Source organism: Chelonia mydas, chromosome 2 (assembly GCF_015237465.2).
Source record: "Chelonia mydas isolate rCheMyd1 chromosome 2, rCheMyd1.pri.v2, whole genome shotgun sequence".
In the NCBI taxonomy this organism is placed as follows: Eukaryota; Metazoa; Chordata; order Testudines; family Cheloniidae; genus Chelonia; species Chelonia mydas.
The window spans coordinates 42950795-43094973 of NC_057850.1; the positions used below are offsets into that span (position 1 = coordinate 42950795).

The 144179-nt window shown below is 41.7% G+C and overlaps 3 protein-coding genes across 11 annotated transcripts in view; 1 reads left to right on the forward strand and 2 right to left on the reverse strand.

The window, feature by feature from the left end:
- Window positions 1-3252: 3252 nt before the first annotated feature.
- On the reverse strand, window positions 3253-87591 carry TMEM67 (transmembrane protein 67). Of its 6 annotated transcripts, none has more exons than XR_006288434.1 (29): window positions 87353-87591; window positions 84362-84450; window positions 78165-78258; window positions 75450-75549; window positions 72049-72118; window positions 71863-71937; window positions 56924-56986; window positions 55267-55421; window positions 55020-55128; window positions 53599-53685; window positions 51944-52009; window positions 49901-50060; window positions 47273-47396; window positions 42180-42285; window positions 40440-40496; window positions 40242-40340; window positions 39962-40060; window positions 39512-39598; window positions 37424-37523; window positions 37190-37329; window positions 36599-36739; window positions 36016-36096; window positions 34585-34701; window positions 33026-33142; window positions 32810-32914; window positions 31287-31389; window positions 29110-29252; window positions 27949-28113; window positions 3253-4462 (listed from the first exon to the last, which is right to left on the reverse strand). XR_006288434.1 is itself a non-coding variant. In XM_043539350.1 (29 exons), exons 2-29 carry the CDS (start codon window positions 86908-86910, stop codon window positions 28033-28035), a joined length of 2856 nt encoding a protein of 951 aa, XP_043395285.1. In that variant the 5' UTR covers window positions 86911-86978; window positions 87353-87483; the 3' UTR covers window positions 23800-28032. The 6 variants fall into 6 exon arrangements, 5 of the variants coding, with proteins under 5 accessions (XP_043395285.1, XP_027674139.2, XP_037748221.1 ...); XM_043539350.1 differs by lacking the exon at window positions 3253-4462 and adding an exon at window positions 86823-86978 and having other exon boundaries at window positions 23800-28113; window positions 87353-87483; XM_027818338.3 differs by lacking the exon at window positions 3253-4462 and having other exon boundaries at window positions 23800-28113.
- Window positions 87592-97327: 9736 nt separating this feature from the next.
- Window positions 97328-143113, forward strand: RBM12B (RNA binding motif protein 12B). 3 transcript variants are annotated; one of them, XR_005224273.2, is made up of 4 exons: window positions 97337-97720; window positions 100533-100578; window positions 129666-129780; window positions 141996-143113. XR_005224273.2 is itself a non-coding variant. In XM_007052903.4 (3 exons), the coding sequence occupies exon 3, from the start codon at window positions 101330-101332 to the stop codon at window positions 103409-103411; it is 2082 nt and encodes a 693-aa protein (XP_007052965.1). In that variant the 5' UTR covers window positions 97328-97720; window positions 100533-100578; window positions 101302-101329; the 3' UTR covers window positions 103412-104066. The 3 variants fall into 3 exon arrangements, 2 of the variants coding, with proteins under 2 accessions (XP_007052965.1, XP_027674146.1); XM_007052903.4 differs by lacking the exons at window positions 129666-129780; window positions 141996-143113 and adding an exon at window positions 101302-104066 and having other exon boundaries at window positions 97328-97720; XM_027818345.3 differs by lacking the exons at window positions 129666-129780; window positions 141996-143113 and adding an exon at window positions 101302-104066 and having other exon boundaries at window positions 97587-97729.
- The window catches only part of CIBAR1 (CBY1 interacting BAR domain containing 1), a 39049-nt gene continuing 9355 nt past the window's right edge, over window positions 114486-144179 (reverse strand). Inside the window, exons 4-10 of one of the 2 annotated variants that reach the window (XM_043539353.1) lie at window positions 142379-142447; window positions 140131-140232; window positions 134415-134420; window positions 133247-133351; window positions 131414-131527; window positions 129652-129771; window positions 114487-115759 (exon numbers count right to left, since the gene is read on the reverse strand). In XM_043539353.1, the coding sequence (XP_043395288.1) occupies window positions 115661-115759; window positions 129652-129771; window positions 131414-131527; window positions 133247-133351; window positions 134415-134420; window positions 140131-140232; window positions 142379-142447 (615 nt within the window). In that variant the 3' untranslated portion in view covers window positions 114487-115660. Of the gene's footprint in view, window positions 115760-129651; window positions 129772-131413; window positions 131528-133246; window positions 133352-134414; window positions 134421-140130; window positions 140233-142378; window positions 142448-144179 lie in introns of both variants that reach the window. The other variant, XM_027818358.3, reaches the window with a different exon arrangement.

Consider the following 144179-nt stretch of genomic DNA (forward strand, 5'->3'; position numbering starts at 1 on the left):
TGGGTGCATTGCTGAGTGTCCAGGCAAAGTTGAGCAATCCCCCTGGTGTGGCCTCATGCAGGTGAGTCACTGAATTGTAGCTCCCCTGCTGGACAATGGCTGTTGACACCCCACCAGGCGTTGGTTACTCTCCTTGCTGTTGTCTCTGGCTGATTCCCCAACTTACAGTATGTTTTAGTGATAACCATACAACACATTCACATAACGTCACATGTATTGATGATATACATATATGGATAGAGAAATGACTTTCAGAAGATCATAACCTTTTCCCTGATACCTGACAAGGCATGCTTTATATCTAATATCACAATTCTATACAGATGAATATGGGGGGTTACAGGGTGCTCCCCCGAGGTACAGAATGTCCATTTTTGGCCAGCTCTAGTCAAAATAGATGAGAGATAAAGGCATCATCATTCCATTTTACAGTGAGAGTTTCTGAGGTACAGATTGATTAAGTGACTTGCCCAATGGTACACAGGAAGTTTGTGACAAAGCCACAAATTGTTTTAGCTACAATTCCATCCTTGTGTGTTCGTATTTAGCCTTTACTATGGCCGGACTCTGTTCAATTGGATCTCTTTTCTTCTACTGGGTGGAGACTGATTTATATGAAACAACAATAGTAATAACACAAATGAGGACTAGAGTCCAATGTGTCTAGTCAGTGTTAGAGTGATTCAGGGAGACAGCCCTATTTAAATACCAAATTTAGGGTTCATTTGGTGGCACTGAAAACTTCTTATTTCAGTCGCTCTTGAAAAGCAAATGTGGCTGGCTACCCATTCAGAGGGAGAACCAGAAATTGGCTAACCTCTATGTAAGGAGTTCAGGCAACCATTAAGAAGAGATCAAGCAAGGCCCACTAGAGTAACCTCAGCCAGAGGGGGAAAATAGTGGGCTGTAAAATCATCTCATCACCAGAAACTCCAGAAAACTGCTATTTCCTCAGGACAGTATTTCTATTGATTTAAATTTTCACAGGTGCAGGAACTAACGGGAGGGCAGGGGTCTAGAAAATAATCAATTAATGACAGTAGATGCTGAGATTCAAAAAGTTAAAGCTTTTTAACTGCTAAAACACGAAATGTCAACATCACGTCAAAATATACAAAGTAAATATCCTTACATCAAACTCTAATACATTCTCAAGCAGCATTTTTCTTATTTTGCCTCTCTGTAAATTTCAATGATCACCAATGAAAAAATATTTCCATTGATTTATGTGTAGGGTGAAATTGATATTTGCTGACATTTACTGATACAAATCTAATCCTTCCAAGCCTAGTTTTAATGTTTTAACTCTTTTCCATAGCTTATACATGCCCCTCCATATCACAGTGTAGATGGGAGCAAGAATTCAGAACATAAAGTTGAGTGGGCCGCATGGCAGAACAAAAGCAACTGTACAGGTTTCTTCTCACTGCATAAATGGTCTGCAGCCCTCCATATTCAGTGTTGTACACAGGAACCAGGGGCATGACTGGCCATGGAGGGGAATGTCAAGGAACAATCTCTACTCTTGTTGGGATGTTCTCCTCCCAAAACATCACACGTTACGATGCAAACTTCAGCATCAGCTACTGCCATTCCTGGCTTTCTCACACTGTGTGTTTTTTTTCTTGTACCAGATATGGACTGGCTACAGAGCTTCCTCTTTAGTGAGGCACACTCCAGATGTGCTCCTCATGAGATCTTTTAATTCTCTGCCAGGTTTGACTGAGGTTAGCTTAAATAAGGTATGAATACACACAGCGTCACTTGTGGCAAGACAGTTTAATACAATTTAGCATTCCATTACACTATGGATAAGGCCCTACCAAATTCACAGCCGTGAAAAACATGTCACAGACCATGAAATCTGATCTCCCCTATGAGATCTGACTACTGTAGGGGAGGGGGGCTCCTACTGTGTGCCAGGCTCCAGCTGCTAATCCTGGCCAGGCTGGGGAGGGACAGGACTTCCTCTTCCCCTGCAGGGGCCGCTCCTGGGGCTGGGTCAGACCCACCTCAGGAAACCTCCGCCAGCTGCAAGAAGCTCCACTGGCTCACTTCTGCGCTGCCTTCAGAGCTGGGTTCCCAGTCAGCAGCCGCTGCTCTCCAGCCACCCAGCTCTGAAGGCAGTGCCCCTACCAGAAGCAGTGTAGAAGTAAGGGTGGCAATCCCACAACCCCCTTTTGGCTCCCCACAGTTACAACACCCTGAAATTTCAGATGTAAACATCTGAAGCCAAGAAATTGACTATTTGTAAAATCCTATGGCTCTGAAATTGACCAAAATGGACCATGAATTTGGTAGGGCCCTAACTATGGAGGGGACCTGGGTGTACAGCAGGTGATGCAGGTAGGGTGTGTCGAGGCTGTCATGGTATGACAAGGCCTTGGAGGAGGCTCCAAATTTGCTGACACTTTCTAGGCTAGTATTTAGTAGTAGTATAGTGCAGCAAGTGTAGTTTATGAGTCACCTTTGACCAAAGATTGCCTTGCAGGATTGCAATTACCTCAGTCAGAAAGAGGAATCAAATCCAAGCCATGGGAATTGTTCCTGTCTCTCATGCTAAGAAGCTAAGCCCCAAGAGTGAGACTTCTAATCAGACTGTGATCTTTGGAGAAGCAGAATCACAGGTAAGTAATACTCCCTCTTCCCCACCCCAAACCCAGACACTTTGGAGGGTCAGCCCTCCCATTCTTTGCCTTTGGACACACAAGAGGGAGGATATAGGCCTGTATATCTCCCCAGCAATATCTATGTTGTTTACCAACAAGATAAAAAACACATTTTTACTTCTGTCAGCACTGCTTCAGAGACAATAGAGCTGGGGAAGAAAAAGCAGGCACCATCAGGAAAATTGCCAGCTAAGCACTGATTGCAGGATCCTTTTGTTCACGATGTTTGGCAATAAGGTATGAAGCAAAATGGAAAAACAAGTTGCAAACTTACACTTTGGTAAGACTACAGTTAGAAAAATCTTACTTTGACTTAAGTGATCAAATAGTTATAGACACCAAAACATCATTTTACAGAGTTACTTTTCTGACCATAATTAACATTTTAATTGCCTGGTTTTCATTTACTCTAAAATGCTTTAGCTTTCAACAGATTTTTGTGTGTAAATTAGATGCATCCTTAATTGCATTTATCATAAGTGATAACCGATATATTAGTAATGGTGGGAAGTAGCATTGCAATTATTTGTCTGTAACTCTATATAGGAGCATGCCAATAACAAACATTGAGATTATTAGAGAATAAAAATGGATTTTAATTAATTTTGCCACCATATTTGCTATATCACCAATGCTGTAACACCATTTTGTTCCTTTAGCAGCCTCAAAAAAATATAGAAGCAAAGGAGAAATGATACTGCAATGTAATTACAAGCACTTTAAAAGAATACAAGGATAAAACAATTAAAAAATACAGTACAGAGACTGAGAATCACACAAACATAAACAACAAACTCATCAAGGCTACAGATATGATAAAGTAACAAATATTTGATGTCATTAGTTTCTAGGGAAGAATTGGAGACAGGCTGTACTTTTACAGAAGCTGGTTTTAGGTTTCAATATCTGCTGAATTTTTTTAAATCAAATATTGTTCTATGACTTGCCACACAGATATAGCCGCGTAATATTTCACTTTTCATATTGCTCTCTCGTATCAGGTCCTGTTTCCAAACATGGTTGTTTAGGGCTCCCTTTTTGCTTTTATTAAATAATTCAATAATAAAAGACTAGCTTCTGCTAAATGTTAAATAATTAAATAAATGCAAATATATCACAATGAGCAATAGATCAAAAATATAAAAATGTATTTAAGGATAATTTGTCAAATAACAAAATGCAAAATTGAGAAAAGATTCTACTTCCTCTATGCACACAAAGAGGAAGATTTTCAGAGGCACAAATAGAAGCTAAATGCCAAATTCCCACTGACTTCCAATCATATTAATTTTGTGTCTGATATGTCATCTGTTGAGAACTCTCTTGCATTACGAGGGTGGTAGACTTGGTGATCTAATATTTCTACCCATCACCATATGATCACAATATTGTAGCTTTGTTGACACAAAATTAGCTCACATGTACCATTAGATCAAGTTGATTAGGATGTCATGGGTCATTTTCAACCTCTGAAACTTTGCTGGATGTGAATCCTGAAATGGACCAGCGTGCAGCTAACATGGACTTGTTGAAGAATCTGAAAGATTATATCCGATGTTTTCAGCGAAGGAGAAGAAACGAGTGCAGTCATCCAAACAATCTGCCCAAAATGGAAACAAGGGGCTTTGCTCATATACTGTATTCAGCTTCATGGGTGCAACTCCTCTTCACATCATTGGAAGCTGTCATCCAAGAGGAAGAATTCTGGCCAAAACCTTTTGTTATATAAATCCTCATGCTATCTATCATCGACCTCTTGTAAAGAGTTCTCCAGATTGGCCAAATCTTGTCCCCTGTCATTTAAAAAAAAAATTGAGAACTAATTTTATGGCAAGTGGAGATACAGCATTTTGCCAAAAATACAGATACCTCAAAATATGCTGTTTTGTTTTTAACCTTAGTTTTCATATAGCCATCTCACATCACACTAGAGTTGCATCACATGGGTTAAGTCATAGCTATAGGACTTAAAGTGACAATTCCAGGGTATTTCCTAGAAAACGACGACAAACTTCAGTAACTGTCATTTTTGCCTGCGTTCCCAAATGCACAAAACCCCCACTATAACAATAAAAAACCCTCCTAGGTCCTGGTGCTACTTTCCCTGAAAAACATCCATTCTGAACACATTCGTATGTGCAATCTCCGAACCACTGTCAGCATTAAAACATAAACCACATGCTGTTAAATGAGTACATATAGGGTATTCATGTTGAAGAGATAAAGGTATGTGTGCTCTCCTGGGAAACTCAGGGGCAGAGTGAACTGCAAAACTACCTTCAGTTCCCTGTTCCTGGTGCCCTAGGCTTTTTGTTTGAGCTATCAGCTCTCATTAGGGCACTTTCTAGGGACAACCTCTGTGAGAAATTTTTCTGTGATGCTGCTGCAACTGGAGCATTCTGCTTTGTATTTAAAAAGTCATCTTGAGCATAAATGTTCTGCACTGTTGCACAAAACAATTGCTCCTCCAGTGCCACGTAAAGCCAAAAAGACAGTTCCTGGGACCAGCCAAGGGCCCCTGGAGATTGCTGCTGATAGAACAGAGCAGGAAGCTTGGCTCGCCGGGTGCAGGGGAAGATGAAGTTAAAACACCTGTTTTTAAACTGTTTGCACTGAAAATGTTCATCCAACCATTTCAATTTAGGGTGACATTCTGAACAGAAGAAAAAGGAAAATAAAAATAACATACAATGATTAAAAATCCCTAATGATGTGTCCCAGGGTGAACAGGGTATAAACAGCAGCAGCAAGAAAGGGTGGTTTTAAGAAATACCATCCAAGTGCTATTGAGTAACTTGAAGATTCAAACAAACAGCCAGAGTCCATGCAGATAGCTGCCTTGCAGAGAGGGCTTGTGTTTTAGAAGTAGGATGACCACATGTCCCTAAAAACCAGAAGATGCTCTATTTTCAGGACCTATCCTGGTATTCCTTGTGGTTTTACAAAAAAACTTGTTTTGTCCATTTTTTTGAAAACTCCTGCTGACTTTGACTAGTTGAATAGCCAGCAAGGACAGCAGATGGGCTGAGTGCATATGGATCTCAAGGATCGCATCCAATCAGACCTGTCAAATGTCCCACACCACCACCCTGCACAGACTAACAGTAACCTCACTGTGACACAGAGCACTTGGACTCCTCGGCAAACACTGCCACCTGTGCTGCCCTCTCCAGCCCTCTGATTTAATCGACCCACCACACACTTTGGCAATCTGGGCTCCTTCTCCAAGGGTCAGCGTAGCACAGACCAAGCCAGTGTTGGCTCAATTTGGGGAACCCCCTATAAATCACAAATACCACGTATCAACATTTCATTAAAAATATGTTAAAGAGTGGGTGAAACAGCATATTTCCTTGTGCACAGCAAAAGCATTACCCTTTCAGCCTTAGTAACGTAATTCTGAGGTTATGGGTTCAGGCAGGAATCACCCGGTTGAAGTAGGCTGGAACACAGGAAAGCTGTGATAGTATGGGTATTTACCCTCCGGTGCAACAGCACAACCCCTTGAGACTGGGGAGTTTAGGGGGTTACCCAATCAGAACTTTAAAATCTATGGGGATTTTCTGAATGCATCTAACTGGGAAGTTAGGAATTCTCTCTCCAATACAAAAATACAACCTAGATGGAGCTACTATAAGATGGGTGCATAACTGGTTGGAAAATCATTCCGTGGAGTAATTTGCATTTGTCCTTATTGAATTTCATCCTATTTACTTCAGACCATTTCTTCAGTTTGACCAGATCCTTTTGAATTTTAATCCTATCCTACAAAGCACTTGCAACCCCTCCCACCTTGGTATCATCCGCAAACTTTATAAGTGTACTCTCTATGCCATTATCTAAATCATTGATGAAGATATTGAACAGAACCAGACCCAAAATTGATCCCTGCGGAACCCCACTCGTTATGCCCTTTCAGCATAACTGTGAACCACTGATAACTACTCTCTGGGGGTATGTCTACACTACGGAATAAGGTCGAATTTATAGAAGTCGGTTTTTTAGAAATCGGTTTTATATATTCGAGTGTGTGTATCCCCACAGAAAATGCTCTAAGTGCATTAAGTGCATTAACTCGGCGGAGTGCTTCCACAGTACCGAGGCTAGAGTCGACTTCCGGAGCGTTGCACTGTGGATAGCTATCCCACAGTTCCCGCAGTCTCTGCTGCCCATTGGAATTCTGGGTTGAGATCCCAATGCCTGATGGAGCTAAAACATTGTCGCGGGTGGTTCTGGGTACATATCGTCAGTCCCCCCTTCCCTCCCTCCCTCCGTGAAAGCAAGGGCAGACAATCGTTTCGCGCCTTTTTTCCTGAGTTACCTGTGCAGACGCCATACCACGGCAAGCATAGAGCCCGCTCAGGTAACCGTCACCATATGTCTCCTGGGTGCTGGCAGACGCGGTACTGCATTGCTACACAGTAGCAGCAACCCATTGCCTTCTGGCAGCAGACGGTGCAATACGACCGGTAGCCGTCCTCGTCATGTCCGAGGTGCTCCTGGCCACGTCGGCCGGGAGCGCCTAGGCAGACATGGGCACAGGGACTAAATTTGGAGTGACTTGACGAGGTCATTCTCTTTAGTCCTGCAGTCAGTCCTATTGAACTGTCTTATGGTGAGCGGGCAGGTGATACGGATTGCTAGCAGTCCTACTGCACCGTCTTCTGCCGAGCAGCCATGAGATGTGGAGGCATGCAGTCCTTCTGCACCGTCTGCTGCCAGCCAAAGATGTAAAAGATAGATGGAGTGGATCAAAACAAGAAAGAGACCAGATTTGTTTTGTACTCATTTGCCTCCTCCCCCATCTAGGGGACTCATTCCTCTAGGTCACACTGCAGTCACTCACAGAGAAGGTGTAGCGAGGTAAATCTAGCCATGTATCAATCAGAGGCCAGGCTAACCTCCTTGTTCTAATAAGAACAATAACTTAGGTGCACCATTTCTTATTGGAACCCTCCGTGAAGTCCTGCCTGAAATACTCCTTGATGTAAAGCCACCCCCTTTGTTGATTTTAGCTCCCTGAAGCCAACCCTGTAAGCCGTGTCGTCAGTCGCCCCTCCCTCCGTCAGAGCAACGGCAGACAATCGTTCCGCGCCTTTTTTCCGTGCGGACGCCATACCAAGGCAAGCATGGAGGCCGCTCAGCTCACTTTGGCAATTAGGAGCACATTAAACACCACACGCATTATCCAGCAGTATATGCAGCACCAGAACCTGGCAAAGCGATACCGGGCAAGGAGGTGACGTCAGCGTGGTCACGTGAGTGATCAGGACATGGACACAGATTTCTCTGAAAGCATGGGCCCTGCCAATGCATGCATCATGGTGCTAATGGGGCAGGTTCATGCTGTGGAACGCAGATTCTGGGCTCGGAAAACAAGCACAGACTGGTGGGACCGCATAGTGTTGCGGGTCTGGGACGATTCCCAGTAGCTGTGAAACTTTCGCATGCGTAAGGGCACTTTCATGGAACTTTGTGACTTGCTTTCCCCTGCCCTGAAGCGCATGAATACCAAGATGAGAGCAGCCCCCACAGTTGAGAAGCGAGTGGCGATAGCCCTGTGGAAGCTTGCAACGCCAGACAGCTACCGGTCAGTTGGGAATCAATTTGGAGTGGGCAAATCTACTGTTGGGGCTGCTGTGATGCAAGTAGCCCACGCAATCAAAGATCTGCTGATATCAAGGGTAGTGACCCTGGGAAATGTGCAGGTCATAGTGGATGGCTTTGCTGCAATGGGATTCCCTAACTGTGGTGGGGCCATAGACGGAACCCATATCCCTATCTTGGCACCGGAGCACCAAGCCGCCGAGTACATAAACCGCAAGGGGTACTTTTCAATAGTGCTGCAAGCTCTGGTGGATCACAAGGGACGTTTCACCAACATCAACGTGGGATGGCCGGGAAAGGTACATGACGCTCGCATCTTCAGGAACTCTGGTCTGTTTCAAAAGCTGCAAGAAAGGACTTTATTCCCAGACCAGAAAATAACTGTTGGGGATGTTGAAATGCCTATATGTATCCTTGGGGACCCAGCCTACCCCTTAATGCCATGGCTCATGAAGCCGTACACAGGCAGCCTGGACAGTAGTCAGGAGCTGTTCAACTACAGGCTGAGCAAGTGCAGAATGGTGGTAGAATGTGCATTTGGACGTTTAAAGGCGCGCTGGCGCAGTTTACTGACTCGCTTAGACCTCAGCGAAACCAATATTCCCACTGTTATTACTGCTTGCTGTGTGCTCCACAATATCTGTGAGAGTAAGGAGGAAACATTTATGGCGGGGTGGGAGGTTGAGGCAAATCGCCTGGCTGCTGGTTACGCGCAGCCAGACACCCGGGCGGTTAGAAGAGCACAGGAGGGCGCGGTACGCATCAGAGAAGCTTTGAAAACCAGTTTCATGACTGGCCAGGCTACGCTGTGAAAGTTCTGTTTGTTTCTCCTTGATGAAACCCCCTGCCCCTTGGTTCACTCTATTTCCCTGTAAGCTAACCACCCTCTCCTCCTCCCTTCGATCACCGCTTGCAGAGGCAATAAAGTCATTGTTGCTTCACATTCATGCATTCTTTATTCATTCATCACACAAATAGGGGGATGACTACCAAGATATTCCAGGAGGGGTGGTGGAGGAGGGAAGGAAAATGCCACACAGCACTTTAAAAGTTTACAACTTTAAAATTTATTGAATGCCAGCCTTCTGTTTTTTGGGCAATCCTCTGTGGCGGAGTGGCTGGTTGGCCGGTGGCCCCCCCACCGCGTTCTTGGGCGTCTGGGTGTGGAGGCTATGGAACTTGGGGAGGAGGGTGGTTGGTTACACAGGGGCTGTAGTGGCAGTCTGTGCTCCAGCTGCCTTTGCTGCAGCTCAACCATACACTGGAGCATACTAGTTTGATCCTCCAGCAGCCTCAGCATTGAATCCTGCCTCCTCTCATCACGCTGCCGCCACATTTGAGCTTCAGCCCTGTCTTCAGCCCGCCTCTTACTCTCTTCAGCCTGCCACCTCTCCTCCCGGTCATTTTGTGCTTTCCTGCACTCTGACATTATTTACCTCCACGCATTTGTCTGTGCTCTGTCAGTGTGGGAGGACAGCATGAGCTCGGAGAACATTTCATCTTGAGTGTGTTTTTTTTTTCTTTCTAATCTTCACTAGCCTCTGGGAAGGAGAAGATCCTGTGATCATTGAAACACATGCAGCTGGTGGAGAAAAAAAAAAGGGACAGCGGTATTTAAAAAGACACATTTTATAAAACACTGGCTACACTCTTTCAGGATAAACCTTGCTGTTAACATTACATACATAGCACATGTGCTTTTGTTACAAGGTCGCATTTTGCCTCCCCCCACCACGTGGCTACCCCCTCAACCCTCCCCCCTCCCTGTGGCTAAGAGCGGGGAACATTTCTGGTCAGCTGCAGGCAAACAGCCCAGCAGGAATGGGCTCCTCTGAGTGTCCCCTGAAGAAAAGCACCCTATTTCAACCAGGTGACCATGGATTATATCTCACTCTCCTGAGGATGACACAGAGAGATAAAGAACGGATGTTGTTTGAACGCCAGCAAACATACACTGCAATGCTTTGTTGTACAATGATTCCCGAGTACATGTTACTGGCCTGGAGTGGTAAAGTGTCCTACCATGAAGGACGCAATAAGTCTGCCCTCCCCAGAAACCTTTTGCAAAGGCTTTGGGAGTATATCCAGGAGAGCCGCAAATGCCAGGGCAAAGTAATCCTTTCACATGCTTGCTTTTAAACCATGTATAGTATTTTAAAAGGTACACTCACCGGAGGTCCCTTCTCCGCCTGCCGGGTCCAGGAGGCAGCCTTGGGTGGGTTCGGGGGGTACTGGCTCCAGGTCCAGGGTGAGAAACAGTTCCTGGCTGCCGGGAAAACCGGTTTCTCCGCTTGCTTGCTGTGAGCTATCTACAACCTCATCATCATCTTCTTCGTCCCCAAAACCTGCTTCCGTATTGCCTCCATCTCCATTGAAGGAGTCAAACAACACGGCGGGGGTAGTGGTGGCTGAACCCCCTAAAATGGCATGCAGCTCATCATAGAAGCGGCATGTTTGGGGCTCTGACCCGGAGCGGCCGTTCGCCTCTCTGGTTTTCTGGTAGGCTTGCCTCAGCTCCTTAAGTTTCACGCGGCACTGCTTCGGGTCCCTGTTATGGCCTCTGTCCTTCATGCCCTGGGAGATTTTGACAAAGGTTTTGGCATTTCGAAAACTGGAACGGAGTTCTGATAGCACGGATTCCTCTCCCCATACAGCGATCAGATCCCGTGCCTCCCGTTCAGTCCATGCTGGAGCTCTTTTGCGATTCTGGGACTCCATCATGGTCACCTCTGCTGATGAGCTCTGCATGGTCACTTGCAGCTTGCCACGCTGGCCAAACAGGAAATGAGATTCAAAAGTTCGCGGTTCTTTTCCTGTCTACCTGGCCAGTGTATCTGAGTTGAGAGTGCTGTCCAGAGCGGTCAAAATGGAGCACTCTGGGATAGCTCCCGGAGGCCAATACTGTCGAATTGTGTCCACAGTACCCCAAATTCGAGCCGGCAAGGCTGATTTAAGCGCTAATCCACTTGTCAGGGGTGGAGTAAGGAAATCGATTTTAAGAGCCCTTTAAGCTGAAATAAAGGGCTTCATCGTGTGGACGGATGCAGGTTTACATCAATTTAATGCTGCTAAATTCGACCTAAAGTCCTAGTGTAGACCAGGGCTCAGATAGGAACAACTAGTTGCACATATACAAAATGGCAAATGACTGCCTAGGAAGGAGTACTGCGGAAAGGGATCTGTGGGTCATAGTGGATCACAAGCTAAATATGAGTCAACAGTGTAATGCTGTTGCAAAAAAACCAAACATCATTCTGGGATGTATTAGGAGGAGTATTGTAAGTAAGACATGAGAAGTAATTCTTCCGCTCTACTCTGCGGTGATTAGGCCTCAACTGGAGTATTGTGTCCAGTTCTGGGTGCCACATTTCAGGAAAGATGTGGACAAATTGGAGAAAGTCCAGAGAAGAGCAACAAAAATAATGAAAGGTCTAGAAAACATGACCTATGAGGGAAGATTGAAAAAATTGGGTTTGTTTAGTCTGGAGAAGAGAAGACTGAGAGGGGACATGAGAACAGTTTTCAAGTACATAAAAGGTTGTTACAAGGAGGAGGGAAAAAATTGTTCTTCTTAACCTCTGAGGATAGGACAAGAAGCAATGGGCTTAAATTGCAGCAAGGGCAGGTTAGGTTGGACGTTAGGAAAAACTTCCTAACTGAGAGTGGTTAAGCACTGGAATAAATTGCCTAGCGAGGTTGTGGAATCTCCCTCATTGGGGACTTTTAAGAGCAGGTTGGACAAACACCTGTCAGGGATGGGCTAGATAATACTTAGTCCTGCCTTGAGTGCAGGGGACTGGACTAGATGACCTCTTGAGGTCCCTTCCAGTTCTATGATTCTATCCACAATGCCTCTAGCGACACCGTGGGAGTCATCATAAATAGACATGAACTTGAATTTTGGGGGGTAGTGGGCTCCCAGAAAGGCTCAGAGGGGAAAAAGCTCAACATGAAGTGGCCAAGATTCAGCTCAAGGGTCCTAAAATGTGATCTTGGTTTCTTTCCTATGAGAGTTATCATGGAGAAGTTCATGGTGATATGACATGGAGGACAGCTTCAGCAAGGCCCTGCCTACCCTGCACCTTAATAAAACTGAATAACTAATCTGGGTTAGGGGGTGGGACCTCTAGGTATTACCAGAGAAATTCTCCAGTCTCCATTTTACCTTCCTAAATCTTTATTCTGAATAAATAATAGTCACTTCACCCTCAGATGGATGCTGCAGACCTTGAGCATGCTCTGTACTAAGATAGGGTGAAAAATTCAGTCAATTGACAGAAAGTCCAGAATTTCTAAGATGGCATCTTTGCAAAAAGCCATGTGTGTGTAGGGGTTGGCAGTGTTATAATTCTGAAGGAAACAGCAACAGTGAGCATGTGCAAAAACATGCCCAGGCAAAGACCTGAGAGCAAATAGCAGTATATAAAGCCAGATACTTAGAGCAGAGCAGTCAGTCGGTGGAAAGAGAAGAAGATTTAGTCTGAAAGTCTGTGTCTGAGAAGGAAAGAACCATGCAGGAAGAGCCGGGAAGCCAGCCAGAGAAGCCAAAGAAAAACTGCTGCAGAGTTAAAATTTGTGGAACAGTGTCCCCTACCTTGCAAGCAGAACCAGAAAAATCCTTGTCATTCAAAGTAATAATTTCAACAGTCTTCTACACACCAAACAGGACAGTCATACAGAGCAATCTGGATAGTTTGGTAGGCTGGGCTCATCCAAACAAAGTATGTTTTAATACAGCCAAATGTAAAGTTAGGCATCTAGAAACAAGGAATGCAGGCCACGTCTACAGAATGGGGGGGCTGTATCCTGGAAAGCATCGACTCAGAAAAAGGATTTAGGATTCATAGTGGACAAGCATCTAAACATCAGCTCTCATGGCAATGCTGTGACAAAAAGGGCTAATGCAATCCTTGGATGTATATACAAGGGAACAGCAAGCAGGAGTTAGGGAGGTGATTTTACCTCTGCATACGCTATTAGCGAGACCCCTACTGGAATACTGCATCTAGTTCTGGTGTTCACATTTTTTAAATGATGTTGAAAACTGGAGAGCGTACAGAAGAGTCACAAAAATTATTCTAGGGCAGGAGATAAGGCCTCCAAGTGAGAGACTTCAAGAGCTCAATCTGTTTAGTTTATCTGTTCAGCAAGCTTTGCATGAAGCAGAAGGATTTCAATACAGAATTCATTTCTGCACTGAATTCTGTCTATAGGCTGTGTTTTTTCACCACACATTTTCTACATTGATATTACCTATGATGTTCACTATTGAGAATCCTATATAATATACTAGTTTCCAACATTAATAAAACTTACTAATGCACATGTATAACAGATTTTATATTAGCCATTTTGAGCATTTCAAATTGTGGAGTTCAGATTATTTTTAAGCAGTGAGAAAAAATTGTATTTATTTAAAATGAGAAGTACAGTGTGTGTACCTTTCTAGAAGGCAAACATAGCAAAGTAAGTATTACTCAAACTTAAAAAAAAAAAATAAAGGACATCTGACCTGAAATTTTCAGGGATTATGAACTAAAAACAGGAGATTATAACAAAAGCTCTGATATAACTAGCTCTATAATGGGAGCTATCATTATAAATGCTGGACTTCCTGAAAATAGACTGTGTTCAATACCAGTATGTTGTTAGCATAACTATTCTCATATTTCTGATATTCAATATTGAGTCTGGACTATGCTGAGATTCAAGAATAACATTAAGAACAATATGAGAAGAAAAGTAGATAGTAAACCTTTCTGAAACAAAGAAGGTTGGACATAATATATTCACCATACTGAATGACTGTCTTCATGCATTTACTGCCATCTGCTGCCAGACATTTATACTGAGATAGCCAATGATTCAGTGCATGAAACAAGCTGGTAACACAAGAAAAAACGCATTATATTTAGGATTCAAAATGTTTTACGTAATCTAACCTTTGAAATATAAATGTTCTTCTAATGACAAACTAACGGCATTGCTATATATTGTTATATTGTTATAACTTCATACAATCTGAGAGGATTTTGATATGGCAAAAGCTCATGATAAATTTATTACATGAAATGTAAAGGCACATAACCTTCTTGAAAGTTTTGGTCTTATGATGGGGATGCTTTATTGGGATATATGTGCAATTCCCCTCTCCTCTCTCTGCCAGATTCTTTCTTTTAGAGGACAGGACACATGAACGGTGGGGCTCTGGTTGAACTTTAAAAGCTCCTGCTTCCTGACATACTCCGATGATGTGTGTTTTGACTTTGCCAACTCACAAGAACAGAAGTCAATGGGAGTGAAACAATTAGAACAGCTCGGAAACCCCTGATCTGTTTGCTGGCAGCAGGAGATGGTGCAATTTTTGGCTTGGAGAGATGATGTAAACGTCTCATTTATCATTTTTAAGAAAAAACAAAGATTTTTTAAAATTAGATAAAAAGCATTTTTTTGCACTAATTGCCCCAGCCAATGTCAAGGAGGACATTCAGCACAATCATTTCACTGTTTCTGCATTTCAGCTTCCCCAAAGCTGTACTAGCTGGCCAGTTCCTGTACTTCCTCTCTATAATGAGCCCCTCACCCTCAAAAAATAAAAGCATCATTCCGTAAGGTCACAACTACCTTTGAATATGGAGCTGTCCAATGGAAATTCAAGTAACTATCTATTATAGAGCACAGTTTTGCAAACCCTATTCTATATCCCAAGAGCTAATCTGTTTTTCCCAAAAGAGAGATATGTGAGGGGTGCTGGAAAAGTGTCTACTTCAGTCCCTTCGCATGAATATATATTTTCTAAATGTAATCTTAAAAAACAAAAATCAAACATAAGAGTGGCCACACTCGGTCAGACCAAAGGTCCATCTAGCCCAGTATCCAGTCTTCCAACCCTGGCCAATGCCAGGTGCCCCAGAGGGAAGGAACAGAAAAAACGGTTACCTACCTCTTGTAACTGTTGTTCTTCAAGATGTGTTGCTCACGTCCATTCCAATTAGGTGTGCGTGCTCCATGTGCATGATTATCGGAAGGTTTTTCATCTAGTGGTACCTGTTGGGTCGGCGGTAGAGCCCCCTGGAGTGGTTCCTTTATGGCGGTGTATATAGGTCCTTGCCGACCCGCCACCTGCTCAGTTCCTTCTTGCTGGAATACTCCGACAGAGGGGAGGTGGGTGGGATTTGGAATGGACACGAGCAACACATCTTGAAGAACAACAGTTATGAGAGGTAGGTAACTGTTTGTCCTTCTTCGAGTGCTTGCTCATGTCCATTCCAATTGGGTAATTCCCAAGCCGTACTCTTGGAGGAGGGGTCGGAGTTCATCTGGTCGCAGATTGCAGCACTGCCCTGCCAAACGCTGCATCATCTCTGGATTGCCGAGAAATTGCATAATCCAAGGTGAAGGTATGGACAGAGGACCATGTGGCTGCCCTTCATTTAGCCTCAATGGGCACTTGAGCTAGGAAAGTGGGAGATGATGCTTGAGCTCTTGTAGAGTGTGCCGTCAATGTTGGGACTGGAATCTTCGCCAAGTCATAGCAAGTCCTGATGCATGACGTGATCCAGCATGATATGTGTTGGAGGAGATGGGAAGCCCCCCCCATGACAGCGATGAAGAGCTTCTTCTGAAACGGCTTTGTGTGTTTGATATAGCAAGCGAGGGCGCACACATCCAAGGAATGAAGCATGCTATCTCTGTTATTGGCATGAGGCTTGGGAAAAAACACAGGTAGGAAAATGTCCTGATTTATATGGAATTGAGAGACTACCTTAGGGAGAAATGCAGGGTGTGGACATAGTTGCACCTTGTCTTTATAAAAGACAATGTAAGGGCTCAGATGTCAGTGCCTTGAGTTCGGAGACCCTTCTAGCTGAGGTGATGGCCACGAGGAAAGCTACCTTCCAAGATAGGTAGAGCAAGGAACATGTTGCCATAGGCTCGAAGGGTGGGCCAAAAGCCTGGAGAGGACTAGATTGAGGTCCCAAGGTGGAAGAGGCTGCCTCACCTGAGGATACAGTCTATCCAGCCCTTTGAGGAAGCGGCCTATCATTGAGTTTCCAAAGACTGACCTATCCTCCACCCCTGGGTGAAAGGCAGAGATGGCGGCCAAGTGAACCCTAATCAAAGAGGTCATCAACCCCTGCTATTTCAAGTCGAGCAGGTAGTCCAAAATAAATGGGATTGAGGCTTGTGGTGCAGGAATACCCTCCTGCATAGATCAAATGGAGAACTGCTTCCACTTGGCAAGGTAAGTGGCTTGAGTATAGGGCTTCCTGCTTCTGAGAAGGACCTCCTGAACTGAGTCAGAGCATTGAAGTTCAGACTGGTTTAACCGTGGAGCTTCCATGCTGTGAGGTGGAGGGACTCCAGATTGGGATGTCATAACCTGCTGTGGTCTTGTGTGACGAGGTCCGGGAACAGGGGAAGGGCTACAGGCCTGTCCACTGATAGGTCCAACAGCCTGGTTCACCACCTGTGTTGGCGGGGCCATGCTAGTGCTATGAGGATCAACGAGGCCCTGTCCAGGCGGACTTTGAGGAGGACCTTGTGTATGAGAGGGAAGAGCGGAAACGTGTAGAGCAGGTGATTCGCCCATGCCAGGTGAAACGCGTCCACAATGGAACCTGCGCTGAGGTTCAGGAAGAAGCAGAAGCCTGACACTTCCTGTTGCTCCATGTCATGAATAGGTCCAGGTGGGGAAAGCCCCACCTCCGGAAAACATCCAGGGCGATATCCGCTCTGAGGGACCATTTGTGCCCGTTGAATGAGTGGCTGAGCCGGTCTGCTAGCTTGTTCTGAAGTCCTGGCAGATATGACGCCTCCAGGTGGACAGAATGGGCAATGCAGAAGTCCCACAGGTTGAGGGCTTCCCGACACAGGGGAGAGGAGCGAGCACCATCCTGTTTGTCTATATAAAACATCGCTGTGGTGTTGTCCGTTAGTACTGACACAGTTGCCTTGAAGATGAGCTTGGAATGCCTGGCATGACAGATGGACCACCCTCAACTCTCTGGCGTTGATATGCAGCGATAGTTCTGTCTGGGACCACATGCCCTGTGTCCTGATAGTGCCGAAGTGTGCTCCCCATCTGAGCGCTGAGGAATCCATGACTAACTCTAGCAAGGGCTGCGGTTTGGCAAAGGGTACTCCCCCGCAGACCACCTGAGCCTGTAACCACCAACTCAGGTACTCTAGAATCTGAGGCAGGAGTGTGACTATTCTGTCCAGAGTCCCAACTGAGCTTGTACACCTGCACCAGGGGACGGAGATGCAACCTGGCGTGCTGGACCACATAAGTGCAGGCTGCCGTATGCCCCAGCAGTTTCATGCAGTTTTTGGCAGTGGTTGTGGGGAAATCGGCAGAGGTTCTTGATAATGTCCCTGAGAGCTTGGAAGCGCGACTCGGGCAGGGATGCCCTGGCTTGCGTGGAGTCCAGGAGAGCCACAATGAATTCTATCTTCTGCACTAGGGTTAAGGTGGACTTGGGCATGTTCAGCATGAGGCCCATCCTGAGAATGGTGGCACGAGTGAGGGCCAGGTTCTCCTACACTTGTGCTTGTGACCTGGTCTTGATGAGCCAGTTGTCCAGGTACGGGAAGACTTGGACCCGACTTTTGTGGAGGAAGGCCACCACGATGGCCATGCACTTTGTGAATACCGAACGGGAGCACTGTAAACTGGTAGTGCTGGGCATTGACCACAAGCAGGAGAAATTGTCTCTGGGCTGGGATGATGGAGATCTGGAAGTATGTGTCCTTCAAATTGAGGGTGGTGTACCAGTCTCCCGGATCCAGGGAAGGAATGATGGAGGCCAGGGAGACCATGCAAAAATTTGCTTTCTTTATGAATATGTTGAGGTCTCACTGACCTAGGATAGGTCTGAGCCCGCCTTTAGCCTTGGGAATGAGGAAGTATCAGGAATAGAACCCTTTTCCTCTGAACTCCTGAGGAACCTCCTCTATCGCCCCGAGAGCAAGAAGTGATTGCACCTCCTGTAAAAGGAGTTGCTCGTGAGAGGGGTCCCTGAAAATGGAAGGGGGATGGGAGGGCGGGAACAGAATCGGATAGAATATTCAACCTCTACCATGTTCAGTACCTAGCGATCTGAGGTAATCTGAGCCCAGACACAGTAGAAGAGGGACAGACGGTTCACAAAGCAGAGGAGAAGGATCTGGGAGACGGACTGGTGCTCCATCCTCTGGCGCACCTTCAAAAATTAGGCTTAGGGCCAAGAGATTGTTTGGATGAACCGTGGCCCTAGTCGGAGGAGGATCTTGATGGCTCTCTCCTATTGTTCCTGCCCCTCCTTCTGTTGAAGTCTTGCCTCGTGCTCCCCGAATAGAAGCGCTGGGGAGGCTTCCTCTGGAAGGGCTTCCTCTGCGGAGCAGGGGTGTGAATTCCCAGGGACTTAAGGGTCGCCCTAAAATCCTTCAGATTGTGCAGCCATGAGTCTGTCTGCTCTGCAAAAAGACCAGCACAGTCAAAGTGGAGGTCCTGGATGGTATTCTGGATCTCCACAGGAAGGCCCGACACCTGAAGCCATGAGCTTCTGCGCATAGTAATTGCAGTGGCCATGATCCGAGTAGTCAAGTCTGCAGAGTCCAGGGCCGCTTGGAGGGAAGTCCAGGCCACCACCTTACCCTCCTCGAGTATCGCGGTGAGCTCTGAATAGGAGTCCATGGGCAACAAATCCAGGAACTTGGACAGGGAGGCCCAGGAGTTGTAAGCATACCAGCTAAGCATACCAGAATACACCTTGCGACCGAAGAGGTCCAGCTTCTTGGCCTCCTTGTCCTTCAGAGTGGGACCCGGCTGTCCTTGCCACTCCTTGTGATTGGCAGCGTCCACCACCAATGTGCCCAGCTGGATATGGGTAAAGAGGTGCTAATACCCCTTCTGTGGAACAAAATAGCGGCGCTCTACCCCTCTAGCTGTTGGTGGGATAGAGGCCAGAGTCTGCCAGAGCACCTTAGTTGTATTTACAATAGTCTTAATAAGAGGAAGGGACACCCTAGAGGGCCCCTCAGGAGCCTGGATATCAACCACTGGGTCTGAATCCTCTGTGACCACCTCAGCCTGTAGGTTCAAGTTTTGCACCACCTGCCAAAGGAGGTCCTGATGGGCCCTGGTGTCCATTGCTAGCAGAGAGGTAGTCGTCCCTGCCACCGCCTCATTGGGCGAGGAGGAGGAAGATGCCTGGGGAGGGATTGGGACCTCTTGCCTTTCCAGTTCCCTGGTGGTCACCAGGACAGTTTCAGGTGCATCCGCTATAGGTGTCCTTCCTTGCACCGAGGGTGGGGCAACAAAAGCTCCCGTCTGAGGGTTGGATTGCCCCAGGTCTTCCTCTTGGGACGCAGCCCGCACTCCTGGAGCCCTTGAGACTGATGTGGCCGATGGGGTCCCGTGGTGTCCCGAGGCCACAGAAGTCGCCCTCAAGCCTGGCCCCTGGGCCTGATGGTAGGCCCATGGGGTCCAGAAGGGCCACTGCACCAGCCCCTGCCACTGGGGAGGCCATAACATCATTGGCGCCGGTTGGGGTGCATCACTTCTCAAGCGGAGCCAGGAACAGTGCTGGGATCTAGAGCGGTACCAGCTCCGCCTGAAGGTGTAGGATTCTGCCTCCGACTCAGAGGAGTACTCAGATTTGGACCAAGGCGGAGCAGAACCCGATGGTGCTGGAGATCGGTGCTGTGGCGAGGATGAGTGACGACCCATCATCGTGGACTTGCCCCTATATCTGATGGGGGGCAGTGCTGCCATCAGTGCTGTCATTGTCGGAGCAGTCAATGTTGGTGCTGTGGTTGGTGCCAGGGCACGGACAGTCATGGCAATCAGATCCCATGCCGCTTCAAATGTGTCTGGTGTGGAGGAAAGATCGAGGTGGTCTCCCTCCAAGTACTCCAGCACCGGACTCGATGGCCCCCCTGTCATGGCTGGAGTTGACAGCTGTGGGACTTGGTCAGGTTTGGGGTGTCTCAACACAGGATGCACCCCACTGGTGTGGTGTGCTGGCGAGTGGCCCCTCTGCCTTCTTCTTCTTCTTATGCGGGCCTCGGTGCCAGGGAGGGGTGCTGATGGTCCTTACCGGAGTCCTTCCTCAGTGCTGAGTGTTCCCGCACCAATGCCGGTGCGCTGCGCAAAGAGGGTGCTGGTGCTGGTTCCGGTGCCAGCTGTGGGCGAAGTGCAGATTCCATTAGGAGGAGCTTCAGATGAGTGTCTCTCTCCTTCTTTGTTCTGGGCTTAAAGCCCCTGCAAATCTTGCACCTATCTGCCTGATGACCCTCCCCAAGGCATTTGAGGCAGGAGTCGTGCGGACCACCACATGGCATAGGCTTGAGGCACTTCTCACAGGGCTTAAAGCCCTGGGACCGAGGCATGCCCTGGTCCGGGGGAAAGGGAATCGGGGAAGATCCCCCAGCTAAGTACTATTCAACTAATTAACACTAATGGGTAACTATTTACAACAAAAAGAAAAGGAGTACTTGTGGCACCTTAGAGACTAACAAATTTATTTGAGCATAAGCTTTTGTGAGCTACAGCTAACTCATGAAAGCTTATGCTCAAATAAATTTGTTAGTCTCTAAAGTGCCACAAGTACTCCTTTTCTTTTTGTGGATACGGACTAACATGGCTGCTACTCTGAAACCTGTATTTACAACAACTATTCAAAGAAAGACCGCAAAGTAGGCATTTGCAACATGCAAGACTGGGCTGCTCCAACTACCGTCACTGGTGATAAGAAGGAATTGAGCAGTCGGCAGGTCACCAAGGACCTATGTACACTGTCATAAAGATGCCACTCCCGGGAGCTCCACAGCTGACCCGACGGGTACTGCTAGAGGAAAAACCTTCCAACAATCGTGCACGCACTGTGTGCACACCTAATTGGAAGGGACATGAGCAAACACTAGGAGAAGAACAAGTAATCTTCAATTGATCCATCCCGTTGCCCATTCCCAGCTTCTGGCAAACAGAGGCTAGGGACACCATCCCTACTCATCCTGGCTAATAGCCATTGATGGACCTATCCTCCATGAATTTATCGAGTTGTTTTTTGAATCCTGTTATAGTCTTGGCCTTCACAACATTCTCTGGCAAGGAGTTCCACAGGTTGACTGTGCATTGTGTGAAGAAATACTTCCTTTTGTTTTAAACCTGCTGCCTATTCATTTCATTTGGTGACCCCTAGTTCTTATGTTATGCGAAGGAGTAAATAACACTTCCTTATTTACTTTCTCCACACCAGTCATGATTTTATAGACCTCAATCATGTCCCCCCCTTAGTCGTTTCTTTTCCAAGCTGAAAAGTCCCAGTCTTCTTAATCTCTCCTCATATTGAAGCTGTTCCATGCCCCTTATCATTTTTGTTGCCCTTTTCTGAACCTTTTCCAATTCCAATGTATCTTTTTTGAGATGGGGCGACCAAATCTGCATGCACTCTTCAAGATGTGGGCGTACCATGGATTTGGATAGAGGCAATATGATATTTTCTGTTTTATTATCTATCCCTTTCTTAATGATTCCCAACATTGTTAGCTTTTTTGACTGCTGCAGAACATTGAGTGGATGTTTTCAGAGAACTATCCACAATGACTCCAAGATCTCTTTTTAAAATATTAACAGCTAATTTAGACCCTATCATTTTATAAGTATAGTTGGGATTATGTTTTCTAATGAGCATTACTTTGCATTTATCAACATGAATTTCATCTGCCATTTTGTTGCCAAATCACCCAGTTTTGTGGGATCCTTTTGTAGCTCTTCAGAGTCTGCTTTGGACTTAACTATCTTTAGTAGTTTTGTATCATCTGCAAATTTTGCCACCTCACTGTTTAGCCCTTTTTCCAGATCATTTATATATATGTTGAATAGGACTGGTTCCAATACAGACCTCTGGGGGACACCAATATTTACCTCTCTCCATTCTGAAAATTGACTATTTATTCCTACCCTTTATTTACTATTTTTTAACCAGTTACTGATCCATGAGAAGACCTTCCCTCTTATTCCATGACAGCTTACTTTGCTTAAGAGCCTTTGCTGAGGGACCTTGTCAAAGGCTTTCTGAAAATCTAAGTACACTAGATCCACTGGATCTCCCTTGTCCACATGCTTGTTGACCCCTTCAAAGAATTCTAGTAGATTGATGAGACATGATTTCCCTTCACAAAAACCATGTTGATTCTTCCCCAATACATTATGTTTATTTATGTGTCTGACAATTCTGTTCTTTACTATAGTTTCAACTAGTTTGTCTGATGTGTTGCAGAGCGGCCAAAACAGCAGCTGAGTGGTTTTGTTCATTCCTGTCAGGTACTTTTTAGCTGCTTCTGCTAGATAATTTCTAATCAGACTCAGATGCTTTCTCCTATGGAGTTCCCCAGGGGTCAGATTTATAGACATTGTTGGTGTGAGTCAAATCACTAGGAGAAGTGATAGGGCAGTAAGATCTCAGTGTCAACAATATGTGAAGGCTTAATCTACATTACTGTCTCACCCAGTCACAGATGATTAAGATGTGGACAAGAGATAGCTTGTTGAAGGTCCACCTGGATACAATAGAGATATTTTTCTTAGGGGGATGGAAATACATTTCATTTGTTGATGATGACCCTATCTATGCAGGCAGGCAAAAGGGTGGGTAACTAGGGGCTAATTTTAGTCCATGGCTTAATTATGAAAATTAAGTTTTCAGTAGCAATCAGGAATCATTCTTCTATCTTTTCAGTATTTGGAAACTGCAGCTTTTCCTGAGGACAGTGATCTCACCAGTCCTTTGTGACCCACAGACTGACTTGCTGTACTGTGCTTTCCTTGGAACAACCATCTATCTCAGAACATAGTAGCACTACTGCTCAAAGGCCTGTGCCTGAAAGAACTGGTGGCACCCAGGCTCTGAGACAGACGCTCTCTGTAGTTCAGCAAGCGTATGCAAAATCTTACTATCATTATTTAAGCCAGCAGCATCAGAACTGACTATATATAAGGAATTTAGTTTTTTTTTTTTTTTTCATTCATTCTTCCCTTTTGATGTATGTAAAAAAATCTAGACTTTTCCTTTTTACTGTTTTCTAGTATTTATATATGGATTTTAATTTTCCTCTCCGCACACTCAGTCCCTTTTCTAAAAGGTATTGGGGCATATAACCTAGTCATTGTACGTTGTTTTTACTTTATATTGACTTTTTTAGCACTGTTATCATAGGGCACTGGCACCCAGCAATAAACTAGTTCATCCAGCAGGTGTGGTGACACACAATATAGCAGAGCAGCCATTCTGCTATCCACTCACTATCTACAAAGCCCAAATTCCCATGATGCACCTATGAAAGACCTTCCGCAGGTTGAGGGACAAGGATGATACACAGAGGCAGCATTCCTCTCCTGTAGATCAGTTCCTCTCAAGTTCCTTGAAGTAGGAGGAATGATACAACCCTCAATCATCATGATATAACAATTATCATGTACCAAAAAATCCCCAAATCCTTAAAAATTCCCTTACTCCTCAGAGAGACAAGTACAATGGAAAGATAGAAATATCATATGATTTATTATAAAACGTTTACAAGCATAAAGTAGAAATCAACTAACTGAATGTAAACAAGATCCACTACAATTAATTAGTAAAAATATGTAATTGGCAAATTCAATCAAAAAGTGTTATTTCTTGAACAAATGTCCACCAAAATGAGAACCAAGTGCAACCGATGCTTTTCACATAGCCATTATAAAGCAGGTATGAAAGAAAAATTCAACTGTCTAATGAAGGTTTCATCATCTGCAATTATTTCATAACTGTCTCTCTCAGCTGAAACCACACAAAGTGGGTGAGGTAACATCTTTTATTGGACCAACTTCTGTTGGTGACAGAGAAGCTTTTGAGCTTACACAGAGCTCTTTCAACTTGGTAGCTGTAGTACCCTCTTTCTTACCGAGATGCCCAGAAAAAGAAAATACACAGGAGGAGAGATATTTAACTAACTCGGAAAGAACATTTTTGTATTTACTTAGAATTTGTTTTTAACAAGTGAAATCCCTCCAAACTGTAAGGATTCCAAAGCTTTTGTGTGCTCTGCCCAAAAGTTGTATGCAGTGTTGTTGTAGCCATGTTGGTTTCATAATATTAGAGAGACAAGGTGGATGAGGTAATATCTTTTACTGGACCAAAAGTGGTATTTAAGTTACCAGTGTCTGCTGTGAATTCAATCTCAAAATTAACAAAGAATGAGTGGAAGCTGCTTTTCACAGAGGAACTGACCACTCAGGAACAGTGAAAGGGAAAAAGCTTATTTCCTATTTAAAGAGAGATGTTAGGTCAAAACTGAGCTGTGGATAGAACCCCCCCATCCATCCCCTCACATAGGCAAGTTTTCTTTGAACAGCTCCTTAACCTGGTCACTGAGAGCCAATTACAGAAATAAAAATGCTAGGTAACACATCCATTCAAGGACAGTATTGATGGTTCTACTAGGACCTAATGACTCTCTTAAATCTAAAGTTACTAAAATTACTATAAAATGTGGTAGAAATTGTGAAAAATATGCTAAAAAGGAGGGCTAATTTTCAAACCAAATTTATAATATAACACATACCAGAACTTCAGAAATTATATAGAAAGTTAACTTTATTGTAAGCAAATTAACACTGTGAGAGCATACTTTTTAGATGCTTCATTATGCACCTGAGTTATGACTATTGTGTGATACACACAAACACTGTTATGCAGTACCTCCCCACTGAATTATTTCCAGACTATACTAGTGTAATAAATCTTAATTGATTAAGCTTATTAAGTACAAATTAAGAGGAGGTATAATTGAATTGACTCCAGTAAGCAATAAATCAAAATATTTTTGAGAAGGTATGTTTAAAGAGTGGTTCTACTCTGAAAAGTGACTATATAAAAACAGGTTTCAGAGTAGCAGCTGTGTTAGTCTGTATTCGCAAAAAGAAAAGGAGTACATGGTGGTACCTTAGAGACTAACCAATTTATCTGAGCATAAGCTTTCGTGAGCTACAGCTCACTTCATCGGATGCCTACGATGAAGTGAGCTCTAGCTCACGAAAGCTTATGCTCAAATAAATTGGTTAGTCTCTAAGGTGCCACTAGTACTCCTTTTCTTTTTACATAAAAACAGCACTTTCTTATACAACAGATTTGCACTGCATGCATTCAAGGTCTATTTGCTCATTTTAGTGACAAAAATTAGTTCCTAGAGCTTTTCACGCCTGTTAGCCTGTGGTTAGTCTTGCGTTAGTCAAGACTCAGTGAGCTACCATCTTGTACAAGACCATCTTGTACCTCAGCAACAGAATTGTTTATTAAGATCTGCTAAGTTATACATGTACAAAGGCATTCAAGGCAATGGGGCTGCACAGGTCTCATGAGGGCATAAATTTGGATTGCAGAATTTTTATTACTGGCCATGATGCATAAGATGGCAAAAGGCTCAGTTTGCAGAGTTGGAAGTTATAAAGATTTTTTTTCTACTTTTCAATGGTGCACATTTCATAAAGAAATAATTGAGAGACACCACCGCAGAACACTACAATGTCATTTATACAGCCACTATTCAGAGGAGAACCATGCTTTAAAGCTATCATAACAACAATAACAACAAACAGTGAGCCCTAGTTACCGTAGCTGATTTCCAGGCTTTGGCCTCCAATTTGTCCACACCAGCACACACAGTTTTGTCAACTAACACTTGTTCACACAGGTATTGGAATTTTTGTACTGAAAACTCTTTACGATAAAACATGCCTGAACAAAGTACTGTGCGTACATATACAGTGTTAGTATCAGTTATCTGTGTGAACAGGTGTTAGTGCACAGAAGGTGTGTATGGAGATACAGTCTTGTGATAAGCTGCATGTGAATAAATGGATGCCCCACTGAAAGTCAGGCCCTCACATTATGCTATCTAACTCCACCGTGACCTCAGGAGAGTCACAACATTTTACCAGGTTTCAGAGTAGCAGCCATGTTAGTCTGTATTCGCAAAAAGAAAAGGAGTACTTGTGGCACCTTAGAGACAAACAAATGTATTTGAGCATAAGCTGTGAGCTCACGCAAGCTTATGCTCAAATAAATTTGTTAGTCTCTAAGGTGCCACAAGTACTCCTTTTCTTTTTGAGAACATTTTACCAGTTAATGGTAACTATTCTGAATTAGCAAGCAGCATTTGTTTTTGCAAACCAAAAGTAAGCATACCGGATCTGTAATGGCTTTGAGACTTAAATCTATGGTAACCACAGCTTAAAGACATGATATGGCACCATAATAGCCGTCTTCCTCTTTATGAGGTAAGAAGAATCTCAAATAGAATACCTCTATGAGGTATGTTGGCCCTGGGTCAGATAAGCACATTTAAAATTAAACATCTGCTTAAGTCCTATTGTCTTAAATGTTACTTAAGTGCTATTCTTAAATAGAGATGCTTTTCTGAACTCGGATCTTTATGTTTTTTGCGGATGCATGTTCCCTGCTGAATTATCTTGAGACAAGTAGCGTGGCTATGAAACTGTGATACCATGCAGTGGAGTAATCATTTACTAAAAAAAAAATGTTATTTTAAAACATACTGGCAGGGAGACTTTTCAAAGGCACAATTGGGGATTAGGCACTCACCTGCCCCTTTAGCCTTTGAAAATCTCCCTGAACCTTTAGTAAGCAGCATTTTAACAACTATTCAGGTGATTACATTCCAATGGCTGAAGTAGTTTATGTGGGATATGGTCACTATGTTAAATTATGATGGAATGATGTCAGAAAATGGGATAATCGGGGAATATATTAAAACAATAATATAAGAATAGGCACTTGCACAGTTCTTTCCATCCACAGAGCATCTCAAAGCAGTTCAAAAAGATAAGTATCAGTGCCCCAATTTCACGGCTATGAAAACAAGCACAGAGCAGTTAAGTGACCTGCTCAAGGTAACATTAATTCCACAAAAGATCAGGAACACAATCAAGGCCTCCTGCATCTCCATCCTTTGCCCTATTCACTGGGCCACACAGCTCTATGGTTGTGAGACTACCAAACGTTCAACCACACATGTGCTGTTATGTGTAATCAGTGCAGAAAGAAAAAAAAAAAACAATACTGCCCCAATGATACATTAGACAAACCCAAAGGGTGGGCTAATGTGGATCAAACCACATCAGCAATCACACAGTTTAAACTTTCACACTGAAGTTGTTTTAGATAAGTGAGAAAGATTCAACTACTTAGTCTCAAAGGTCTTCTAAGTATTTGTTTAAATAGTAGTTAGGAATTCAGGGCAGATCCCCATTTGTGGTGAACCTGAAATACATTTGATGAATATTGTATTTCATAGTAAATTCTGAAAATAAGGGATAATTTCTTTAAGCTATTTTGGAAACATGTATATATGAGGAAAACTATGACCCCAGTCAGCAACAGAAGCCCTGAAATTATCTCCTAAAAAGAAATGGCATATACCCTCACTGAAGGCAATAAATGGATTTTATCTTGTGTTAATTACAGCACTCAGCTTGATTTCTGACTGACTTGGTGTCACGTACCATTTGTTTCAAGACATTTGGTTTACTATTCACAACACAAACATCTGAAAGTTATACAAAAACAAAACTTTCTAGCACACGAAATAAAAAGAAAAAAGTCAAAAGATTTACATTAATATTTACATAGCACTGCAGACTAATCTGTAGCTCAGGACGGCTTCATTCCATGATCAGCTCCTTTACAAAGTATTTCAACTTTTGAGTCAACTAAATAAGAAATCTTTCATCCACCAAGGTTTTGGATGCCAAATTCTTCTGCCCAGCAGTATTACGAATAAACCTAAAAATCTAAAAATAATATTAAACAAGTTTCATAACAATGGAAAAAATATTTTAAATAATTCTGTTTCTGTACATGATACAAAATAATCAATTATGTACTCTGCCAAATGTTTGCACTTTCCACAACAGTACACCTTCATTAGACAGGCTCCTATACTAACACTAGGCTTTTTTATTTAGGAATCAAATGTTAAATGACAGATATTAGCAGCCCTCAACACTTAAGAGGCCGAGCCGAGGGCCTCTAAAAACCTGTAAACTATGATCATGATAATGGTAATAACATATTACCTGGATTGTTTGTGTGTCACACTAATGATACTGTAATACAAGATGTTTTTCCAGGAGTGGAGAATCAAGCAATTTGTTATGTCCAAAATACAAATCCTTTAATTATATTTGTAGCATCCCTTCCCTTCTGAGGAAAAGACTGAACCCTCCAAATATTTATATTTCTACTTATTACATCAGAACTTCCAAGTCATATCTTAAATAGTTTATATTCCAAAAATTTTTACTACTGGTGACATTTACAAACATGATCAAGTTGATCACATATGGAATTGTGTGAAGGAGAAAGAGGAAGAAACTACATCTTAATGGAAATACATTCATTTTGGTGGAGATTTCCAAAAGGGGCCTAAGAGGGTTAGGTGCTCTGCTCATTAGATTTCAATGGGATTTGGGCACTTAACTCCCTTAGGCCCCTTTGCAAGTCCCAGCATTAGCTATTCTGGGACTCTGATTAATTTTCACTGCTCTGTGTATTTTCTTTTGAGCGCTATTATTTGTGTCCTATACATACATGGTGCATAAAAAAGCAGTGTAATTTTTTTTTGGTTCATAAGTCTTTTCTTATTTTAGGAGAAAATCCAGTATTTTTTAAAATAGTTTGTTAGTATAGTTTTCTGTGAGCACACCCTATTAAATACATAAATTAGATAAACTACCTTATTTTTAAAATATTTAAAATATTTAAAATATTTTTTAAAATAAATTTACCTCCTGTTGCAAATATGTAAGAACGGCTGCTAGGACAAAACTTTGGGAAGCCAAATCCACAACAGAGAAAAACAGTATATCGAAGATGAGAAGTGTGGCCTCATTGCCATAAAAGAGAACATCACTGAAAGAATGTCCTTCATCTATAGAAAGAAAATAACTTGTTGCAAAAAAATATAAATTAAATCTGAATTTCTGTGATAATAATTTGTGAAGTTCCCTAATACAGGTCAGCATACTTAAGATTACAAGATCATTGATAAAACAATAATGGAAATTTAGGAAAAGGAAATACACCACAGAAGCATAATCATGATATTGGTCTCAACCAAAAACAACATACCTTTTAAATATAATCTACAATATAGCTTTTCTGACAAAGTGCCAGATTTTCAAAAACAGGTGTGCAACATTCACAACTGCATTCATATACCTACATGCACCTAAATCTGAAAGTTTGAACCAGATTGATGGTAAATTTAGCCATTTTTATGTCATATGCACCTCTGAGTTCCTTGTCGCTAACATCTTGAGCAAGCGCTGACTCTGGCCCTGATTCAGCAAAGTAATTAAATGTGCTTAAATGCTTTGCTAAATCAGGGCCTCAGTAACAGGAGGTCTTTAGTTATGTCTCCTCATTTGGTTTTCAGGACAGAGTAATCCCTTTGTTTTAATATAGCGTGTTTTCAAGTTCAGATCACTTATCCCCTTCTATGTCTTTTATCAATATGTAACATTCCCTACAGAGAAACATGAATTTATACACAATAGTAATAATAGCAAAGAAAAAGAAACAATATTAAAATACCAGAAAATATTTTGACCAGGAAGCATAAAAACAAGAAACAGATCTACTTGAATATAAGTAATTGGAGAAGAGAAATCCTCCCCCAATTTTTCCACAGCTTCAGAGAGGCATGTGTCTAATCTGGTTTCCTAATGGTTAGTCAATTTCCATACATTTTAAGGTAAATATCTCCTAACTGTGGCTTGGCACATTTCATGGAGTCTCTTAACTCCATTTTATTCTCTCAAGAGCTAGCCCAAAAAGGCCCAAACCCAACTTACACGGGCTGTGGTTCGCATCCCAACCTCCTCTGTCATTTTGTTCTCCTAGGTAGTAACATTCAACTGTTCATGTCATCTTTAAACTAGCACACAGCTGCAGACTCCAGATATAGCACAAGCTCCACAAAATACAGGTAATACAATACTGACCTGATCGCCACATGAAGTGATGTGTGGTTATCCCTATATTATGTAAGTTAAATGGGGGAACACATTAAGTCTCCCTGCTCTAGTTTAATGGATGCCGTGCAGGATTTATCAACAAGTGCAGCTGAAATCCTGGAACTTCCCCTGTTCTCCTGAAACTGGTTCCTCTTGTGCCCCCTAAGAAAAGTTACTGCTCATTAAATGTAGTTCAAGTGTGGCCTTGTACATCTGTGAGATACAAACTCTTGACACCACATGAACTTTCTAGAAAGCAGTGCCTGTTGGGGGTGCACAAGTGCGGTTTCCCAGAATTGAGTATTTGGAGGAGAGGCTATAAAAAAAGCTGTGCAGACTCAACCTCCTCATTTCCTTCCACTAAACCATGGAGACCTAGGGAAACAGAACTCCGAGAAAGGTAGGAAGGTGAGTGGATATTGTGAATATGCAGAGGCAAGAGTCTCAAATCATGATAGTTCCTGATGAGTAACCTTGCTTTTCCTTCAGAAAATGGCTTCTGCAAATTCCCCACTTCAGGCAGTTTAACAAGCAATACCATCACCAACTATGCCAAGAGGCATTCTAATTAAACAAGGACTGATGGCCAGCTGCTTGGCCTGTCGTCCCCCCACAATGTGAGTATCAGTCCTCGATGCCAAGTCACAAAGAGTACTGCGTAAACATGTACACAGCTCCAGGTAGCAACCCTTCAGATACCTCAGACTGAAACGTTACAAAGGCATGCCATTGAAGAACAATCCTCATGACCCAAGATATTGTCACCCTGGCTAATGCATAGCAGGTGTCTCCTATACCCTCACAATTCTCATGGTCACACCTCTCTGTTGGAAACTCCAATTTAGAGTGTGAACCCCAAGGCCTGGAAATTACATTTTATTTGTCTGAATAGCACCCTGCACATGTATAGTGAAATAAATATTAAGTCAAAGAGATCAAGCTGATACCATTGTAAAAGATACTTTTTTCCATTGGTTCCATGAACTCCATGCCAATAATTCGTTCAAGCAGCAACTTGTCCTTTACAATATAATCCATATCCTTATGAACCTACAAGAGGAAAAAACAAAAAAACCCTCTAATACTTAGCTCTGGGATCCTCAGGGTAAAAAATGCTAGAAGTGCACTTTACAGAAGGTAGAGTATAACTACTTAAAATAGCAGTATGAATTAAATGACTACTGTCCATTCTGTTTACTCCTGAGGGAATTCTGAGACAAAAAATTAAAAATTCTGCAGACAATATTTTAAAATTCTGCAAATTTTATTTGTCAATAAATAGATGTGGAGGCTCCAGCATAGCCACGGGGAGCACAAGCCATTGGCTGCACGGAGGTGGGAGATCACCCTGCAGCTCACTCCCGGGACACCAACTTAGTGGTGAGGCTGCACCTGACTCTGACACAGCGCATGGGCCAGGACTGCCCCAGTCTGTACTGGAACCTCCATATTTATTTAATTTATTTATTGCCTCAAGAGTAGCAGGTGAAGCAACTCACCAGGGTGAGCAAAACTGTGCCAAGAACACCAGGTGTGGGCAGCCAGGCTCAGTATGGCAGGATAAAAGTGTGCAGGGACTTCATGTGGGGGGATCCAGGTGTGGGTGAGAGGGTTCTATGTGGGTCAATCTGGGTGTGGGCAGCTCAGTGGGGAGAGGGATCCGGATGCAGGAGGGTTGGGCAGACAGGGGAGCAGCACTCCATATAGTGATTCCTCCCCCCACAGCTGAGGAGTGATGGGGCCAGGAAGCAGGGGAGAGGTGCAGAGCCAGAGTAGGTTTCTGGGGGTAGGTCTGACCCGGCCCTGGCCCGGCTGCTCCGTGTAGGGGAAGTGTCCTTCTCCCCCACCCCAGCCTCGCTGGGACTAACAGCTGAGCCTGGCTCAGGGTAGGACCCCCCGGCCGGGGTGAGGCTGGTGAGGGCTGGGTGCAAGAGAATGGGGCTCTGGGGGTGGGGATGGTCTGGACACAGGGGGGCGGGCTCAGCGGGGTGGGTGTTTGGGTGCAGGGGACTCAGCGGGGGAGTCTGGATATTGGGGGTTCCGGATGCATTGGGGGTGGGTCTGACCTGGCACTGGCTGGGGTTTCCCCAGCCCCACCGCAGTGATTTACCTCTCTCCGTTGCTTGCTTTGAGGGGCGCGTGACTGCTCTTGTAGCTTCCCTTTGCTTCCCCGCCAGAAAGTCATTTTTCTGCGGCAAAGCAAAGAAATCTGCATGGGGCAAGAATTCTGCCCCCAGGAGTATCTGTTATACAATGAATTCATACTATCAAGGGAATTGATGTAAGTGAAAAGTGTGTTGGCATTACTGGGCAGTACACTTATTTTTTGTCTCCTGCGAAGTAGTATTGTAGTAACAATACAACCTCCATTGACCAGTCTCTAACTTTATATCCCAAAAGGTAAATCACAATCGCTCATCTCTCACTCACTCATTCTATTTAGCCTTATAAATAAAGTCTGTATACATACATGGTCAATAAAGGAGCCAAGAAATTTGTTCATGGTATGGTATGCCTTAGTACTCTGTTCAAAAGTAGTTGCAGATGAATCTAAAAGTCTAGCAGGACCATGTTTCTGAAAAATATTATGATGTGAAAATTAATTTAAAGACTGCACACATCCTTTGTCGGTCAGGTTTTAAATATAAACATAGCAAAATGCCAGTGTAAAAAATATCACACATACCCTTCTTAGGGTTTCATGAATCCTATCATACTGCTGTCTCATCTTGTTTGAAATGGAAATCTGAAATGTCTGGCCATCTGTGTTGGGTAATAAGCCTCTTTGACTACACAAATTTTCCTGCACAATTGAAACATAAAATAGCATAAAGAAATGGAAATATGCATGTACAAACCAGTTAGATGCTATTGTTTTGATACGGCAGCTGCTTTTAGACTCTCTTAGACCTCTGTAAAGAGGTGTCTATTAAGAGACTTTCATAAAGAGGCAAATCTGAAAAACACTTGTATAGAAAACAGTTTATTCTGTCTACATTCTTCAATTCCAAATGCAGCTTTCTTTGCTTCTCTGCAGAAAAATGACTCATGCAAGTACAGAAGGTTAGATATATCTGAATATTTGAATCCTTTGGCACTAAGTCTATGACAGCAAAAGTATTTTAGGACAAGAACCCTGATACCAGTTGTTGTGAGGATATTTCCTACTTTAGACCAGCACACAGTTTGTTAGTTTAAGAATATCTTTGATCTTCACACACACACTTCATTTATTGTTAGGAAGCAGGAGAATACAATTCTTCCTTCTCTCCATAAGAGAAGAGCTGAATAAATTGTAAGAGTTGGTCCCAGAATAGCCATCGCTTATTAGTTCTTCTAATTTGTTTGTTCTCTCCTTATTCAGTTCTTTTCCCTTATTTTTTGCTTTCCCTCACCCTCCTCCTTTAAGTTCCAAACTCTTTCCATCTTTTTCTTTGTTCCTACTTAAAAAACAACCCCAAAAAACCTAACTGCAAAGGAGGAAAGACTGATGTTTCAAAAACTGATGTTCCCACAGAATGAAAATGCTTCTCTCTAAATTACTTTAAATTAAACTACTAAAGGAAAAGTGGGGAGGGGAGAATCAATTTAAAGGGAACTTTTTAAGGATAAAAAACTACATTTCAAAATTAAGTTTTTCCTTATCTTATTTACTAGAACATCAAAGTTCTTTGTATCTTTATGATACTCACCTTTTCTCCCTACTTCATCCTGCAGTGATGCTGGAAAACTGAAATTTAATGACAAGTCACTAATATCAAATTAACTTCACTGCAGGATTAAGCAGACACTTATGATGAGTGTGAAAATGTCTCTTCAAGCTGATTTCTCCAATAAATTAGTATTGCCACCAGAGAGCTGCATTTGGAATCGAAGAATGCAGTCAGAATAAACTGTTTTCTGTACAAGTGTTTTTCAGATTTGCCTCTTTATGAAAGTCTCTTAACAGACACCTCTTTACAGAGGGTTAAGAGTATAAAAGCAGCTGCAGTATCAAAACAATAGTATTTAACTACATGAGAAAAAAAATCATATTTTAGAAAGACAGAACTTTCAATAACCCAAGGAATCAGCCTTCGAAGTAGAAGAACGAATAAGCGACTGCTATTTCAGGACCAACTCTTACCTAAGGAGAGAACAAACTCAGAGTTGGCATACAACTGTGCACCTGTTATGCACCAAACTCTCTACATTCAGTTACAAAAAGGGAATCAAAAGATGTATATTTGTATTTCCTTTGCATACCGCTTCTCTCTTTAGGTTCATATTCATTTCTTCCATATTGGTATCTGCATGTCCATGCACAGACCGACCATGGATATAATACCCAAAGCATCTGTGTGACAAGAGAAACACTGAAATCTAAAAAACAAAAAGGAAAAAAATAGTTTATTTAATACATGGAATCAAAACTAAAAAATTACTAATGGATACCAGCAGAGCCAGCTCTACTACTTGGATAAAATAGGTCCTAAAATACCAAAGTGTGTGTGTGTCAGAAAAATGTTTAGTAACAATTTATGTGCAATACATACAATTCAATTTACCTAGGTCCACAAAACCCCTCTCGCTAGTCCTAGAGTTCAGATTATTAACAGCCAGTGTCACTAGCTGTTCTCCTGAGTAGAAAAATCTAAGTCAAGGATTCTGGAAAAAACAAACTATAGCTTTTATCCTAATAAAAAAAATTCAAAAGGCATTCAGTGAAGCAGAATAAATAAGTTCAATGGTTTCAGTTCAACTCCTAGCAAGCTATATATAACAGAAATCTACTCAGTAAGGAACATCACTTGTCTGTCATACTAATATGACTTCTTAAAGCTATCTGGGTCACCTCCATGCAGTAGACTTTAGTTTAGCTCTCCAGCGCAACTTACACAACAGACCTGGATTCAGGTCTTTAACTACACAGGGTAACAAAATTCAGAAGCTTTGTGGAAGTGGTAGGTTTAGCCCGGGAGGGCTCAAACAGAAAAAATGCTGAATGATATTCAAAAACCACACTTTTTCTGGTCAAATAAATGAGCTGTATTGACTGGTTCTGGTTGTGTTCTACCTTGGTTGAAAAGAGAATAGCTACTAAGTCTCAACGGTGGGAATCTAAACTGGAAGAAATCTGGGGTGGATCCACACGGCAATCAGTAAGTAGGGTTACAAGAGAAAGATTACATCAGTAAGGGGTATTTAAATTAGAGTAAAGGAAATCAATGGATAACCAAAAGTAGCAAGTAGAAACTGTAACCATGAACATATTAAAACAGAGAAGCTTCTAAGAGGAAAAAGCTCTATAATACAAATAGAAAGGCCTACAAGAAATGGACTGCATGCCTTACTTCTGTTCTGATTTGTTATTGCTTCATTCTCAAATAAAAGAATGAAGGAATAGTCATATGCCCATTTGGAGTTACATGCCTGAAACCCTGTATGATGTTTATGACAGTTTACTCTTTCGAACCTAACCCATATTACAGGCAATTTGAAGCCTTCTTGTACACCACAGCAAGAACCCCAAGCCTGCTGAGGACACACACAATGGTAAAGAGCATTAGCTTTGGATATTAGCTAGTACAACATTATATTTAAAGCTAAAAAAAAAATGGAACCTCTTAATAACTTCTAATATATTAATCCATTTAAAAAAATAGCAATTGCAGTGATGAAATCAAAATTACTTACATTGCTCACAGAGCACAAATCAACAAATTGTCTTATTTTATCTTCTACAAATCTCTCATAAAATACAGCAAAGAATATGATCTGAAACAAACCAGATTTTTATTTATTAGTGCATCAGCTTTGACTTTCTTTTCTCAACTATAGTACAGCTAGCTTAAAATGTAGCTGTCGCAAAACACAAACAGCAGGAATTGTCAGCTTCACACTGGGCTCAGAAAAACCTTGCTTCCCTTTCTGAGTCCCTCCTCCAAAGAGGAGAGTTTCAGCAATCACTTTAAAAGCTTGGTTTAAAATTTGAAGACACTCCATGACTATTTAAAAACAAAATAAAGCAGATAAGGGAATACTTCTCAGACCGGAAATTCAAGATGGTGACTGAAAGGCAAGATTTTATGGAAGCCATGAGAACCCTTGTGACTTGGACAAATTGATGACATGCTAAGTAAGCTATACGTCCTGATTCAGCAAAACACTTAAACAGACACTTAAAGGGAAAGGGAAGTTATTGATGTCCTTCAAGTTAAGTGATTTGGTCAGCTAGGGCCATAATGATGATTCAGAGTTACATATGCCAGAGCTGTACCTGTAACATGGCAATGACTAGCCAGAGGACAGTAGACACACCAAATCTCAGAATGCGACTCCAGGGAGCTATGTAACTCTCACTGCTTCTTGTAAGACTTGTAGAAGAATCCATTAATGCCAGGTGTGAAAATCCAACAACCTGAAAAGAGATTAAAGAAAAAGCTTATTCTTAAATCAGATACCTATACATAATACAGCAATGAATAGCATCATTGAAAAAAATCTGTTATTTTCATTCTAATTTCCTTTTCTTGAGAGTTTCAGTAAATAATAAAAATTTATATAAAGCAGGGACTGGGAAAGCAGAGTCTACTTGGGACAGTGAGTGCACAACACATGGTGAGCTTTATAAATCACACTCCTCTAATGGGCATTGCTGCTCTGTGTTGACATGCCCTAATAGTAAATTTTTTTGATTCACATAATGGACTATAGCAATGGTATATAAAGCCCCATACCAAAACACTGGTTTCTTCCTTTAAGACAATTTTTCCAGATAAATCTTTGAAGGTTGCCTCCCATTGCTGTAGGAATTGCAAACATCAAAAACTGGCCCTAAAGTTACATCAAAATTTAATTTAAAAAATACCTCCAAAAAGAAAAGAACTGCAAGCACTTGAAAGAGTGGATTTATCTTCCTCACAGTCTGAATTTCATTCCATTCATTTGCTATAAAATATGTCCTCCATATGCTCACAGGTGCAGCAGCACTTTTTATGCCACCCTCACCTAGAAAAAATACAAAGAGTAAAACTTTCAAAATGTTATTCTTTGAGAAAGTAACGTCTGAATTTAAGTGAAGCTAGTTATACAAACAAGTTACCTTCAACGGCTTTAAGGACTTTGCCTTTAGGTCGCTCCCAGTCAATAAAGAAAACCTCTACAGTAAGTTGCGAAAACAGCTTATGCAAAAATTGCAGAGCCTAAGAAAATCATACAATGAAATGTAAGTAAAAACAAATTTGCAGTAGCATTTACGAAAAGATAAAGTCATAACAAACAGATACTCTTCCTTTAATGTAACAAAACAATGAATAATACTCCCAACTGTACACAAGGTTGTAACTTTATTATGAAGTTCTGGTGCCATCATAAATTAATTTGTAAAGCATTTGAAATTTTTAAAGAGTTACATATTATTGTAAATCATAGAGTACAGCTCCTCTACGGGACCTCATACTTAACTGGCACAATAGTGATATCTGCAATGTCTAGTGTTATCAAGAAAATGTAAGCAATGTAAAATGCATCACAAAAATTGACTTGTTCCAGTCACTTTACTAGGGAAGAAAAGTTGATGAAAGTGATGGCCCAATAGGGCATATTACTATTTTTAGTACAAAATAGTATCCAGCATAATTGAAATACTTTCCCATGCAAGGAAACCACTAAATTCTGAAGTCTACAAACAAGTTGCCACTCTACAAAGGGAGAGTTTAATGAATTGTACTTGATGGTTAGGAACAGTTTTTGGCCATGATTTAATATAGTGATTTTTATTCTTGTCTTTAGAATTCAATGTTTTGGTTTCTGATACAGTTTTGACTGTTATTTTAGCCAACTCCCTTTCCACCTCATAGAATCATAGAATATCAGGGTTGCAAGGGACCTCAGGAGGTCATCTAGTCCAACCCCCTGCTCAAAGCAGGACCAATCCCCAACTAAATCATCCCAGTCAGGGCTTTGTCAAGCCTGACCTTAAAAACTTCTAAGGAAGGAGATTCCACCACCTCCCTACGTAACGCATTCCAGTGTTTCACCACCTTCCTAGTGAAAAAGTTTTTCCTAATATCCAACCTAAAACTCCCCCACTGCAACTTGAGACCATTACTCCTTGTTCTGTCATCTGCTACCACTGAGAACAGTCTAGAGCTATCCTCTTTGGAACCCCCTTTCAGGTAGTTAAAAGCAGCTATCAAATCCCTCCTCATTTTTCTCTTCTGCAGACTAAACAATCCCAGTTCCCTCAGCCTCTCCTCATAACTCATGTGTTCCAGTCCCCTGATCGTTTTTGTTGCCCTCCGCTGGACTCTTTCCAATTTTTCCACATCCTTCTTGTAATGTGGGGACCAAAACTGGACACAGTACTCCAGATGAGGCCTCACCAATGTTGAATAGAGGGGAATGATCACGTCCCTCGATCTGCTGGCAATGCCCCTACTTATACATCCCAAAATGCCACTGGCCTTCTTGGCAACAAGGGCACACTGTTGACTCATATCCAGCTTCTCGTCCACTGTAACCCCTAGGTCCTTTTCTGCAGAACTGCTGCCGAGCCATTCGGTCCCTAGTCTGTAGCGGTGCATGGGATTCTTCCGTCCTCAATGCAGGACTCTGCACTTGTCCTTGTTGAACCTCATCAGATTTCTTTTGGGCCAATCCGCTAATTTGCCTAGGTCCCTCTGTATCCTATCCCTACCCTCCAGCGTATCTACCTCTCCTCCCAGGTTAGTGTCATCTGCAAACTTGCTGAGGGTGCAATCCACACCATCCTCCAGATCATTAATGAAGATATCGAACAAAACCGGCCCGAAGACCGACCCTTGGGGCACTCCACTTGATACCGGCTGCCAGCTAGACATGGAGCCATTGATCACTACCTGTTGAGCCCGACAATCTAGCCAGCTTTCTATCCACTTTATAGTCCATTAATCCAGCCCATACTTCTTTCACCTGGTACTCTTAAATGAATGTGAAAGACTTCCTATAGGTGATTATTCATCTGTTTTCCTTCAAAAGACAGGAAAAATCAATTTTTAAGGAAAAATGATTTTGCCCAAAAGGATAAAACTTAAAACAATTCTTTCTTCCATATATTAATAAAATATAATATTCAAGATATTTGTAAACAGGCATAATGAAAACAACATCCATTAAAATGTTATGATTGCCATTAGAGCAAAACATCTACCTTTAGAGCGAAAGCACATCCTACAAATGTAACAAAATCCTCTTCTTGAGATGGAAGTGGTAAAAGAACTGAGACAAACTGCTGTGCCTGTAAGTGAAGAGGTACAATTAAATCATATAGACTGCATGCATAATATCATACTAAATACCAGAGTTGGTTGAAAACAGTGAACGTTTTTGGAATAAATTTTGTTGAAATTTCTCATGTAATAATTTTGAAAGATTTTGACTAACTTCATTAAATACACTGCAGGCACTATGAAGCCTCAAGGGAGGGGAAGAGGTAAACACAAAGATTAGGCACAAAACACAGAGTATTATGTATATAACTTGCCTTGACAGTCTGACCAGAAATGGCAAAAAAAGGAAAATAAAGGTGTGTAAAAATATGAATGCAATATATTTACTCAGAAAATAATATCTGTATCACAAATCTGAAAATTCTACTTACTTTGAAGAAAATAAGCCAGTAAAGCCCTGTTCCCACTGTGATGATAAAGAAAACATTGGCAAGGTCTCCAGCATAAAACAGCAAGAACTTCAAAACTGTCTGTAATTATAAAAGTGTATTACATAGAGCTCTAAAACAGGAAAATTACTCTGTGTGTGTGTGTGTGTGTGCACACACACACACACACACACACACACTGTAATACATAATATGTTATATAGTTCACTTGGTAGCTAATCTATAGTTGAAAATTGGTTTCCATTACAACCAGTTTTCATACCTGCAAGTCAATTATAGGGCTCCCTATCCGCCTCTTCCAGCCAGCAGTCTTCAGAAGAGACCATAAAACTGCCAGTCCACCAAGCACACCCAATGCAATCTAAAGAGAATGAAAACAAATTGTTTGCAGATTTGTTTTGTCTTTTTTATATAAAAGTTAACAAATATGCTGACAGATTAAGGGAGGCAAGAGACTTACCTTTGTCTGAATTTGAGCCTCTGATTGGTTCATTTCATAATTAACTGAGAAGGAAACCTAAACATTAGGATACAAAAAGTAAATAAATACATATAACAAACTAACTCAGCTGCTACAACCAGTGTTCCAGCTACCCTCATAATGCTGTACATCCTTCACATTCCCCAGAAAAGTTACTGAGTGCTTGATATTGCTCCTTCATCAACATGAATCAGGGATAACTTCACTGAAGTAGACTGAGTTACACGGACGTAAGGAAAAAAAAGCAAGCCCTTAATAATTAGTTTGCTCAAGTCACATATGATTTTCCATCAATGTAAAGGAAACCAACAACATTAAAAGATCTAAAATAGCTCTCCTCAGACTGTACATCTGCTCTTAAAAAAATGGACTGAAGTCAAAAGAATATGTAAAGGAAACAGTAAATCTTTGTCCTGTGGTTTCAGACTGAATCTCCCTAAGTTTAGTTTTGTGACTTTGGGAAGATCTCCAGTCTAGAAGTAGGTGGAAATGGATAGCATATTCAATTCGATAAAAGACTGAGGCTAGTGACTATTGCCCTGGTTTCTGAAAACGTGTGCCTGCCGCTGAGAGAACCAATATGGTCACTTTAACTGGATTTGAGACTAAAAATATGTAGCCGCAGGAAGACAAGAGTTCATAACAGGCAGGATGTATTTTCATAAGAGATTTTGTTGACAGAGCAGGCTTCATGTCAAATTTGTCTAGATGGGAGAGTGCTCCATCACAACTGACAGACTAGGGAACAAACTTTTAGGTGCATCAGGCCCCCCCCATTTTTTTTTAAACTTTCTCTACTTTCTGGTGTCAGATGATTTGGTCCACCCTACTGCTCCTGTTACTTTCAGCTGATTTCAACTGGCTTTTCTTGTCTGATGGGAGGCATTGTTTTAGACACAAAGGAAAAAAAAAAGTATTCTTCTCTCTTATTTTTCTACACTTGCTGTCTCCCACTTCTTTTCCATCATGCCACTCCAGCTTGAGCAGCTCTAGCATTCAGTGCAGCGAACACTTTCAGCACCAAATGCTTCTAAACAGAAGCCTATCAGTAACAGAGGCCTGAGTTCCTCAGAAGGGTTCATACAAAGAAAGAATAGAAGGATTTTTTGATATCAGCAGTTTGTGAATGTTTATTCACTGTAGAACAGCTATTCTACTACATGAAATCTGACTTTTTAAATTCTTTAATGCTTAGTGACCTATTGCAAGTGACATCATACTAAAGGAAAAGACACTGCACTGTAGTGTTTTTGATCTTTTACCAGTACTTGAATTTGATTAAGCCAGAGCACCCAGGCCATATTTGCTTCCTGTTAATACATGGATTTTAGAGGAAAATATGCTATTTCTTGATCAAAATATTATAATTCAGTGCATTTAGTTCACAAGAGTTGCTTTTTCTTTCAGTTCTTCATACATCCGTTTCTATTTTTTAATTTGTACTTCAGCATGCTATACCACTATAAAGCAAATACATAATCTTAGGTGACTTGTTTTTTAATGTACAGAAGGTTCAAATAAGGAAAGTGGAAGAGGAAAACATTTTCAACTGTTTAGTTTTAAAAATGTATTATATTTTATTGAGCTCTACTATCTTAATACTGAACAGATTTAGAAATTCTGCTTATTTCATCTTTAAATTTGTAAAGTGCAAACTCAAATGTAACTGTCAAAGAGCACCCCTTTGATTCTGTACATTAACAACAGAGAAGAACTCACCATTATACTCTGGGCATCTGGGTTTTGGACAAGAACATCCTTGTAGGAAATGGTAATTAGAGGGGGATAGATAGTTCCTCTCTGAGTATTGGGAATAAGACGAATACTGCAGAAATGCAAATAAAAAGTATTTGTAGCTGGAAAACACAAACTGACTGGAAAGTAAAATACTAAATATAAAACAAAAAAAATCTGATCAATAAAATTGGATTTAGAAATATAACACTCTATGGCAATTAAAAAGTGACTGGAATACAAAGGTGCACTTTCACCCTCTCTACAAAAAAAGTTTACCATAGTAACTGATTCTCCAAGGTGATTTAGTGATGTAGTGGTGGGAGTCTGCTATAGACCACCGGACCAGGGGGATGAGGTGGATGAGGCTTTCTTCCGGCAACTCACGGAAGCTACTAGATCGCATGCCCTGATTCTCATGGGTGACTTTAATTTTCCTGATATCTGCTGGGAGAGCAATACAGCGGTGCATAGACAATCCAGGAAGTTTTTGGAAAGCGTAGGGGACAATTTCCTGGTGCAAGTGCTAGGGGAGCCAACTAGGGGGGGCGCTTTTCTTGACCTGCTGCTCACAAACCGGGTAGAATTAGTGGGGGAAGCAAAAGTGGATGGGAATCTGGGAGGCAGTGACCATGAGTTGGTTGAGTTCAGGATCCTGACGCAGGGAAGGAAGGTAAGCAGCAGGATACGGACCCTGGACTTCAGGAAAGCAGACTTCGACTCCCTCAGGGAACAGATGGCCAGGATCCCCTGGGGGACTAACATGAAGGGGAAGGGAGTCCAGGAGAGCTGGCTGTATTTCAAGGAATCCCTGTTGAGGTTACAGGGACAAACCATCCCGATGAGTCGAAAGAATAGTAAATATGGCAGGCGACCAGCTTGGCTTAATGGTGAAATCCTAGCGGATCTTAAACATAAAAAAGAAGCTTACAAGAAGTGGAAGGTTGGACATATGACCAGGGAAGAGTATAAAAATATTGCTCGGGCATGTAGGAAAGATATCAGGAGGGCCAAATCGCACCTGGAGCTGCAGCTAGCAAGAGATGTCAAGAGTAACAAGAAGGGTTTCTTCAGGTATGTTGGCAACAAGAAGAAAGCCAAGGAAAGTGTGGGCCCCTTACTGAATGAGGGAGGCAACCTAGTGACAGAGGATGTGGAAAAAGCTAATGTACTCAATGCTTTTTTGCCTCTGTTTTCACTAACAAGGTCAGCTCCCAGACTGCTGCGCTGGGCATCACAAAATGGGGAAGAGATGGCCAGCCCTCTGTAGAGATAGAGGTGGTTAGGGACTATTTAGAAAAGCTGGACGTGCACAAGTCCATGGGGCCGGACGAATTGCATCCGAGAGTGCTGAAGGAATTGGCGGCTGTGATTGCAGAGCCCTTGGCCATTATCTTTGAAAACTCGTGGCGAACGGGGGAAGTCCCGGATGACTGGAAAAAGGCTAATGTAGTGCCCATCTTTAAAAAAGGGAAGAAGGAGGATCCTGGGAACTACAGGCCAGTCAGCCTCACCTCAGTCCCTGGAAAAATCATGGAGCAGGTCCTCAAAGAATCAATCCTGAAGCACTTAGAGGAGAGGAAAGTGATCAGGAACAGTCAGCATGGATTCACCAAGGGAAGGTCATGCCTGACTAATCTAATCGCCTTTTATGATGAGATTACTGGTTCTGTGGATGAAGGGAAAGCAGTGGATGTATTGTTTCTTGACTTTAGCAAAGCTTTTGACACGGTCTCCCACAGCATTCTTGTCAGCAAGTTAAGGAAGTATGGGCTGGATGAATGCACTATAAGGTGGGTAGAAAGCTGGCTAGATTGTCGGGCTCAACGGGTAGTGATCAATGGCTCCATGTCTAGTTGGCAGCCGGTGTCAAGTGGAGTGCCCCAGGGGTCGGTCCTGGGGCCGGTTTTGTTCAATATCTTCATAAATGATCTGGAGGATGGTGTGGATTGCACTCTCAGCAAATTTGCGGATGATACTAAACTGGGAGGAGTGGTAGATACGCTGGAGGGGAGGGATAGGATACAGAAGGACCTAGACAAATTGGAGGATTGGGCCAAAAGAAATCTGATGAGGTTCAATAAGGATAAGTGCAGGGTCCTGCACTTAGGACGGAAGAACCCAATGCACCGCTACAGACTAGGGACCGAATGGCTAGGCAGCAGTTCTGCGGAAAAGGACCTAGGGGTGACAGTGGACGAGAAGCTGGATATGAGTCAGCAGTGTGCCCTTGTTGCCAAGAAGGCCAATGGCATTTTGGGATGTATAAGTAGGGGCATAGCGAGCAGATCGAGGGACGTGATCGTTCCCCTCTATTCGACACTGGTGAGGCCTCATCTGGAGTACTGTGTCCAGTTTTGGGCCCCACACTACAAGAAGGATGTGGATAAATTGGAAAGAGTCCAGCGAAGGGCAACAAAAATGATTAGGGGTCTAGAGCACATGACTTATGAGGAGAGGCTGAGGGAGCTGGGATTGTTTAGTCTGCAGAAGAGAAGAATGAGGGGGGATTTGATAGCTGCTTTCAACTACCTGAAAGGGGGTTCCAAAGAGGATGGCTCTAGACTGTTCTCAATGGTAGCAGATGACAGAACGAGGAGTAATGGTCTCAAGTTGCAATGGGGGAGGTTTAGATTGGATATTAGGAAAAACTTTTTCACTAAGAGGGTGGTGAAACACTGGAATGCGTTACCTAGGGAGGTGGTAGAATCTCCTTCCTTACAGGTTTTTAAGGTCAGGCTTGACAAAGCCCTGGCTGGGATGATTTAACTGGGACTTGGTCCTGCTTTGAGCAGGGGGTTGGACTAGATGACCTTCTGGGGTCCCTTCCAACCCTGATATTCTATGATTCTATGATTCTATGATTTTTCATATGGATGTGCTCTTAACACTCAAGTTTAGAATCCTCTAGATAGCCACTTACCCCTCCTTTTTAGAATTCTCAGAGTACACAAGCGGGAGTAACCCCTAATTGCCTTTCAGTTTCTTCCCTTAATTCAGGGGACTCTGAAGAAGTGGGGAAGGTAAAGATAACCACATTTAGTACGTTATGTAACCATTTTTTCCTTTCAAAATCTGCTGCACTCTTAACAGATTAACAAGCAGTTAATCTCCAAGAGATGGTCTAAAGGTTGTAGTTAAAAGCAACTGCAAGACTGCTCTTTCAGATTGGGCATGAGATCTAGAGGCAAAAGTTGACAAAATAATGTTACATAAGAATCTATAACCTCCAAGCAGCACATTTCCATATTTCACTGATGGACACAGTGCACATATATTTAATAGAGGCTGCCTTAGATCTATTTGAATGTTAGGGGTATGGAATCAGCTTTCATACGAAGAGAGATTAAAAAGACTGAGATTGTTCATTTTAGAAAAGAGACGACTAAGGGGGGGAATACGACAGAGGTCTATAAAATCATGAATTGTGTGGAGAAAGTGAATAGGGAAGTGTTATTTATCCCTTCACGTACCCCAAGAACTAGGGGTCACCCAATTAAATTAATCAGCAGCATGTTTAAAACCAAAAAAGGAAGTACTTCTTCACACAGTGCATAGTCAACCTATGGAACTCGTTGCCATGGGATGTTGTGAAGGTCAAAAGTATAACTGGGTTCAGAAAAGAATTATATAAGTTCATGGAGGATAGGTTAATCAGCGGCTAACAGGGACACAACCCCATGCTCCAGGTGTCCTTAAACATCCAACTGCCAGAAGCTGGAACTGGACAGAGTATGGATCACTCAAAATTGCCCTGTACTGTTAATTCCAGCTGAAGCATCTGGCAATGACCACCCTCAGAAGACAGATTCAAGACTGACCATTGGTCTGAACCAGTATGGCTGTCCTTATGTCTTCTGGTATGCATAGGTAGTTGAATGTCTCCCAGCTCATAGCAATTATACATAGTCTGATCAATCTGGACAGCCTTTGAGCTGAGATGGACTAACTCCTGGGTCTTACCTTCACATACCACAACATGCCTGGGGAACCTAGGGAGAGGTTTGGCTCAATATAAATAACAAATTTAAGCCCCCCTGAACATCTAAAATACTGGAGCATGACATTCCTCGATACAACTGAGGCTTGGAAGAAAAGATATAAGATATAGAGGCCTGTTTGAGATGGAAATCAGAGATCACTTGGGCAGGGGGAGGGCATAGGAACACTTTTCCTTCTGAAACATAGTGGATCAGCTCTCAGTATTATAGCTCTGATTCTCTGCTATGTTATGACTTTAAAAACAGTGTCTTCACAGAGACCTGGAAGAAAGAACAGACTAACAAAAGTTCATGAGCTTTGCAAGAATCTTATGATCCACATCCCAAGGCAGATGTGGTTCATTGGACCAGAGGAAGTACATGGAATAACCCTTTCAGAAAGGCTTGTTCCATCTGTATACCTTAGAGTGGAAAGATAAGATAGCAAAGTGGACCCTGAAAAGCTCAAGACTGTTTTGACTGTTTCAAAGTAATATACACTCTATGATAAAAGCATCTGACTCTCTTGAATCTACTACAGTTTGAACTGTCTGCACGGAGAATCTCTTCCACTCTACCAACCAGGTTTGGCAGGTCAAAGGTTTCCTATTTTCCAACAGGATCTTTTGGACTTCAGCAGAAGACTAGATCTAATGATTCCAGCTTTCCAGAAGCCAAGGTGTCAGCCTGAGACACCTCAAATCTGCATTTCCCTACACAGAGGAATTCTCCACTGGCCATCTCCTACCATTTTAAGTTCACTTTATGCACAGCTTATGTGGTGAAAAATGGATTTAGCCGACTGCAGAATCCTGACCTCAATCTTAAATGGTGGACGAGAACCAGGGTAACTTCAGCACCTGCAAGTCTAGTTTTGAACATTCTCATTCTGATGAGGGAGAGAGCCTTCAAAATGTCCTACAGAAATTTTGCCTACTTCCTTCTACTTATGCAATAAGAAAAGCAGCAAAGGATACACTGAGACAGGCCTCTGTTCCAGGGATGGAATCTGTAGGTTTGGCAGTAATAGTGCAACTGCATTTCATAAGGTCAGCTTCATCTTTTATGTACATAAAACGTACATTGCCATTTATTCACCTGATGGTTATTTTGCTAGCAATTCGAATTATTCTTGGTTGTCTTCCCAAGTCATTCTCTTGTCCACTTAAACTATCCACCAAAAACATCCGACGAGTCAAAAGCCAATTGTTCATATTGCTGCCTATGAAAAAGAAATGGTAAAACTATACAATGCTTTAAAAATAGTAATTTAAAACTACAACAGGAATGAAATAAATCTGACTAAAATTGAAGTGATTTACATCATTGTACTAATGATTACACATATTTATTGTTATTATCTGAAGAGGATTGTATTAAGAAATTCTTTAGAAACTGTATTTAGGATTATATTAAGAAATTCTCTCTCACCCTTCTCTTCCTACTTTTTATTCTTCCCATGCCTTAAATTATTTTTCTCCTTTTCCATCTCTTTAACTCTTAAGTACACACTTTCCTTTCCACCATCTCCTTCCCAACAAGCTCTTCTTTTCTCACCTCTTTGTTCCTCCTGACCTCTCTCTAGAGCGATTGGTCCAATTCCCAGTGTCCAGAGTAGTACAGAATACAGCATATGTGACTGCCAGCCAGCACTGCTGGAAAGGCAGCTAATGTGCACTTTAGCGTCTTCCCTCTCAGATCCATCAAAACACTGCTCTTGGAGATGGTCTCTCAGCCCAGGCTAATAGGTCTACAGGCCTCCCTTTACATGTATACCTAAGGCTAGGTTCCATCCAGAGGGAGAGAAAAAGGGGAGGAGAGAACTTACATACTGCAGGAAGCAATTGATGCTAATTTAGTGGTAAGACACTAAATGCAGATAGTTCTACCAATGTTAGTTTTTGATACAAGATCTGTGTAAGTGATGTATGTTTGGAGACCTTTGGAATGTCAGTGGGCATATGAAGTATGAAAGACACCTTATCTGAGGATTTCCTTGGCTTTTGTAGGTTTCAATTAAATTACTATTTTCTGAAAAATGAACAAAAACTGGATTTTCTTTTTATGCATACTCACATATATAATACTGTGTGTAATGGTCTATGATAGAAACATACACTTTATATAATGGCCTAAATTCACTGGATTGGCTATGCTCTACTCTGCTTCAATGCTGGTGTATCTAGGAGGGGAGAACAAGAGCAAAAGTGGCATTAAACCTGTGGCCAGCAGACACCAGCCCTGATCCTTGGCACAAGAGTGAAAACCTCAGAGCTGTTCTGTATGTCTGAAATCTAGGCCATTACATGTTTTGGCAGCTGGGAATCAGGCAGCTCCATAGCCACACCTTCACTATGTGGGGGGAATCCACACGTAGCTGGTTAAACTGGCTTTAAAAGTCTCCTTTGTGCTTCCAGAGCAGAACAACATTGATTTAACAAGCCAGTGGATCTGATCCAAATTTATTAGTACTATTCATTATTCAAGCAACAAGGTAAATGAATGGTACTATTGTGCTTGAATAAAAGTGGCAGTGGGATATCTACATTTGCAGTAATACAACCTTCTCATGAGCTTGAGGTGGAAGGCTATGTATTAAATTAAAAACAACATAAGCTCATGTACTCATTATGGTTAATATTTTACACGTTCAAAAGAAATTTGCCTCCCCTACACAAATGTATGCAACCTTCTTTCTTCCACATGGTATTCGGTATTGTTAGTTTCCATAGGATGTTAATGTGTTATGCAAGATTCCTGTATCTAGTTTCTCATGTACATGGGATCACACTTTTAAACAAATACACGCTCATTTGTCTGGACAGCTATATTGGGGCCAAACCCTAGATTCAGTGTGTATCTCGAGTAACTAGGTAGTGTACTGAGGAACTCTGTAGGAAGTGCCAAGGGTGGAGGTAGGGAGTAATCCTTTCTCCCAGATCACCAGAAAAATGCAGAATCAGTCCATTGTTCCTGTTGCTCTACTGCCACCTCAGGTCTGGATCAGCTCACATCCCTGCTATGCCATTCCCACCTATGACAGGTTTCAGAGTAGCAGCCGTGTTAGTCTGTATCCACAAAAAGAAAAGGAGTACTTGTGGCACCTTAGAGACTAACCAATTTATTTGAGCATAAGCTTTCGTGAGCTACAGCTCGCTTCATCGGATGCATGTAGTGGAAAATACAGAGGGGAGACTTTATATACACAGAGAACATGAAACAATGGGTGTTACCATACACACTGTAACAAGAGCGATCAGGTAAGGCGAGCTATAGGAGAACAGATGGTGGATCCCTGTCAATGACAATACTTCATCTATTCCACTCCCCTCCAAAAAATAAAATAAAAATCCACCTGTATGTTAAAGTGGAGGGAGCCCCCATAGATTTGAATGCCCTGCCAGCTCCTCCTTCACTTCCCAAATTCCTGAGATCCTCCATGAGCCTTTATGCACTGGCATGACTGTACATAATATCAGTCAGGCCAGTGTAGACCGAGCATATGCAGCCAAAGCCTCTTACTCCTGCACAGAAAGAGGGTCAGGTTTTGGCTCTGAAATTCAAGAAGATTTTTACAACTATGGTAAACTGTGATATATTTAAAATGGAGGAGTGATTTTTAGGAGCAATAAAAAGTATTGGTATACTCATGTTCATTTATATTTTGACTGATGGTATGTGACTTAATTCAATTCACAGAAAGTGTAGTCAGTATGATATTCCTACCTTGATTCACAGACATTTCATTGTATTGAAGATTTAAGTTTAAAACTGGCACGGCCCACAGATATTGCTGTCCACTATCATCATCATGATATTCAAGGTACACATCATAAAATATTGGAGTAGCAAAATCCAATAACATCTTGGAAACAGAAACTGTACACTATAGAAAAAATGTGATCAAAATATGTAATGAAATAATTAGATGATAAAAGTGACCTTTTTTATTTTAAAATTGTGAATTCCTCCCCCAACCAAATGAAGAAATCTGTCTCTTACAAAGAGCATGCAACAAGACATTCCAGCACTTAAGTTTGTTAAAAATTATGGATTTTATACAAGCCACTTGTACTTTATTGCACGTGCACAGACTTCAAACTCAGAAAGTAAGCCTTTAGTTGTTTCCTCCCTTCTTGTTTTATATCAAGAAGAAGAAACAAACATACTTAAAGAATCATATGGAACGAACATTGTGGCATTTAACAATTTTTTTTCCTGTTCTATCACAGAACTTGAGCCTCTTCTAATCACTGGATAGTTTTGAATGCAGCTTAATATGTAAGGTACTAGTTAGATATGGATACAACCTTTATAATCCAGTTTCAGCTACTGAATCTATGTCTAAGGGTATGTCAACGCTGTAGCAGTGTAAACAGAGGTGACGCAGGTGGCAGCTCAAGCTAGCTGCTGGAGCACAAATCTGCCCATATCCCAAGCATACGTGCTAACTCTGGTCAAGCTAGAGCATGTCTGTCTACCTGCACCAGGATGCACAGTTCTAGCTGTAGTGTAGACATACCCTTCGTTTATTAAATTTACATCCAACAAAGGGATTCATGTGGCTATATGCATTGCCCAGTCACAGACAAAGAAAGCAACTTCAGTAAGTATGGACCAAAACATGAAAACAAAAACAAAAAAACAGCACCACAGAGGGGTGAGCCAAGCTGGCATAATTCAATGATCCACACTGAATGGCCAATAGCTTTCCATTTCTATCTTCAATATCTGAATACATATAAAAGTGAACTCTATGTTTATATATGTATAAAAATGGTAAAGACAATTTAAAGGAGGTCAGAGACATATGTATGAATAACTGGGCAAATATTTATGTGAAAACTAAAGTGGTGTACTATAAGATTTTCACATCACCCAAAAAGCAGCTAGAACAGATCTGCTATTATACAGCAATAAATAATGCACTTTCTTTGCTACTTCAGTTAGGAAAATTTTCCAAGTGCAGATAAATTAACAATAATTATAACAAACAACAATGAATAAATAAACCTGTGCTAGGTGCTACACAGTTCCACAGAAATTTACAAATGTTAACCAATATACCTAAGAAACTCCCCCACCGTGAGGTAAGTAATTTTTATCTCCATTTTATAAAAAGGGAAAGTGAGACAAGTTAAAGGTGAAAATGAACTAAATAAGTTCATCGAGGATAGGTCCAGCAATGACTATTAGCCAGGATAGGCAGGGATGGTGTCCCTAGTCTCTGTTTGCCAGAAGCTGGGAATGGGCGACAGGGGATGGATCACATGATGATCACCTGTTCTGTTCATTCCCTCTGGGGCACCTGGCACTGGCCACTGTCGGAAGACAGGATACTGGGTTAGATGGACCTTTGGTCTGACGCACTATGGCCGTTCTTATGTGAAATGCAAAGAATCTGAGTGTAGGGATTTCAGGCATATTGTGTCTTTCTATTAATAGTGAGTCAATAGCAGAGCAGAGATTTAAAGAAAAAAGAATCCCTCATTGTTCCAAGTCTCATGCTTATTTCATCAGACTTCACTGGCTGTATGGTATGTAATGCTGCATTGTTCTGTGATGTGATTGGTACCCGAGACTTAACAAATAAACTCATTTCACTCAGTATGCTAAAAGATAGAATAAGCAACAGTTTCACAATAGAAAAGCTAGTGCCACAACTCATGGCTCAACTTACTCACTTCTTTTCACACATACACTTTCACTGACAAGACTTAAAAATTACCCAACTAAAAGCTCCAAAATAAAATTTTACTTCACGCTTACACTTTGTTGATAAGTTGTTCCAAAAGTATAAGCCGCATTCAGTCTAGTCAGCGTGTCAGGACAAAGCTGCACAAAAAGAGTCATTAGTTCAGACATTTTTGTGTACATTAATTCAAAGGCACAACTTTTGCAACTTGTAGAATACACAATACCTACATAGTTTATACACCTGCAGTTCTAATTAAGATTTATTTCGTTTAAAACGAGATACTTATTTTAAATTCTGAAAACAGAATAAAACCAATTATTTACCATGGTACTTTGAGTATTGCCTCTGCTTATTCACATTTGTGGGATGCTCTTCACTTCACCACTGAACTTCTCAACCCTGTGGAATGCAATGTCCAACAGGGTTGCATGAACATCCTCTCATGGTGCTGAATGTTCAGACCTGGGATTACAAAAACTATGCAGCCTCACTGCATCAGTTCCTGCGGCTAAACCCCAGAGTCCTATAAGAAAAGAACTCCACGGAAGAGAGGAAGGTGAGTGGACCGTATGAATATGCAGATGTGACTCTCTCAAAGCACCAGAATTACCCTGGCAAGAAACAATTATTTCTCCTTCAAGATGGCCTCTTCATTTCCCCCACTTGTGGGAACGTAGCAAGCAATGCAACTCTCAGGAAGATGACTTGATTTCTGATTAAATGAGGACTGCAGAACCATCCTGCCAAAGCAAGGACCAAATTGAGAGAGACCAGAACCGTGTAAATGTGAGTAGAACCCCTGGAATCATTATAGGCATATTATTGATATTGCTTTAGTCCGACATGCATAATCTAATACATTAAGGTACTGAGTTCCCTTACATTGGCTCCCAAAGGCTACAAAACATTTTCTATTTAGGAAATGAACAGTAGTCTTATCCAAATAAAAACTCATACCCTTAGCACCTTGGACAGAGAGTCTAGTTTCCCCATGGGTGATAATGAGCTTTGGAATTTAGTGATCTGATTCGGAAGAAACTCAGACACCGTATTTGCAGTAAATTTGGAAGGCGGTAACAAGACAGTCTTATCCTGAGGGAATACTGTAAAGAAGGGTAAGATATTGAAACCTGCAACAAACCCACTCTTCCACAGTGACAGCAATTTGAAATTCTCCAACAGCTGTCCTGATGAGCCTACCAGCTCACTCTATCACAACTCACAGACCTAAGGCCCTACTAAAATGCCTTCCCAATTTGAGGATCCAACAGAGCCAGACTCACTGAACGTTCTCCAGAAGAATATGCACCTGAGTGCCCAACCATTTACTCTACACACAAACCACAAATGGAAGAGGAGGAATCATGGGCCATGCACACACAGCTCTTGTGAAGGGAAAGAACGGAGGTGGCTGGGACTTTGGCTCTGAGTGACTGATGCCACAGGAGGCCAATAGCCCATGCCCTCTAGAAGGTTTCTAGGCACTCAGGAGTTACACTGGTGGGGATTGGAATATGAAGAGGCCACCTTGAACAAGAAACCACCTCTAAAAAGCTATTTTTATTAAATAGGCAATTCCATGATCAGAATAAGGTTGCACTAAAGTAACTGTAGTTATCTGAACACTCAGGTGCTGTATTTGTGCTCCTCTCCATCTTGGTCTCTTCTCTAAAAGGCAATCAATATTTTGATGGTGCAGCAACAATGTAATTAAAATCACACTTACCTGCAAGACACCTCCTTCCAAATTTTGCCATTTAAGAAAGTTTCCCTCTGCATCATATGAAGCTGCGATAAGCTGCAGTTTTATATTCTGACAATAGAAGACAAAACTCTTTTAAAAGACTGAATAATACATTTTAGGCACCTCCATCCCATTTTTCAATAGGTTACTAGAACCTTGCATACAACATTTCATTTTCTCCTTTTCTATTTTGTAAATATAAATATTAATCTTGGTTCCAAGATTCCATGCTTGTTCCATGCTTTTTAAATTTACTTTCCAACTCTTCTAGCATAAGCATCAGTCTGATGTGAAAAGCAAAGATGGTAAAAAAATATTGACTAAAACTTTTTTCCATAAGAATTTGCTGATTTGTTGAAATCAAAATGTTCCAGGGAAACAGTTTGATTTTGATGAAGTTCTTTTAGAAACCAGGCAGGGTTCCAACATACTCAAGGCCAAGAACCTCAGGGCTTCCAGGGTCTGTAGCCCTGGGGCAACTTGCCAGGCAGATTGCCTCAGTCAAGGATTCCCTTTTGTGAAGAATTTCAAAATTGTTGGTTTTTGTTCCAAATCAGAATGAAACTAGTTTTCAAAGGAGCGAAATCCCTCATGAAACAGAATACTTTTCTCCACTCAGCTCTAGTGAGACATTAGTTTGGTTATTCCCTAAATATTGGGTGCCATATTATGCCATGGATTTCTAAACAAAACGCTCCAAAGAAGTTAATAGGGGATCTGTTTAATAATCAACGGACTAATACATTCCTCAAGGTATATCCAAGGTGGCTGCTGGTGAACAATAAGCATAAGGAGGACAACATTGTTTTGGCTAGGTTCCAATAACAGTAGCTAGTTTGTTTGTTTTAAATTTCTCAGCAACAAAATGCAGAGAAGGGCATATTTTCTAAATAGGTATTTAGCATCCAAAGGATATTTCCACAGCAAATGATTGTCCCTTTGAAGAATTAAATAAATTATGACCAATACACACTTAGCCATAACATGAAAATAATGGTTTAATTGTTAAAAAAAAATTAAAAAAACATAAAAGCATTGCAATGTTAGTTAAAAACCCACTGACTAAATTGTATGTGAAAACTTGATGATGGTTGTTATTTCTGAATTCAACTATAAGAGAACTTAAGATGAACTTCAAAATGTAATTGCTAGACAGCTTATTATAACCAGCACTCTTTTTTGGTATTTCATTCAAATTTTAGAGCACATTTAACTTAAACAAATTTATTAAGATTGTGTGCAAAATAAGGAATCAATTGAATATCCTGTCAAAAAAAGGACATTCTGTATTAAAATGTTGGCTAAATCCATGCCTTGCGCAACTCAATTAGCTCTAATGGAGTTATACCAGAGATGAATTTGGCCCTTAAATACCATCATGTCTTGTACCTCACAATGCCTACCTTGTTTGTTCCTTTAAAACTGAAGCTTGTAGGGAACTGGGTTGTATCAAGTACTTGAGATGCTAATCCTGGCTGGTCACCATAGTACAGCCATGGAAGATTCTGTCTCCTGCAAACAGTTATATTTTGTTTTCTTCACGGGGCCTTAATATTTTATGCAAGACTATACATTTGTACTAATTTCTATGTAAACATTAATATTGAAAAAAATGTGTGAATCGATAACATTATAGAAGATGTAACATACCAGAAGGACACTGAATGAACGGTGCCTAGCCCTGCTGTATTTGCATAGACATACTGAAACAGACCACATGCATCACTAGTGATGGAGCTTAACGAGTTCATGTTCATCACACACATATTTCCAAGCGCTTGGCATGATGTTAGATTGGAGTACAGCTACAAAGAAAAAAAACAGTAAAGAAAACTATAGCTGATAGCCACATCTTGTTGGTATGGCAAAAATGAGGTAGTTTTAAACCTTAACAATTCATCCCTAAGGCATTAATTTTACTCTGAAGTTTATTGCTTTGTTTACATCTAATGTCTTCCTCCAAGCACACACTCTACATTTATATTTGGATTATGTAAGGCAACACACAGTCAGTATTATCACCTTTTTATACACAGGTCACCTAGAGTTTCAGATTTTATATGTTTTTTAATTTTAGGTTAAAGCAAACAGATGATATAATGGAATAGTAATTTCAAAGTCTGGTGATAAAAAATCCTCGTTTTAGAATTCAGATTGCTCAGGTTTTATGTCAAAGATGATTTCTCCAAAGATCTAAGAACAATCAATACATATCTAACTTTAGCAAGTTGACAAGCATCATCTACTTCATCTTCAGTGCATGCTCCATCATACTGAAGATTTACATAACATAGGAGAAAACAGAGAAGACAGACTGTGGAGATTATTTCTGTTCATAGAGATTAAAGCTCAATGATTAATTGAAAGCCAATTGGTAAAGCCAGCAGCCAATCATCACTGAAAATCTGAACCAATGATGAATATCATCCAATAGCCGTTGGTCATGCAGGGTTTTTTTTATTTTATTTTAAGTATATCAGATTTCTAGGTTTTCAAATAAACCCTTGTTAACACATTATAACTCTCTTTCTTAAATTCCTTTTGTTCTAGTCACTTGCTGTGACTTGTACAAGACCCAAATCTATATGTAGGTATTTATGTGGCCCCCACCCTCTAAGAGTCCAAGCACTACATAGACAAAACACTGAACTACTATCATCCCTACTTAATACTGTAGATGGCTGATTGAGGCACAAAGAGGCTAAGTGATTTGCCCAAGATCACACAAGAAATCTGTGGCAGAGCAGGAAAATGAACTCTGATCTTCTCAGTCCCAATCTAGTACTTTAACCATAAGTGCTCTCTTCTCTATGGTCAGAAAAGGCTCCAGTCAACCAAAGCTGAGCTAATAAAAGAAATAGCAAACACTAAAGTAACAAAATATTTTTAAAAAATTAAATTTAAATCTTAATTTTCAATAAAACAAATTTACTCTTCGTAAAATAACAAAAGGCTTCACCTTTAGGATAAATCAAACTAAAAGACCAATACATTTTCATAATCTTTTAATCTATTTTTTTGGGAGGGGGTAGTCTTTCTAAGAAGATTCTTCACTTCTTTGGGAATTGTTCTCCTATACTATAACTCCCACTAGCATTGATTACTGTCTAAAAAAAAAAAAAAAAAACACAGTACCTATTTTCTCCTCTTTGTATACTGTCATCCCAAAATAAGTTTTCTTTAAAAATAAATTGAATACATCAAGTTTCAAAAATTAAAGTGTCATGTATTATGTATTTCAGATTTATCAGATTACTATTTCTAAGTAAAACACACGATACAAATTCAAAACATGCTCAAAACTTACCCAACAAGCAGCTGCTGATGCTTGTAGGTTTTTCAGAAACCATGCTGATACCACTGTTATACCCTGTAAATAAGGAACCATTGCATTACAGTATCTGTTTTCAGCTGTAAATAGAACGTCAATTAACTCAATATATCAGAGTCTGGAAAATAATATGGCATGCCAATTGAAAGACTTGGGACTATTTTTCTAACTTTTCTAAAAGCTCTTTTCCTTGAAAAATAATGTCGCTTTGGAAATGATCTATCACTTAAAGCTACAGCTTGGTACAAAACAGGTAGACTATAGCAAAGGAAAAGTTTGTGCTGCTTCAGTAAGAAAGATATTAATGCCTGAACCAAAAAGAAAGACTTAAGCTTTGAACCTGCATGCTGCCACAAATGGGCAGATCGAACTGCCCTTGAGGAGTGCCAGTGACTTCAAAGGGGCTACGTGCAGGTACACGGGTTCATGTATGTGCAACAGCTTCAGGGCTTTATTTGCTAAAACTCACTGAGTTTGATAACAGTAATAAAAAGGAAAATAATGCAACTAGACAGATCTAAAATGAAAAAGGTATCTTTTGTCTGTGAAATACAAACTGAAGGCCTGTTTTCAGTAACAAACTATTTAGAAACACAGACATTTTCAGAAAGCGTGACTAATCTTGCTTTAAAACACACTACTTTTCTTCTCCTCTCTTTCATAATAAAGCATTCTTCAATTCTGAACAGAAGTACACAAGAATAGCCATACCTGGTCAGCCCAATGATCCATCTAGCCCACTATCCTGTCTTCTAACAGTGGCCAGTGCCAGGTGCTTCAGAGGGAATGAACAAAACAGGCCAATCATCAAGTAATCCATCCCCTGCCTTCCAGTCCCAGCACTTGGCAGTCAGAGGCATAGGGACACCCAGAGCATGGGATTGCATCCCTTACCCTCTTGACTAATAGCCACTGATGAATTTATCTAATTTTTTTTTTCAGAATACAGTTATAGTTTTGACCTTCACAATATCTCCTAGCAACAAGTTCCATGGGTTGACTGCTTTGCGCGAGGAAGTATTTCCTTTTGTTTCTTTTAAACCTGCTGCCTATTAATTTCATTGGGTGATCCCTGGTTCTTGCATTATGTGAAGGGGTAAATAACACTTCTCTATTCACTTTCTCCATATCATTGATGATTTTATAGACCTCTATCACATCCTCCCTTAGTCATCTCTTTTTGAGACTGAACAGTCCCAGTCTCTTAAATCTCTCTTCATATGGAAGCTGTTTCATATCCTTAATCATTTTTGTTTCCTCCTCTGTACTTTTTCCATTTCTAATATTTCTTCTTTGAGATGGGGTGACCAGAACTGCACAGAGTATTCAAGATGTGGACATACCATTGATTTATATAGTGGCATTTTATTTTCTGTTTTATCTATCCCTTTCCTAACTTTTCCTAACATTCTTTTTTGACTATTGCTGCACATTGAGAAGATGTTCTGAGACAACTATCCACAATAACTCCAAGATCTCTTTCTTGAGTGGTTACTACTGATTAGACCTGTGGTGAGGCGGCTGCCCCACACAGGCAGGAGAAGGGTTAAGGCAGCCTTGGAAAGGCTGTGCAGAACCCAGCCAATCCGGAGAAGGCTTGCTAGAGCAGACCATATATAAAGGACTGCTCAGCAGAGCAAGGGGCAGTCTCTCCCTGGAGAACAATGGGGAAGGACTGTCTGCCCAGGAGCACTGGAGATATTGCAGTGCTGGGCAGAGTAGCGGAGCTCTTGGCTGACCATGGCCAGACTGAGGCCCTGAAGCAAGAGCAGAGAAGGTGCTAGGGCTATGGGGGAAGAGGCCCAGGGAAAGTAGGAGCGGCAGTAAGTGGCTGCCAGCTATAGGGTCCCTGGACTGGGACCCAGGGTAGTGGGTGGGCCTGGGTTCCCCCCCTCCCTTTACCCCTACTTGCCAATGAGGAGAGTGGCCTAAATCCAGACTGCAGTTTTCCCCTGAAGCCAGGGGCTAGACTAGAGACTGCAGTTGGCTGCTGAGGCAGGTGGAAGGACTGAGGACTGCCTGTCCCCCAAAATAGGGGAGACAATGGGCTGGGGCACAGCTGTAGGGCTGTGTCCTGAAGAGGACTTTGTGGTCTGGAAGCAAAGTGGGTTGAGACAGTGGAGGAAGTGGAAGTAACGGCGAGTGAGACACCACTAAGAAAAGGCACCCTGCTGGTCCAAGAGAGCTAATTCTCAGCATGACGAGCAGGAGGCGCCGCAAGGGTGGGTCTGAACTGCTACAAGACCATCATTTTGTATGTATACTTGGAATAATATTTTCCAATGTGCATTACTTTGCATTCATCAACATTGAATTTCATCTGCCCTGTCACCTAGATTTGAGAGATCTCTTCTTAACTCTTTGCAGTATGCTTTGGACTTAACTATCTTCATTAATTTAGTATTGACTGCAAACTGTGTCACCTCAGTTTACCCCCTTTCCAGATCATTTATGAATACATTCAACAACACTGGTCCCAGTACAGATCCCTGGGGGACACCACTATTTACCTCTCTATTTGGAAAACTTACCATTTATTTCTACTTTTTGTTTTCTGTTGGGATGGGGCGTCTGCCCCTCACTGGCAGAAAAGGGGTTAAAAGCAGCCCTAGGGATGCTATGCAGGAGGCAGCCAGTCACAGAAGGGCTTATAGGAGCAGCCAATAAGGGCTCGGCTGGTACATATAAGAAGGGCTGCAGAACAGAGGAATTTCAGTCACTTCCTAGAGCTTGAGAAGGGATGAGGACAGGCTGCCTTTCAGGTGGAGGACAGCAAGCACCCTGGACAGCGCAGTGCTGCAGGCAGAAACCCAGAGAGCTAACGGCAGCTCCTGGCAGGCGGAAGAGATCTGCAGACTGAGGCCCTGATGCAAAAGCAAAGAGGGTGCTGGTGCCATGTGGGAAGCGGCTAGACGGTGGACTGCAGTTTGCTACTGAAGGGAGAGGCCGGACAGTAGACTGCGGGTCCCCTGGGAAGGGGGGGAACAGCGTGGACAGCCAGAGGGCAGTGTCAAGACGCTGCAATCCTGGGAGTGACATAGGTCCAGGAACAGAGGTGACAGAAGACGAGACACCACCAGAAGAAGGCGCAGCACTAATTCCCCAGTTAGCCAGCAGGTGGTGCTGCACTGGTGAGGCATGCCCCGTCACACGTGCTGGAGAATGCGGGCACACAGTCACCCCGATATAAGGGGAGGATAGAGAACTGTGGGAACGATTGCTTGCCTCAGAGTTGAGACACTGAGGGACACAGAAGATGGAGACAATGGAGGCCTTCTTTGCAAAGGGTTCTTGTGCCTTCCCAGACTGGCTCCAAAGTCGGTGCCCCTGTGAAAAGAGGCCGACAAGCAGCAAAGGTGGCTTCAGGCCCTGTTACTGCAGGTGCTCACAACCCAACAGAGACAATGGGAAGCATCGGAGTACCTGCAGGCCTATATGACCCGACTAGCAGAACAGCAGCGGTACCTATTCAAGTTGCTGGGAGGGTCCAGAGAGGCTGACGAGAGCAAGGGAGGAAGCCAAGCACCAGGATCAGGGGCCCAGTGGCTGGGCCAAGTGAATGTTATGCCTGTGGGAAACATGGACACTGGAAGAGAGAGTGCCCCTACTGGGGTGGGAGATAGAAGCCTCTCCCAGAGACTGGGAAGGGGTGAGAGCCCAAGAGATTCCCTCTTGTGAGGAGAACAGGAAGGAAATGAGTATGTTGGACCTGTGGGCAACAGGGACCCCTGAGGAGGGAGTGCTCTCTTAGTTGAAGGGCCGAAGCTACCCCAGGGGAAGGGGCTGAGCAAGGGAAGGACAATGGGAGGCCCATGGCCAAGGGGAGGCAAAAGGGCTTGCTTCCGGTGCCATGAAGAGGGCCATATAAAAAGACTCTACCGCCTTTGGAGAAGGCGGAATAAAAAAGGGATGCCCGAGAGCTGGGTGTGATGGGTTTGGTCACAGAGATCCCCTGGGGACTGTCATCTAATGTGCTGAAATCACCTCTGAGCCCATTTTCCCCGCCAGCTTGGGACTTCCAGAACCCTGTCTTGTTGAGCAACAAAGACCCAGAGTCCGGGCCATGCCCCCAAAGCTGCAGGCTTTAAGTGAAAACAGCTCTGCAGGTTACCTGACTCCAGCACCCAGCTCCCAATGGGATCCAAACCCCAGATAAATCCATTTTACTCTGTATAAAGCCTTTACAGGGTAAATTCATGAATTGTCCACCTTCTATAACACTGATAGAGATATGCACAGCTGTTTGCTCCCCCGGGGATTAATCACTTACTCTGGGTTTACTAATAAACAAAAGTGATTTTATTAAGTATCAAAAGTAGGATTTAAGTGGTTTCAAGTAATAACAGACAGAACAAAGTAAGTTACCAAGCAAAATAAAGCAAAAACATGCAAGTCTAAGCCTAATACATTAAGAAACTGATTACAGGTAATCTCACCCTCAGATGTTCCAATGAACTTCTTTCACAGACTAGACTTCTTCCTAATCTGGGCCCAATCCTTTCCCCGGTACAGTCCTTGTTAGTTAAAAAGCAGCCATCTCAGGTGGTAACTAGGGGTTTTCTCATGATTGGCCACCCTTTGTCCTGCTCCACCCCCTTTTATAGCTTTAGCACAAGCTGGGAATCTTTTCATCTCTCTGAGTCCCCATCCCTCCTTCTAAATGGAAAAGTACCAGATTTAAAATGGATTTCATTGTCAGGGACCCCAGCCTCCGTTCTTCCTGGGCTGGCCCAAGTACACAGGAAGGTTTGCAAGTCCCAACGCCCTGTGATGCACCAGTTTGCATCACAGGATTCCCTTTGCTTTCGTCCACATTTGGCACCATCTTTCAACGTTTTTTGTACTGCACGCTCTGTCTTCTCTTTAGGTCTGCGGGAATGGAGCCCAAACTGCTGAGGAGCATGCTGACGAGTCTTGCCAGCACGTCACATTTGGCAGTCGATCCAAAGTGATAGTGAGGACTCTGACGATATCAACTTGAGTAACGCATATGACACGAGTTTGCTTGTGGCATTCACGGACATGCTCACCACCCTGGAACGCCGCTTTTGGGCTCGGGAAACAAGCACTGAGTGGTGGGATCACATCATCATGCAAGTCTGGGATGAGAAGCAATGGCTGCAGAACTTTTGGATGAGAAAAGCCACTTTCATGGGACTGTGTGAGGAGCTCGCCCCCACCCTACGGCAGAAGGACGCGAGACTGAGAGCCGCCCTGATGGTGGAGATGTGGGCGACTATTGCAATCTGGAAGCTGGCAACTCCAGAGAACTATTGATCAGTCGCTAACCAGTTTGGAGTGGGGAAGCCAACAGCTGGAATCGTGTTGATGCAAGTTTGCAGGGCCATTAATAGCATCCTGCTCAGAGGAACCGTGACTCTGGGTAACGTGCATGACATTGTGGCTGGCTTTGCACAAATAGGTTTCCCCAACCGCTGAGGGGTGATAGATGGCACGCATATTCCAATTCTGGCACCAGCCCACCTAACCTCAGAGTACATTAATTGGAAGGGGTACTTCTCAATGGCTCTCCAGGTGCTTGTGGATCACTGTGGGCATTTCACTGACATTAACGCAGGCTGGCCCAGAAAGGTGCATGATGCACGCATCTTTCGGAACACTGGCCTTTTCAGGAAGCTGTAAGCCGGGACTTTTTTCCCAGACCAGAAGATCACCATAGGGGAAGTCGAAATGCCCATTGTGATCCTTGGAGACCCTGCTTACTCTTTATTGCCATGGCTCATAAAACCCTACACAGGGAGCCTTGACAGCAGCAAGGAGCCATTCAACAGGCTGAGCTGGTGCAGAATGACTGTCGAGTGCACTTTTGGCCATTTAAAGGGCCACTGGCGCTCTCTGTATGGGAAGCTGGACTTGGCCGATGACAGCATCACTGCGGTTATATCCGTGTGCTGTACCCTCCATAACATTTGTGAAGGGAAGGGTGAAAGATTCACTCAGGCATGGAACTCGAGCAGTAGAACTCGGAGGTTCAACACCTGGAGGCTGAATTTGAACAGCCAGAGTGCAGGGCTATTAGAGGGGCCCAGCGCAGGGCTGCAAGGATTAGGGATGCCTTGAGGGAGCAATCTGACGCTGAAAGCCACCAGTAATGTCTGGTGTCCTGCATGGGGGTGAATTGCAGTGGTTCCAATGTTAGCAGGAACCTGTGTTTGCTACGCTGACTTGCAATGCCTGTTTCTTTCCTGGGATAAGGTATCTTTTACTTTATGCAATAATAAAGAATGTTTTCAAAGCCAAAAAATCCATTTATTGAAAAGACACACAACTGCTTGGGAAACAGAAGGGCAAGGGGGTGGGGAACGGTACAATCACAGATTTGCATAGTTCCTGTCTGGAGTGCTGTGCAATGAGTGCTGCACTTCAGAACGGCTATACTGCATGGTGATGGGGGTTGAGTGCAGCGGGTAAGGGTCATTGTTTTCAGGGCTGGGTGGTGAAGCTACAGTTGTTGCAGGCAGCTGGTGGCGGTAAGAACCCGGATGTTGGGGAAAGTGGGTTGGAGGTGACATGGTGGCACAAGGGAAGAGTTTTGGGACAAGGGCTGCGGGGGGGGGGGGGGGGAGGGGGAAAGAGGGGGCGGGGGCGGTAGTGCTCCACCTGCATTGCTATGAGTGCCTGCATTGCTATCGAGTCCGCTTGGCGCTCCATGATGCTTAGCAGCCGCTCTGTACTTTGGTGCTGGCGATCCGCATTTTGCTGGCGGACCCTCCTTTCACTCTCCCGCCACTCCTGCACTTTTTGATTTTCATTACTTGAATGCTGCATTACTTCATGCAATAGGTCTTCCTTGCTTCTACGTGGCCTCTTTCTGATTCTTTGGAGTCTTTCGGCCGGTGATAACACAGACGACTGAGATCTCAAGGTTGCATCCATAAAGGCAAAATGCAACACTTAAACAGAGGCAGCATTGTTCACACCAGACAGAGCAATGATTCCCCTGTACTTAAGCGCAAACACAGTCTACACAATAGCATAATTTGCCCATCCCAAAGCGAGTGCACATAACCCACGGAAGCCTCAAAATGGTGAGTAAGCACAGGGTCAAGTGTGACTGACTGTTTAATGGCTGTACTGTCCTCTGGGTTCCTATGCCTTGGGGAGAGCCGACAGCGGCAGGGGGCCCCTATACTGAACACTGTCCCCACATTTTCCACAGGAGTTTGTCCTGGAAGATATCTCGCTGCTGAGGGTGACCGGGAAGCAAGGGAGGGCATTGCAGTAGAAGACGGCTCCCGCCCTGGCCCATATGCAGCTTGCCTGTGTGCAGCAATGGTCCCCCCGCCCCTCATGGCACAGTGGGGCGGACAAGTTAACCTGACTGGGACAAGGACCACTGTGGCTCTCCCAAGAAACCTGCGCAAGCGCATTGCCCAAGTTCTCGATGTGACCTTTGAAGAGATCACTGAGGCCAATTACCGCAATGTGAGAGAGCACATCAATGCCCTATTCTGCATCTAGGCATGCATGCAGCCCTAACCCTCCTCGCCCCAAGAGCCCGCACCGATTAACTTCCTTCCCAAAATAAAAGCCGCTTACCGGGAACCTCCTCTGGTGTTTTTCCTCCCTCAAGCACCGGCCACCGTGACTAACTACCTTCCTCCTGGCTTGAGAACAGCTCCTGGCTGCATGCATCTAGGGATTCCGGGGTGTCTTCCTCCGCCTCAGCACCCTCGCTCTAGCTTTGCTCCTCCTCCTGCCTTGTTGCACTGGGCTCTGAAGTGTCCATGGTGGTCCCTGGAGTGGAGGTGGGGTTGCCCCCAAGTATTGCATCCAGCTCTTTGTAGAAACGGCAGGTTGCAGGGGCAGCACTGGAGCGGTGGTTTGACTTGTAGGCTTTGTGGTAGGCATTCTGCAGCTCCTTCACTTTAATCCTGTACTGCAGTGCGTCCCAGTCATGGCCCCTTTCCATCATGTCCCTTGATATCTGCCCGAAGATATCATAATTCCTACGGCTGGAGCACAGCTGGGACTGGACAGCTTCCTCCCCCCAAACACTGATGAGGTCCAGCACCTTGCCATTGCTCCACACCGGGGCTCGCCTGGCGCGTGGAGGCATGGTCACCTGGAAAGATTTGCTGATAGCACTCCACGCCTGGCTGAGCAAACAGGAAAGGATTTTTCAAAATTCCCAGAGAATTTAAAGGGCGGGTCTGACGGTTGGTCACCTGAGGGCAGGGCAGTAGAGTTCAAAGTGATGACCAGAGTGGCTAGCACAGGCAGCGTGGGACACTTCTGGAGGCCGATCAGAGTGCATTATAGGACCAGGGCATCCACACTGGCGCTGCAGCGCTCCACGGGGGCGCAGCAAACGTTATTCCACTTGCCGAGGTGGAGTACCAGCAGCGCTGTAGCCGCGCAGTCAGAGCGCTCTACGTTCCTTGCCAGTGTGGACGGGTAGTGAGCTAGCGTGCCCGGGGCTCCTTTATTGTGCTGTAACTCGCAAGTGTAGCCAAGGCCTCAGAAGGGCTGAAGAACACAGCAGTTTCAGTCACTTCCTGGAGCTTGAGAAGGACTGGCTAACTTGCAGGTGGAGGGCAGCAAGTATCCTGGACAGAGCAGTGCTACAGGCAGAGACACAGAGAGCTAAAGGCAGTTCCTGGCAGGCTGCAGGGATCTGCAGACTGAGACCCTGATGCAAGGGAAAAGAGGGTGCTGGAGCCACATGGCAAGTGGCTAGTCTGTGGACTGTAGTCTGCCACTGAAGGAAGTGGCTGGACAGTAGACTGCAGGTCCCCCTGGGGGTGGGGAAGAAACAGTGTGGCACAGCCAGAAGGCAGTGACACTGAAGAGGACACTGCAGTCCTGGGAGCAACGTGAGTCCAGGAACAGAGGTGACAGTGGGAGAGACATGACCAGGAGAGGGGGCAGTGCTAATTCCCGAGACACCCAGAAGGAGGCATCGCAGTGGTGAGTTGTGCCATCACACCTGTCTTTTAATCAGTTACTGATATACGAGAGAAACTTCCCTCTTATCTCAGGTCCGCTTACTTTGTTTAAGAGCCTTTGGTGAAAAGTTTGTCAAAAGCTTTCTGAAAGACCAAGTACACTATATTAACTGGATCACCTTGTCCACATGTTTGTTGACCCCCTCAAAGAATTCTAATAGATTGGTGAGGCATGATTTCAAAAGCCACACTGACTCTTCCCCCAACAAATTGTGTTCATCTACGTGTCTAATAATTCTGGTTTTTACTATAGTTTCAACCAATTTTCCTGGTACTGAAGTTAGGCTTATTGGCTTGTAATTGCCAGGATAACCTCTAGAGCCTTTTTTTAAAAAATGGCTTCACATTAGCTATCCTCCAAACAACTGGTACAGAAGCTGATTTAAAGGATAGGTTACATACCACAGTTAGTAGTTCTGCAATTTCGTGTTTGATTTCCTTCAGAAGTCTTGGGTCAATACTATCTGGTCCTGTTGACTTCTAACTATTTAATCTATCAATTTGTTCCAAAACCTCTCTATTGACACCGCTGCTTTAATCTATGGAAAAACTAAGTCAACCAACTGGCAGCAGTCCTTAATTTCAAGTCTGGATCCTACTGCTGCTTTTTCAAACAGCTAAAATTTGAGCAGGTTTCCACCAATAATCTACATTCACTAGCTTTGGCATTTTGAGGAACCATATATTTTCATGCACAGAAAAGATTTTTCTTCCATCATTAACCACATCTTTGTGTGCATATCCAGCATTTTTGCAGAAAACTTCAAATCTTATTTGTGCTCATTTCCCTTTAGTCACACTTCTAGATTGATGATGGACATAGTAAGTGTCCTTTGACCTTCTAGACCTCGTCAGCTAGTTGTCTTCTAATAAACTACTAAACATTAGACCAAGAAGTCCAAGGCTCCCCATGAACTCTGCAGCAAATTGGCTATAAACTCTTTGGAAGGTCTCTGGTTTCTGTGGCGCACTGGTGGCTTAGAAATTCTGCAGGAGCCTCATTTAAATTGAAAAAAAAATCAAGATTTTAATATAAATATTACAATTATTACAGTACACATTTATTCTTATATATACTTAGGCCATCTCCACATTTTCAGTTTTTAATACGCTTATAATGTTGGTAATCATACAGCAATTTATAGAATATCTGTAGATTTCACAGCACCTTTTGACAAGCTGACTGGCGGCTGATAATCCCTGGAGTTTACCTTGATAACATTTATATCACAGTCAATATGTTGTCAGCCTGATATATTTATGTGGCTTTCATGACTCATTCAGTTTTCACACTCTAGCTTTTCATTTTATATTTTTTATGTTTAAGTTTCTACCCTCATGGTTGCAAGAAAATCTTCCAACATGAACTGAGTGTAAATAAATATAGAGCTGTCATTGAGCCTGCAGACAGCCTGAAAAAAAACAGCATTGAGAGGTATGAACTCCCCCTCTGCTTGTTTATTTTACTGAAGCCTTAATGCTAAAGACTAATGATGAGAATTAAGTAAACATTAACTACACAGTTGCCAATGGATTGAGGAAGGGTTAGGAGAATACATAGGCAATTTAATTTTTTTTAGCAAATCAAATTTGCTAAAAATGTAACTTTTGGGGTATCAAAACTGTTTGTGAAATCAGGTCGAATTCAACACTAGTTTCAGGTGAAAAGCTGAGAACAATTTCAGAAATGTCAATGAACCATTTTGACGTTTCATTTTGAACCAACATTTTTGGTTTGATATTTTGTTTTGAATCAACATTCTAAACACTTTGTTCAACAAATAAAATTTTCAGTTTCAGTTAAACTACTACACAAAAAAAATAAATTATTCATTCAGCTCTAGTCAGGAGTTAAGCACTTAAGCAGTTAAGGCAGGAAAGGAGAATTACACATTAGTACATGAAAGAAATAAGGAGGGAAGGACAGAGGAGATGCACAAAGACAGAAGATGGAGAGAAACAAATAGGATAATGTTAGTCTTAAGTTTTCTCACTGAATGATGCTAAATAAAGTACTGAACAAATAATAAAAAGAAAAGGAGTACTTGTGGCACCTTAGAGACTAACCAATTTATTTGAGCATAAGCATAAGCATAAGCTGTAGCTCACGAAAGCTTATGCTCAAATAAATTGGTTAGTCTCTAAGGTGCCACAAGCACTCCTTTTCTTTTTGCGAATACAGACTAACACAGCTGCTACTCTGAAACCTGAACAAATAGTGGTAACTAAATTTTTAGTTACTACAGAAAAGTATAGTCTACTCTGGATCTTTGTGCAAAACTTCAAACTTATATCAGTGGGAGATCCACTGTGGATTCAGGGACGTATAGAGGCTTAAATGCTTACATTTGCCCACAGACCATAATTTAGACAAGAATTCATCTATCTAGAAAAGGATAAAGACTGATGTAGAAAGAAGGCAACCTGAATTACATAATCGCTGTGGTTTATAAGAGAAGAAAGTGAACACAGTTTTGAAGCCTGGTCCTTTCTTTTTAATTATAGCTTTATTTTACTGATTTCTGGACGAGTTAGAATAAGTGTTCCCCAAATGGTGTCTCCAAGCTCTTCTTATAACCCAAACTACCATTTTACTGCATCACTCCTTTGGAACACCTGTGTTGTAGCAACCTTCCCTCAACAGAAGAATCTAGCAAGGATATCACATGAGTTCAATAGGGATAAGGGGGAGCTGGAGAAAATGAAAGTTAAACATGCTACCTCAGTTTGTGTTTGCAGCACCTAGGTGGCCAAGTCCTGAACTTTGGCACACACTTCTTATTCCCTTGAATTACCAGGCCAGACCCACAGAGTGAAAAGGTTAGTGTGGTGATTACTTGAAATGATTTTAAAATATACCTTCAACTATTAGTATGAATCCACAGCTGACACATTTTTACATATTACACAGAATGTTGGTACAGTTTCAACACAGGCAGCAACCTGTTTCAATCTTGAATGCAACTTGACACTAATAATAGCTTTTTTGAAGACTGCTTCCCACTGAGCGATACAGTATTTAACTTGCATAGTTCTAATGGCATTTGCAATAATCTTGCAAATAGATCTTATCATATATATCTTCCCCCAACCTAAAGTAAACTGGGCTAACCCTCAACAGTTTGGGGGTGGAGTGGCTATCAGCTGTTTAGTGTAATTGTACATGAATTAGCTCACATCTTCCCACAGGCAGAAGCTACATATTGAGTGCAGGGCCACAGAAAGGGTAAAAAGTGACAGACTTTATCCTCATGATGCGATAATCAATCTTGCAGATGCCTTGAACCAATTCTGCCCTGGTCTACATGGTGATGTTGATAACCAGCCTACAAAACCTTAAAAGGAGAGCTAGGATGAGATGTACCCTTTTTTGGGGTAGAGTCAATGTGGTTTTTGTGAAGGGAAATCATACCTCACCAATCTGTTATACTTGCTGACACCCTCAAATAATTCTATGGACATAAGTGATCCAGCAGATACAGTTTATTTGGACTTTCAGAAAGCCTTTGACAAGGTTCCTCACCAAAGGCTCTTAAGCAAAGTAAGCAATCATGGGATGAGAGAAGGTCCTCTCATGGATCTGATTAAAACAAGGATATAAATAAATGGTTTGTTTTCACAGTGGCAATAGGTAAATAGCAGGGTCCCCCAAAGATCTGTACTGGGACAAATACTGTTCAGAATATTCATAAATTATCTGAAAAAAGGGGGTAGGCAAAGCTTGCAGACCATACAAAATTACTCAAAGACAGTTAAGTCCAAAGTTGACTGCAAAGAATTACAAAGGGATCTCACAAAACTGGGCGACAACAACATGGCAATGAAATGTTTATGTTGATAAATGCAAAATGATGTACATTGGAAAACATCCCAACCGTACATACAAAGTGATGGCGTCTAAATTAGCAAGAGATCTTGGATTCATTGTGGATAGTTCTCTGAAAACACCTGCTCAGTGTGCAGTGGCAGTCCAAAAACCTAACAATATTAGCAACCATTAAGAAAGGGATAGAAAAATATAAATCCATGGTCCATTCATACCTTTAATACTCTGTGCATATCTAGTCCCCCATCTCAAAAAAGATGTATTAGAATTGGAAAAGGTACAGAGAAGGGCAACAAAATTAGGGATATGGAACAGCATCTACATGAGGAGAGTTTAAAAAAAATTGGGACTGTTCAGCTTAGAAAAGAGACTACTAAAGGGGGGAGGGATACAACAAGAGGTCTATAAAATCGTGACTGGTGTGGAGAAAGTGAATAGGGAAGTGTTATTTACCCCTTCACATAACACAAGAATTAACATAACATAAGGAAGTACTGCACACAATGCAGTCAATCTGTGGAACTCTTTGCCAGAGGATGTTGTGAAGGCCAAAAGTATAACTTGGGTTCAAAAAAAGAAATAGATAAGTTCATAGAGGACAGGTCCATCAATGGCTATTAGCTAAGATAGTCAGAATGCAACTCCATGGTCTGTGTGTCTCTAAACCAGTGATGGCTAGGAGCTGGGAACGGATGACAGGATGGATTACTCGACAATTGCCCTCTGAAATAGTGGTACTGACCACTGTTGGAAGACAGGATACTGGCCTTGATGGACCATTGGTCTGACCCAGTATGGCCATTTTTATGTTCGCTTCAGGCTGAAACCCATTTTGCGTTCACACAAACATACACTTTTAAAGGCTACTGGAGAGAGATCAAACACCCAATGCAGTTTGTTTTGTTATCAAGTCTGCATAGACCTGTTGTCTCTAGCACTCTCTCATCAGTGGGCTGACGTCCAACCAGCACCAGCCAAAGTGGTTTTTGTTGGTCATTATAACTATCACTAAAACGTAATAAAGATCTTTTCTTCCTCTGTAAGTTAAGAGGTGCTAAAAGTTATAGGGAGAGTGGTTACTTTGGATGAGCTATGACCAGCAGGAGAGTGAGTTTGTGTGTGTATGGGGGTTGGGGGGTGAGAAAACCTGGATTTGTGCTGGAAATGGCCCACCTTGATTACCATGCACGTTGTAAGGAGAGTGGTCACTTTGGATAGGCTATTACCAGCAGGAGAGTGAGTTTGTATGTGTGGTTTTTGGAGGGGGGTGAGAGAACCTGGATTTGTGCAGGAAATAGTCCACCTTGATTATCATACACATTGTGAAGACAGTGGTCACTTTGGATGGGCTATTGCCAGCAGGAGAGTGAGTTTGTGTGTGGGGGGGCGGAGGGTGAGAAAACCTGGATTTGTGCTGGAAATGGCCCAACTTGGTGATCACTTTAGATAAGCTATTACCAGCAGGAGAGTGGGGTGGGAAGAGGTATTGTTTCATGGTCTCTGTGTATATAATGTCTTCTGCAGTTTCCACAGTATGCATCCGATGAAGTGAGCTGTAGCTCACGAAAGCTCATGCTCAAATTGGTTAGTCTCTAAGGTGCCACAAGTACTCCTTTTCTTTTTACTCACTACTGAGTAATTCTAGATAACTACCTTTCATTTATATAGTGCTTTATATCTCAGGATCTCAAAGTACTTTTCAAAAGGTAAGCAAGTGTGAGGGTGTTTTTTTTTAAACACAGAGAAATGGAGCCATCGAAAATTTAGATGACTTGTCCAAGGTCACACAGCAAGTTATTCCCAGAATCAGGACTATTACCTCGACCTCTAGATTTTCAGGCCCTAATTAAATCAATTGACCATAGATAAATACTTCCTCACATAAACCATCTTACTGAGAGACTATTGTATGTGCAGCAGATTGGGGTAGAGCATAGAGAATTAAAAAGTGACTTTGCAAGATACATAAGTAGATGAAAAACAAATACTAGGCATGGGAAAATGTTCCATTAAAATTAAATTGGGTAACAAAATGTTTATTTTAAAACATTTCAGCATAAAAAAAACTAAGCATAATAGATAACATAAAGCTTGATAACGTTAAGAACAAAAACACTTACTAGCTGTCCATAACGTACAGTTGCAACTGGCTTTGAGGGGAAATTTCTGCTGTTACTAAAGCATAACCCTCCTGTCTGAAAAGATAAAATTAAGACAAATTCCAGTTAAAAATATATATGCGTAAGACACTTTACAACATGACTTTTTTCCTTTACACTTTGATATAAGCTGTTTGTTTCACTTACCAAAATATTTGGCTCCGAACAGTCACAAGACTCGCTTATATTGATGAATGTTTGTTCACATCTTATACACCTATAAATCACACACGAATATATAAACATGAAGAAATCACTTAAAAGAAGGTTAACCCTAAGACTTTATAATGTTAAGCAAGGTATTCTCTTCAAACGTTAGATTAGAACAAGTTTGTTCAGTTACGGAGAGTGTAATGTGTAGCAAGAACCACAAGAGATCGACATGATGTTGGGGAAGAATCAGCACAGCTTTTGTAAAGGGAAATCATTCCTCACTAATCTACTAGAATTCTTTCAGGGGGTCAACAAGCATATGGACAAGAGTGATCCAGTGCATATAGTGTACTTGGACTTTCAGAAAGCCTTTGACCAGGTTCCTCACCAAAGGCTCTTAAGCAAAGTAAGCAGACATGGGATAAGAGAGAAGGCCCTCTCATGGATCAGTAACTGGTTAAAGTAGGAAACAAAGGGTAGCAATAAATGGTCAGATTTCATAATGGAAAATGGTAAATAGCAGGGATCTGTATTGGGACCAGTGCTGTTTAACATTCATAAATGATCTGGAAAAAGGGGTAAACACAGAGTTATCTGGGTATACCGAAAGAAGGACAGGAGACACTTGATATGGATTTTAATCAGACTACAACTTTATTATATAGATGTCTTGGACTACCTGGCAGATAAAGTGTACAGTGCAGGCAAATTCATGCTTCTTCAAATCATTACCCAGGGCTTCCACCAGCCCCTCTTCATTTTCCATCCAGGTCCCCAGCCAACCCATGGCTTGGACCTTACCATCCACCCCGCCTTGTGGGGGGGGGGGCGGGCGTTGGCTCCCTGCCATACTAATAATAGGAGTTCCCCTTCCCCCGTTTTATTCCTTTATCCAGCACCTTTACCAGGCCATTTATCTGATCACTGGATGCCTTCCATATGGAGTACCTGCACTAGACATCCGCCTCACACTTACAAAATAAGTTGTGACATATAGCCTACCTCCTTTTCTTCTTGCCAGCAACAGGTCTGGCTCCGAGGCAGGGCTGGCTCTAGTATTTTTGCCGCCCCAAGCAAAAAAATTCTTGTCCGCCCCCGTTTTTTCGTGCCCCCCCAACTCCGCCCCTTCCCATGCCCTTCCCCAAATCCCCAGCCCCGCCTCCTCCCCCAGGCGTGCTGCATTTCTCGCCCCCTTGCTTCCTGCGGCTCCCCGCCCGGCAACCCCCTGCCCTAGTTCACCTCCGCTCTGCCTGCTCCCCTGAACACGCTGCTGCTCCGCTTCTCCCCCCTCCCTCTCAGGCGAGAAAGAGGCAGCACGTTCAGGGGAGCGGGCGGAGTGGAGGTGAGCGAGGGGGGGGGAGCACAGGAAGTAACGGGGGGGGTGGTAGAGGAACCGCTCCCTCCCCAGCTCACCTCTGCCACCTCCCCCGAGCGCACCGCTGCTCGACTTCTCCCTCCCTCCCTCCCTCCCAGGCTTGTCGTGCCAAATGGCGGCGGCACACTCAGGGGAGTGGGCGGAGGCACATTTCTTGGTGCGGCATGGCCAGCCCCAGAATGGTGCCAGAATGCCACCCCTAGAAATGTGCTGCCCCAAGCACCTGCTTGTTTTGCTGGTACCTAGAGCCAGCCCTGCTCCTAGGCGGAGGTGCGCAAGCGGCTTTGTCGTCCCCCCCCCCCCCCCCAGCTCCCATTGGCGAAGCCCCGTGGCTCCTCTGCCTAGAAGCCAGACCTACTGCGCCCCGGAAGTGGCCAGCAGTGTGGTATCGGAAAAGGCAGGCACTAGCCTGCCTTAGCTGGGCAGCACCGCCAACAGGACTTTTAATGTCCTCGTTGGCAGTACTGACCAGAGCAAGGTGAGCCAGTGCCTTACACTGCTGTTACCCAGTACTGGGTCACAACCCACAGTTTGAAGAAGTGGTTTAGTTCAAAGCCAATCATGAAGAAATCCAAAGGGGTCTCACAAAACTGGGTGACTGGGCAACAAAATGCCTCATGAAATTCAGTGTTGATAAGTGCCAGGTAATGCACACTAGAAAAAAAAAAACAAAACCTTAACTATACATAGAAAATGGATGGGTTCTAAATTAGCAGTTACCACTCAAGAAAGATCTTGCAGGCAGTTGTAAATAGTTCTCTGAAAACATCTACTCAATGCGCAGTGGCAGGCAAAAAAAAAAAAAAAAAGCTAACAATGTTAGGAACCATTTGGAAAGGGATAGATAAGAAGACAGAAAATATTATAATGCCATTATATAAATTCATGGTACGCCCACATCTTGAATACTGCATGTGGACTTGGTCACCCATCACAAAAAAAAAAAAAGATATTGGAAAAGGTACAGAGAAGGGCAACAAAAATGGGTGGAGGTATGGAACAGACTGCATATGAGGAAAGATTAAAAAGACTAGGGCTGTTCACCCTAGAAGAGAGACCAACTTCTATTGGTGAGAATGTGTAAGTTTGAATGCTTACACAGAGCTCTCCTTCAGCTCTGTGTAAGCTTGAAAGCTCCTCTCTCACCAACAGAAGTTGATCCAACCGAAGATATTACCTCACCCACCATGTGTCTCTAATATCCTGGGACCAACGCGGCTACAGCACTGCAGGTCCATCAATTGTTATTCGCCAAGATGGTCAGGGACACAACCCCATGCCCTGTTTGTTCCTAAATCTGGGACTGCTAGAAACTCAGAGTAAATGAAGGAATGGATCACTCAACAATTGTCCTATTCTCTTCATTCCCTCTGAAGCATCTGGCACTTGTCACTGTTGGAAGACAGGATACTGGGCTAGATGGACAATTGGTCTAATCCAGTATGGCTATTCTTATGTTCAAAACTTCAAATTAAGTCCTCGGATCACATTTTAGCTCAAGTATACAGTCTTTTTTTTTTTTTTTCCCTGTGTTCATAGCACAATGTTATTAGAGGCCTGAGACTAATCCCAATGAAGACAGTGGGAAACTTTCCGTGGTTTTCAATGGGAGCGGGACAAAAATTAATGTTACCAGTTCATTTCCACTATTATTCAATTAGCAACAAATAAAGCAGTACATATTAATATAAGAACATGTTTGTTCCCACTCTACCATAAGTCATAAGAAAGACTGGAGTTTCAAATTTAGGATACTGGCCCTGCAAGATATTTAGCAACCTCAACTCCTGCTGACTTGAACATGAGTTGAAACATCTTGTCTGACTGCTATTTAGATTGCCACAAAACAGTAAGGACACCTATACTATATGCAAGAGAGAATGCCCCAATTAACCAGAAGTATTCATATTTTATCCAACAGATAGTTTGTTCCTGGGGAGTGTTCCATTTAAATCACATCATCAGGATCTATACAAAGCAGATCTGAATACATAAATTTAGAAGCAGCAAGAGTACTTACCTATCTCCTAAGACATTTGAAGCAGAGAATGATGGTTCATTTGCATCACAGCGTCTACACAATGCTTCATTCAATAACTTGCCATTAACATCTCTTTCCACTAAGTGGGGGAAAAAAAATGTAAATGTGAGCAGCAACATGCCACGGAGCAAGGGTCTCAAACTCAGGGCCCGCAGGCCATCTGCGGCCCACAAACCTCCCCAATGTGGCCTACAGGGCTCCAGAAGTTTTTGGGGCCAGGTCTCTCCCTTGGCCCCACCTGCCGCCCCCAGGCGCTTCTCCCCCGGTAATTTAAAATAGCCCGGGGCCCCAGCAGTGCAGCGGAGCTGAGCGGGGTCTGCCTGCTCGCTCCACATGTCTGCCGGCCCCTCCCTGTGGCCCCAGGGTGGGGCAGCGCTGTGCCTCCGTGTGCTGCCCCCGCCCTGAGCACCCCTGCAGCCAATGGGAAGCTGCAGGGGCAATGCCTGGGGGGAGCAGTGCACAGAGGCCCCCCAGCCCACCCCACCTTGGAGCCCCAGATAAGCGCTGCACCCCCAGATCCCCTCCCAGAGCCTGCACCCCCATCCCTTTCCCACCCACCCCTCCCCCAAACTCCCTCCCAGAGCCTGCACCCCCACCCCCAGCCCAGAGCCTGCACCCCAGATCCCCCCACCCAAACTCTCACCCCTTCTGCACCCAAACTCCCTCCCGGAGTCTGCACCCCCATCCCCTAGCCCAGACCTCCTCCCTCACCCAAACTCCCTCCCAGAGCCTTAGGCAGGTTGGGGGCAGAGGTTTTTTTTGTTTGTTTGTTTGTTTTTTGGGGGGGGGGGGGGGTTGGGCGGCATGAGTGACATTATTTGCCTGCTGGGAGGATTTGAGGACTGGCACTGGCCCTAAAGTAAATGGAGTTTGAAACCCTGCTATAGAATATTCCGCATAGGTTATAAAGCTGCTTACAAAAATAATGCTTTAAAAGAACATATCTACGAAAATCTGGTTCAGAAATTAATACAAAATCAGTTGGCATTTTCTAAAACTCCTGGGCCACAACTGACAAAAAGTATCCTGTGTAAATTAACACACACACACTAGTTTTAATGATAAGCCAAGGGCAAAAATGAAACAAGTTTCTCTACATTTGTGTTAAGAAGGAATTTATATTCAAAAGAACAGGATATTTGTAATTAAATTGCAAAATTTTGGAGTAGGAAGTAATTCTCTTTGAACAGCAGTAATTTAATCATTGATTTTTATGGGACAAGATAGTTGCCTTAGAAAGCTTAAATTTCAAAATTTAAGCTTTCTAAGGCAACTAAGAAAACTACAGATTAATAGTGTTCAAAAACTAAATTACAGATGCTGTGCAAAGATGATGCACATGTGAACATATCACAAATGCAAGATTTTTTTTCCCCCCCAAAGTTCTTTGGGGTTGTTTAAGTTTTTCCATATTTTTTTACTTTTAGTTTTTAGACTATTTGCTGTGGGGATAAGAAATGTATTTTGTAACCCTCATGATGCTTAAAGGGAGATGTTTCAGCTAAAACTGTTTTCTGGTTCTTAGAAAAAGAACATAGTTTAACAATAAATGACAGTTCAGTGTATCACCTTTTTAAGACTTAAATCAGTGATCAGAAGAATGAACCTAGTACAAAGACATCTAGTTTCTGTTTTAAAAAATCTAACTGTTTTGGATAACCAATACTAAACATTTCTACAGCAAGTTCCTGAGCCTGGTACGTAGCCAGAAAGCAAACTATGAGGTGTGGATGACATTGTGTCTTACACTGAAAATAGGAGCAATGCAAGATAATAATAATCAGGTTTCTCTACATCCAAAAGGGTTTGAAATAGGAGACATATGATTCAGTTACAATAATTCCTGTTAAAAGAGTTTTTCAGAACTGTGCCACTTTGCAGCAATGAGTAAGACCTTAAATACACCAAATTGACAAAAGCCATTTATGCTTCAAGCAGGTCTATAAAAAAAAAAATCATCAAGATAATTCTACGCTTGCCTTTTTATCTATAAAGGAGTGTTGTAGGAACAACATAAATGTGTATTTGACATAAATGAACACTGAAGTGTATTTACGGTGTCCATTGATATGCATCAGTGAATTTTCTTGGGGTGGACACTGACCGGCTATGGGCTCAATCCTGCAACCCATATTTTTAAAGTCAGAAACCATTCACATAACTAAGGGCTTTAGCACTGGACCACATGTCTCAGAAGCAGCATGAGACAAACTATCCTTAATCCAGGGTAGTTTGTTTATCCAGACTATCCTGCTGTTCCTTGCGCAGGATGAGTAATTTCTGTATTACATGGCTGTAAACTCATTATCTTTGTTTTTAACTAGTACATTTTGATAAACTTGCTGTTATTATTGCATTTTTTCCACTTCACTACCTGCCCGGGGTAGGCAGAAGGAGTCCGATAAGAATAATCAGTCTTTAGTTTTATTTGCAACTTTCAAATGAAAGGAATAATGGCTAGCAGACACAGTTTTGTCTGCTATGGGTCTATGGTTTTTGGGGGGACATGGGTTTAAAAAACCAAGATGAATACTTTTTTTTTTTTTTTAAACACACATTAGAACTGTAAACAGCAATACTTTGCTAACTTTGGCTTGCTGTTTTTTATTCATTTGTTAGTAATACATAATGCTGTTTTGATAAAGTCAGATGTTTAAGATCATCAACATTTCATATTGTGTACAGATTTCTTACCTAAAATTTCATTAATGGCGCATTTACATTTTCCTTCTGTAGTTAAGCCTTTAGGACAAGTAATACAATTCCATCCATCTTCAGTAACGCCACTCTATAAAGTTTAAAATATATGTAAAATCCTTTATAAAAGTCCTCTAGAACTGAAAAAAAAAAATCTGACACATACATTATTTAAAATAGAAATTATTTAGGTATTCTAACATGCATAACATTCACAAAGCTGTCTGAAGAACATACTAGAGACCCTAGCAAAGAGAACCATCAATATATTCAATGGGGCGCCATTCAGATTTAAGGATCTGACTGATCTTTTCAGAAGTCTGAGGTCACAATACAGTACCTAGTTAGAGTATAAGAGGAGGTTTTAGTTTGTCTTTTAAAGGATTAGTTGAAATCCATTTATGCCATCTTGGAAATAAAGTGTAGTTTAAAAGTGCTTGTTTTACAACAGAAATGGTGTAACATCATCTAATAAAAAAATGAATGCTATGGATTTTGACAACTTATCACCAATGCAGAAGTGATTATAGGTAGGGCCCTACCAAATTCATGGTCCCTTTTAGTCAATTTCATGGTCATGGGACTTTAAATGTGAAATTTCACAGTGCTATAATTGTTGGGGTCCTGATCCAAAAAGGAATGGGGGGGGGCGCACAAGATTATTGTATGCGGGGTTGTGGTACTACTACTCTTCTGCGCTGCTGCTGGTGGGAGAGTGACAGCTGTTAGCCGGGCACCCAGCTCTGAAGGCAGCACCCTGCCAGCAGCAGCGCAGAAGTAAAGTTGGCAATCCCCTACAGTGCAGAAGTAAGGGTGGCAATACCAAGACCCCCCCCCATAGCCTTCTGACCCCCCAATTTGAGAAATGCTGGTCTCCCCTGTGATATCTGTATAGTATAGGGTAAAAGCACACAAAAAGACCAGATTTCACGCTCCATGATGCGTTTTTCATTGCTCTGAATTTGGTAGGGTCCTGATTATAGCCAAATGTGATAGGGAAACAGTGGAAATGGAAGAGTTGAGGGTCAAGCAATTGCAGCCTAGAACCTATGCAGTTCTATAGAGTCTTGTACATCCATAGTGTTCACGTGTACACACGTACCTTAAGCTACACCACCACTGCAGAGCATGACCGGGGTGGGGGAATTAGGAACTGAATGTCACTCTTCTTCTCCACTATTCCCATCCTATCTTTGCATAAAACCTACTATAGGGTCCAAGAATGAATGCCAGATTATAGACAACGGAATAGGGGGATAAAAATCAATGACTTTAAAAAAAAAAATAATCAAAAATCAGATTTTTTTTTTGATAAAATGCTTTTTTTGAGGGAAAAAACCTATCTAAAGATAGGTTTCAGAGTAGCAGCCGTGTTAGTCTGTATCCGCAAAAAGAAAAGGAGGACTTGTGGCACCTTAGAGACTAACAAATTTATTTGAGCATAAGCTTTCATGAGCTACAGCTCACTTCTAAGGTGCCACAAGTTCTCCTTTTCTTTTATCTAAAGATAAAGATACATTATAACTCAAAGATATCTCATCATGGAATAGGGATTATAAATTCTAATTCTATAGTATGAGACAATATATTCAAGTAACGTTTAAGAAAAGTTTTGTAAATGAGTTCCAATAGTTCATGGATTAGGGACCCAATCTTATGGGGGTCCAGGGGCTTCTGGGAAGATTAACCTAAATAATCTATACATCTACCCAATGGGACTCAGTGATCACTCTAGAAGATACCATCAGAGATGTTTAGTTTTGCAGTTCTCAAACTGTAGATATGTGTCTCCAGAGATAACACGCTTGTTAACAGCAAAAATGTTTTTAAATAAATATATAGAGGAGAGAAATAACAGATCTCAACCGTATTGTCCCTCTGCAAATTTGTGTACACAAAGTCAATCCCTTACCTCTCTCTAAAAGTGCAAAGTTTCAAAAAGTTCAATGAATAGAAGATTGTTGGGGCTGGAATAGATCTGGAGATAAATGTGAGAAGGGAGGGACAGGCAGTAGAAACAAAAATGAAACTGTTTGAGCAGCACATTCCAGAAGTCTTGAGGTCTTTATGAGCATAGCCTTCATTGATTTGAGATCTACCATACCATTATCTCACTAGAAGGGAAAACCTATAATGGCAGCAGGCCATAAAAAAGACGCAGTTTAGGAATATTTTAATGAAGTTCCTCTACCTGTGGGTAAGACAGGCATGCATGCAAAAGACAAATAGTGCAACAAAGAAATGCAAGAAGTGTTCCTTCTCAGGAAGAAGTTGCGTTGAAGATGAAAGGAACATGTCTGAACATGCAGGATCTTCAGGTTGGTAAACTTTTTTATTTCATACTTCTTTCTTAAGGACTGCCTGTCTTCCTTCTGGACTATACTTGAATTCTCATGTTTGAGCAAAAAAATAAAGTGGTTACTCTATGGTACTATCATTTTAGATGCAGTTGTGATTAAAAAATAAATAGCTGAAATAGGCAGATCTTCCTTTTACAATTCCACCTTTAAAGTAGTATTGAGTGTCAGTGAATGCAATGAGTAATACTAAATGAGCAGTATAGTAATAATAAAATAACTGCATTGACTTATTTTGTTTAGAAGAAGCCACCCCTCAACATACAGAATTCTGAAGACTATCCACCTTCAAGATCACCATCATTTTCTACAGTTTCAGAGTTATCTGACAATGATAGTGTTTCAGTCACATCATGTATGTCACATAACCACAGCATATCACCCACAGCAAAAAGAAAAAAAAAAATCTCCATCATCCAGAAACAATTACAGATAAATTTGTGATAAGAATCAGCAGATTACAAAGAAAGGTAATTGATGGGAAAATTGCCCGGTTTATTTATGCAACAAACTCTCCTTTCTGTATGACTGAGAACCCACACTTCATTAACATGGTTCAGTCATTAAGACCAGGATACTGTCCACCCAACAGAACAGATGTTGCTGGCAAATTGATGAAATTGAGCAGTGTGCAAAAGATCTAGAGGGTGAAATTGTTAACCTAAGTCTTGATGGGTGGAGCAATGTCCACAATGACCCTGTTGTATGTGCTTGTGTGACAACAGAAGAAGGGAATGTCTTCCTTACAGAAACAATTGAGACATCAGGAAATGTTCGCACACAGCAGAATTCTTACAAGAAAAGCTATAACAAACTGGGGGGAAAAATTCAAACGTCTAGTATGCAGCTTGGTCACAAACAATGCTGCAAATGTATCCAAGATGAGAAGAAATGTAGAAAAGTGAAGAGAGTCCCAAGCTAATAGCATACGGTTGCAGTGCTCATTTGATGCACCTCCTAGCCAAAGACTTCAGTGTTCCAGAAATAAAGGCTAATGTTGTTGAAATTGCAAAATACTTTCGTAACAACCACTTAGCAGCAGCTGCTCTGAAAAAAGTGGGAGGAACCAAGTTAACTCTCCCACAAGACGTGTGATGGAACGCGGTAGTGGACTGTTCTGAGCACTGTATCAAAAACTGGCCTAATCTGATGACAGTTTGTGAAGAAAATCATGAAAAAAATAGATGGCACTGTCAGCCAAAGTTCTCAACATTGGGCTTAAGAGAAATGTTGAATGCATGCGGAGTACCCTGAAGCCTATTTCTGTAGCCTTGAACAAAATGCAGGGAAATAGCTGTTTTACTGCTGATGCTGTTGAAATTAGGAAGGAACTGAGGGAGATCTTAAAAAGAGAAATATGCAATGACAGGAGTTAAATTACAAGCATTTAAAAAAAACAACAACAACAAATGGGACAAGCACTATCTCCAGCTCATTTTCTTGCAAATATTCTCAATATTCGGTACCAGGGTCAAACCTTAACTGCTGAAGAGGAGTTGGCATTCTAGAGAGATGATTCCTGGATGTCCATGTCATAGCTAACTATAATAAACTTCAGAGCAAAGGGTGAACCATTCAAGAAATATATGTTTACTGATGTTTTAAAGAAAGTCGCACCAGTGAACTGGTGGAAGTCACTTAAGCACTTGGATTCGGAGACTGTTGAAGTGATAATCCTCACTTTAACAGAAGTAGCTTCTTCTCCCGTTGTAGAAAGAATATTTTCTTCCTTTGGACTAATTCATTCCAAATTGAGAAATCGTTTGGGACCTGAAAAAGCAGGAAAGCTTGTTTTTCTTTTCCAGATTATGAACAAAGAGGAAAATGAAGGTGAAGACAACCGAGTTAGCTGCAGAAGACAATATTTTAAAGTTTCTCATGTTGACCTGGCTGACAGTCAATTTAATTTTTGCTTTAAAAAAAAAAAAAAAACTATTTTAGTTAAAAACAATTTAAACAAACCTGATTTTAAAACACTTGAATGTTAAACTAAATTCATATGCTTGTTTTGTTAAAATATTATGTTTGCTGTTGAAGAAAAAATCCAGAATACATAACTTTATTTAAATTAAATTTAAAATTTAGTTAAATAAAACAATTTATGTTTCTGGTGATGTTCTCCTCCTAATACAGCATGGCAAGAAAATCCTCCAAATATTAATGATTAACCTGTTGGACTGGAGCTCGTTCACTTCCCAGTGACTTCATAAATATCTGCTTCAATTACCTTTGGTAAATGAAAAAGCCAAATTATCATTCATTTTCTGATATAGCTGTAAAACTAATCTGAAAAGTTTTAAAAATAAATAGCTTTAAAAATGTATAGTGTGTATCTTCTAAAAAATGAAACCTACATCTATCTCTGAGTTGTGAAGAATATGTATTAAGGTTAGAACAACCAACAAGAATGCACTTTTATGTAGAAATCCATGATTAAACCGAGTCTTCCTGATTAGTGATTTAAATCAATTTAAATTCAATCCACCCTGCAAGAGAAGGATATAGTAAGCCTTAGTTACAATAAAGAGGGAAGACAGAAATGGAGCTATGCCCGAGGAGGTTTGCTAGAGCGACAAGAAACACCTCTGTCTTTAAGTAAACTTGTGACTTCATGTCAGCTTCTTTAATCTCACTGTTTTAGTCTAGATAGGCAATAAGAATTTACTAGGTAATAGTCAAAAGTTAATAAGATACATATCTTTGAAGATCAATGTAAAAGTCGCTGCTCGTGTTAAAGGTAGAGATAAGATGACCAAAGCTGGAAGGCCACAGTCTAGGCATTATGGTAGTCTGATCTATTCAAATGCCAAAAATAGACAAGAAGCAAAAAACCCAACAACTGAGCCTAGGGATTTCATGAAGGGGTGGTCTTCGTGCAGAGACACAGCCATCAGTCACTTAGGCTATGTCTACACTGCGCACCTTACAAGGGCACAGCTGCGCTGCTACAGCCCTGCCGCTGCAAGGTACACAGCGTAGCTGCTCTTCTACCAAAAAAATAAAGCCACCCCCAATGAGGGACAGTAGATTTGTTGTCGGCACAGCATCTTGCGCTGTCCATGCTACTGCTTTTTGACTGTAAAACTTGTGTCGTTCAGGGGTGTGGTTTTTTTCAAACCCTTGACCGACAAAAGTTTTACCGATGAAAATGCAGCGTAGACATAGCCATAAAGAAAGCAAGGACTGATAAGAGATTAAACCAAAATTTAGAATACCCTTAAGTTGTTTGCTCACTCATGACATTTTATACATTATTTTTTCTTAAATCATGCTTAAATTGGTCAGCTTTTAAGCAACCTGTGTGTTCTACAACTTGTTTGGTTAGAAAAGTATTTGGTTGCATGAGAGAATGAGCAAACCAAAAAGTTATTCAAGGCAGGTTTACGCTTGCCTATCACCTTATTTACATTGGTTACTACTGTTTATTTCAGTATCCTTATTCTAGCCTCACTGAAATTTTCTTGGCAATGACTCACTTTTGCAAACATAAAAAGTACAGCCTTTAAACATTACAAAAGTCAAATTTTCCCACAAAAATTAAAAACAATTTTCTCATCTTACATTCAAAGGAAGCTCCCCATGTTTGTCATAGACAGCTAAAAACTGTGGTAAGATGAATCACAAATTTCATAAATATGGCACTCTTACCAATATCTGAACACAAAATTTTGAATAGTTCTAAATAAAAATACTGCTATTAAAACATTAAGTTAAAATTTTCCAAAAAAAATTAAGAAATTTTGTAATAAATTTTATTTAAAAAATAAAACTTATAGAAGACCTGTAAAACTGCAAAAATGTATCATCATATCACAATATGTAAAGCTTAATACCTACCATATTCTCTGGGCATTTTTCACAAACAACAGAAGGCCCACCATTATTAGAAACCATCTTGAATCCTGGTAGACATACACATGAAATACCTAAAAAGTAAATAGTTTTATTTTCACCCCAATTTATACAAATAAACCCCAACTCTATTGTAGAGCAATTGCTACAGCTCTTAAATGAAGACTCGCAATTTCCTACTTAAACAACTACAATGTTTGAATAAGAACTGCGGTAAAAACACTCCACTTCTTTTCGAATGTTCATGTCAGAGTTCAGTTTTTACCCTTCAAAAATAGAATTACTCTGAAAGATTAAAGATAACCAGGAAAACAACTGTCTTCTTTGTGTGCAAAGAGCTTCAAAGTTATTTTGTAAGCTATTTTAAATTCAATACTTTTAAAATATAATTTTTTCCTTTATTCAGACATGAATACTAAAATAATCTATCCTCAAATACCGCAAATACTATTCAACGGGCTTGATCCCGCGATGTGTGTAGTGCTCGCAACTTCCACTGATTTCAACTGTGAAAGCTGAGGGCACACCATGCCACATAGGAACAGGGCCACCAACTGTTGTTTATATTTATTGCTATTTCTATTACAAAACAAAAGAGGATATAAAATTAAACATGTAAAATATTGAACTGTGTCAATAATCAATTTGGCAATGTCATTTAAAAAAAATTCTCAAAACGTTTCTGATCCATTATTCCCTTCTTCACATGAATATACAATACTCATGTATCTACATACATTTCAAAACAGAACCTATTCTAAACGCTCTCAGCTCTGGAGAGATCACATAAAACAGTATAACCTCAGAGTTACGAACAACTCAGGAATGGAGGTTGTTCGTAACTCAAACGTTTGTAACTCTGAACAAGCCTTTATTGCAAGGGTGGCCAACCTGTGGCTCCAGAGCCATATGGCAGCTCTTCAGAAGTTAACATGCGGCTCCTTGTATAGGCACCGATTCTGGGACTTGGAGCCTGTAGCTCCAACTTTCCAGTCTGCCGGAGGGTGCTCACTGCTCAACCCCTGGCTCTGCCACAGGCCCTGCCCAACCCGTTTCCCACCCCCTCCCCTAAACCTGCTATGCCCTCGCTCCCCCGCTTCTCCCCAGAGCCTCCTGCATGCCACGAAACAGCTGATCAGGAGGTGCAGGGAGGGAGGGGGAGGTGCTGAATGGGAACGCTGCTGGTGGGCAGGAGGCTCTGGGAGCGGGGGCAGGGAGCTGATGGTGGGCTGCTGATGTATTACTGTGACTCTTTGACAATGTACACTGGTAAATTCTGGCTCCTTCTCAAGCTCAGGTTGGCCACCCCTGCTTTACTGGACGCTCCTCAGAACTCTGCAGTGGCTGGGCGGTGAGTGAGGATGGCCCCAGCTGCAAGGGTGATGAGTGAGGCACCCTGAGGCACCGCAGTGTCAGTGCGTGGTTAATCATAGAAGGTTAGGGTTGGAAGGGACCTCAGGAGGTCATCTAGTCCAACCCCCTGCTTGAAGCAGGACCAATTCCCAATTTTTGCCCCAGATCCCTAAACGGCCCCCTCAAGGATTGAACTCACAACCCTGGGTTTAGCAGGCCAATGCTCAAACCACTGAGTGGTGCAGGAGGTGGTCCTTTAAAACTGAGCTGCTCCTCCAGAGCTCGGGCTCCAGCAGCTTACACTCCAGGTCAGGTTTCAGTAGCAGTTCTAGAAGTTTCTTTCCCAAGCTCCGAGCTTGCAAGCTTGACCCCCTCCAAGCCAGGAGAGAGGTAGAGGGGAAAACAGCATTCATCACAGCTATAAGTGGCTGCCCGGTTGTGGGGAACAGGCAGCCCAGATGTGCCTACCTTTAAGATACAGGCACCTGTGACCCTTCAGTCAGTAACTCTGGTGTTTGTATCTTTGAGGTTCTACAGTACTGGACCTATCTGATCAAGTAAATGTTTGCAGAAATTTACAAGTGTAAAAGACCCAGAAATACTTATAAACATCATCGGATGTCAGCCACGTATTGTGGAAAGAACCTTGATTAATACTATCAACTCTTCAGTTAATGAGCACCACATTTACGCATATTTAACACAAAAAGGAAAAGACTAACAAACTTTGTTCTCTCATTTCTAGGCTTGTCGCTTGGGACAATTGTTACACGAAATGAAAAAGCTGATCACATCGGAATTACATTCAGCTGGTCAAAATGATGCATTTTTTTAAACCTTCCTCTTTCTCTGCTTCATATCTGTCCAAGATTCACACATTTGGAGGAGACTGAATTTCTTCCTCAGCAGTATTACTGTGGTAAAACTAGACAATAAAAATAAGACCTACATTTCAGGTTTACTCCTATTCTTAAAAACAAACCCCAAACCACAAATAAACTGAACACCGCAGAAATGAGAAACTTGTCTTGCAACGTTCCCACAAGGTAAAGTTACTGCCCAGGATGGTGAATGTACTGTAAATTCAACCCACCTATGCTACTGTGAAAATCAAAAAGTCTTAAGACAAAATTCCCTAGATCACCACTTTCCCCTAGAAGCATCACTACCCCACTATCCATGGGTGATCACTGGAGACTTGCCACCACTTCGCAGGTAGTTCACGTGCAAACAATGAGCATCCCGATTTTTGCCATGCAAAAGATGAATGAAAACAAACGCTTCAGTGTCGTAAGAGCCAAAACGTTGAACAAACCCCCACCTGCCCCTGCTTAGCGTGACGCGCCGCTCAGCACCCCGGGACCACCACAAACACGGCTTTAACGGGTACTTCGTGAACGCAGCCCGCAGGCCGGGGCGGGCCGTAACACGACGCAGCCCCCTCAGCCCAGGCTCTGCCACCCCGCGACGGAGCTGAGCCTCCAAGAACAGCTCCCCCCAAGAGATGGGGGTTCACCCACCCCCAATGCGTAGGCAGCGGGGGGCAGGCTAGGCCTCTTACACACCCTGCCCCGCCTGCTGGGAGACAGGACTCCCCCGCCTGGGCCCCTCGCTCGCTCTCACCCCTGGCGCTCCGCCCCTGGTGGGGCCCGCACTGGCCGCACGCCAGGCTGGAGATATCGAAGTAACGGGCATGGCCGCAGTCCTGCGGCTGGCGCAGAGGCAGGGAGAAACTCTGCCCAGCCGAGAGCCGCACGCTGAGCGCCAGGAGCAGCGCAGCGGCGCTACAGCGCCCCACCGTCGCCATGGCTACTCAGATCCCAGCAGCCTCTAAGCGTCCCGACCCCCCGCGGTGATTGGCGAGCCCCACCTCCCCCGACGAGTAAAGAACAGCCCCAGCTACGGACAGCCAGAGGGGCCAGAAAGTTCAAGGCGGGTGCTTCTTCTCAGGAATCAGAGGGAGCTGCACAAGGGAGGAAAGGGTGGGCTGGTGGCTGTGCGACTGCTTCTCCCCTCCCCCACAGCGGAACATCAGGTTCAGAAAAGCACAATGTGGTGTGAGGGAGAAAAATACAAAAGACTGCTAGTTAATTTAGAGAATGGGTGAGTGTGGCAGAAAGAGGGAGAACATAAGAGCGGCCATACTAGTCAGATCAAGAGTCCATCTAGCCCCATATCCTGTCTTCCGACAGTGGCCAGGTCACGGTGCCCCAGGGAAAGAACAGAACAGGTAATCACCAAGTGATCCATCCCCTGTCACCCATTCCCAGCTTCTGACAAACAGAGGCTGGGGACACCATCACTGCCCATCCTGGCTAGTAGCCATTGATGGACTTGTCCTCCATGAATTTGTCTAGTTCTTTTTTGAATCCTGTTATAGTCCTGGCCTTCACAACATCCTCTGGCAAGGCGTTCCACAGGTTGACTGTGCATTGATTGAAGAAATACTTCCTTTTGTTTGTTTTAAACCTGTTGTCTATTCATTTCATGTGGTGACCCCTAGTTCTTGTGTTTGTAAGATGTAAATAAGCCTTCCTTATTTACTTTCTCCATACCAGTCATGATTTTATAGACCTCAATCATATCCCCCCTTAGTCGTCTCTTTTCCAAGCTGAAAAGTCCCAGTTTTATTAATCTCTCATATGGAAGCCGTTCCATACCCCAATCATTTATATTGCCCTTTTCGGAACCTTTTCCAATGCCAATATATCTTTTTTTTAGATGGGGGCGACCATATCTGCACACAGTATTCAAGATGTGGGCATAGCATGGATTTATATAGAGGCAAAATTATATTTTCTCTCTTATTACCTATCCCTTTCTTAATGATTCCCAACATTCTATTCGCTTTTTTGACTGCTGCAGAACACTGAGTTGATGTTTTTGGAGAACTATCCACAATGAAGCCAAGATCTCTCTTGAGTGGTAACAGCTAATTTAGAACCCATCATTTTATATGTATAGTTGGGATTATGTTTTCCAATGTGCATTACTTTGCATTTATCAATATTGAATTTCATCTGCCATTTTGTTGCCCAGTCACCCAGTTTTGAGAGATCCTTTTGTAGCTCTTTGCAGTCTGCTTTGGACTTAACTATCTTGAGTAGTTTTGTATCATCTGCAAATTTTGGCATCTCACTGTTTACCCTGTTTTCCAGATCATGTATGAATATGGAGGACCACTATTTACCTCTCTCTGCAAACTGACCATTTATTCCTGCCCTTTGTTTCCTATCGTTTAACCAGTTACAGATCCATGAGAGAACCTTCCCTCCTATCCCATTACAGCTTACTTTGCTTAAGAGCCTTTGATGAGGGATTGTTCCCCAATAAATTATGGTCATCTATGTGTCTGACAGTGTTGTTCTTTACTATAGTTTCAAGCAGTTTGCCCAGAACTGAAGTCAGGCTTACAGACCTGTTATTGCCGGGATCACCTCTGGAGCCGTTTTTAAAAATTGGCATCACATTGCCTATCCTCCAGTCATTTGGTACAGAAGCTGATTTAAATGATAGGTTACAGACTACCATTAGTAGTCCTGCAATTTCACATTTGAGTTCCTTCAGAACTCTTGGGTGAATACCTTCTGGTCCTGGTGACATTACTCTTTAGTTTATCAATTGGTTCCAAAACCTCCTCTAATGACACCTCAATTTGGGACAGTTCCTCAGATTTGTCACCTAAAAAGAATGGCTCAGGTTTGGGAATCTCCCTCACATCCTCAGCCGTGAAGATTGATGCTGTGATAAATGAAGGGAGTGGCGGGTAGCTCCCTTTTATGGATACCCAGCCAGCCCGTTAGCTATAAAGTCCCTCTTGGTGGTTGTTCTCTGCTTGCTTAACCTGTAAAGGGATAAGAAAGTCCCCCAGGTAAAGGAAAGGGAGTGGGCACCTGACCAAAAGAGCCAATTGGAGGGCTAGAACTTTTTAAAATTGGGGAAAAAGGCTTTCCCTTTGTGTCGCTCTCCAGAGAGCGGAGACACAGAGTAGCAATGCTGTAAGCAGCTTTAAAACCAGGTATGAAAAACATCAATTCATACCTCAAACCTACTTATCTAAAACCCCAGATCAAGGAATGTCTAAAATAAACACGATGAGGGTTATTTCTTTTCTTTCTTATTGGCTTGTGAACTCCTCTGTGCTAAACCCAAATGCTTCTCTTTTATAGATTCATAGATTTAAGGTCAGAAGGGACCATTATGATCATCTAGTCTGACCTCCTGCACAACGCAGGCCACAGAATTTCACCCACCCACTCCTGCGAAAAACCTCTCACCTATGTCTGAGCTATTGAAGTCCTCAAATCGTGGTTTAAAGACTTCAAGGAGCAGAGAATCTTCCAGCAAGTGACCCGTGCCCCATGCTACAGAGGGAGGCGAAAAACCTCCAGGGCCTCTTCCAATCTGCCCTGGAGGAAAATTCCTTCCCAACCCCAAATATGGCAATCAGCTAAACCCTGAGCATATGGGCAAGATTCATCAGCCAGATACTACAGAAAATTCTTTCCTGGATAACTCAGATCCTACCCCATCTAATATCCCATCACAGGCCATTGGGCCTATTTACCATGAATATTTAATTACCAAAACCATGTTATACCATCATACTATCTCCTCCATAAACTTATCGAGTTTAATCTTAAAGCCAGATAGATCTTTTGCTTGTAATCTTTAAGCTAAACCTCAAAAGAGCTATCTTGATGCTTAATTTTTGTAATTGTTTCTTTTAAAATCTAGCAAAAAGCCTAAGTTCCAAATGTATTTCCTTTCTTTTTGTTTTTAATAAAATTTACCTTTTTTAAAAACAGGATTGAATTTTTGTGTCCCTAAGAGGTTTGTGCATGTTGTTTAATTAGCTGGTGGCTGTCAACAGCTGATTTCCTTTGTTTTTTTCTGAGCTCTTCCCGGGGTGGGGTGTGTGTGAAAGGGCTTGAGGGTACCCCACAGGAAGGAATTTCCAAGTGTTCCTTCCTGGGTTCTCAAAAAGAGTGGGGCGGGGGGTGGTTTACACTTGGGTGGTGGCAGCATCTACCCATCCAAGGTCAGAGAAAAGCTGTGACCTTGGAAGTTTAATACCAGCCTGGAGTGGCCCATATGAATTTTTAAAATCCTTGCGGGCCCGCACCTTCTTTACTCCAAGTGCCGGAGTGGGGAATCAGCCCTGAATACAAAGAATTCATTTAGTTTCTCCACAATGGCCTTATCAGCCTTGAGTGCTCCTTTAGTATCTCGGTTATCCAGTGGCTCCACTCGTTGTTGTACTTAAAAAAACGATTGCTATTACTTTTTGAGGCTTTGGCTAGCTGTTCTTCAAATTCTTTTTTGGCCTTCCTAATTATATTTTTACACTTCATTTGCCAGAATTTATGCTCCTTTCTGTTTTCCTCACTAGGATTTAACTTCCACTTTTTAAAGGATGCCTTTTTGCCTTTCACTGCTTCTTTTACTTTGTTGTTTAGCCACGGTGGCACTTTTTTGGTTCTCTTACTATGTTTTTTAATTTGGAGTATACATTTAAGGTGAGCCTCAATTATGATATCTTTAAAAAGTTTCCATGCAGATTGCAGGGATTTCACTTTTGGCACCGTACTTTTTAATTTCTGTTTTACTAACTTCCTCATTTTTGTGTAGTCCCTCTTTTTGAAATTAAATGATACCGTATTGGGCTGCTGTTGTGTTTTCCCCACCACAGGGATGTTAAATTTAATTATATTATGGTCACTATTCCCAAACAGCCCAGCTATATTCACCTCTTGGACCAAATCCTGTGCTCCACTTAGGACTAAATCAAAAATTGCCTCTCCTCTTGTGGGTTCCAGGACCAGCTGCTCCAAGAAGCTGTCATTTAAGGTGTCAAGAAACTTTATCTTTGCATCCCGTCCTGAGGTGACATGTACCCAGTTAATATGGTGATAGTTGAAATCCCCCTTTATTATTGAGGTTTTTTTATTTTAATAGCATCTCTAATCTTCCTGAGCATTTCACAGTCACTATCACGATCCTGGTCAGGTGGTCGGTAATATATCCCTACTGCTATATTCTTATTATTCGAGCATAGAATTACTATGCAGAAAGATTCTATGGTACAGTTTGGTTCATTTAAGATTTTTACTTCATTTGATTCTACGCCTTCTTTCACATATAGTGCCACTCTTGCACAAGCACAACCTGTTCAGTCATTCCAATATATTTTGTACCCTGGTATTATTGTGTCCATTGATTAAATGGGAGGGAGGGAGGAATAGGATGAGAAATAAGGAAGAAAAAAAGATGAGTAGGCTGGGAGAAAAGGAACAAAGAAAGGGGAATATAAGAACAGCATAAAATATAAGGTCAGAGAACCCAGTAAAAGGGGATCGTATAGACCAAGGCAGAGGCAGGAGAAATAAACTTGTACCAAAATAGATTTAATTTTTTTTTTTTTTTTTTTTTGCCTGCAAAGCAAAGGTAAAATCAGAAGCAGTGAGCAGAAAACAGCAAAGGGGACACAACTCTAGATACCTTTCTCTCTCAGCTCACCTTGGATTTTATCCTGCTTTACTTTTTATTTGGAAGGGTGGGCAGAGTTATGGTGCAGAAGAAAAACGGCTGGATGAGAAGGAAAAAGAGAGGGTAATTTCTTCTCCCTTTTCCCCAGCTACCAAAACCCACCTGTACCCCTCATGCCTCTCTAAACCCTACCAAAACTTCGGTACACTATATGTCTTCATTATTATTCCTGACCATCCTTTTCCAGACACAAAATTACATGACAGTTTATGATCCTGTGTGGTATTATTGCAAACTCATACCAAGTTTATCACACCAATTGCTCCCTAGCAGTTCCCAACTGGATACACATTTTAGCAGTAACAATGACTCTCTTAAGGGTCTAGTTACCTGGTGACAGAGACTTTTATCTTCCTGCACCAGTAACATCTCTCCTGGAGACAGCAAAGAGGTCCAGCTGTCATATAAACTCAATCTGCCTACATTTTATGTTCCACCAACTATCTTGTATTTTTCACAATAAAATAATAAGAAAATTATGTCCCCATGCAGCAAGACTAGAAAGCTGGAGAACTCCTTCCAGAAAAACTGGCATCTATTTCCAAACCAAAATTGAAGATAGTTGTTACTCAAATGGAGAGCAGACTCCTGACTTAATGCTCTCTCGTAATGCCCAGTCTCTAAGGCGTGGTCTACACTGGTAAGTTTTTTCGCCAAAAGGCAACCTTTGGCAATGAAACAGCAGAGATGTACACACTGCAAAGCCAATTTTTGTGATGAAACTCCTCAGTTGCAGCGCTGTAATAAAACCACTTCAATCAGTGTCATAAGGCTTTTTGTCTCAAGGTTTTATCGTTCTAGTGCCAGTGTAGACACCGCGCTTGATTTTAGCGCTGTTATTGGCCTTCAGAATGTGTCCCACAATGCCCATCCTCACCACTCTGGTCAGCAGTTTCAACTCTGCTGCCAGGTAAACAACCTTCCATCCCTCCCACTTTAAAACCCTGGGAATTTTGAAATTCCCCTTCCTGTTTGCGCAGCATGGAGAGCTCACATTGCATCCTCCCAGGTGATCACGGTGGCTCCATGCAGCAAACAATCTCCCGCTTGGACCACTGAAGCTACTGGATCTGATAAGTGTTTGGGGAGAGGAGGCTGTCCAGTCCCAGCTGCACTCCAGCTGTAGGAATTTCGATACCTATGGCCAGATTGCGTGCAGCTTGTGTGAAAAGGGATATGACTGGGATATGCTGCAGTGCAAAGGTGAAAGAGCTGAGGAACGTGTACCACAAGGTGAGGAAGGCAAACGGTCGCTCCAGTGCTGCACCCCAGACCTGCCGTTTTCATAAGGAGTTGGATGCTATCCTAGGCGAGCCCACCTCCACCACCAAGAGCACCGTGGATACTTTGGTGGGTCTGGAGCCAGTGGAAAGTGTACCTAATCCAGAGGAAGTCATTGATGAAGAGGTGGAGGCTGAAAAAGATGTGGAGCCCATGGCACAGTCACCTGATGGTGAGTCCAGTCAGGGGCTGTTCTTCACTCCAGAGGTGTCTAGCCAGTCTCTGCAGTCGCTCTTTGGTGAGCCAGAAGCAGGAGAGGAGTCCCCTGGTAAGTGGTTTTGCTTTGTGAAGTTCTGAAGCAGGTTGAGGGCAAAGAAATGTAGAATGCTGGCTTTGTTTCTGCATGCTGGGCATTTCCCCGCATAGCTAGGCAGTATGGCTCTGGGGTATTTGGCCGCTCAAAATCAGCAGCCAGGCATTCTGCCTCGGCAGTCCGCCCCTGAGTAAACTTTTTGCCCTTCCCTTCACACATATTATGCAGCTTGCAACACGCGGCTATAACCATGGGAATATTTTCCTCATTGAGGTCTAACCTGCCATATAGGCATTGCCAACCCACCTTTAACCGGCCAAACACACATTCCATGATCATTCTGCACCTACTGAGCCTGTTGTTGAACTGCTCCTTATTGCTATCTAGGTTTCCCATGTACAACTTCAGGAGCCATGCAATTAAGGTGTACGCCAAGCAGTGTTCCCTCTAATTTTTTATGTCCGTGTGCGGAATGAATTTTGTTATGTGCACCAATACGGAGGTGATGTATGACACATCACCTTCATATTGATGCACATAACAAAATTCATGTGGTGGGGGGTAGGTCCGAGAGTTTCGAAGTGTGAGAGGGGGCTCAGAGCTGTGGCAGAGGGTTGGAGTGCAGGGGTGTGAGGGATTTGGCTGGAGGTGTGGGCTCTGGTGGTGGGGATGAGTGGTTCAGGGCGCGGGAAGGGGCTCAGGGCTGGGGCAGAGTGTTTGGGTGCGGGGGGCTGCAGGCTCTGGGGAGGGGCCAGGAATAATGGGTTTGGGGTGCAGGCTGACCCAAGGCTGACCCGAGACTCTCCCCAGGCCTCTTTCGCCACAGCAGCTCAGGGCTGGGGGAGAGGCGCTGCTTCCCAGGCATGGCAGCTCCAGCGGGGCTGGGCTTGGCAGAGGGAGGGGCTCCTCTCCCCGGCAGCTTTGGTGGGCCTGGGCCAACCTGGGAAAGGGGCTCCTCTCCCCCAGCCACAGCAAGTCCAGGGGAGGTCCGTGCTGGGGCCGGCAGGGAGGGGCGCCTCTCCCCACTGTGGCAGCTCCACACTGGGGCTTTCGGGGTGGGCCGCCTCTCCCTGCTGCGGCAGGTCCATGCTGGGGGAGAGGCATCTCTCCCCACCGCAGTCCTGAGCCCCTGTGCGGGGCTTAATAGACAGCTGCACAGCCATGCGGCCACACAGCTTAGAGGGAACTTAGACGCCAGGTCTCCCAGAATCACTATGGGCATATTGACTTCCCCTACGATGACCTTATGGTAAGAAAGTCCCTGCTTGCAGCTTTCTGTACAGGCCACTATTCCTAAAGATACATGCATCATGCACCTTTCTGGACCATCCTGCACTGATGTCAGTGAAACGCCGATGAGGATCCACAAGCACCTGAAAAACCTTGAAGAAGTACCCCTTCCAATTGATGTACTTCGTCGCAAGGTGGCCCAGTACCAGAATTGGAATATGCGTTCCATCTATCGCACTTCCGCATTTAGGGAAACCCATTTCTGCAAAGCCATCTACATTTCACGCACGTTGCCAAGAGTCAGGGTCTTTGCAATAGGATGTGATTCACTGCCTTGCACACTTGTGGTAACACACCCCCAGTGGTCGACTTTCCCACTCCAAACTGGTTCGCGACTGACTGATAGCAGTCTGGAGTTGCCAGCTTCCATACTGCAACTGCCCCATGCTTTTCCACCAAGTGTGCAGTTCTCATTTGGGTATCCTTGTGCCGCAGGTCTGGGGCAAGTGCCGCACACAGTTCCAGGAAGGTGGCTTTCTGCATCTGAAAGTTCCCATACCTGTATAACAATGCGATCCTATCACTCAGTGCTAGTTTCCCAAGCCCAAAAGTGATGTTCCACTGTGTTCAGCTGTTTTGTGAATGCCAAAAGTAACCTAATGTTGCTGCTTTCGATGTTGGACACCGCATCAGGCAACTGTGACTGCCATTGCCTTCGTAGCTTCAAGAATAACAGCACTGCTATTCACAATGTGCTAGTGATAGCTTGCAGAGCAGTGGAGATCAGCACAGGACCCATTCCTGCAAATAGATGTGGCAAGCAGAAAACAAGGGACGTTGAAAAATGCCGCAAACTGAAGACGAAAGCACATGGAATGCTGGGACGGAAAGCAGTGCATCGCTGGGCAATGAGCCCGGACTCATGATGTGCCACGATCCCCTCCACCTTCTCACAAGACCGAGTGGCAGAGGGGGGAGAGCTGCACCGTGCACTGCTCTCATTGCCGATGCAAGTGCCGCAAGTGTGAATGCGCTCTTCCGACAGCGGAAGACAATGTGAATACGCAACAGCAATTTTCTTTAAGTGCTTTTTTATCACTGACCAAACTCTGGGTGAAAAAAATCTGCCAGTGTAGACCTAGCCTGAGGCATCTATCACTGACAATAGGAATGCATCCGATGAAGTGAGCTGTAACTCATGAAAGCTTATGCTCAAATAAATGTATTAGTCTCTAAGGTGCCACAAGTCCTCCTTTTCTTTTTGCAAAAACAGACTAACACGGCTGCTACTCTGAAATAGAGACCTTATAACCCATTCATTTACCTTGACATCGTCACTAGTATCCTATGTCTCGTCCCACCAGAAAACAGCCCGCCAACCCCACATCAAAGCTATTCCAGCCAGCACCAAGACAGTGTTGGGGTCCCAGGGCATGGCCACTAGGTAAGTCGAGGGGATGGAAGGCCATGAGTGTCGAGGAAGTCTCTTTGCTCAACCCCCCTTCACAGAATTCAGTCCTGCCTGGCCTGAGAAAGCCCTTGCACTCCCAAAATAATGTTGCAGCTGCAGATAGAGCTGTTTTGTGTAGGTTTTGCTGGCGCCAAGTTAGGATAACGGCAGGAATCAGCTACAAGGCCATAACCGCTTATTTGCCTCATTAATTGCAAGGCTAAGCAGGCTGTGCTGTTGTTTTGAATTGCTAAAATGCTTGTTAAAGGTTGCCGGAAAAAGTATTGTTGTAACCCATATAAGGCAAAGCAGTTTTACTTGGCTGATGTGTAATGCAATAGAGATAAGGAGTATAAAGGCAGGTGACTCTGCCTGCTCAGTGTGCAGGATTTGAGATTCTATTCTCCCTGTACCTTCTTTGGAGCTCCAAATAAACTTTTCTTCTTCTCCACCCCTTCGTGTTTATATTGGGTGACGCACACCGGGCAACGAACCCCTGCTGTTGCTTGCCTCTGGCACTGGGTGCCGGCAACAACAGGATGGGAGGACGCTACCCTGGAAACAAGAGGGAGAGATCGGAACAATTGGTAATGCCAAAGAGATGCCAAAATAGACCATGAGACTGAAGGAACAGGCAGGCCCGGCCCCTGCACCCTCAATCCGAATTAGACAGGCCCTTTGCCTACTATGAGGCGGGAGCTCCCGCCCAGCACACGCACACTGCCCCCACGGACGTTGGCAAAGGAAACGTGGAGCAGCGTAGGACATGCCGGGCATGCGCAGTTGTGAACCAAGCACCGGTGAAAGGGGAAAGCAACGGCAGCCGCGAAAAGGACAGACGCGTGCATAGTGAGGTTCCATGCGCCCGCCGCCTATGAACTAGCACATGCGCAGTGAGACTCGGTGATGACCGTTGGAAGGCACGCACACATGTGCACGGGTTCCGATTACAAGAAGAGGTTACAGTGACACTCTGCCATAGGAACCGAGTTTGCACATGCGTAAAGATAAGCCTGGCGTAAATCACTCGGGCGGCAGGAGGCTGCAGGGTCGCGCATGTGTAGTGTAGGCTGAACTGTAGCGTAGGGGGCGCGCATGCGTGTGGGCTCGGTCAGTTGGGAGAGGGGAAAGAGAGGGACGACGCCATCTTGTTGCTGCTTCTCCAGAGCTGCAGGGACACCGAGCGAGGCGCTCGGCGGGGAGCCTCTCTCACGTGTAGCGGGCAGCGGTGTGTACGGTGGGTGGGGCGAGGGAAGCGGGCTGAGGGTGATCCGCTTTCCCGGGCAGTGCTCTTGGCTGGCCGCCCGCCCGTTCCCGGGGCGGAGGGTCTGCGCTGGGAGGTGGCCACGGGGCCGGAGAGACGTTGCCGGTTTCTCCAGCTGTCTAGGCGGGCTCCGCCGGAGTCCTGGCCTGGTCCCGGTCCCTGAGATGCTGTCGCACACGGAGGCCTATCGGCCGCTCCGGATGGTCCTCCTCACCTGTGAGCCTGGATATCCCCCCCCCCGCTCCCCCCTTCTGTCCCCCCCGCCCCGGTGCCGCGGGGAGGCCGGGCTTGTTCTCCGCAGGATCGGATCACAAACGGCCTCTGGCGGGACTGGGGCGCACCTGGCATGGGGGGAGCGGCCCCTCCGGGCCCTGTTGGCCTCTGGACGGAGGATCCCGGCGAACGTTCGGGCTGGTGCTGGAGGCGCTCAGGTCGTGCCCGCTTGGAGGCGGAAGGCGCTGTGCTTTCTAGGCTTGTGATGCGTCGGCAGTGGCCCTAATCGGGCTGAGGAGTGCGGGGATGCTGACTGAGGCCTTGAGTTTGTGGGACCGCTCTCTGGCTCAGGCTCGACACCTACTGTCTTCGCCTAAATAGCAGCGCCTCGCCGAAGCCTTCCGTGCAACGGGTCTGTCTACAGACTTCACTCAGCTGTTGCTCCAGTGAAACTAAATCTCTCAGTTGATAAACTTCTTGCTTTGACTGTTAAGTCCATTTTTTGCCAGCAGCTGAGATAGGGAATGGCTTACCGACTTACCAGTTTTTTTTAAGTAAAATTCATAAACATTGTTCACCCACTTTAGTTTATTTAGTTTCAGTTAATGTCATCATTCTCTGGCTTATGCTGGGGTTTTCTTCAGCTGTCCTTCCCAGACCATGATTTGATTGCATGGGATCTGGATATGGGAAATTATACAGTGATAAGTAAGCATCAGTGTTAGGGAGACCTAGTTTTATGGAAATGTTTGATTCTTTTTGATTGGTAGTGAAAGTGAGTATGGTATGAGGTTTTGCTAGGTAATGAAATGAAAGTATGGTCCTAGTCTTGTGTACTTCTTATTGATGCTTTTTTGAAGATGATATTGTTTAATGAAGCCTTTGTGCTTTGAATTGGTGAGTATGTAGGGCTTTCCCAAAAGCCTTATCCATTTATCTAAACATTTGTTCTTCTTTGGCGGCCTCATTCTACTGCTGATTTGAACTTACATGTGTTTTAAAAAAAACTTTTTTTTTTTAAACTACATTTCACTTCTTTGGGTTATTCATTTAAACCATCTAATGACTTGTCTACATTTGTTACCATCTTTTGATTGTTTGGATGAACAGCTAGCAAAAATTTATTAGATTAACTTGCATTTCTATCTGTGGAACAGTTTAACATTGATTTTATTTTATGTGGTGATCTGAAATTAACTTGACTGGTTCAAGCGCGAGAAGTTGTGTATTGTGTCCATGGTGTATGATGGGCAAACTTGACAGTTGTCATCACAGGAGTACTGAGCATACCTGGTTCTGTGTTGACGACAAAATATTGGGATATGATTTTTGGTCATAGGAACACAGAAAGGTGCTAGAAAACTGCTGAAATACTACATCAGGATGCTACATGAATTAGTGGGCAAATGGATTTGACTTTTCAAGAAACGAAGGCCCTTTCAGAGAATTCTCTCTCCCGTTGAATTCTTTCCTTGCACATTGGCATTGCTGTTTCATCTATTGAGAAGATAGCGTATACAGATGTGAGGAGCTGTTTATCTACAAGTGCAATGATCAAACATTCAGTCTTTCTAGCTTACAGACTTTTCTATAGAAAGAAAGTATTCAGACAGTTTAGAAGTAAAATAAGGTCTTTCAGTTACAGAAATTTGGGCTTTTTTTGTGCTAATTCAGGTGAAGTGATCAGCTTTTGTGATTAGTAGATGTAAGTGGATCAGAAATCTGAAAAATTTAAGTGGTCAGTGTGGTATCTTATGTTTTTGATAAACTAGGGCTTTCTGTATAACTACTTGTCAGTAGTAGCTTGTTAAAAAAAAAAAAAAAGAGAAAAAACAGTAATAATTTGGTAGTGCATAGGTTTGCCTTGTTTCTGTAACATAGCTGTGTTATATAATCCTGTAGCTTGTCAGAGCACATTCAGTGGTTCTTGGTTGCATGTTTGGAAAGCAGCAAGCAGTGCGGGGGGAAAGCCTTGCAAATGAGATTTGTTTGTAAATTCATGTACTCATTGAAATCTGTTTGGAATTTTTGGCTCTTTCATATGATTGTCTATCTTCAGTGCAATATTGGACTGGTGGTGATTAGCATGTTTTGTCGTGCACGTCAAAAGCAGGTGGATTTCAGAAGAATTGGACATGTAATCTTGAGCTGGATTTATACACCTTTCAAGGAATGAAGTAACAGAGGGTTTTCCCTCTACCTTATTGGCAGTTCTGTTGCATTTCAACAGTTCAGTGTGGCACAATTGATGACCAGTTAATCTCAGCATGTTTACATCATTTGCAGACGTCACCCTTAACATTTGAATTTTCTTTCCTACATCTAAAACGGATTCACAGACAGAGATGCAGTGCATAGCAGTGTGCCGAAGTACAGTATGTCTCACTTATATTTCTCTTGGAACAAGGAAGGAATTCTCCATAGTTCTCAAAATTGTGGTTTCATTACAGTGCTTGGCTGTTAATGTTATCCATTGATATGGACATGCCACAGTAACGTCGCACAATATGTAAACCAAAATACAAATATCAGCCATTAATTATGTTTCATTTTCTTTCCACAGTTAAGTTGATTTTACAGAATTTATCAGGTCTTCCAAGCAAAAACAGGTAAGCTGCCTAAAGCTTAATGCTTATCACTGAATATTGTCAAAGATCACGCACGGCCTTTTCTCACATACTTATGACTGGGAATTAGGACGTACTCTCCTGAGTGCATGTGGCTGCTGCAGTTAGCATCCTGACTACTTGAAAGAGGCAACGTTGTTGAACGCTGAATAAACGTATCCATTGGTGAGCAGAACTGGTCAGTTGATAGACCAGCTTGTCTGAAAGTCTAAATTCATCATTGTTGATGAATTACTTTAATTCTCAGTGAAGTAGTTATTCTTTTTTGTCTGTAATCTTCTACCTAGACTTCACAGTGCTATGATGGAAAGTGTCCCGTTAACACTAAAACAGAAGATTTTGGTCCTTAGTATCAGGTAGAGATTTCTGGCAGGTAACAACCATGCCATGAAGGACTTGAGGCATTCCTTACTTATCTTGGATGGTGAGAAGAGTGACTTACGTGGATTTTGTTGCCCTTAAGATAGGGAATATTGACAGTTATGTGCGTACATCCAGGTGGAGTAGCTAATTGTTTTGACTACTTAATCAGCTTTAAGATTAAAACAGGGTCACTGATTGATTTGAATTTGAGAGTTTTTGATTTCATAAATCTGGATTGATTGAGGCAGGGACCTTCCTTAAAAAGGCTCTAGCTTAAGTATTAAGATACTGTAATAGATGAGTACTAAAGACTTGCTATCATGTGTACCTTTTTGTCTGCAGGTGATTTTTGCTGTGGGTTGAGCTCAGAATGGCTGTAGTCATCCGTTTACAGGGGCTTCCTGTTGTTGCGGGTCCTGCAGATATTCGCCGTTTCTTCTCGGGATTGAATATTCCTGATGGAGGAGTGCATATTATTGGAGGAGAAACTGGGGAGGCTTTTATTATATTTGCAACAGATGAAGATGCACGACGTGCCATGAGCTGTTCAGGAGAGCTTATCAAAGACTCCCCCATAGAGCTCTTTCTCAGCAGCAAGACTGAAATGCAAAATACAATAGAAATGAGCCGGAAAAGATTTGATCGTGGGGGACGAGAACCAATGTCTGGGTCTAGACGAACAGGTGGTAGTAATTCAGGTGCATCAGGTGTTGGGAACCTTTCAAATTTAGTTGCAGCTATTACAAAAGGAATAAATAAATCTGGCTATGTTCCATCAAATCACCCAGAGTCTGGCTTTCATACCAATGGCACAAGACATGGTGATCCAAGTATACCTAAATCAAACTATAACCAGTCAAGAAAGGAGTCACTGAGTTCAGATGATATTTATTTATTTCTACATGGCATACCGTACTCTGCAACAGAAGATGAAGTACGTGCTTTCTTTTCTGGATTACGAGTAGAGGGAGTAATCTTCATAAAACGTCGCAATGGCCTAAATAATGGTGATGGTTTGGTAAAATTTGCTACACCTCATGGTGCCTTAGAAGGACTTAAACGTCATAGACAATACATGGGTCCAAGATTTATAGAAATAAGTCCAGCTACTGAAGAACAGTGGATTGAATATGGTGGCAGGGTAGATATGAAGAATGAGATTGCTCGTTACTTAAGCAAAGAACGGTCTCCAACAAGAGGTTCAAACTATACTCATTCAAGAAAACATTCTCATTCAAGATCTCCTCCAAGGAGACGAACGCGCTCTCGTTCACCTCGTGGCCAGGAATTTTACTTACACTTAAGAAATCTACCTACCTATCTTGAGAAGAAAGATCTGAGAACTTTCTTTGGAAAGCTGGATGTGTCTAACAACCAAATCAAGTTTTTACTGGACAAGCATCAAAGGAGGACAAGAAATGCGTTTTTGATGTTGAAGAATCAGAAAGATTTTAATATTGCTCTGGAACATCACAGGATGTCTCTTTTCAATCGTCCTGTTTACATTTTTCCTATTTCTAGAAGATCTATGTTGAAACTAATTGAGTCATATGAGAAGAAGAGCTCACAAGAAAGCGATCGGCCTGGACAGGCTGTATCGGAAAAAAGTTATCGGGAGGGGCATTCTGGCCCAAAGATGTGCATATATATAAGAAACTTTCCATTTGATGTGACAAAAGTTGAAGTACAAAAGTTCTTTGCAGGATTTGCTATTGATGAAGATGATGTCTACTTGCTTTATGATGACAAAGGAGTTGGGCTGGGAGAAGCATTGGTAAAATTTAAATCTGAAGAACAGGCAATGAAAGCAGAAAGTTTAAATCGTCGAAGGTTCTTGGGAACAGAGGTACTATTAAGACTTATATCTGAAGAACAGATGCAGGAGTTTGGTTTAAATGTTCCACCATCAGCACCAAGTGGAAAAATGCAGGTTCATTCACAAGCATATGACAGAGGTGAGCATTCCCGTCCAGCTGGTTCACCACCTGGACAGCCACAAGGACTACCTATGCACTCATTTGGTCCTCCTGGGAGCTTTAGGCATCCTCCTGATGTTAGACGACCCCCTGAGGATTTTCGAGGTCCTCCACCTTTTATGGATTTTGGTGGTGATGGCGAACCTTTTGGTAGGATGGAGTATGGAAACAATAACATGGGAGGCTTTTCTGAGGGAAGATTTATGTCCGATCCAAATTTCAGTGGTGGTTCTGATCGTGTAACTCCTATTAGATTAAAGAACTTGCCATTTAGAGCCACCCCTAATGAAATTTTGGATTTTTTCTATGGCTATGGTGTCATTCCAGAGTCTGTTTCTATACAGTGTAATGAACACGGATTACCTTCAGGTGATGCCATTGTTGCTATGACAAATTATGAGGAAGCAATGGCTGCTATTAATGAGCTAAATGATAGACCAATTGGCCCACGCAAAGTTAAGCTAAGCTTGCTTTAAAGAGAGAAAATGTTTCTCAAATTAAAAATTCTAGACATCACAGTATTGATGCAGTAAGATGGTTTCTTATTTACAATTTTTTGTTACTGGAAGATGCAGAAGAAACAGTTTCCTTAAACAGAGGAAGTTGTAAATAGTGTCATGTTTAGTTATTTTGCATTGGTTCAAATTGACATCTGTAGGGTTTTTTAGAAGACGTCTTAGAAGTGTATTATGCTTATTTTTATGGCAGATGGAGAGATCAGTAATCCGAATGGATTGTCTGTTGACTTGTAAGGTGCATATCTTGATATTAAGATATACAAACATGGAGTTGTAATGCATTTGGGGGTTTTTAGTTTTGCGTTCGTTCCATGGTTCTATGACTCTGCAACATTTGAAAATGTAAAACTGCTGGTTGACTTGGTTGTACAGACTGGTCAAAGAGAACAATTTCAGTGCCACCTTCATTAGTAAATATCCTTGGGGCTATTGTCAACCCTATATATGTAGAATAGGTAAACTGTAAACATGAGTGAATTTCTTATGTAAACTGTTTAGTCTTGTTCAGTTTCATGTGGTCGCAGACATCTCAAGTTATTCTCATAAAATTAGTTTCCTGTTCATGTTAGCTGCCTGTGCAACTTTTTAAAAAAAATAAAAATAAAAGGCTTTACAGCTGTGTGGATTACCTGTTTAAAATTTGTGTACATTTATTCATTGAACCCTTGGTCAGAATCATGCTGACCATCTTTCATAGAAGGGGTGAAAAATGGATATTCAGTATACACTGTTCTTTGCACATGTTGGTCAGTTTTGGCTCTAAAACTGGTTCTCAACTTTATTTATCATTGTGGGCCACAGGTTGAGAACCACAGTGTGCACCCCTCCCCCCCAACTTCCCATAGTCCCCTATGCACAGTGCCCCCTGCCCAGAGACTCCTTCACAGAGTGGGACCAGGATTGCTACCTTGAGCACAGAGCCTGCTGCGTGGGGCCGGCAGCCAGACCCAGCAACCTGGACCCTGGGACCCTGCCACATGGGGCCAGGTAGCCGGGACACCTGGCCAGGAGCGGAGCGCCTGGTATGGGCTGGCAGCTGGGACCCGAGGTACGGGGCCAGGAGCAGAGCCCCACCTAAAACCTGGGGGTGCTGCCAGATCCCTGCAAAACCCCAGTTCCAAGTACACGCACCCTCCCCCCTCCACCCCCCCCCAACCTGCCCAGAGACCCACTTTCCTGCACCCTGCTCCCCTGCGGCACTCACCAGCCCCCTGCTGGCAGGAGCGCTTCTGAAGGCTGCCAGACACTGTCTGTCCCTCAGCCAGCCCTGCCCCGTGCCAGACCAAAGTGGCAAATTTTGAGGTTTTTTTGGACACAGCTTGGCCACAGGTTGAGAACTGCTGGGTTGAGAACCGCGGCTCTGAAATCTATGTCGCTCAAAATTTGGTGGGATTTTCTGTTCTGTCTCAACATAGTATATTGTCTACAGTGAGGAGTGAAAGTAGGATATGGGTTTTTTAGTGTCCATATCCATATTCTTGAAACTATTATTAGGAATAAGTTAGTAGTTATAACAAAATTCTTAAATGCAAGCTAGTTCGGTGACCATGCTGTACAGACTTACTAACATCTGAGCAGCATGTCAGTGGCAACTTACTCAGTTACATCCAGTTATTTACTGACCTTTTCCTATAGGAATGAAAAAGATGTTAGCTTAAATCTAGATGTTTAGAATGCTTTTCTAGGTAGTATGCTGCTACTTTTAAAATTGAAATGAGGAATAGAAAGTGAGGTTGCTTGATTCTTTTGTGGTTCAGAAAATAAGTTAGGTTCCCTCTAATTGTGATACATTTTTGCATTATAAGAAATAGCAAGATCATAACATTACTGTTTAAATTGAGTGGGAGACTTACGAAACTGAACTAATAGAATTTAGATGTTTAAAAGTCTACCCTGACTGTCAGAGTGCCCCACAGTATCATTTTAATTCATGAGTTCCCCACTGTAACTACCTTCATACAATTTAAACAGTAAATATTAATATACAATTTTTGATTCATTGTAAGTAGTGTAAGGTAATAATGTAAAGAAATATCAATCGTGATAGTGGCACTCTTACTGACAGCTCTAAACTATACAGAGTTGTGGGTTATTACTGTATTTTAAAACAGGTCTTCTGAGTTTTTGTCATAACTAAGTTCTGCTGATGCCATGTAATGGATCCTTCTTCATGGAAAGCACTGTTCATGTGGGTTCCATGAGGGTTTGCCAGCATTCGTGTACTGTAGGAAAGAGAGCAGCTTAGGCTTTCTTACTCCTTGGCCAATGAATTTCTGGGGTTTTGTATGAACTGGATGTGAGGGTTAGTGTGTGCCACTGCATATCAGTGGAGAAAGGTTAAAGCAGTTCTTGTATGGGGCAGATGAAGAGCCAGAACTGTCAGTAAGAAAGAGCAGTTGTTGGCAGTAAAAAAGGCATAGTAGATGAAACAGCCTGCCTTTTGAATTGAAGGAGGAGGGGCTGATTAATTAGAAACATTCACATATATCATACAAGCATGCAATACAGTGCATTTTTTTCCCTAACTAATCTTATCTGGGACACTGAAAACAATAGTGACTTGAAATCAGTTTGGATTTCAAGATCAAAATAAAGTTTGGTTATGATGGTGATTTGTTGAATGTTACGTACTTATAGGAACACAAACTTGCATAAAGCTTCATATGAGACCTATAATACATTAAACAAATTGCTATAGGAAAAGCTTAATTACCAAATTTTTAAAACCAAATGCTGGAAAACTTTTGGCTGCTTTATTGCTACTTCAGTTTTTTCTGTCATTCAAGAAATTTATTTTGTGTACTAATTTTAGAAATGTGCTTTTACAAATTCCTCGAAGCAACCACTGAGAACTTAACCTCCCCCCCCACCCCCTACTTTGAATAAAAGGGAATAGAAGAAGAAAAAGCAAGCAGCAGCATCCCTTGTATTTTTTTAAAATAAAGAATTTAAATGGCAACTTTGTTTTTGAATTGTTCCTTGTGAGTAGTCCCATCTTTTTTTAAAGGGTAGCAAAATGGCTTTCAATACTTCTGCTTTAAAGGTGGAAATGGCAGTGCTCTGCCTGTACATGGAGAATCTGTGAGACGAGAAATTAAGAGAGATAGTAAAACTTAGGCTTCTGAGTTACTTTTAAAAATTATACCTACTCTTGCCTCACATTTAAATTTCTAGTTGAAAGTAGTTTCAGTAGTAAGCTGGTTTTGAGTCCTCCTGCCAGTTTTTATTTTTAAATAGCACTTAATATCAAATCTCAAAACTACTACTCCAGAGAGTTGCCAAAATAAAGTGAACATAATTTTGTCTAATCTTGAGTTAGAAAAAATTTCCAGATAGGAAATCTGTCATTGCAGTGACAAATACAAATTATAATGAATTTCATCTGGAAAAAGCTTTTGGTAAGACTTCGGTACACTACTTTTAACTTATTTTAAAGTTCACAATTCTTCCAACTCTTACAAAACACAGTATCTAAACTAATGGCAAAAATTGCTAACTCTTTCAACCAAGTTCCTGCATTTTTGAAGTTATAGAACCTTTATGTTGCTTACTAACAGGCAGCTAGAAGTAAAAATATATAAATCTCGCAACATATTTGCTGTTTCTTTGAAGTGTGTAGTTCTATGCAGCTGTCTATGTAAAATGGCTTCTCCATCTCTAGGGCTGTAGTTAATTATATATTTTACTGACAAGTTTTTTTTATCAGTAGGCTAGAACCAACAGTTATGATAGGGAAAGCTGGATTCTTTTTCAGTAATTGTACACGGTAAGAGATAAAACTGACTAATGTATCGGGGAAGATATTTTGGTTAGACTGTTTAAAACACATTTTTTTTTTTACCATGTTTAACTCCAGTGACTAATGAACGGTGAAAAGAAAAGATGGCTTTGATAAAGATTTAGACCTCTGCCCCTTTACCATATGAACTCAGAGCCTGGGACATCAATGAAATCCTTAGGAAAGACCGAACTTGATATTCCTGATTTTTCTATGTCAAAAATCCTTAAAGGTCATCGTCATACACTATTAAGAAGCAGAATTTAAACCCCTTGCAGGTCATCCATAATTTATAATTATTTTCTTGGATGCAATAGTAAGCACTGATCCCGTGCAACCTCCATTGGTGGAAATGCCAGAAGAACATTAATTAACTAAGAAATGTTGCCATGAAAAATATGTACCTATCATGGCTTTCTTAACATGTTAGGGCTTTCTTGGGTGTTACATTTTGGCTTTCTAGGTTAGCTACAGTCATATTCTACCATGGTTCAGTTACTTTCAAACACATCATACAAGTCCTAGATAGATTCTTCAGAAAAGTACATAGCAATACTCAATTCATCTGGCATAGAGGAAAATTACTAAGAAAGGATGCTGATGTACTAGGAAAAGGTAGCTGGAAGCCTAGTTCTCCAGTATTTTTACATATTACATACTTGCTTAGAGAAATTCTCTACTTCCCTGGTATCAAAGAGATGGGGGCAGTGCATCCAGATTGAACAAACCCAAAATCTGAAAGTCTCCTTGAGTTGGATCAGGTCTGCATTGATGCAGGCAGTGGTGGCACTAAGCATTCTTGGATGGCTTAAACTATAACATTGACTATGTATCTTTTGAGACACTGGGATGGTGTTTTAGTCTGCAGATATTTCTTGCAGTGCAGCACATTGTGGTGGATTCTGAAGCAGAGGAAACAACAATCATGGTCCTCCTCTCTCTGATGCTCTTCTGCTGTGCTGACAGGGCGTGAAGCTGCTGAGCAGTCTTCCTCCTTAGGTGCCATGCCCAAAGTACAGGAAATAACTCATCGGCAAGGAAAGTACTGGACCAGTAGAACAAATGCTAACCTCACTGAGCTAGGCTCAGGCAGCGTGTGGCATGCCAAGACCACCACCATGCTAATGGTCTGGAACAGGTAGGTCTCAGGTACCTGTGCATTAAGGCAGAGGTGAAAGCGGATAACAAGGTATATTTGGGATCTGATTAAGCGCTGAGGTTTGCAGGAGAGTGGTATGCTCATTGCTGATTAAAGTCAAGAAGGAACTGACCGGTATTTTCCAAAGAGCAGCATATATACACAGCAGGGGCTGGTGTGTAGTAATAATTAAGGAGCCTGGCTTCTGCTACCATCAGTGACCCCAAAGCCTTAAGTGCTAGGGAAGATGTGCTGAAGAACTAAAACCCAGCATTTGTGCAGCCTTCTCATTCCTATCTTTAAATATTCCACAATCAGAGCTAAGTTACTCCTATTGATAATGCAGAAGTGAGAACAGTTCTACACACCACTGATGATAAAAATGGATTAGTCAAAATCAGATGCCTTGTACTACATAGGAGCATAGGTCTGCTGAAGGGGGTGTCATTTTCACTCATTTTTTTCACTGTACAGTACCTGCACCTGAAGTACTTCTTGACAGTTTTACAAGAATGTGAAAATACAAATCTGTGAGGTCTGTTTTCAGATCTCCTAGAATAATGAGGAAAGGCTTCCCAACTAGAATCTTGAGCATTTGATTCACAAGTTATTGATTGAGACTGAAAAAAAGACAAGTGTTCTTTCATGAACACTTCGTTCCTGAATTTGGTTGTGTTTTTATGCTCCATACTGTGCTTTGTATTTAGGGAGGCTAGTGTTTGACTTTTCCACCTCACCTTTCTCTCCCCCTACCCTGCTATCAATTCGAACTGAGGTTATGGTAAAACTATCTATACTGTATAATCAAATATGAGCACTGGAGGAGACATCTCACATTTTGATCCTTTATTGTAAATGGCACTTGAAGAAGTGCACTTTATACCTCCTCACACAGTTCCAGGAATTAAATTGTATGCAAAGGGTTAATATTTCACACATTTCTTGATCACATTAATTTTATTCTGAATTATATATTAACTCAAGAATTTGTTGATGTATTAAAGCCTAGAAGTATAGGTATAATGGATCTTTCTGCCTTAGAAATTCCAAGAATGTCAAATTTAGATTCCCCTGGTTTTAGTGGAACAGAGGTTGGAGGTTTTAATGTGTACAGAAAACTCGCCCCCACAATAACTGAAGGGGGGGGGGAGGGGGAGATGTAGATGGCCACAAAAACAAGGTAGTGGAACTAAAAATTCATTCCTCAGCTATGGTCTTTTGTGATGTCAGACCACTCTTCTCTAGTTTCTCAGGGCTTGGCTACACTTGTGAGTTAGAGCGCATTAAAGCAGCCCCGGACTCCCTAGCTCACTACCCATCCACGCTGGCAAGGCACGTAGCGTGCTCTGACTCCACTTCGGCGGGCAGATTAACGCTTGTTGTGCCTTGGCGGAAACGCCTGGGCGTCAGTGTGAACGGGGTGTTGCATTACTGTTTTGAACTCACTGCAGGAATGCAGATATGCCCTTTGAAAGCTCCGTTTCTGACAGCTGTCGTGCTTATCTGCTCCGAGACAAAGCAACCATTAGTGTGGAATCCTGTGTGTGTGTGTGAGAGAGAGGCCGGGGGGAGGGGTCTGCTGCTGTCTGAACTTAAAAGGCAGCATGCTGACATGCTCTTTCTCCCCCCATATACACACAACACACTTTGTGTCACACTCCACCCCTCCCCCCCTTTGAAAAGCAAGTTGCAGCCACTTGCATTCTGGGATAGCTACCACAATGCACTGCTCTCTGGGGCTATTGCAGGAGTTGCTAATGTGGCCGTGCCAGTGCGCTTGTAGCTGTCAGTGTGGACAGATTGCAGCGCTTTCCCTACTGTGCTCTATTAAGGCTGGTTTAACTCAAAGAGCTCTACATCTGCAAGTGTAGCCATGCCCTAAGAGAGAAAATATCTGAACCTATAATGTAAGAAACAAACAGGAAATATTAAAACAAACCTTTCATATTTTTCTCATGCATCATAATACAGCAAAAGAGAACAAGTCCATATTTTGCACTTTTGCAGGTCACTTTTCAAAATTCTTATTAAATTGAGCAATTTAGAAACCAGGTTAAAATTGTCCAGCCACAATACTGTGAGCTGAAACAAGTGTTCAGTGTCAAGTTATGTTCTAATTAAAACTATTGTTTAAAAAGATTGCTTGGTAAACTGCGTACAAGCATACAGTAGGTGTTTTAATAGAGCTAAATGTAAATTTGTACATGGGGAAACAAAGAATGTAGCCCATGTTGTATCGTAAAAACCAGTGACTCTGAAAAAGATTTAGGCGTTGTGGTGGATAGTCAGCTGAACATGAGCTCCCAGTGTGACACTGTGGCCAAAAGAACTAATGTGATCCTGGGATGCATAAATGAGAACCTTGAGTAGGAGCAGAGAGGTTATTTTACCTCCATCTTTGGAACTGGTGTGACTGCTGCTGGAATATTGTGTGCTGTTCTGGTGCCAACAATTCAAGAAGGATGTTGATCAATGGAAAAAGGTGAAGAGGAGAGCCAGGAGAATGATTAAAGGATTAGAAAACATGCCTTATAGTGACAGAATCAAGGAGCTCAATCTCTTTAGTTGAACAAAGAGATAGTAAATGGGTAATTTAATTACAATCTATGAATACTTAGATGGGGAACAAATATTTAATAATGGGCTCTTCAATCTAGCAGAGAAAAATATAACACAATCCAATGCCTGGAAGTTGTATCTAGATAAATTCAGACTGGAAATAAGGTGTACATTTTTAACAGCGAGAGTAATCATAGAAATGTAGGACTGGAAGGGACCTCAGTAGTTCATCTAGTCCCTTCCCCGGCAGTGTGGCAGGGCTAAATATTATCTAGATCGTTCCTGACAGGTCTTTTTCTAACCTGTTCTTAAAAATCTCCAATGGTAGAGATTCCACAACCTCCCTCAATGACCTTGTTCCAGTGTTTTAACTACCTTTACAGTTAGGAATTTTTTCCTAATGGCTAACCAAAATCTCCCTTTCTACAATTTAAGCCCATTGCTTCTTGCCCTGTCCCCGGTGATTAAGGAGAACAATTTATCACCCTCCTCTTTATAACAACCTTTTATGTACTTGGAAGACTCATGTTTTGCCTGAGTCTTCTCTTCTTCAGACTAAACAAACCCAGTTTTTTCAATCTTTCCTCATAGGTCATGTTTTCTAGACCTTTAATCATTTTTGTTGCTGTTCTCTGGATTTTCTCCAATTTGTCTACATCTCTCCTGAAGTGTGGTGCCAAGAACTGGACACAGTCCTCCCGCTGAAGTCTTATCAGTGCTGAATAGAGTGGAAAAGTGCCTTCTCGTGTCTTGCTCACAACACTTGTACTACTACATCCTAGAATGTTTGCTTTTTTTGCAACAGTGTTCTATTGTTGACTTATTTAGTTCATGATCCACCATAACTCAGATACTTTTTTGCAGTACTCCTCTCTAGGCAGTCTTTTTCCTGTTTTGTGCAATTGATTATTCCTTCCTAATTGTAGTACTTTGCATTAGTTCTGTGTTGAATTTCATCCTTTCTATTTCAGATCATTTCTCCAATTTGTCCAGATCATTTTGAATTCTAATTCTGTCCTCTAAAGCACTTGTAACCCCCTCCCAGCTCTGTATTGGCCACAAACTTTGTAAGTGTACTCCATGCCATTATCCAAATCACTTATGAAGATACTGAATAGAACTGGACCCAGGCCAGATCCCTGTGCAATCCCACTCAATCTATCCATCCAGATTGATTGTGAACCATTGATAAATACTGAGTACAGTTTTCCAGTCAGTTGTACAATCCCCAGTTAATTTTTTCATCTAGGCTCTATTTCTCTAGTTTCTTTATAAGAAGGTTATATGAGACAGTATCAAAAGCCTTAGTAAAGTCAAGATGTATCACGTCTTATTCACAAGGCTTGGTATCCTGCCAAAGGAGGATATTAGGTTGATTTGTTCTTGACAAATGCAGGTTGACTGATCACATTGTTTTCTTCTAATTGCTTACAAATTTATTTATTTGGTCCATTATCTTCCCAGGTACTGAATTTAAGCTGACTGGTCTAATTCCCTGGGTTGTCCTTATTCCCTCTTTTAATAGATAGATACTATACTGGCCCTTTTCCTGTTCTCAGGGTCTCTCTCCTGTCCTCCATGAGTTCTAAAAGATAATCACTAATGGCTCAGAAATCTCTTCAGGCATTTCCTTAAGTATTCTTGAATGTATTTCATCAGGCCCTGCTGACTGGAAGACATCTGAATTGTCTAAGTAATTCTTTACTTCTTGTTTGCTATTTTAGCCTCAACTCCTATCCCATTGACACTGATGTTCACTGGTAGTTGTCCAGTCACTGCTAACTTCTTTGGTGAAAACTGAACCAAAAAAGGCATTTAACACTGGCCATATCTATATTTTGTTATAGTCTTTCTCATTGAGTAATGGGCTTATCCTGTCCTTGGTCTTTCTCTTGCTTCTCATATATTTATAAAATGTTTTCTCGTTACCCTTTATGTCCCTAGCTAGTTGTTCAACCAGTGAAACAATTTACCGAGGATTATGGTGGTTTCTCCATCACTGACAATTTTTATATTAAGATTGGATGTTTTTTCTAAAAGATATGCTCAAGGAATTATTTTGGGGAAATTCTAGAGCTTGTCATATGTAAGAGGGCAGACTAGATGACCACAGTGGTCCCTTCTGGCCTTACTCTGAAAACACAGAAGCACATGCCTCTTATATGCAGTTACATCTTGGTAGACTTCTGACACTCCAGCTGCTACAACAGGGGTGGACAAACTTTTTAGTCCAAGGGCCACATCTGGGTGGGAAAATTGTATGCAGGGCCATGAATATAGGGCTGGGGTAGTGGGTTGGGGTGCAGAAGGAGATGTGGTGTGCAGGAAGGGGCTCAGGGCAAGGGGTAGGGGTGCGGGGTGCAGGAGGGGACTCAGAGCAGGGGTTTGGGGTGTGGGCTCCAGCCCGACACCACTTACCTCGAGCAGCTCCGGAGTGGCAGTGGTATGCAGCGGGACTAAGACAGGGAGCCTGCCCTGGCCTCACACTGCTCCCGGAAGTGGCCAGCATGTCCAGCAGTAGCTTGGGGGGGGGCGGGGTAGGCAGCTCCGGCGCTGCCCTCACCTGTGGGTACCACCGCCGAAGCTCCCACTGGCCGCAGTTTCCCATTCCCGGCCAGTGGGAGCTGCGGGGGGGGGGGGGGGGGGGGGGGCAGTGCCTGCAGGTGAGGGCAGCACATGGAGCCCTCTGCCCCCTCCTCCCCCAGGAGCCACAGGGATGTGGTGCCAGCTGCTTCCAAGTGTGGCACGGGACCAGGGCAGGCAGGGAGCCTGCCTTAACCCCGCTGTGCCATGGGCCTGGCAATCCTGTGGGCTGGATTAAAAGCCCTTACAGGCCAGATCCAGCCCTCTGCTGTGCTACAATTCTTAAGATTCTTCATGACTGTGCCCTCTTCTATTGTACTTTTAATTTCATCTCACTATACCTAGCTAATGCTCCCTAGACTGGGCCAATTTGACTGTTAGTCATCTTCAAAGATGGAGATTGTCTGGAACATCCTAATTGCCTCTTTTATTCCCCACCCCTTTTAAAAATACAGCACAAAACTCACTTTTATGCTATCGACACCCAGTAAGCTGTCAACTAGTTTGTCCATTTGGGTGATGGATTAGATGACTTAGTATCTGAAATGGAAAGGATATGATCTAAGGTCCACATATGAGTGTTTAGTCTTTTCCTCATCAACTGTTTCCTGGCTACACTTTTACTGTAACATGTCATTCCTAAAACTATTTTACATGTTCCTATCAGATTTCTTCTGAACTACAACATGTTTTAAGAGATTCATTTGGATTTTTACCAGTGTTACATTGTCGCAAGTCTTGTTTTTCCTCAAAACAAGTGTGTATTATAATAGCCTACAGTATCAACACTTGAAGATTACACTTGTCCATGTAATATAAATTCTGAACTATACCTCAGTGCATTCTTTTGTTTTCCCCATAGTACCTAAAAGAGTGTCTTATGTGCCAGAGAACCCAGTGCCTACTTAAGATACTAATTTAGATTATGTGTTACTCATTCCTGGATACAGATAAGTGTCAAAATTCCAAATGACAAAGAAAACAGAGTTCCTTAAAAACCTTTATTTTTCCATCATACATAGATACATAGATAGTTTCAATAACTGCAGATTAAGATTAGTAAATACTGAAGTTCAAGATCAATAAAATACTGAAATAACTATCTGGCAGACAGACTTTCACTCCATACAATAATACTGAATATAAATTTGATCCAGGAATGTGTATAAGAAGAGATACTTATATAGGAAAATACACTGAAATCTTGTATCAACTGTCCATAACTGCTCTAGTGGTAAGAATCAGTAACTGAATTGACTAGTATAAAAGGCAAGTATGAAAAGGTGATGTATACTTATACAATGGTTCTTTTATCATGAAGGCACTTTCACGTAAAAAGGAAGCTGTATGAAAAAGTAGAGCTCTTGGACTAGATCCTTGGTTCTGATACAAGCCATTTGCACCACTCCAGTAGTGTAAAACCCATAAAGCTATCTTAACTAGCCAGTTGAGGCTTTCCCCAGTTTGGGGGAATCCGCAAGAAACAGAAAGGTGGAAGATAGCAATATGCTACCCTGTGCCCTAGTCCATGACATAGGGGCTTTGGCAAGGCCAGGATCACTTCTGTATTCTGCTTTGCAGCTACCACAGCAGCTCTTTGGGGTTGTGGATAGCCAGGCACAAGCTGCAATAGTAGCTGCATTACAAGCTTGCTCCAAGATTGGGAGGGAGTGGGTGAAATGAAGCTAGTATACAGATACCCAAATCCTGTGACAAATACAGCTCAGCTAGACCTAAGAATAAGGATCCTTGTGTTCACTATCTGTCTAGGCAATAATTAAATATTACAGTATATCACTTTGAATGCGATAGTAGACAAAAAATGAACTTTAACTAAAATTATATAGACTATTCAAGCTTGTAGTGTAATTCTTCTATTGAAATGTTATTTGCTTTTCATTTTCTGTCTGCTGAAATCATACATTTTCAGTACACTTAGTCACACGTGTAACTGACTTGCTGTTCAAGTAACAAATAGCCAATCAAACAAACAGGATTAAATGTTGCTGCCAATTTCTTGTTGCTTTGTTGTAATTATTTTAATGGATGACCTCAGTGAAATTCTCATCATCTAAAATATAAAAGCTGTTAAGCAAAGACAGGCCTTCTTGTCATGTGAAAAAAACAAAACTTAGAACAGTTCTCAAAGTTATCTCTCTTCCTTGGTAGCTTCCAATTCATCATCATCTTCCTCCTCCTCCTCTTCATCTTCCTCCTCCTCTTTTCTTAGCCGACTGTTAGAAATTTGCTAAAAATGGAATCCAACACATAAGTCATACTTTTTGCATGACATTTTGGAAAAAATTTCCCTACCCTCCATGCAGTTTTACGACTGAACTGGTTGTATTATTGTTTTAAAAAAAAATCTAAATTTCCAGCAAGGAATATAATACCAAGCATAAGACACAGTACATAATATAAACTTCAGCTAGCTAACTGAAGAGACTGATTTTAAAATGTTGCCCATATGATACCAGTGTCAGTAAAAGAAAAATAAATATACATTTATGGGACAGAGTTAATGAGCAAGTAGCAGCTAGGTGGGCCATGTCCAGGCTATGGCTGTTACGACACCACTAAGGTGCCATAGCACCAAAGCGTAGATCCTTCCTGCAGCGATGGAAGGGGTTTTTCCATTGCTGTAGGAACATTTGCCCAAGTGCTGGTAACTAGGTTGAAGGAACCATTCTTCTATCAAACTAGCTCTGTCTACACTGGGGGCGTAGGTCGACATACCTACAGTGCTCAGGGGGATGACTTTTTCAGACCCCTGCATGGTGTAGCTATGTCGACCTAACTTTGAAGCGTAGACCAGGCTGTGGGAAATCCAAGTTTGTTTCCTTGATACTGCAAGCCAGCTGTGCAGGGAAGTCTGTGGAGGCCTTGTAAGAATTAGGAAAAAAGAATCCAACCTCTTCAGTTAGCCAAGAATCAGCAATGACAAGCTCCAGAGGAATATTCATGTCTTCCTCCTGAGAAAGGATCACCACAAGGTATGGTCTTGGTGTTCTTTCTGCAACCTCCCTCTTCCCACCAATATCAGAACTCCTTTCTCACCACAGTTTTCCATGCATATGAGATGGTATTTCTGTCCCTGCCCTCCTGCTACTAGTTATCGTGGAGGGGTGCAATGTATATGTCCTTTCTTTGCTTCCCCAACCATAACCTACATCTGACGTGACTCCTGTTCAATTTTATTCCATCTTCGGAGAGCCTCTGCTGTCCAGTCCCTCTTGCTACTGACATAAGGGCTTAAACTTGACTCCCACTCTTTTATGGGAGCTGGGATCACACCTATAGTTAACCATTTAAAGTAGGTCTTCCTGAAAACAAAACAAAAAACCCCCAACCGAGGTGCTGGAGGAGTAAAACAATGCAAATATTAAAACAAGTCTGGTTATTTTTCTCCCTGATGCACTTTTCTGAAAAGTTAAGGTTTTATTTCCAAGTGTCCTTTGAAACCATCTGATTTATAATTATTACCTAGCTACATTAACAGAGCCCAGACAGGCAGCTATCAGATCATGTTTGCAGTTTTGAACCTGATTTTCTGTGCAGATACTACTTATGAGTCCCATCTATTTTTAATCACTAGATGCAGAAAAAGTTTTTGACTGAGTAAACTGGCATTCCTTAAAAGATACTTCAGATACATTTGGTTTAGGCCCTAAATTTCAAAATTGGATTAACTTCTTATATTCCAACCCATATGCTGTTATATAAGTGAATGGATAATTATCAGAAACATTCCTCATTTTTAGAGGCAGAAACCAAGAATGCCCCTTATCACCTCTTTTTTCCACAGTAATGGATTTATTTGCCCAATCACTCAAATAATCCTAATATAAATGGAATTACAATAGGAAACAGGGAATACAAGTAACCCTTGTATGCAGAAGTCATGGTATGTGTTACAAATCCAGCTCACACACTACTAGTTGCAAGAGGAAATCTTAAAATTTGGCAAAAAGTCAGAATTTAAAATAACCAAGTCAGAGTGCCTGGATGTAGGTGAGGGCTCTGATTTATAGAATGATATACAAGATAAATACAAATATAAATGAGTAAGTACATCATTAAGGTATCTAGAATATACTTTTCTAAAAGAGGGCAAGACTTACATAATATTAATTATATTCCTTTGATTAAGAAAGTCGAGACATCTGGACATTTGGTAAAAATATGAAATTTCAAAGACGAAACTACAAGTAGTTAAAATGAATATCTGATCCTTAATTAGCTTCCTTTTCCAAAGGCTCCTGGTTTTAGTCCCAGGAATTCTCATAGATCAATGGCATCCACAATAAATAAATTCATTTGGAGAAATAAGAACCCCAGGGTTAATCAATCTATGTTATAAACGCCAGGATAAAAGGCAGGATTGGCTTTATAACCACTCTTTTATTAAAAACAACAATAGAAGCTTGGGATAATTTATTTAAAAAGCTAAACCCACATCTATCACCACTAGTATCCATGACAGACAATATAGAAATTAACACCATAAAAACCTAGAAAGTTTAGACATTTGGGAATTTACAGGTATATCAAAATTCTGTCATCTGTCTGGAGAAAATACATTTAGATCACTTAATGAAATATGATTCACAAGAGACACCAAACTTCCAGTGTATCAATATATACTGTTAAGACATTTTTCAATGCACCCTACAAAAAGGCACACATAAGAAAAAATTGTTGGAAATTGAGAACTATTCACTACAGCCATGAAACACAAAAGTTTACCTTCATTCTATATAAGTAATCTTTAACTGTTACTTAGGGCTTGTACACACTAGCATTTATGTCAGTTACACGTATGTCACTCAGGAATGTGAAAAAGCCACCCCCCTAAGCAGTGTAAGTTACACCAACCTAAGCGCCAGTGTGGACAGTGCTATGGCAGCCGGAGAGCTTCTCCTGTTGACATAGCTACCATCTCTCACAGAAGTGGATTTATTATGCCAACGGGAGAGATCTCTCCTGTTGCACAGAACATCTACACTAGCTGCACCGCTGTGATTGATTGGCGATTCCTCGATTCAAGGATGATCTCTACCATGGATTTACATATGGGTCCTGAGATGACTTAGGAGTCTAATCCTGGAACCGCAAATCCACCTGCAGTAGGTACAGACATTTTGTGGCAGACCAGCTGCCTGCTGGGAGAAAGTTCTTTTTCCTTCCTTCTCTCTCTCTTTTCAGCTTCAAGGGCAAGGTGCTTCTCCTTGACGTGGGCCATTGCCTGATGGAGGCCATGGCGCCATTGGGGTCGGTTGGTGGCTTGCTCCTCCCAGCTTGTGATGTCCACATCAGTTTTCTTAAGATATGCTTTCAGTGTGTCTTTGTAGCATTTCCTCTGATCACCACGGGATCTCTGACGATGGTGTAGAGGGCTTGTTTTGGGAGGCAAGAGTCTGGCATCCGCACACAATGTCCAGCCCAGCAAAGCTGGTACATGAGGATCATTGCTTCAATGCTGGTAACATTCGCTTCAGTGAGAATGCTGGCGTTAGTGCAGCAATCTTGCCACTTGACAGGAAGGATCTTCCTCAGGCATCTTTGGTGGTACCTCTCCAGACTCTTGAGGTGCTGTCAATAGGTCACCCAAGTTTCGCATCCATAGAGGAGTGTGGGAACAACAGTTGTCTTATAGACCTGGATCTTGGTGTCCTGCCGTAGGTCATGGTCCATGAAAATGCATCGGAGCAATTTCCCAAAGGAAGCACTTGCGGACTGGATCCTGTGCTGGATCTCACTGTTGATTTTTGTGTTTTGAGAAAGCTGGCTACTGAGGTGGCAAAAGTGCTCAACTGTCTCCAAAGTCTGACCCTCGATGGTCATGTGCAAGGCCTGTAGGAGGTTGATAGAGCACTTTAGTCTTCTCAATATTGAGTGAGAGTCCTAGGCTTTGGTAAGCTTGTGCAAGAAAATCCAGTGTGGACTGAAGGTCATTCTCAGCGTGTGCAAGGATGACACAGTCATCAGCATACAAGATAAGTAATGGATGCCCTGAAGACTTTAGATTAAAGTCTAAGATTAAAGAGTCGCCCATCCATTCTGTATTGAATGTCAACTCCACTGGGGAATCGGTGTTTAACGAGGACCAAAATAACTGCTAAATAGATAGTGAACAGGGTTGGGGCAACAACGCATCCTTGCTTACCCCCAGTTTTGATGATGAAAGGTTCCATCTCAAGGCCGTTACAGAGAACCATGGCAGTCATCTGATCATGGAGAAGCCTTAGGACCTTAATAAATTTTGGAAGGCAGCCAAATCTGGCCAACACCTTCCACAGGGCTTTGTGACTGACAAAGTCAAAGGCTTTTGTCAAATCAATGAAGGCCGTGTCCTGATTTTGCTCCCAAGACTTTTCCTGGATTTGGCGTACAATGAAGATCATGTCAGTTGTCCTGCAGGATGGTCTAAAACCACACCGAGATTCTGGCAGTATTTCCTCAGTAAGGGGAAGAGGTTATGGGCAAGAATTTTCCCTGCTGTAGATAGCAAGGCAATGCCTCGATAGTTTCCACAGTCTGATTTCTCTTCTCTCTTAAAGATTGTAACAACGTTAGCATTTCTCAAGTCTTCTGGAATCACTGAAGTGATTCTAGTGTGGAATAGCCCTTACAGGAAATAACTACGTTCATGAAAAGCTGGATAGTTGATGTACGCATAGACACCAAAACTGAGGAATGGGAGAACATATGCAGCAATAGTCCCCACACCTCAACACGTTAGCAAAAGAAAACTACACAATTATTTATTTTGGGTACTTAACTCCCCTTAAAATTAAACAAATTTATGGTACAGGGACAGGCAAATTCTGGAGAGAATGTAATGAAATGGGAGTAATTTCTCCATATATTGTGGACGTGCCCAAAAATTAAGACTGTTTGGAAAACCATTGGAGACTCCATAAGGGAGGGAAATAACAGGGTGTCAGCTGTCAGAAAACCCCTTAGTATTATTATTAAATTGTCCTGAAACTGTTTTGTAAAAGCCATAAAGAACTGATCTCAGATGCCGCTAAAATTACTATAGTAAGGTGGTAGAAAAGGAGTGGCTCCCATAAATCTACTGACATAACCACTTAGAAGTCTGTGGAAGTTTTGGAGTTTGTGGGAAGACTGTCATTGCCCAACACCACATATGATTGTTTGATAACTTCTTTTGAATAATAAGGAAGGGAGAAACACCTTCAACAATAGTCAAAGTCAAACTCAAAATTGAAATATTAAAGTAAGGAAAATAGGATGGAGGAGGAGAAAAAGCTTAATATTGTGTAGAGTTTTGATAGGATGACTAACAAACAGGTAAGATCTAAATGTAGGAAAAACAGAAGTGTAGACCTAAACATATGAAAAAGTAACTGGTGCTATCAACTGAAAAGATGGAAGAGGAAGAATAGAAAAGCATCAACCACAATATGTGATCAATAGCATAAATATGAAGAAAGTGATTGGTAGCAGGTCTTGTCAGTACAGCTTTAGGGACTTGCATAGGTCAATTTATAATTTTGTATTTGTGCAAAATACTAAGTTTATCTCTATTTAAGTTGTAAAACAAGTTTTATAAGATTTGTTATAAAATAATGGACCTGTTAATAAATAATTAAAAAATCTGATTTTCAGTGTTTTCTTAATGGCACTTGAGTTCTCAGTCCTAATCTGCCCCATGACACTGTCAAAATGGCAGCTTCCTGTTTTTAATTGTGGCTTATTATGTTTCTGGCACTTAAACATGTTTAATGGCCCTGCCCTTAGTGATTAGGATATTGCATATTACAGTGAAGTTTTCCTTTATGGGAGCCTTAGAACTTGGATTTCCATTCTACACAGAACCTGTTTTTTAAAAATGAACTATAAAGATTATAAGGAGCAAGTGATTCACAGTGGGTTCAAACTAGCATTCATGCCATTTGGCAGACTAAGGCCTGTTCTACACACACTTTGTGCACCAGTACTATTTCAGTTAGGGGTTGGGTTTTTTTTGGCTAAAATAGTTTTCCCCAGCATAAAGGTGTCTTATCCCATATGGGAATAGCTATCCTGGTATAAAGTACCTTTGTACCAACACCACTGCATCCACACTAGGAAGGTCATACCACTTTAAAAATACTAGTACAGCTAAAGTCATACAACTTGTGTGATAAGCCCTAACATATCAATTCTGACATCTACTGTTGCTTTCCTGCATGATATATAGCAGCTTAAAGAATTTTCTATTTATTGCTACCCAGTTACTCCCAAGTTATGAAGCATTCTCTATTGCCTCAGCGATAGACATATTAGAGCAACAGTTCACTTTTTCCACACATTAGCAAGGCACTCCAGCATGGTTTGACAGTACACCTATACAAATTAACAACTAAGAGCTGATCTTTGTTATTTTACATTATGAATTACAGTTCCATTGAAACTTACTGCCTTCATACAGTGGGTATGATATATAACTAGAACATTTCTAAAATGTAATACTGGAATATATCATTTGATACTCATTTTTAAGCTCAGAGTTGTAGCTGCCTGAGTATGAACTTGACATTTTTGAAGTAGATACAGTAGAGGGAACATCTCACAAATCAGTTTTGTTATTTGAAAATAAAACTAGTATAAATTAAAATGGATTTTTATGAATATGTCAACTAAACCATTTACTAACAATGTGCTCAAAGTTAAGAATTCAACTGAGGCATCTACATGTCTTCACATTTGATAATTTGTATGCACACCACCTGTTGTGTGGAAGATACACAACTTGCTGCTCTGCCTTTGCCCTGTTAAATTTCAAATTTTAAAAAGTGTGTAATTTACTCTTGACTCTTTAATAGTTTTTTGAATACACACAATGTGCATACCTCATACATTTAAACTGTGTACATCTCTCTATGTATGTCAAGTCTGTAAACAAAATATTTTTTTTACACTGAAGAAATATTTGAGCCACAGGAACTAGCAGAATTCTTTTTCTTGGGGGTGTTGAAACTTGCAAATTAAAGAAAATATAAATTGCTATAAACCTGAGACACTGCATATCATATGTTAGCATGGAGCAAATTTTTACAACTGTTATAAATTTTTGAAAATATAGATTAACAGAAAATCTATTTACTCACTAAACAAAGTTAAGAGGCAGACACCAATAGTATCTGACTGAAGTGCTAACTGACTGAAGAAGCAACCCTTGAACATTTTTCCTCAATGAGAAATTTGCTGTTTGCTTTCTGTTGGTTGCTGCATTTGCCCAGTTGCAGAGATCTACTGAAGGAATAGCCTGTAATGATCTTAAGTAATTAAGGTTAGTTAATTACTCAAGAAATAAGATTCTGTGGTAGGTATTAAAAAACATGACATGCCATAGAGATTTGAGCAGAGAACTAGGAGCCAGAAACTCTCAAATTATAATCTTAGATCTCATTCCAGATCCTCCAATGCCCTTGTAGCAAGTCAGTTACAAAGAATTACTAACAAATGAATACGGGAAGTCTTCCTGCAGTCTGGAAGAATTTACGAGGATGACCTCTTGCAAATTTTAAATTATTGTACTTCATGCTTAGATGCTCTAGAAATACAGCGGACCCTTGCTAGAGTGCGCATCGCTATAGCGCAGATTTGCATACAGCGCGGTCGTGGTGATGGATCCCAAATTTAAATATTTAAATTGGGATCCATGGTAACGCAGTCCCTGCGTTAACGTGGTACTGCGCATGGATCCCGAACCCCGCGTTCTAGCGAGGGTCCAGTGTATCCTACATAGAGAGGTTAAGTATCTAATATGTGTCTTAATTTCCCCATCTGTAAAATGGGGATAATACAACAATACCTTCCAGGGCTATTGTGAGGGTTAGTAAATAAGTCTAAATCACTATGCAATTGCTAGTGTAATTATAGGGTTTTAAATGACCTTGCTTGGTAAAACCATGGTGAGGTAGTTGTCTTGCACAAAAACAGAATAAAGCCAAAGATTATTCTTCTATATAAAATTTTGAAAGTCACTCTGCAGTAAACCCGGTTTAGGAAACAAGGGTGAAATCCTGGTCCCAGTGAAGTCAGTGGCCATTTTTCCATTGACTTCAATGGGGCCAGATTTCAACCTGGATCTGCAACTAAATCTCAAGTATACAAAAATCTGACATAACCTTAGCATGGAATTAAATATCCAAATAAAGAAAGCATAGTCATTCAGATTCTGGTTAGGCTAACAATAATTATAGCTACCAACTCCTCCCTCAATAGAGTAAATAAGCAACAAAGATTTAAAATAAATAGAAATCTTAGCTCTACTATCTCTGTAGATTGAGCAGGGAAGTATAAAATAACTAGAAAATTTTAGTATTATACAGCTCTGTTAACACACCATTTAATGCACATCTGCTGAGGGTTAGCTACAGATTAGTGCAATTTTTCATGATTTTTGCTAGTGGAAATGTAGGAGAGCTTGAAATATCTAGAATTAGATTTAACCAGCAAAGTTGTAATACTTTGGCGTTAGATAGCAATTTTGAAGGATTTGTAAGTTCCAAATAAGCATTAAAACTAAGAAACCTTGTACACTCCTGATTTTACTGACAAACAGAGGCCCTGTGAAATTAAGTGACTTGCCCAACATCATATACTGAGTCAGTGGAAAAATTAGAAATATAAGCCAGGTGTCCTGATTCTGTCACCTGCTCTGACCCAAAGTGTCTCAGCTAGGTTTCTAACCCTGTCACAGCGGCAAAGACATCTTATCTGATGTAACAGGAGAATTATATACATACACAGTTATTGCTGAAGATTCCAATAATTTGTATTGGATTTTATGCAGAAAAATAGAAAAAGCAAATAAAAGTAGATAGAAGACCAAACCAGGAAGTTTTTTCTGTTTCGTTGATCATTAAGATTAAAACAGAGATCCCATTTCATAAACCAGAAAAAAATTTGTACGAGAATTTACAAAGTTAGTATTCTTATCCACAAAACCCAAAACTCCTTCTGAATGAATGTGCCAGTCTGCTCTAGGCATTAAACTCTGAGAGGCCAGTATGATGTAATTTGATTGAGGTCTAAAATTCAATGAAGGATAAAGTAAGACATCTCTATTAGTGCTGACGAGCAAGTTCAGGAACATCACCAGACTGAGTCCCACTGCGGTGGCTCCATTTCAATGGAGAGACTAGCCTACTAAGCTCTTGTGGACATTACCACCTGATAGTTCACAACTCTAATGCCCAATGTGGCAAAAGAGAACATCTTTTCCCCCTGAACATCTAGCTTACCTATCTAACTGAAGGGACATAGAATCATAGAATATCAGGGTTGGAAGGGACCCCAGAAGGTCATCTAGTCCAACCCCCTGCTCGGAGCAGGACCAAGTCCCAGTTAAATCATCCCAGCCAGGGCTTTGTCAAGCCTGACCTTAAAAACCTCTAAGGAAGGAGATTCTACCACCTCCCTAGGTAACGCATTCCAGTGTTTCACCACCCTCTTAGTGAAAAAGTTTTTCCTAATATCCAATCTAAACCTCCCCCATTGCAACTTGAGACCATTACTCCTCGTTCTCGACAAAGTGGACTTGACCCCCGCAGTTTAGCTCTTTGAATGGCAGCTGTCACCATCAATTAATTTGGAGTTGGGTGGGTCAGGAGAATGAGAATCCCTTAGGAAGCATCTGTATAATTTATCTGCTTTCTTAGGAATTGTCTGTCCAGGTGCTGGGTTTAACCAGATACTTTTTGCCAGCTATAATAAACCATCAAAGACTGGCAAGGTATCTCACTTTTAGAAGGTGACCCCAATATATCAAGAACAGATGTGTCGTTTACTCTAAGGTTCCTAAAGGATGTTCAGGGTAATTAGTACCCAGTCTTTCCATGTGTTTGTGAAATTGGAACATATCTTCTGGAGAGGAGGAAGATGATGCACCCACACTATCATCTGGTGAAGTTTGATCATCCAGATCCATATCTGCATCCAAAAGTTCAATAGGCCCCTTTAGTTCCTCTTCAGGCAGTATGTCTGAGACAAGTAAAGGAAACTGTTCTTTCAGTACCAGACAGTGACAAATCAGGACAGGATATGTCACCTGACCTCTTTTAGGAGAAGGCTCTGTTGGAAGCTGCCTTTCTTCAGCCCTTCTAAATTCAGATTAATACATAGGGGAAGGCAAATATGGTCATAATACCCAGGGTGGTACCTCCTAATCCAAGGAAGGGTGATTTTATGGTCTGAGGATCTTGATAACGCTAATTTCCCTCATCCTTTCCCCGGCAAAAGAAGGGCAAGGAATGGTATCAGGCAGGACATGGCCCGATTCTGGATCAGAGGCAGTTTCCAAGGGTGACAACAATAGTTTGGTAAGCAAAAAGTCGAAGGAGGTGAGACATTTCCCTGAGGAACCAGTAGAGGTTCTAGGGGCAGGTTCACTGATCTACGGAGAGATCTGTATAGATAGGGAAACTGATTTACCCTGATTTACCTCCCTTTTCTTTTCTGGAGAAGGAAGAATTAGCATCCCACTATCTTACACTTCTTTACCTTTAAGCATTGAGAGTAACTTACTCAATGCTGCATGAAGGGTCCCCATGATCTGGTCCCCCCTGACTGGAAAAAGGCTAATGTAGTGCCCATCTTTAAAAAAGGGAAGGAGGAGGATCCTGGGAACTACAGGCCAGTCAGCCTCACCTCAGTCCCTGGAAAAATCATGGAGCAGGTCCTCAAGGAATCAATTCTGAAGCACTTAGAGGAGAGGAAAGTGATCAGGAACAGTCAGCATGGATTCACCAAGGGCAAGTCATGCCTGACTAATCTAATTGCCTTCTACGACAAGATAACTGGTTCTGTGGATGAAGGGAAAGCAGTGGACGTGTTGTTCCTTGACTTTAGCAAAGCTTTTGACACTGTCTCCCACAGTATTCTTGCCAGCAAGTTAAAGAAGTATGGGCTGGATGAATGGACTATAAGGTGGACAGAAAGCTGGCTAGATTGTCGGGCTGAACGGGTAGCGATCAATGGCTCCATGTCTAGTTGGCAGCCGGTATCAAGTGGAGTGCCCCAAGGGTCAGTCCTGGGGCCAGTTTTGTTCAATATCTTCATAAATGATCTGGAGGATGGTGAGGATTGCACCCTCAGCAAGTTTGCAGATGACACTAAACTAGGAGGAGAGGTAGATACGCTGGCGGGTAGGGATAGGATACAGAGGAACCTAGACAAATTGGAGGATTGGGCCAAAAGAAATCTGATGAGGTTCAACAAGGACAAGTGCAGAGTCCTGCACTGAGGACGGAAGAATCCAATGCACCACTACAGACTAGGGACCGAATGGCTCGGCAGCAGTTCTGCAGAAAAGGACCTAGGGGTTACAGTGGACGAGAAACGGATATGAGTCAACAGTGTGCCCTTGTTGCCAAGAAGGCCAATAGCATTTTGGGATGTATAAGTAGGGGCATTGCCAGCAGATCAAGGGATGTGATCATTCCCCTCTATTCGACACTGGTGAGGCCTCATCTGGAGTACTGTGTCCAGTTTTGGGCCCCACACTACAAGAAGGATGTGGAAAAATTGGAAAGAGTCCAGTGGAGGGCAACAAAAATGATTAGGGGACTGGAACACATGAGTTATGAGGAGAGGCTGAGGGAACTGGGGTTGTTTAGTCTACGGAAGAGAAGAATGAGGGGGGATTTGATAGCTGCTTTCAACTACCTGAAAGGGGGTTCCAAAGAGGATGGCTCTAGACTGTTCTCCATGGTAGCAGATGACAGAAAGAGGAGTAAGGGTCTCAAGTTGCAATGGGGGAGGTTTAGATTGGATATTAGGAAAAACTTTTTCACTAAGAGGGTGGTGAAACACTGGAATGCGTTACCTAGGGAGGTGGTAGAATCTCCTTCCTTAGAGGTTTTTAAGGTCAGGCTTGACAAAGCCCTGGATGGGATGATTTAATTGGGGATCGGTCCTGCTTTGAGCAGGGGGTTGGACTAGATGACCTCCTGAGGTCCCTTCCAACCCTGATATTCTATGATTCTATGATCTGAATGAGGGTGTTCCAGGGGCTTGATACCTCCGCCACCATGTTACTGAGTCACCCTATTAACAGTGGATCCTCCAGTAGGAACTTGGTGGCTCACAAGAAGCATCAGGTGCCTCATCAGGCTCACAATGAAGTTTCAAGTATAGAACCAATGGCCTCTGATCCAGACCAGAGTACAGATCTGTAATTTGGTCTTGGCCCTCTATAACCACTCTTTGTTGTGGCTCTGACTTCCAAGGCTGAAGCCTTATGGGGACACTTTTGCAATTTAGTGCATGGAACCAGACATATCAGTTCCTTAGAGATATGCTCTCGAGAATTAGCTTTTTCAGCAGTGGTGTCACCTCTGAGCTTATGGATTCACAGTGACTGGTACCTTAGGTCTGACTCCAGTCAAAGAGGCAGACACCTACACTAGGACTTTCCTGGAATTTTTGACCACCTTGGGGGCCAAAGCTGAGGCTGGTCTCCCAGCCCTTGCAGATCCCTGGGTTTCTAGAACTGAAAGGTTTAGGTGCTAATGCTTCCGGCAATAACATAGGCTGGAGGCAAATGCAACTCCTTTCTGGCCGTAGGGGTGAAGGTGCTGCACATAGAGCAAAGAGAAGGTGAATGACATTTCCTCAAACAGGTCAGATAACACATGTGTATCCAAAGCAGGAAAAGCAGCAGGGAAAGAAGCTCACCTTTGAACCCTGATTTCTTTGTCTTTGTTTCCAACATACTAGAAACAAGGACCTGTGCCAGGGCACTAAGGTTCTTAGTCAAAAACCCCTCAAAAAAAAGAAGACAAGAAAAAAAGAATTAACGTCTAGCTAAACTAAGAAGGTGATGACACTGGGAACAATATGTTCCTTTGAATTGAGGGTGCAAGGAGCTGACAAGTGTTCTGGTCCACCTGCTAGCATACTTGGAAAAAACAGAAGCAATCATCACACCATGCCTCTTTTATAGCTCTGCCCTCAAATCTTCAGAGCCACAAGGAGAGGAGCATAGAGCATGAGAGTGCTCCAATGAGCACTTTTATTAGAAGGTTCCACTGGTCCAAACTACACTGTTGATGCAGTTCAAGAGTGGGAATGTGCAGAGGCCACTCAAAGAATGTCACTGTGTCTTTAAAAAGCTCCTATTACTAGACTGCTCCATAAAATGCAACATGAGAGCCAAAAGCCTGATAGCTTGCTTACTACTGATCACAGTCCTGCAACATTTCATTTTAGAGATTTTGAAATGTTGTTCAATTTCTCACAACCTGCGACTGTTTTGTTTGTAAGATACCTTTTCTTCTTACTCTCCTTTTTTGCCCTATTATGATATATTTTTAGACATCTTATTTCTTCCAATATTGTCAAGAACTTTTGCATGACTTCACTTTTTTTATTTCTCCATTATCATCTCCCTCTTCATATTTTTTCAATTTATTGGACACATTTTAAAATATACTATAAAATCTCCCTGTTCATCCATACTAGATCATTTTACCCATCTTGATATATTTATCCTTAAGCGGAATGCATTCTTGCTGCAATAATTAATATTGACAACTGTATCCTACCCAATTTCTGTATCTTATTCTTATCAGTCAGTTCACATTTCCTAAAAAGTCACTGCAATCAAGCTGGCTCTTCTAAAATGAAATAAATATTTAAAAAAGTTTCTACAGAATTCTTCTCCACAACTCATACTCAACAACGGCCAGTTTTTATTTCCTACAAAATCATTTTACAAAGTTAGTATTCTAAAATTAAGAAGAGAAAAATGTTTTGTCTATTTTATTCTTCTATCACCCAAGTGTTGGAAGAACTTTGTTTCTGACACGTCCCTAACCAATTTTTCCTTTTCTGTATAAAATAGTTTATAATAGAGTATTTACTATTGCATGCAAATCCTAGTCAGTTTTAACAAGGTTATTATAATTCCTAGGTACAAGATACAAAATTAAAATGTTCACTGAATGTATCTGGAATGAACCTCCTCCATCCTCAGATGGTGTAATTTGTCAAAGGCCCATTAAAGTCAGTGGGCTTATGACAATTTACATCACCTGAGACTATGCTCCTGAGATACTGTCTCTAATTTAACACATCTTCCGAAATGAACCTTGAACCTAACATTCACGTTTTCTATCTTACCTGTATTATTCCAGATGAAAATTTTGATGAACCAGTTCTTTGAAGGGGGGACTTTGAGTTTGCACGGACTATGTCTAAACGAGACTGATAGTCTGGTGGATACAGTGAACTCCGAAAAACCTGTTCAAGGTAAAATGGCAGTGACTTTAGTGCCATGCTATAAATGCCAGACTGACAGCCCAAGAGACTGAAGCTCTCTAACACAAGTACAGCATTGGACAGTGCCAATACAATCTTACCCTCCCAATCCTGATTTAAAGAGACCAACTCTGGAACAGAGAGAATAATTCAATCTATACCTAATCTATAGTATAGACTATTAGATAGTATGCTATATAATTAATGCCATTCAACATGGTTTTATGGAAGATAGACCTTGGCAAATTAACTTGATTATTTTTTGATGAGATTACAAATTAAGTTGATAAAAGTAACAGTGTTGATGTAATATACTCAGACTTCTGTAAGGTGTTTGAGTTGGTACCACATGACATTTTAATTGAGAAACTGGAATGATACACCTTAAATTGATTAAAAACTGGCTAAATGATAGGTCTCAAATGTCATTATGAATGGGGAATCATCATCAAGCATTTCTAGTGAGGTCCTGCAGGGATCAGTTCTTGGGCCTACATTATATATTTTTATCAATGACCTTGGGGGGAAAATTACTGATAAAGTTTGCAGAAAACACACGACAAGGGAGTGGTAAATAATGAAGAGGACAGCTCACTGACAGAGAATAATCTGACTTGCTTGCTAAGGTGGGTGCAAGCAAACAATATACATTTCAATACAGCCAAATATAAGGTCATACCATATAGATACAAAGAATGTACATCATACTTACAGGATGGGGGACTCTATTCTTAGAAGCAGTGACTCTGAAATAAACTTGGGGGGTCCTAGTGGATAATCATATGAATTTGAGCTCCCACTGGGATGCTGTGGCTAGAAGGGCTAATGCAATCTCTGGATTTACAAACGGGAATGTCTAGTAGGAGTAGGGAGGTTATATTACCTCTGTATTTGGCAATGGTGCAACTGCTACTGGAATACTGTGTCCAGTTCTGGTGTCCACACTTCAAGGATGTTGAAAAATTGAAGAAGGTTCAGAAAAGAGCCACAAGTATAATTACAGGATTGGAAAATGTGCCTTCTAATAAGAGACTCAAGGAGCTTAATCTATTTAGTTTATAAAATAGAAGGCTAAGGGGTGACTTAGTTATAGTCTATAAGTATCTACATGGGGAACAAATATTTAAATAATGGGCTCTTCAGTCTAGCAGACAAAGGTATAATAAAATCCAATGGCTGGAAATTGAAGCTAGACAAATTGAGACTCGAAATAAGGTACACATTTTTAACAGTGAGAGTAATTAACCATTGAAACAATTTACCAAGGGTCGTGGTGGATTCTTCATCAATGGACATTTTTTAATCAATCAGAATTGGATGTTTTTCTAAAAGAAATAGTCTAGCATTCAACCACAGCTATTGGACTTGAAGCAGGAGCTAAGGAAGTCCTAATGACCTGTGTTATTCAGAGGATTAGATGAGAGGATAACAATGGCTTAAAAATCTGTATATGAATCTATACCCACTTTAAGGCACTTTTACACAGCTGGAGTAGTGTAAAAGGGGCCTTAGTGTAAATGAGAATCGGTCCTTTGCATTTTCTGATTTAGTCAACATTTGTAGATCCAGTGTGCAACTTGTCCTTGTCCGTAAATAATAAAAAAAGAATGTTGATTGCTCTTACCTCTAAATCATCATTCTCATCAATCTTGTGTATATTTTGGTAAGCAGCAGTGTAAATCTCTAAAGCTTTTCCATGGAATAACATTTCAATAGTAATAAATTCAGAAAATATGCTCTAAAAATTAATTAAAAGAGAAAGGTTTTATTTGTATGCAGGTATATTAATTTACATGACAAAAGTATCAGAGTAGCAGCCGCATTAGTCTTCTTTTTGTGGATACAGACTAACAAATTTATTTGAGCATAAGCTTTCGTGGGCTACAGCCCATTTCATTGGGTGCATGCAGTGGAAAATACAGTAGGACGATTTTATATACACAGAGAACATGAAACAATGGGTGTTACCATACACGCTATAGCGAGAGTGATCAGTTAAGGTGAGCTGTTACCAGCAGGAAAGAAAAAAACCTTTTGTAGTGATAATCAAGATGGGCCATTTCCAGCAGTTGACAAGAACATGTGAGGAATAGTAGGGGGGAAAAATAAACATGGGGAGATGGAATTAATTTGCAAACTAGACACCATTAAATTACGCTTGAATAAAGACTGGGAGTGGATGTGTCATTACACAAAGTAAAACTCTTTCCCCATGTTTATTTTTCCCCCCTACTGTTCCTCACACGTTCTTGTCAACTGCTGGAAATGGCCCATCTTGATTATCACTACAAAAGGTTTTTTTTCTCTCCTGCTGGTAATAGCTCACCTTAACTGATCAGTCTTGTTATAGTGTGTATGGTAACACCCATTGTTTCATATTCTCTGTGTATATAAAATCTCCCCACTGTATTTTCCACTGAATGCATCCGATGAAGTTGTCTGTAGCTCACGAAAGCTTATGGTCAAATAAATTTGTTAGTCTCTAAGGTGCCACAAGTACTCCTGTTCTTATGACAAAAGTACACTCCTGCTTCAAACACACAAAAACTGTATCAGAATTATATCATTGACATCCTAGGACACAACAGCAAAATTGTTCAATGCATTTTTTTTTAAAAAAGTTGGACTTTAATTCTAGCTATTAACCCCTAAGTCTGTTGGCAGCTTGACAAACACTATCTATCCCAGTGGTTCTCAAACTTTTATACTGGTGACCCCTTTCACACAGCAAGCCTATGAGTGCGACTCCCTTGTAAATTAAAAACACATTTTTTATATTTAAACATTATTATAAATGCTGGAGGTGAAGCAGGGTTTGGGGGTGGAGGCTGACAGCTCGTGACCCACCATGTAATAGCCTCGTGATCCCCTGAGGGGTCATGACCCCAGTTTGAGAACCCCCTGATTATCCTGTTCCCACTTCATATACCATTTTAATTCCTAGTGAACAGTTGACTAGTGACATATATGACAGGCACTGAAGAGGAAAATGACAGATAGGTAGATTAGATCGATAGATAGATATGGTAGCTGTTTAACAGTTCAGTGAGACACTAAATGACATTTTAAGGCAACAGTTAATATTGTATCCAAATGAAATTAAGAATAACTAGTTGATGTGTGTGTGTAATGTTATTTGGGTATTGAAATAGTTGTGAATATCACGGTATTTGCACCAATCTGTATTTGTGCACAACTCACGTGAACTGGAGGTGTTGCCTAATCTTGCCAAACAGCAACTAAAACCATTTTGACATATCAAGAGTGATGCCATAAATTTAAATGTGAACTATATATAGGGTGACCAGATGTCCCAATTTTGTAGGGACAGTCCTGATATTTGGGCCAGTGTCCAATATAGGCATCTATTACCCCTCATCCTGTCCCACTTTTTCACACTTCCTGTGTGGTCACCCTAACTCACTCACACTCTCTCTCTATATATTTACATGCACACCTTTATGTCCTTTATTTTCTGTTTCTCAAAATTGTCAATGGTTTCCTCCAACTGCCGACTTGTTCGAGTTGCATCCATCGAAGCTCTCTGTAGATCACTTTCAGCCTTAGAAATATAACCAGATAAAGACTGTTATTCCTTGAATTGATATTTAAAAAGTTGTGTACTTTACTTTAGAAACCATTAGGCTGTCCTGCACATGCACGTTACTATAGTTTAGACTTCTTGTGAGTTGGACATTAATATCACTTACACTGATGTAGAGCCCTTTAGAAGAATTTTCAAAGAGTTGTACAAGAAAAAAACCTAAAATTTAGAGAACATGAACTATAAATCCTGGTGTAAAAAAGTATGCTAAGCAAAGTGAGTCTCTAAAGCAATGGTGGGCAACTCACATGCGGCCCGTCAGGGTAATCTGCTGGCGGTCCGTGAGACAGTTTGTTTACACTGACCGTCTGCAGGCACAACCACCTGCAGCTCCTAGTGACCGCAATTTGCTGTTCCCAGCCAACGGGAGTTGCGGGAAGCAGCGGCCAGCACGTCCCTGCAGCCCGCGCCACTTCCCACAGCTCCCATTGGCCGGGAACGGCGAACCGCGGCCATGGGAGCTGCGGGCGGCCGTGCCTGCGGCCAGTCAGTGTAAACAAACTGTCTCGCGGCCCACCAGCGGATTACCCTGACGGGCTGCATGCGGCCCGCAGGTTGCCCACCACTGCTCTATGGAATTAGTAATAAATAAACGTACGTCATCTTCATCTCCTCCTTTAGACCCCAGTTCAGCAAAGTTCTTAGCACTATCTTAATTTTAAGCATGAGTAACACCCTCCCTGTTCAGCAAATCATTAAGTATGCGCCTAATTGTTTTCCTGAATCCTCCCATAATGCACTGCAATAGACAGCTTTTGGCATATCATATTTGTCTGATACAGTTCTGTCATTACTGGTATTTAGTAAGTAGTAGATACTGTAATGTTAATTATATTATGGTCATGGTAATAGAATGTTATTCTTGATCCACTTTAAACAGATATAGACATATTTTATATACTAATTTCTTAGGAAAAACAGAGTGTTGTGATACAACAGAATACTAAAACATGCATCGTTTGAAATTAAATAATTAAAAGATTTTATTTTGATGATTCCTCTTCAGAAACACAACATGCACCTGTGACTGAAATTATTAATAAAGGAAAATATTTTTTATGAAAATGAAAGTAAAATATTTACAGTACAACTGTTACATGTAATCTTTGGTAAAAAAACAATATGCTTACATAAAAATTTTTTTATCTACAATGTCTATCTTTAATACATTATATGTGTTCATGTGTGAAATATTTGATATACCAAAAATACCCAGTAACAGTGAATGTTCCTTCTGGGACTGTGTCACAAATATGCTATAGCAGAAATGCACGCTTGTGTATACTTAAAATATAGAATGGAATATTATGATGAAGGTAATCAGCAGTTTTCTGGAGGGGAGAATCTATCAGCCTATTCCACTAACGATTTTATAGTAGTCTACCAGTTAGAGTTAAAAAGCGGTCTTATAAATGAGTTAGGGTAACCCATCTGATAGAAAAATTTCATTGCTACTACATGTTAGGCACATATCTGGTGGTCATCACCAGGGTAGACAGTTGCTAGAAGTGGTATAGTTTTTCTTTATCACATAATGTTTAATCATTATCAGACATCAATCTGAAAAAAATAATCAAATCACAAAAAGGGCCAAAACTCAAAGAAACTCTTTAATTTTGACCAAAATTGGCAGAAAGCTTCTAAATACAATTGATAATGCAATTATGTACTCAAATAGTACTGTTTTGAAAAGTTTGGGAAATATTTAGCCCTAGGTGATATATTGTATGCATTTTCCCCATACTTTTTTGCCTTCAGTTAAAGCAAAAGTCTGAAGTCACATAACAATATGAGCTTGTTTGTACCATGTGATACATCAAAATATTTGTCATTTGTAGAAGGGGTTGATTTGAGAAAAGTTTGTCTGCTATTTTTATGAAGTTATACAGATAAGATGACCCTACCCCTTAATTATAAAACAAAAATATTTTTGATGTTATCTGCTCAGCTGCAGACATAAGTCTAAAGCACACATGGTACATCCGTACTTATCTTCTTACCATCATCAAATACGACAATACATGTAAACTACTTACAGAAGTAATGACTCTTAGTAGAAGAGCTGTAGAATGTCTTGTATGATTAGATAATGTGAATAATGAAGCATAACCATGCACTCTTATATAACCCTACACATAATTATGAGCTACTGAATGTCTAATGCAACACTCTTTTAACCTCATAAAAATAGCCACAGTAATTTGCAGATAGTTGAAACATTACTATTCTCCCTCAGAATCTGTCTGAAGAGCTCAATACCCTCTTGCTACACTTGTCACAGTACCACGTATCGGAGCACACCAAATCTTCCCTACAGCATTTCCATCACCTTGTCTCACAAGTACTCTCACACTCATATTGCACAAAGGTGAGGATAGTTTCTGGAGCAGGTTGCAGCACCATCATGTTAGAAACAAGATGTTCTGGGCTAAATATCACCCCTCCATTTTTGACAGGTGATACTTAAAAATACTGAACTGTTGTATGATTCCATCTGTATTACTGATAACTTGCATGTTTCAGCTGCTACCTGAAGGAGACCATTGTTGGTGGCAATTTCTCACTTGTTTTATCCAGAGATGTTTGCTTCTTGTCACAGTACAATAAAGATACCATGGAGGCATAGAGGAGGAGAGAGAGGCAGCCTATTTGAGCTGCACCCTGGGTGCTCAATTTTTGTCTTCAGTCATCTTTTTGTACATGAAAGCTGAAGTAGAATTACATCCACTGACAGCATGAATGTTTGGCAGTGTAAGACATTTCCATTCCCAGCTCCATAGCCACTCTGTCCATGGGAATGAATCTCTTCTTTTGGCCAACACCAATTTTGAAAGAGAATTCATTTTCCCCAAGAGTAGAGCAATATCTTGGGCACATAGATGCAACATCTGGATCTAAGCTCCACATTAGCACCCTATTTACTGAGTGTTTGCTTTGCATGAGCAACATGCAAAAACATGTGTGAATCTGCTTCCTTGTGATCTGCTTTGAGTTCTGGTATTGCAGAATGGTTACCAGATGCTACTTTTACTGCTTGTGAGATATCATAAAAATCTAGCAGCAAGGTATACTTCACAACCAGGTAACAATCTCTGTTCATATTTCATAATTCAGTCATAGAGAAGAAATTCTGTAATGTCTGATTTATTCTTTGAATTTGATATAATCTTCAAGCATTGCTTTAGTAATGATATTAACACAGTGGGGTTCCAAACTTCTTGCATCTGGACGTTCCCCCTGAGGTCTCTCTCACCAGATGACTGATTCTTCATTTGCATGCTTGTCACCAACAAGAGCAGTGTCTTGACATTTTAATCAAAGGGTAATGTTCAGCAGCTGATCAGACAGCTCCCCAAAAGTTTTGCACTTGGCAGTATCAGTGTACACCATCTGCAGAACCATCATGAGGTCAATAAATAGCTAATGTTGGCTCATTGGCTGATAATAGCTCAACCATTGACAGATTTTAATCCAGCCAAGAGGGTGTGTTGCTCTTTTGGGTCTTTCTTAAAGATCCATCCAAATTGAAGAAGGAAAGTGGGAGAGGTGCCAACTCATACTTCAACAAACCCTGGATATCAACATCTCTGGACTTGGCAAGTGCAGTTAGCTTACTGAATGTCTGACAATAGTTATTGCTTGTGCTGTCTGCTTCAGATGCTCAATTGGTTTGTTGAGATTTGAAATTATATTTTTTTATGGCATCAAGGAGGTCTACCTCATCCCTTTGCACTCGACTGGTTACAAACCACTTCATTTATTTTATCCCGTTCCCTCTTATTATGCCCAAACTTTCTGCAATTTCAGGTGGAGCCACAGTAGACATTGCAATGTACACAAGTGGCTGTCTGCTGTCTTGGCTAGTTCCAGGTTCAGTACTAAAAGGATCTGTCATTCTTTCAGTCACAACTTTTGTAGTATCTTGGACATTTTCATCAGCAGTCATGCACTCTATGGTTGTTTCTTTGTGGAGATCTGCCGCTGAAGGCTGCATTCCACACATGTGTTTTGTCATAGCTATTAATGAGTCAAGTAACACTTGGTCAGAGCCTTAGCTTCTGTGCAAAGATGTGGATGCTTCCCATAATCCTTGTTGAGAGATTGCTCAAATGGCCACACCATGCCATATACCACTGAAGGGTCAGGCAGTCCGGTCTACTGCCCCTAGACTGTCAACTAAGGCATGATATGTATCTGGCCTCTCCTCCTCCAGAAGTCTGTCTGTTGGATCATATTAAAGAAGTTCTGTATTAAAATCACAAATGAGTTTGATTCCCCATAGTTTAAATTCCAGGGTATTACTAATTAAGAGGTCTCTTGGTTTTTGGTACTGTTTCTCTCCCTCTATGTGTGAAACTTGCAAGCTGCTAATTGTGTTAGTACATTCTAAGACAGAGTCTGTTCTCAAAGCAATTCACACAGAAAGAGACTCAAAACAATACTCTGTAATAACAGAAACAGCACCCAGAGACTCCCCGCCCTTTTGTTGTATTAACAATTGTGATTAAAATAGAGATAGAGGATGTATGTGGATGGATGCTTGGTGTGGATAATAACTGAATGATCAGGGAGGTGCCAGCCTAAGAATCCAGTGTCCATCGGCTGAAGAAGGCGTCAAGTGGAAATAACCAGAGGACCCCCGGGGGGGCAGACTGGAATCCACCCAACAGCCTCAAGAATGGGAGAACCAAAGAACAAGATAACATCTAGCAGCACGGAGCCGTCAGGAATGTGCTATCTGCTGATTGATTCAGCAACAGCATGATGAAGCAATTCCCATAGACTGGCATAGGAAGAAACTCCTATAAAAATGGACTCTAGAAAGTGAGAACTTTGGGGTCTGATTCTGCAAACCAACTTCCAGGAGCATCAGATGAGCATCTGACAAGGCCCTGCTCCCTCCTCATGTCCAGGCCACCTGGCCAGTGGCTTGGCATGAGCAACTCTAAGGCTGGTAACTATGATAACAACCTTGCAGAACCTGTGTGTGTGTGTGTGTATGAATGAATGTGTGAATAAATATGAGATTGAATGGAATGTTATAGCTATAACTAACTGTTTACTATGATAACAACCTTGCAGAACCTGTGTGTGTGTGTTTGTAGGAATGAATGTGTGAATAAATATGAGATTGAATGGAATGTTATAGCTATAACTAACTGCTTACTATGATAACAACCTTGCAGAACCTGTGTGTGTGTGTTTGTAGGAATGAATGTGTGAATAAATATGAGATTGAATGGAATGTTATAGCTATAACTAACTGCTTACTATGATTCTTTCTGTATTCACAATAAATGTGGTATTTTGCCTTTTTACCTTTAATAAGATCCTGCTGGTTTTTATTTTATTGGTATAACATGTCTTCTGCTACATTTACACAACCCCATCTAGGAAAATTCACATGACCACACTGGAAGTCAAGTGGAATCATCTCTGTGTATGTGTCAAGCTCCATGAACCTGTTATCTCTCTTTGCCTCTATGTAATCCATCAATAGTTGGACAAAATCCATTATATAGTTTTCCCAGAAGCATATTTGAACAATTTTTTCCTTGGGTAACATAAGTGTCTATGAGCTGGCAGAGTGATTGGGTGCTGGTCATGAAGTCTGCCATGGCATTTTAAATATTGATAACATTTTATAATTAGGAGGTAGGGGTCTTCTTATCTGCACAACTTCATATAAATAGCAGGCAAAAAAAACCCCAATCCCTTCTCAAATCAGTCCATTCTAAAAATAATGTCAAATATTTTGATGTATTACATGGTACAAACAAGCTCATACCATTATATGCAACAGACTTGCTTTAAACAAAGGCAAAAAAGTATGGAAAAATGCATAAAGTATATCACCTGGGGCTAAATATTTCCCAAACTTTCTAAAACAGTACTATTTTTGAGTACATAGCTGCATTATCAATTGTATTTAGAAGCTTTCTACCAATTTTCGTCAAAATTAGACTCTTTCTTTGAGTTAGGGCCCTTTTTGTGATTTTATGATTTTTTTCCGTTTGGATGCCGATAATGTTTAAACATTATGTGATATAGAAAAAACGGTGCCATTTCCAGAATCTACATCCACCCTGGTGATGACCACCAGATATGTACCTTACAAGTGGTAGCAATGAAGTTTTTCTAGATGATGGGTTACGCCTTAGTGCCTAAAATGGGTCTGAGCTGGTAGACTACAGATTTCCCCACCCCAATCAGCCTCACTGAGCAACATCAACAGCAACTCAGGGGGAAGTTCATGTCTCTATGGCCGCAGGAAAGATCAATATAATTGCCAGAGTGGTAAGGAGACAAAATAATGGAAACAACGCTAAAATTAAACAAAACATATGGAGAAAGTTTGTCCCACACTTACTTTCTAAAGACTTATCACTCACAATAGGATATAATCTTTCCATAATCCTCAGATACCATATACAACAGATATTTAAACCTACTATCAATGATAGAAAAATGTGGAAAAATTGAAAATGTGAATATGGTGACTGAACACATGCCAGATACTCTCAGGTACTTTTTGTTAAATAAATGCTACTGTAGCAAATATTATAAGCTATAGCCAATTATATCTCAAAATATAGTATAAAGAATTTGTGATTCATGATCAATGTATGAAATAATCACTTTAAAGACAATTGCTTTCACATCTCTTTCTAAATACAATATTTTTAATTACTGGAGAATCAATTACTTCTTATATTCATTAGTAACAGAAAGGATACAATAATGTGTCGATCTGATGGATTCCTCTGACGTGTCCTTTCCAGTTGAGATAACTGCTTAGCCTCTCGATTCTTTGCTGTTAAAGTTGCTTTGAGATCATCCTGCAAATATATTTATACCATTCTGTATATGCTGAAATAGAGCTAAGGGCATATGAAATACATTTGTCTGCATTTATGAGTTGTCCAGAAAACTTACACAAAATTTTTTGCTCTATATCAAACCAGGTTTTTATGGCCTAATCCTGTGAAATGATGAGGACTTCCTGAAAAAGAGATAAATGCGCACTGAAGGTGCTCAGCGCCTTGCAGGATTAGGCCCCAGGCTGTGTGTGCCATCTTTTAAATTTTTGGAGGGAAAAATGTGAACAAAAATCAGGAGTTCTTAAAGAAGAGTTTATTAGATGGGCAAAAAGCCACAATTCTACAATCAAGAAAGAGGTCGACTATGGCTAAAAGCCCATGCTGGTTCAGTGGCAAAGTGTAGCCAGCATTTAGAAATAAAAAAGCAATATGTATAACAAATGGAAAAAGGAGAAATAGCAATCAATATAAATTAGGAGTATGAAGTGCAGAAGATTGATAAGGGAAGCTAAAAACATCAGGGAAAATCCACAGCGGGCAGGACTAGAGTTTTAAAGTACATTAGGAACAAAGAGAGCCTAACAATGTTATAGGCCCACTACTAGATTAAAATGGTAAAATTTTATTAATGATGCAGAAAAGGCAAAGGTGCTCAATAAATATTTCTGTTCTGTATTTGGAAAGAAGCAGGATGATGTACTCATATCATATGAAAATGAAGTACTTTACAGTCCATTAATAACTGAGGAGGATGTTAGACAATATCTACTCAGGATAAACATTTTTCAATCAGCTGGCCTAAATAACTTGCACCCAAGAGTCCTAGATGAGTTAGCTGAGGTGATCTGTAGCCCACTGATGTTAATTTTTAGTAAATCTTGGAATTCTGGGGAAATTCCAGAAGACTGGAAGAATCATAATGTTGTGCCTATATTCAAAAAAGGCAAACAGGATGATCCAGGGAATTATAGGCTGGTTAGCCTGATGTCAATTCCTCGCAAAATAGAACAGAAGCCGATGCTGGATTCAATTAATAAAGAATTTAGGAATAGGAATGTAATTAATGCAAGTCAACGTAGTTTTAAGGAAAACAAGTCTTGTCAAACAAACCTTATTTAGTTCTTTGAAGAGATTATACATTTGGTTGATAAAGGTACTGTGTAGATATAACAATTAGACTTGTAAGGTGTTTGACTTAGTATTGCATAACATTCTGATTTAAAAATTGGCACTATACAATATCAAAAGAGCATATGTTAAATGGATTAAGAACTGGCTACCTGACAGATCTCAACAAGTAGCTGTCAATGGAGAATCATCACTAAATGGGGGTATTTCAAGTGAGGGTCTACTGGCATCAAGACTAGGCCTGATGCTATTCAACATTTTCATCAATGCCCTGGAAGTAAATATAAAATCACAGCTGATAAAGTTTCCAGATGACACAAAGACTTGTTTTAATTCAAATTAAATTAGTTCAAATGTGAAGGGTTCATTCAACTAACACATGAGCTTTCGTGAGCTACAGCTCACTTCATCGGATGCATATGCATCCGATGAAGTGAGCTGTAGCTCACGAAAGCTCATGCTCAAATAAACTGGTTAGTCTCTAAGGTGCCACAAGTACTCCTTTTCTTTTTACGAATACAGACTAACACGGCTGTTACTCTGAAACCTGTCAACTAACACAGTAAAGTCTCTTTATTTCATATACCCAGAAATTTAGTTGTTGTCCTAAAGCATTTGCAAACAAGTTTTACATATCTCTTTTTATTTTAAAGATACCAGGATTTACAGGGAATGCCATTTTGGAGTTCTGCGATGTGATATGATGGAGTTCTGTTGCTTTTGCAAGTTGCTGCACATGCACACTATTCTACATGTACTCTATAAACCACTCTGTCCTCCCTCCCCCTATCCGGACACTGTTCTCTAGAGGATTGGACCCCCTCCTCTCAGCTGTTTCCTGAAGTGTATCTGCTTCAAACATGTTCCGGGCTGCAATTCCAATGTATTGTTGTGAGTTACACATCTATACATTTTTGTTGTAATAATTATTTTTAATAAGAAAAGTTTAAATAATTTGGTATACTTAACAAGCTTCACAAAAATGGCTATAAGAATACACTAAATTTTGAGAGCAAATACACCATATAGTACCTACCCTTTTAAGTTTTACTATGGTCCCGTAACTTTTCAGAGGATCAACAACTTTGGCTTCAAGCCTTTCAACCTGGAAAAAAAGTCAAATTATCCAAGTCCTCTGCATATTAAATGTATTTCTAGAAAACTGATTGCTTTAAGAGTAATGTTGATTCTATCCTACTAGGATTTTAACCACATTCACTGAAGAAACAGTGGAAGTAGAGGTTGAATATATATTACATGTATTTATATAGGCAAAAGCAGAACCAATAAAACTAATCAAGAAATAACTTTTCTTGATCAATCCCTAGTGTAACTTCTTTTATTTCAATGGCACTATACCAAATTAGGCTGGGAATTCTAAGAACTGACCACTGGAAATAGACAATGTTAAATCTCTTAAATTCTACAGCTTTTAAGAGATTCAAAATAAATGTATTTGTTTTTAAATGTTAGATTATGGATTTTAAATTGTTTGCTCATTAATATGCTTTAAGAGATGCAAAGCTCCAGATTTTTGAAAGCTATGGGAGCAGCAAACTATGTACTCAAAAAATCAGAAATATTATGCACATATATTAAGGCATTCACAGATATTTACATTTGAGATTTTGTTTTAATACCTTCTACATGGAAAACCAGATGAAAATGGCTAGACAGGTAATGGAGCTATGACTGTGCATGTCATACAATATTGTGTCTGTTTTATTGTTACCTTAAAACAGAAGTTGGCCCAATAAAAGATATTACCTCACCCACACTGTCTCTCTTATATCCTGGGATCAACACAGCTACAACATCACTGCATACAAAAATGGAAGTTATTGTTACCTTGTCCTTCCTCTCTCTCTCTGCTTCTACCACTCCTTTTGTCTTGCCTACCTGTGAGCTTTTGAGGCCAAGGACTTTTTACTGAACGACTGTTTACCCCATAGCATACTAGTGCCTGTAATAATAAAGTGTGTGACACTGGCAGACAATCAATGAACTGTCATCCTTATTCACTCATTTACAATTATGCCTTTCATCATACTATGCTCTCTTTTATATAGATATGCATCTCTTTTATAGGGGCACATTAACTTGTTAAGTAACATAAAAAGACCTCTGTTGCTACACAGTTTATAAAGCAAAGTTCCAACTCCAATGAACTCCAGTAAAGCTCTACAATTACAAACAAAATCAGACCAACGATTTTAAAACCAGGGATCTTAAAAAGATAATGTTGTGATGAAAGAAAAAATGCCAGCCAAGTTAAAGTTAGGTTCCACAGAGGAAGAGAAATTTTGGGGAAAGACCTGTTTCCTAATTATTATTAATGGACAAAGCTTCAGATCCAAATAAAAACTGCTTTACAAGGTACAGGACTGTAAAGAGTACTATAAATAATCTCAATTGTTCCAAAGTTCGACATGATTTAAGCATTGCATTAAGAACTGGACTTTTTAGAACCATAAATGTTTATCCTAATCTTTACAGAGCTAAATCCCATTATTTTTCTTCGCTGGCTTTTTGTCTCTTGACTTTCCTCGCATCCTCTGCATGTTTTTCTAATCTTCCTCTTTTTTTACTCATCAAAGAAACCAGGTTTGAAACTGGAGATCTGCAACACTAGATGACTACAGCATGCGGAAATTAAAAGGCTCTTAAACTAATATTCCTGGAACTTTTATGAATTAAAGAACTTCAAAATCTTTTTAAGTACCTGGCGCTGTTGTGGAAGAATGAATGGAATCAGCAGACCTTATGAGCTATTTCACTTGCTAGTTCTGACAAAATGCATATGAAAGCTGCTGCATAAATTGATGCCCACAAAGAGG

Excerpts from the sequence above, each read along its gene's own strand:
- RBM12B (XM_007052903.4), top strand. The coding sequence starts at position 101,330 with ATGGCTGTAGTCATCCGTTTACAGGGGCTTCCTGTTGTTGCGGGTCCT.
- TMEM67 (XM_027818338.3), bottom strand. The coding sequence starts at position 87,536 with ATGGCGACGGTGGGGCGCTGTAGCGCCGCTGCGCTGCTCCTGGCGCTC. Across the intron at positions 40,341-40,439 it reads AGGCTCAAATTCAGACAAAG|ATTGCATTGGGTGTGCTTGG; the intron begins GTAAGTCTCTTG and ends CATTCTCTTTAG. Across the intron at positions 33,143-34,584 it reads TGAACCTAAAGAGAGAAGCG|GAAAATTTGTGTAGTCAAAG; the intron begins GTATGCAAAGGA and ends TCAATTGTGCAG.